The 144,179-nt window shown below is 40.1% G+C and overlaps 1 protein-coding gene across 3 annotated transcripts; it reads right to left on the reverse strand.

Moving 5' to 3' along the window:
• Window positions 1-44,807: 44,807 nt before the first annotated feature.
• On the reverse strand, window positions 44,808-118,903 carry NBDY (negative regulator of P-body association). Of its 3 annotated transcripts, none has more exons than XM_079124145.1 (4): window positions 118,552-118,903; window positions 116,616-116,752; window positions 113,267-113,350; window positions 93,648-95,220 (listed from the first exon to the last, which is right to left on the reverse strand). In XM_079124145.1, the coding sequence occupies exon 1, from the start codon at window positions 118,785-118,787 to the stop codon at window positions 118,581-118,583; it is 207 nt and encodes a 68-aa protein (XP_078980271.1). In that variant the 5' UTR covers window positions 118,788-118,903; the 3' UTR covers window positions 93,648-95,220; window positions 113,267-113,350; window positions 116,616-116,752; window positions 118,552-118,580. The 3 variants fall into 3 exon arrangements, with proteins under 3 accessions (XP_078980272.1, XP_078980271.1, XP_078980270.1); XM_079124144.1 differs by lacking the exon at window positions 93,648-95,220 and adding an exon at window positions 107,777-111,124 and having other exon boundaries at window positions 111,233-113,350; XM_079124146.1 differs by lacking the exons at window positions 93,648-95,220; window positions 113,267-113,350 and adding an exon at window positions 44,808-45,455.
• Window positions 118,904-144,179: the final 25,276 nt, after the last annotated feature.

Consider the following 144,179-nt stretch of genomic DNA (forward strand, 5'->3'; position numbering starts at 1 on the left):
ATAGAATTCAATAACACAATCAATAACTTAGACTTAACAGACACATATATATATAGTGTATATATATATATATAATATATATAATATTCCATCCATCAACAAGTAAATAAACTTTCTTCTCAGCAGCACAAGAATCCTTCTCTAAAATAGAACATGTGTTATGCCACAAAGCTACTCTTAGCAAATGCAAAAAGATAGAGATACTGCCTTGTATTCCATCAGATCATAATGGAATGAAATTAGAAATCAATGACAAAATAAAAAACAGAAACTACTCCAACACCTGGAGATTAAATAATATACTATTGAATGATACATGGATAACAGAAGACATCAGGGGGGAAATAAAAATTTCTTAGAGGTAAATGAGAATGGAGATACATCATATCAAAATCTCTGGGACACTATGAAAGCAGTACTTAGAGGAAAATTTATTTCATGGAGCGCATTCAATAAAAGAAGAAAAAATCAACAAATAAACGGCCTAACACTACAGCTCAAAGCCCTAGAAAAAGAGCAGATCAGTACCAAAAGTAGTAGAAGACAGGAAATAGTTAAAATCAGAGCTGAAATCAATGAAATTGAAACAAAAGACACAATAAAAAAATAGACAAAATAAAAAGTTTGTTCTTTGAAAAAATAAACAAAACTGATAAACTCTTAGCCGCACTAACAAAGAGAAGGAGAGGGAAAACTCAAATTACTAAAATTCTTGATGAGAAAGGAAATATCATAACAGACACCACTGAAATACATAACATAATGAGAAGCAACTTTGAAAATCTATACTCCAACACAATAGGAAGGATCAAAGACATTGACAAATTTTGAGAGACATATGATCCTCCCAAACTGAACCAGGAGGACATACACAATTTAAACAGATCAATTTCAAGCAATGAAATAGAAGAAGCTATCCAAACCTATCAAACAGGAAAAGCCTGGGACTAGACGGATTCTCAGCCAAGTTCTAAAAGACCTTCAAAGAACAACTTATACCAATACTCCTCAAAGTATTTCATGAAATAGAAAAGGAGGGAACCCTTCAAAATTCATTCAATGAAACTAGTATCACTCTGACACCAAAACCAGACAAAGATACATTAAGGAACGAAAATTTTAGACTAATATCTCTGATGAGTATGGACACAAAAATTCTTAACAAAATACTGGAAAATCACACACAAAAACAAATTAAGATAATGCACCATGATGTGGGGTTTATTCTGGGGAAGCAAGGTTGGTTCAACACCCAGAAATCAATAAATGTAATTTATCACATCAATAGACTTAAGGTTAAGAATCACATGATTATTTTGATAGATGCAGAAAAAGCATTTGACAAAATACAACACCACTTCATGCTCAAAACACTAGAAAAAATAGGGATAGTAGGAACATACCTCAACATTGTAAAGGCTGTTTAAGCTAAGGCCACAGCCAACATCTTTCTTAAGGAAGAAAAAGTGAAACATTCCCTTTCAAAACTGGAAAAAGTCAGGGATGCCCTCTTTCACCAATTCTATTCAACATCATTCTTGAAATACTAGCCAGAGCAATTAGACAGACCAAGGAAATTAAAGGGCTAAAAATAGGAAAAGAACTCAAGCTGTCACTATTTGCCACTGACATGATTCTATACTTAGAGGATCCAAAAATACTCTACCAGATAACTTCTAGAACTAAAAAATGAAGTCAGCAAAATAGCAGGATATAAAATCAACACTCATAAATCTAAATCATTTTTATTCATAAGTGATAAATCATCTGAAAGGGAAATCAGGAAAACAACTTCATTCACATTAGCCAAAAAAAAAAAAAAAAACTTAGATGGGAATCAATCTAACCAAAGAGATGAAAGACCTCTACCATGAAAACTATAGAACATTAAAGAAATAAAATGAAGAAGACCTTAGAAGAAGGAAAGATCTTCCATTTTCTTGGATAGGCAGAATTCATATTATCAAAATGGCCATACTTCCAAAGGCACTGTACAGGTTTAATGCAATTCCAGTTAAAATCCCAATGGCATTCCTCATAGAGAAAGCAATCATGAAATTCATCTGGAAGAAAGAAAGACCCACAATAGTCAAAGCAATCCTGGGCAGGAAGAGTGATGCAGGAGGTATCACAATACCAGACCTCAAACTCTACAATACTAACAAGAACAGCATGGTATTGGCACCCAAATAGACAGGTAGACCAATGGTACAGGATAGAAGAGACAGAAACATACCCACATAAATACAGTTTTCTCATACTAGACAAAGGTGCCAAAAACAGACAATGGAGAAAAGATAGCCTCTTCAACAAAATGAATACTAGAAAAACTGGAAATCCATATGCAATAAAGTGAAATTAAACCCCTATTTCTCACCCTGTACAAAACTCAACTCAAAATGGGTCAAGAATCTAGGAATTAGACCCGAGACCCTTCACCAAATAAAAAAAATGTGGGGCCAAATCTTCATCACGTTGGCTTAGGACTAGACTTCCTTAACAAGATCCTCATAGCACAAGAAATAAAGGCAAGAATCAAAAATGGGAGAGATTCAAACTAAAAAGCTTTTTCTCTGCAAAGGAAGTAATCAATAATGTGAAAAGAAAGCCTACAGAGTGGGAGAAAATCATTTCCACACACACTTCAGACAGAGCACTAATCTCCAAAATTTATAAAGAACTTAAAAATATTTACACCAGGGCTTTTTCCACAGGGTGATCCAAGATGGTGGTCTAGAGGGTGACTGCATCTCCAGTCGCTCCAGAACCCCGGATTTAAGAAGGGGAGGCATTGAGCGACTCGGACTAAAATCGAGCCATGGGGTGAGTCTCCCCCACCGGGTGAAGCTCAGCCCGGGCAGCAGGCCCGGATTTGGGTGGCTTATTAGAGTAGGGCAGGGCAGCTAGAGTCTTCCCCAGGCAGCCCTGTGCACTGCAGTGGTGGGATCCTCCCACAGGGCCAGATTCTCCAGGTTCTCAGAGCAGGCTCCCCGGTGAGAGCCTTTCTGCACAGAACCAGCTCCAAGTCCCTGAGCCAGCGCAGCGAGCTACAGCCCGCAGGTTGCTTCACGGACCAGGACAGGGCAGCCAGGGACTTCCCCAAGCAGCCTGGCTCCCTCCGGTGGGAAGCGCCTTTCTAGGCTAGCTTCTCGGACAGAACGCCCAGTGAGAGCCTTTCTACATAGAGCCAGCCACAAGTTCCCAAGCCAGCAGAGACCTCTGACCCACAAGCAGCCTCTGGGACCAGGGCAGGGAAGCCAGAGACCCCTCCAGGCAGACCTGCACCCTCCGGCCACAGGCTTTTTCCATGGGGCTATCCAAGATGGCGAAGTAGAGGGTGACTGCATCTCCAGTCGCTCCAGAACCCAGGATTCAAGAAGGGGAGGCATTGAGAGAAGCAGACTAAAATAGAGCCACGGGTGAGTCTCCCACACCCGGTGAAGCTCGGCCCGGGCAGCAGGCCGAGATTCGGGTGGCTTATTAGAGTAGGGCAGGACAGCTAGAGGCTTCTCCAGGCAGCCCTGTGCACTCTGACTGTGGGCTTCTCCCACACGGCCACCTTCTTGGAGCAGGCCGTCCAGTGAGACCCTTTTCACACAGAGCCAGCTCCAAGCCGTGGAAACAGTAGGAGGCTAGGAGCAGCTTTCTTCAGAAGCACTGCATTATCAAGTTACTCCAAGACTTCAGGATACTGAAGGCTGGGAGGAGATACACTGGAAATCTACAGGGACACTATAAGCCAATATAGAAAATCTGCAAAATCACAGAGTCCCACTGACACCTGACCAATATGAGAAAACAAGGGAAGAAAATGTCCCAAACAAACCTAGATACTATATCAATAAAACCCAATGCAAGCACAGCAGAAGAAATGTCAGAAAGGGAGTTCAGAATGTACATAATTAAAACAATCAGGGAAGCAAATGAGGAGATGAAAGAGCAAATGCAGGCATTGAAGGAGGAGATAAAAGAGAAAATGCAGGCATTCAATGATCACACTAATCAACAGTTAAAAGAGAAAACACAGGAACCAAAAGATCATTTCAATAAAGAGTTAGAGATACTGAAAAAACAAACAAACAGAAATCCTTGAAATGAAGGAAACAATAAACCAAGTTGAAAACTCCATAGAAAGCATAACCAATAGGATAGAACACCTGGAAGACAGAACCTCAGATATTGAAGAAAACATATTTAACCTTGAAAACAAAGTTGACCAAAGAGAAAAGATGGTAAGAAATCATGAACAGGATCTACAAGAATTATGGGATATCATGAAAAGGCCAAATTTAAGAATTATTGGGATTGAGGAAGGCTTAGAGAAACAAACCAAAGGAATGAACAATCTACTCAATGAAATAATATCAAAAAATTTCCAAAATCTGAAGAATGAAATGGAAAACCAAGTACAAGAGGCTTATAGGACTCCAAATATACAAAATTACAACAGACCCACACCAAGGCACATTATTATGAAAATAAATAACATACAAAATAAAGACAGAATTTTAAAGACCACAAGAGACAAGAATCAAATTACATTCAGGGGGAACCCAATAAGAATATCAGCAGATTTTTCAATCCAGACCCTCAAAGATAGAAGGGCCTGGAACAACATTTACCAATCCCTGAAAGAAAACAGATACCAACCAAGAATCTTATACCCAGCAAAACTTACTTTCTGATTTGACGACAAAATAAGATCCTTCCATGGTGAACAAAATCAAAAGGAATTTACAGAAAGAATGCTGGCATTACAGAATATTCTCAGCAAAATATTCCATGAGGAAGAGATGAAAAACAACGATGCAAATCAGCAATGGGAGTAACTAGCATAAAGGAATAGCCAAATAAAGGAGAAACCAAATCATGTCAAAAAAAATTGAGTAAAATGACTGGGAATACAAATCATATCACAATCATAACCCTGAATGTTAATGGCCTGAACTCATCAATCAAAAGACATAGACTAGGGCTGGGGAGATAGCTCAGCTGGTAGAGTGCTTGTCTTGCAAGCACAAGGCCAGTACCGAAAAAAAAAAAATAAGACATAGACTGGATGATTGGATTAAAAAGAAAAATCCAACAATATGCTGCCTGCAAGAGACTCATCTCATAGAAAGAGATACCCAAAGACTAAAGGTGAAAGGATGGGAAAAAACACACCATGCACACGGACAGAGCAAAAAAGCTGGAGTATCCATCCTCATTTCAGATAATGTGGACTTCAAGCCAAAACTAGTCAGAAGGGATAAAGAAGGACATTACATACTGCTTCAGGGAAGCATAAATCAGCAAGACATAACAATCATAAATATCTATGCCCAAAATATTGGATCATCCATGTACATCAAACAAATCCTTCTCAATTCCAGAAATCAAATAGACCACAACACAATAATACGAGGTGATTTTAAAACACCTCTATCACTGCTGGATAGATCGTCCAAACAAAAATTGAATAAAGAAACCATAGATCTCAATAACACAATCAACAATTTAGACTTAACTGACTTATATAGAATATGCCATCCAACAAAGAATGAATACACTTTCTTCTCAGCAGCACATGGATCCTTCTCTAAAATAGACCATGTTTTAAGCCACAAAGCTACTGTTAGCAAATACAAGAAGATAGAGATACTACCTGTACTCTATAAGATCATAATGGATTGAAATTAGAAATAAATGAGAGGAAAAAAAAAAAACAGAAACTTCTCCAATACCTGGAGATTAAATAATACACTATTATATGATGAATGGATAACAGAAGATATCAGGAGGGAAATTAAAAAATTCTTAGAAGTAAACGAGAACAAAGACACATCATATCAAAATCTCTGGGACACTATGAAAGCCATACTTAGAGGAAGATTTATTTCATGGGGCGCATTCAACAAAAGAAGTAGAAGTCTACAAATAAACGACTTAACACTACAGCTCAAAGCCCTAGAATAAAAAGAGCAGACCAACATGAAAAGTAGTAGAAGACAGGAAATAGTTAAAATCAGAGCCAATATCAACGAAATTGAAACAAAAGAAACAATCGGAAAAATTAACAAAATAAATAGTTGGTTCTTTGAAAAAATAAACAAAATTGATAAACCCTTAGCCACACTAATAAAGAGAAAGAGGGAGAAAACTCAAATTACTAAAATTCGGAATGAACAAGGAAACATCACAACAGACACGAGTGAAATACAAAACATAATTAGAAGCTATTTTGAAAATCTATACTCCAACAAAACAGAAAACCTCGAAGACATCAACAAGTTTCTAGAGACATATGAATTACCTAAACTGAACGAGGAGGACATACACAACTTAAATAAATCAATTTCAAGCAATGAAATAGAAGAGATCATCAAAAGCCTACCAATGAAGAAAAGTCCAGGACCAGATGGGTTCTCAGCCGAGTTCTAAAAAATCTTTAAAGAAGAGCTCAGTCCAATACTCCTCAAAGTATTCCATGAAATAGAAGAGGAGGGAACCCTCCCAAACTCATTCTATCAAGCCAATATCACCCTGATACCTAAACCAGACAGAGACACATCAAGGAAAGAAAATTTCAGACCAATATCCTTAATGAACATCAACGCAAAATTTCTCAACAAAATTTTAGCAAATTGCATACAAAAATATATTTAAACGATAGTGCACCACAATCAAGTGGGTTTTATCCCAGGCATGCAAGGTTGGTTCAACATCTGGAAATCAATAAATGTCATTCACCATATCAACCGACTAAAAGTCAAGAATCACATGATTATTTCAATAGATGCAGAAAAAGCAATCCATAAAATACAGCATTCCTTCATGCTCAAAACACTAGAAAAAATTGAGGTAGTGGGAACATTCCTTAACATTGTAAAGGCAATCTATGCTAAGCCCATGGCCAATTTCATTCTAAATGGTGAAAAACTGAAAGCATTCCCCCTAATAATTGAAACAAGTCAGGGATGCCCTCTTTCACCACTTCTATTCAACATCATTCTTGAGACTCTATCCAGAGCAATTATGCAAACCAAAGAAATTAAAGGGATACGAATTGGAAAAGAAGAACTCAAACTATCCCTGTTCGTTGATGACATGATTATATATTTAGAGGAACCTGGAAATTCCACCAGAAAACTTTTAAAATTCATAAGTGAATTCAGTAAAGTACCAGGATACAAGATCAATGCTCATAAATTCAATGCATTTTTATACATAAGTGATGAATTTTCAGAAAGAGAAAATAGGAAAACTACCCTATTCACAATAGCCTCGAAAAAAATAAAATACTTGGGAATCAGTCTCACAAAAGAGGTGAAAGACCTCTACGATGAGAACTACACAACACTGAAGAAAGAAATTAAAGAAAACCTTAGAAGATGGAAAGATCTCCCATGTTATTGGATAGGCAGAATTAATATTGTCAAAATGGCCATACTACCAAAAGTTCTATACAGATTCAATGCAATTCCAATTAAAATCCCAATCATGTACCTTACAGAAATAGAGCAGGCAATTATGAAATTCATCTGGAAGAATATGAAACCCAGAATAGCTAAAGCAATCCTCAGTAGAAAGAGCAAAGCAGGGGGTATCGCAATACCAGATCTTCAACTCTATTACAAAGCAATAGTAACAAAAATGGCATGGTATTGGTACCAAAATAGACAGGTAGATCAATGGTACAGAATAGAGGACATGGACACAAACCCAAATAAATACAATTTTCTCATACTAGACAAAGGGGCCAAAAATATGCAATGGAGAAAAGATAGCCTCTTCAACAAATGGTCCGGGGAAAACTGGAAAACAATATGCAACAGAATGAAATTAAACCCCTATCTCTCACCCTGCACAAAACTCAACTCAAGATGGATCAAGGACCTCTGTATCAGACCAGAGACCCTGCATCTTAAAGAAGAAAAAGTAGGTCCAAACCTTCAACTTGTTGGCTTAGGATCAGACTTTCTTAACAGGACTCCCATCGCACAAGAAATAAAAGAAAGAATCAACCACTGGGATAGATTCAAACTAAAAAGCTTTCTCTCAGCAAAGGAAACTATCAGTTAATGTGAAGAGAGAGCCTACAGAGTGGGAGAATATCTTTGCCACTCACACTTCAGATAGAGTGCTAATTTCCAGAATCTATAAAGAACTCAAAAAACTCTCCACCAAGAATACAAACAATCCAATCAACAAATGGGCTAAGGAAATGAACAGACACTTCACAGAAGAAGATCCACAAACAATCAACAGATATATGAAAAAATGTTCAACATCTCTAGTAACTAGAGAAATGCAAATCAAAACTACCCTAAGATTTCATCTCACCCCAATTAGAATGGTGATTATCAAGAACACAAGCAACAATAGGTGTTGGCGAGGATGTGGGGAAAAAGGTACACTCATACATTGCTGGTGGGGTTGCAAATTAGTGCAGCCACTCTGGAAAGCAGTATGGAGATTCCTCAGAAAGCTTGGAATGGAACCACCATTTGACCCAGCTATCCCACTCCTTGGCCTATACCCAAAGGACTTAAAATCAGCATACTACAGAGATACAGCCACATCAATGTTCATAGCTGCTCAGTTCACCATAGCCAGATTATGGAACCAACCTAGATGCCCTTCAGTTGATGAATGGATGAAGAAACTGTAGCATATATATATATATATAATGGAATATTACTCTGCCATGAAGAATGATAAAATTATGGCATTTGCAAGTAAATGGATGAAAGTAGAGAATATCATGCTAAGTGAGATAAACCAATGTCAAGAAACTAAAGGATGAATGATCTTGCTGATAAGCGGATGAGGACATTAATGGGGGGTAGGAGGGGTTAGCGTTAGGTTTAGGGTTAGGTTTAGGGTTAGGGATAAGGAGCGTGGTAAGAATGGAGGAAGGAAGGACTGTATAGAGAGAAAAGAGGTGTGGGAGGGCTGGGGGGGAAGGGGAAAATCAGAATGAATCAAACAACATTGTCCTATGTAAATTTATGATTTTTAATTTAAAAAAAGAGAGTAAAAGAAAATAAAAAAATAGAAAAAAAAAATTTACACCAAAAATCCAAAAATACAAAGGACCTAATCAATAAATGGGCTATGAAACTGAGCAGACAGTTCACAGAAGATATACAGGTGATCAATAAATATATGTAAAATTGCTCATCATCTCTAGTAGTTAGAGAAATTCAAATTAAAACCACCATAAGATTTCATCTAACTCTAATTAGAATGACTATTTCAAGAACACAAGCAATAATAAGTGTTGGCATGGATGTGGCAGGAAAGGCACACTCATACATTGCTGGTGAAGTTGATCATTGGTGCAGTCCCTCTGTAAAGCAGTATGTAGATCCCTCAGAAACCTTGGAATGGACCCACCATTTGATCCAGCTATCCCACTCCTCGGTTTATGCCCAAAGGACTTAAAATCTTGCATATTACAGTGATGCAGCCACATCAATGATCATAGTCACTCAATTCACAATACTTAGATTGTGGAAACAATTGAGATGCCCTTCAATAGATGAAAAGATAAAGAAACTGTGGTACATATACACAATGAAATATTACTCACCCATAAGGAAGAATAAAATTATGGCATTTGCTGGTAAATGAACGAAGTTGGAAAATATCATGCTAAGTGAAATAGGCCAAGCACAAAAAACCAAAGGGCGAATGTCTTCTCCAAAAAGTGAGTGATGATAAATAATGGGCAGGGGGGAGGGAATAATGAAGGAACTTTGGATGGTGTAGAGGAAAATGGAGTGAGAGGGGTGGGGGAAGGAAAGATAGTAGACTGAGACAGACAGTATTACCCTATGTATATGTATGATTACAGGAAGGGTGTGAATCTACATTGTGTACAACCATAGAAATGCAAAGTTGTACCCCATTTGTGTACAATGTATCAAAATGCAGTTTGCAAAAATAAGACAAAATTAAATAAAAAATAAAAGATAATACAAGTAATCCAATTAAAATTGGCAAATAATCTGAGTAAACACTTATCAAAATAAAAAATACAAATAAACAATAACTATATGAAAAAAATCCCAGTATCATTAGCCATCAGGAAAATGCAAAATAAAACCACAATGAGGTATTATCTAATCACTTTTAGAATGACTGTTATCAATAAAAAAAATGCTAGTGCCTATGGAGAAAAATGTACTCTTATAAACTGTTGATGTTAAATTATATTTGTATAGCCATTATGGACAACAATATGAGGTTCCTCAAAAGTGGGAAAAAGAACTATCATTTGATCCAGCTATCCACTTCTGGGTGCATATATCCAAAATACATGAAAATAGCATATCAAAACATACCTATATGCCCATGTTTGTTGCAGTATTATTCATAATAGCTAAGATATTGAATTAATCTGGACATCCAACCCATGAATAGATAACAAAAAATATAGTATGTAAACACACAGGACTAGCAAACTGCCATAAAGAAGAATAAGCTGGGTGTGGTGGCACATGCCTGTAATCCCAGCAACTTGGGTGGCTCAGGTAGGAAGATGACAGATTTGAGGCCCATCTTGGCAACTTAGTGTAAGGAGATCCTGTTTCAAAATTAAAAATGAACTGGGGAGACGACTCGGTGGTAAGGTGCCTCAAGGCACCCCAATATCAAAAAACTGAAAGTTTGCAATTTGCAGGAAATGAATGAACATTAGTTTAAGGAAAACAAAACCAGATGGAAAAATAAGTACCACATGTTCTCTTTCATATGTGGAAAATAAAAAGTCCACCTAAATATAGATTGGCAATGTCAAGAGGATAGGATGGGTAAATTTGGAATGTTATGAAAGAAAATTTGATGTGATTCTGTCACCTTAATGCATTTGTTAAAATCAGTATGAACCACATTAGTATGTAGAAGTTATATACGTGTTATTCAAAAATAAAATTATATAGAATATTTTACAATAAAAATGAAAAAGTTCAGTCATTGATTTTGAAGGAATTTTATCTTAAATGGTGGAGTGGGAATGTATAGGAAGTCACTGAGGAAGCAGAGGACTCTGAGCCACTAAATTAATTTTCAATGGGAGAGGTCTACCCATCCCTCAGTAGGAGAGTCTCTCCATCCACTTGGAAACTGAGAAAACTAAAATGGCAATTTTAAAAGAATCAAAGGAATATGAATAGATAAAAAAGAACTCAAATTATCTGTTTGCCAATGACATGATGCTTTATTTAGAAGACCCAAAAAACCTCATCAGTAAACTTCTAGAACTTATAAATGAATTCATGAAAGTAATGGGATACAAAATTAACACCCAGAAATCAATTCTGTTCCCATATTCAAATGAAGGAGAAATTAGGAAAACTATCTGATTCACAGTGTCTTCAAAAAAAAATTTGTGAATCAATCAAGATCTTGAAGAGAGAACTTGTGGGATGGGAGGAAATTATTGCCACCTGCACCTTAGATAAGGCACTAATTTCCAGGATACATATAGAACTCAAAAAACTTACCAACCAGCAGCTCGGGAGGCTGAAGCAGGGGGATCACAAGTTCAAAACCAGTCTCAGCAAAAGCAAGGCACTAAGCAACTCAGTAAGACCCTGTCTCTAAATAAAATACAAAATAGGGCTGAAGATTTGACTCAGTGGTCAAGTGCCCCTGAATTCAATCCCTAGTACCCCCAAAAAACACTTAACACCAAAAAATCAAATAATACAATCAATAAATGGGCAAGTGAACTCAAAAAGACACTTCTGGAAGGAAGAAATACAAATGGTCAAAAAATATATGAGAAAATATTCAACATGTCTAGCAATTAGAAAAGTGCAAATTAAAACCACACTGAGATTTCATCTCACTCCAATCAGAATGGAAATTATCAAGAATACAAGTAACAATAATTGTTGGTGAGGATGTGGCAAAAAGGTGCACTCATATTGCTGGTGGGACTGCAAATTGGTGCAATGACTATGGACAGCAGTATGAAAATTCCTCATGAAATTAGAATGGAATCACCGTTTGACACAGCTATTCCACTCCTTGACCTATACCCAAAGGACTTAAAATCAGCATACCGCATTGATGCAGCCATATCAATGTTATAGCAGCTCAATTCACAATAGCTAAGCTGTAGAGTCAACCCAAGTGCCCTTTGGAAAAATGGATAAAGAAAATGTGATATATACACAATGGAGTATTGTTCAGCAATTGAGAAAATGACTTTATGGCATTTGCCAATAAATGGATGGATCTGGAGACTATCCTGCTAAGTGAAATAAGTCAAACCCAAAAGTCAAAAGTCCAATGTATTTGTCGATATGTGGAAGTCAAACCAAAATAAGGGAGAAAGAGGGAGAATAGAAATTCAGTAGATTAGACAGTGAGGAAGGACAAGGGGATAGAAAAAGGAAAAACAGTAGAATGAATCAGACATAGTTTTTATATGTACATGTATGAATACACCAGAGTGAATTCCACCATTGTGTATATCCACAAGAATGTGTTCCTCATTAGAATAAGAAATATTCCATGCTGGTATAATTATATCAAAGTCTATTCTACTGTCATTTGCATTTTAAAAGAACCAATAAATAAATAAACAAATAAACAAATAAATATATAAAATGGTCACTTTAAATAAAGATGATTTGCAGTAAAAAAAGGTTATTCTCCTCATGATTCACCCCTTCACACCTCTTTGTTTCTAGGTCTACAACTAAATTAACATTCCAGAAGGCTTCTAAAAGTCAGATACAATGTATGAGCCATGAGGAGGTAATCTGAACTTCATAAAACTACTAACCTACTTGATTTTTTTTTCTAATTTACAGAAAGAAATCCAGGGAACACATGTGGGAATCGATATTAAATGTGTGGAATAAGTGAAAAAGGAACACAAGGTTGCACAACATCAAATTTATTGATATGGGCCTAATGAAAACAGATATGGCATTTAGTGCTGCATTTTGCAGAGCTAGAAAGAATTCTAATAGTTTTGAATAGTTGTCCAAAACCTGGACAAAACGTGATCCACAGTGAGTGAGTTAGAAATGCTGGATTGTCAAACACAGAAAATTAAAGATCATATGTTCTTTCTCATATGTGGAAGTTAGAGAGAAACATATTTTAAAAGGGAACCTCATGAATACATAAGGGAGAAAATGGTTGAACAAGGGAATCAGGTAAAGGAAGCAAAAGGGGAGATCCTGTACAAATATGTCAAAATGAATCCCACTATTATGTACAATCCTAAAGTGCCAATTTAAAAGTATTGTGCTTGCTGTGATTTAATACAGAGGAAGGGATTCAAAGGCTTAGGAAATTGAAATGATAGAATGGACACTATCATTTAGGTTATATAGGGAGTGTGCAAAAGCCAGCTTTCACCACATTGTAAAAACCAAATTTATAAAGGAAGCCCTGACATCTTTTAATAGTTCTGTGAATACTCTTCTATATGGGCCAGAACTTAAAATATTAACTGTAGTCACTAAATTGGGAAAACAAAATTAAAAGGTAGTAATTGGTTCCCTAGATGACAGAAATAGAGTGATGGTATATAAGGTGGATGAGGTTATTATAATGGACAGCAAAGTCAAAACAGGATTCAGAATAGTCTTACTCACATAGATCTGTACTGTTGGCTAGTTTATCATGCTGCTCCAAGAAGTGAAATAGAAAGTATACTAAATTCTTGTGTAATCTTTATAAGCACAAAAATTCTAGGTCAAAGGACCAAGTCTTGTCTGAATCATAAAGACAGAGAGTCAGAAGGAGGAATGAATGCAAAGTATAGAAAAGATTCACTTCCCAGTTATTCTGTCACTTGGAATTGAAATGATGGGAAATACTGCTTCTTAATGAGGTGGGTATTTGAGGAATTTATTGTAATTCAATATTGGACAAGCGGAGACTCAGAGACCCAGAAATTCTGATGTTTCAAACAGAGGATAAAAAGAATGCATCAGATCTAAATCAGTGCTGACAGTGAGGCCATTGGAGGCAGCCATGCTGTGCCACTGCAGAGAGAAAGGAAAGTGAGAGAAACACAGCAGTTTTGAAATGTAAATGTCTGTAAAGGCAGTCTAAACTTAACAGATACAGAGGCTGGACAGAGAATTAGAATTGAATATATACTCCTTTTTCCCCAACTTACAAGTGAAGACAAGAGGTAGAGATCAAGCTTGAAGAAGTTAGACTGGAGGTTGCTGCTATTGGAACACAAGAAATCATAACCAATGTTTGCACTCTGTCTGTTTGCACTTTGTCATTGCTTACTGTGTGACCTAGAGTGTACCTGGCAGATCACAATCAAATGAGGCATACAGAACAGTGGCTCCAGTGGAATTCGATAGAGAGCTAGAGAGAGGTATGCAACTCACTCTTCCCTTGAGCCCTGAGGCTCATAATAAGCTGAAAATGGTCAGGAAAATAAACAGGTAGTTGGGATCACAGTCAGGGATTCAGCCTTGGAAATTCATATTTGGGGGCCATGGGTACGTGAAACCTGCTGTGCCCTCTTCATCCAGGTTGGTTGATTATCCCATTTTATGAGTTGAATTCTATAAGTAGAATCCTCAGGAGATGCCTGCAACTTAGAGACCCACATCTTCTTGATGCTTAACTTGTGCTGATTTAAACTATCCAAAATAAATACCACCTGACAACGTTCCAAAGTTCCATTTAGAACTAGATTCCATAACGTTCCTGTGTACATATATAAACATACTACAGTGAATCTCCACATCACGTACAACCACAAGACTGGGACACTAATTAGAATAAGATATACTCCATGATTGTATAAATATGTCAAAACATACTCTACTGTCATATATAACTAAAAATAACAAAATTTTTAAAAAGAACTAGATATCAGTTGCTGGAATTTCCCAACTAGAACTCTGCATCATTTCCACACTAAAAGGGCATAGATCTAAGCTGAACAAGATTGCAACAGAAAGTACTTTCAGTTCCATCCTACCTTGCATTGAATGTGGAAGCTGAGATCCATTTCAACCAGTTACACATAGAGATCATTACAACAGTCAGATTTGTGATCAAAACAAAAGGAAGAAGTATTTAATAATACTCAGTACTTGTTCCCTACAAGAGGTGCATAGCCCAACAAGAAAGGGAAAGACAGTCTAGCAGAGGTGGAGATTATCCAACCATGTTCAAATTTTTAGTCACCTCTTTGGAAAAAAAAAATACTTTCAGTTTCCATTAAGAATATTTTTCTTGGAGGATCCAAGATATTGGACTAGAGGGTGACTGCATCTCCCGTCACTCCAGAACTCAGGATTTAAGAAGGGGAGGTATTGAGAGACTCTGATCAACACAGAGCCACTGGGTGAGTCTCTCCCACTGTGTGAAGTTCCATCTGGGTGGCAGACCTGGACAGTGGGCAGCTTCTTGGAGCAGGGCAGGGCAGCAAGCAGCCTGGCTCCCTCCGGTGGCAGGCCCAGTCCACAGCCAGCTTCTCAGAGAAAGCCTGCCTACAGAGAGGTTTTCCACACAGAGCCAATCCTCAGAACTTCACCCAGCGGTGGGCCCCAGCCTGGAGGCAGCTTCTCAGACCAGGGCAGGAGAATCAGAGGTTTCCCGAGTAGCCAGGGTCCATCCCACAGCAGGCCAAGTCCACAACCAGCTTCGCGGAGCAGGTTCACCTACTGAGCAAATTTCCACACAGAGCCAATTCCCAGCCCTGTACCCATCAGTGGGCCCCAGCCTGCAGATGGTTTCTCGGACCTGGGCAGGACAGTTAGAGACTTCCCTGAGCACCCCGGATCCCTCAGGCAGCAGGCCCTGTCCACAGTCAGCTTCTAGGAGCAGGCCTGCCAGGGAGAGCATTTCCACACAGAGCCACCCCTAGCCCTGCACCCAGCAGTGGGCTAGGGGCAGCTTTCTTCAGAAGCACTATATTACCAAGTTCTTCCAAGACTTCAGGCTACTGGAGATGATATACTAGAGGTGATATGCTGGAAATCTACAGGGACTCTATAAGCCAATAGAGGAAAGCTGCACTATCTCAGAGTTCCATTGATATCTTGCCAATATGAGAAAACAAGGGAAGAAAATGTCCCAAACAAACCTAGATGCTATATCAATAAAACCCAATGACAGCACACCAGAAGAAATGTCAGAAAGGGATTTCAGAATGTACATAATTAAAACAATCAGAGAAGCAAATGAGGAGATGAAAGAACAGATACAGGCAATGGATGATGAGATGAAAGATCAAATGCAGGCATTAAATGATCACACTAATCGACAGTTAAAAGAGCAAATACGGGAAGCAAAAGCTCATTTCAATAGAGTAAGAGATACTGAAATAAAAACAAACAGAAATCCTTGAAATGAAGGAAACAATAAACCAAATTAAAAGCTCCATAGAAAGCAAAACCAATAGAACACCTGGAAGACAGAACCTCAGACATTGAGGACAAAATATTTAACCTTGAAAACAAAGTTGAACAAACAGAGAAGATGGTAAGAAATCATGAACAGAATCTACAAGAATTATGGGATATTATGAAAATGCCAAATTTAAGAATTATTGGGATTGAGAAAGGCTTAGAAAAACAAACCAAAGGAATGAACAATCTATTCAATGAAATAATATCAGAAAATTTCCCAAATCTGAAGAATGAAATGGAAAACCAAGTACAAGAGACTTATACTACTCCAAATACACAAAATAACAACTGACCTACACCAAGACACATTATAATGAAAATACCTAAAACAAAATAAAGACAGAATTTTAAAGGCTGCAAGAGAAAAGAATCAGATTACATTCAGGGGAAAACCAATAAAAATATCAGCAGATATTTCATCCAGACCCAAAAAGCTAGAAGCACCTGGAACAACTTTTACCAAGCTCTGAAAGAAAATGGACGCCAACCAAGAATGTTATACCCAGCAAAACTTACTTTCAGATTTGACAATGAAATAAAACCCTTCCATGACAAACAAAAGCTAAAAGAATTTACAAACAGAAAGCTGGCATTACAGAACATTCTCAGCAAAATATTCCATGAGAAAGAGATGAAAAACAATGATGCAAATCAGCAATGGGAGGAACTAGCCTAAAGTAATAGCCAAATAAAGGAGAAACCAAGTCATGTCAAAAAACAAATATGAGTCAAATGACTAGGAATACAAATCATATCACAATCATAACCCTGAATGTTAAGGGCCTGAATTCGTCAATCAAAAGACATAGACTGGCAGATTGGATTAAAAAGAAAAATCCAACAATATGCTGCCTGCAAGAGACTCATCTCATAGAAAGGGATACCCATAGACTAAAGGTGAAAGGATGGGAAAAAACATACCATGGACCCGGACACAGCAAAAAAGATGGAGTACCCATCCTCATTTCAGATAATGTGGACTTCAAGCCAAACCTAGTCAGAAGGGCTAAAGAAGGACATTACATACTGCTTAAGGGAAGCATAAATCAGCAAGACATAACAATCATAAGTATCTATGCTCTGAACATTGGCTCATCCATGTACCTCAAACAAATCCTTCTCAATTCCAGAAATCAAATAGACCACAACTCAATAATGCAAGGTAATTTTAACACACCACTCTCACCACTGGACAGATCTTCCAAACAAAAATTGAATAAAGAAACCATAGATCTAAATAAACAATCAATAATTTAGACTTAAGAGACATATATAGATACCATCCAACAAAGAACGAATACACTTCCTTCTCAGCAGCACATGGATCCTTCTCTAAAATAGACCATATTTTATTTCACAAAGATGATTTTAGCAAATACAAGAAGATAGAGATACTACCTTCTATTCTATCAGATCATAATGGATTGAAATTAGAAATAAATGAAAGAATAAAAAACAGAAACTTCTCCAATACCTGGAGATTAAATAATATGCTATTATATGATGAATGGACAACAGAAGACATCAGGAGAGAAATAAAATATCCTTAGAAGTAAATGAGAACAAAGACAAATCATATCAAAATCTCTGGGACACTGTGAAAGCAGTACATAGAGGAAGATTTATTTCGTGGAGCACATTCAACAAAAGAAGAAAGAAATAAACAAATAAATAAGCTAACACTACAGCTCAAAGCCCTAGAAAAAGAGCAACAGACCAACACCAAAAGTAGTAGAAGACAGGAAATAGTTAAAATCAGAGGTGAAATCAATGAAATTGAAACAAAAGAAACAAATGGAAAAATTAACAAAACAAATAGTTGGTTCTTTGAGAAAATAAACACAATTGATAAACCTTAGCCACACTAACAAAGAGGAAGAAACCTCAAATTACTAAAATTCAGAATGAACAAGGAAATATCACAACAGACATGAGTGAAATACAAAACATAATTAGAAGCTATTTTGAAAATCAATACTCCAACAAAACAGAAAATCTCGAAGACATCAACAAGTTTCTATAGACATAGGAATTACCTAAACTGAACCAGTAGGACACACACAACTTAAATAGATCAATTTCAAGTAATGAAATAGAAGAAGTCATCAGAGGCCTACCAAAAAAGAAAAGTCCAGGCCAGAAGAGTTCTCAGCCGAGTTCTACAAAACCTTCAAAGAAGAGCTCATTCCAATACTTCTCAAAGTATTCCATGAAATAGAAGAGCAGGGAACCCTCCCAAACTAATTCTATGAAGCCAATATCACCCTGATACCTAAACCAGAAAGAGACACATCGAGGAAAGAAAATTTCAGACTAATATCCTTAATGAACATTGACACAAAAATTCTCAACAAAATTTTAGCAAATCACATACAAAAATATATTAAAAAGATAGTGGACCATAATCAAGTGGGTTTTATCCCAGGGATGCAAGGTTGGTTCAACATGCGGAAATCCATAAATGTCATTCACCATATCGACAGACTTAAAGTCAAGAATCACATGATTATTTCAAGAGATGCAGAAAAAGCATTTGATAAAATACAACATTCCTTCATGCTCAAAACACTAGAAAAAATAGGGATGGCGGGAACATTCCTTACCATTTTAAAGGCCATCTATGCTAAGTCCATGGCCAATTTCATTCTAAATGGTGAAAAACAGAAAGCATTTCCCCTAAAAACTGGAACAAGGCAGGGATGCCCTCTTTGACCACTTCTATTCAACATCATCCTTGAAACTCTAGCCAGAGCAATTAGGCAGAACAAAGAAATTAAAGGGATACGAATAGGAAAAGAAGAACTCAAACTATCCCTATTTGCTGATGACATAATTATATATTTAGAGGAACCAGAATATTCCACCAGAAAACTTTTAGAACTGATAAGTGAATTCAGTAAAGTAGTAGGATATAAGATCAATGCTCATAAATCCAATGCATTTTTATACATAAGTGATGAATTTTCAGAAAGAGAAATTAGGAAACCTACCCTATTCACAATAGCCTCGAAAAAAATAAAATACTTGGGAATCAGTCTCACAAAAGAGGTGAAAGACCTCTACGATGAGAACTACACAACACTAAAGAAAGAAATTAAAGTAAACCTTAGAAGATGGAAAGATCTCCCATGACCTTGGATAGGCAGAATTAATATTGTCAAAACGGCCATACTACCAAAAGTGCCATACAGATTCAATGCAATTCCAATTAAAATCTCAATGACCTACCCTACAGAAATAGAACAAGCAATCATGAAATTCATCTGGAAGAATAAGAAAACCAGAATAGCTAAAACAATCCTTAGCAGTAAGAGTGAAGTAGGACATATTGCATTACCAGAACTTCAACTATACTACAAAGCAATAGTAACAAAAATGGCATGGTATTGGTACCAAAAGAGACAGGTTGATCAATGGTACAAAATAGAGGACATGGACACAAACCCAAATAAATACAATTTTCTCATACTAGACAAAGGGGCCAAAAATATGCAATGGAGAAAAGATAGCCTCTTCAACAAATGGTGCTGGGAAAACTGGAAAACCATATGCAACGCAATGAAATTAAACCCCTATCTCTCACCCTGCACAAAACTCAACTCAAAATGGATTAAGGACCTTGGAATCAGACCAGAGACCCTGTGTCTTATAGAAGAAAAAGTAGGTCCAAATCTTCAACTTGTTGGCTTAGGATCAGACTTCCTTAACAGGACTCCCATAGTACAAGAAATACAAGCAGGAATTAGCAACTGGGATAGATTCAAACTAAAAAGCTTTCTGTCAGCAAAGCAAACTATCAGTAATGTGAAGAGAGAGCCTACAGAGTGGGAGAAAATCTTTGCCACTCATACTTCTGATAGAGCACTGATTTCCAGAATATATAAAGAACTCAAACAACTCTACACCAAAATACAAATAATCCAATCAACAAATGGGCTAAGGAAATGAACAGACACTTCACAGAAGATCCACAAACAATCAACAGATATATGAAAAAATGTTCAACATCTCTAGTAATAAGAGAAATGTAAATCAAAACTACCCTAAGATTCATCTCATCCCAATTAGAATGGCGATTATCAAGAACACAAGCAACAATAGGTGCTGGCAAGGATGTGGGGAAAATGGTACACTCATACATTGCTGGTGGGGTTGCAAATTAGTGCAGCCAGTCTGGAAAGCAGTATGGAGATTCCTCAGAAAGCTTGGAATGGAACCACCATTTGACCCAGCTCTCCCACTCCTCGGCCTATACCCAAAGGACTTAAAATCAGCATACTACAGAGATACAGCCACAATAATGTACATAGCTGCTCAATTCACAACAGCCAGATTGTGGAACCAACCTAGATGTCCTTCAGTTGATGAATGGTAAAGAAACTGTGGCATATATATATATACAATGGAATATTACTCCACCATAAAGCATAATAAAATTATGGCATTTGCAGGCAAATGGATGAAATTAGAGAATATCATGCTAAGTGAGATAAGCCAATCTCAAAAAACCAAAGGACGAATGATCTCGCTGATGAGAGGATGATGACACATAATGGTGGCAGAAGGGGGGCAAGAATGGAGGAAGGAAGGACTGTATAGAAGAAAAAGAGGTGTGAGAGGGGTAGGTGAAGGGAAAAAATATCAGAATGTATCAAACAACATTACACTATGTAAATTTATGTTTACAAAAATGGTATGCCTTTACTCCATGTACAGAGAAACAATATGTATCCCATTTGTTTACAATTTTAAAAAAAGAATATTTTTTCTTTTCTTTCCAGAGTGGTTCATGTTTATACATATGCTCACTGGTTCAACCTAATTTTTACATCATTTATTTTCCTTTGATTATTCTTTTAAATTTCTGTTTTAAATGTGATAGAGGAATTTCTTTGTTTTATTTTGGGGGTCTTATGTTGTTTTTATGTTTAGCTTATTCATTTCCCTTTTTTTCTTACTCTCCTTTACACTCCCTCTAATAGTGAAATTATTTTGTTCTCCCCCACTCTTTTTTCTTCTCTTCCTCCATCTTTATAGCCTTCATGTAGCATCTCTCCCCTACTTTATCTCTTCTCATGTTTTGAGTAGTCTAACCTTCTTTTGACTTCCTACCCAGTTTTCTTTTCTCTTCATAAACTATATTTAAACAATGCTTAATTCTATTTGGTTTATTCCTTTGGGAAATCAGTGGGTGTATCAGAGGAACTTTCTATGTTATAGGAGCCCCTCAAGAATGTATCAAAACAGCAATTCTGTAATAACAAACTAAGCCTACAGCGTTGTGAATAGAAAAAGGCCCGTTCTCTTGAAACTAGTGATCTAAGCTCAAAGATAAGCAACCAGGCTAAAGCTTGGGGGAGGGATGAGGAACTTAGATCAACTAAAAAATTTCAGAACAAAGTTAGGGATCCCTGAATCACATTGCACAATTCTAGAAGGAGCTGGACAATAGGGTGATGTATCCCACACACCTCCCATAGCATGGAGACCGACACATTGTGAAGATGTGTAACAGAGCTGGCCAAGCAAGAAGGGAGATGAAGGGAGTCTGCATACAGACTACCCTAAAAAGTTTGACCAGCTTAGTTCAGAGCTGAAAACAATCTGCATGGTATCTGAAACCCTAGAAAGGAAAGACTGAGTTTCAAAAATCTCATCAAGAAAAATGAATGAAGAGGGTTTTGAGATGGCATAATAGAGGAAGTCACTTTCCTGGCTGCTCCAAGGCATGAAACCAAAAAAAGCCTATATGCAGCTGTTCAGCAAGGTGGGTGAACAAAAAAAAAATGAGGGGGGTTTACTGGAATTTAATACTGGACATTCAAAGCAGATCAGGGACTCAGGAGGTTGTGTATAATAAAATAAGAAAGAAATCCCTAGTGCCACAACCAGAGTTGTCCCTCAGTGCATGAAGTGCAGGAACAAGGGAATGAAAGAAAGCCACATTTTTTGGGAGGCCTGAGGCATGTCTGAGCATGGAGAGTTTAGAAATCAAAGACACTGCCTGACTAAACTGAAAGGCATTTTGGATGATATCCTAGTGTGGGAAGGAAGCCACCATCTCTCCAGGCTGCATGCAGAGGACAGAGGGGGAAACCATTTTATAGCTGTGGTGTGGGGACTGGCAGCTGTGGAAGTCAATTCCTGGCAAACCCAAATTTGGTCTGAAATATGGGCCTGGAAAACTCATACTAAATAATATAGAGTGTGTTTAAATGACCAGGAGAAAATCAAATATAAAGAGAGGTTTACACTGGGGACAACGTGGCATGGAAACCCACCTTGCTATCCCCTTCAACCCCTAACCTGGCTGCTTGCAGTACTTGGCTGGGAATTAGAAAGGGTGGGGCAGGAGAAATTGAGTTTGGAGACTGAACCTGAGATCAGGAAGCATGGGATCTAATGGTAACAGCTAATCTCTATTGTTCTCTCTTTCACTCTTTAATTTTTTTACTTCTATCTTCTCTATTTCTTCTCATAATCATCACATCCTACATCATTCTGTTCTCTCCCAATCCATCCTTTGAAATCATAAACCTTTTTGTAAACTTACCATTCTACTGTGGACAATAACTTACCATATCATTTCTGTTTATTGTGACAATTACCTTCATAGATGTCATAGCAGGAACTGTTTGGTTTAATGTTATATATTGTTCACATTGGTTGTTGTTATTATTTGTCTCTCCCTAAATGGTGAGTTATTGGATACCTTCAGGGACACTACAAGTTCACAGGGTAGAAACTCTACTATCTCACATCCATACTATCACATGGGTAGACAAACATGAAAAAGCAAGGGTAAAAATCAACCCAAACATACAAAGATAATTCAATAACAGAATCCATTGACTTCACAGTGGAAGAAATGTCAGAGAAATAATTTAGAATAAATATAGTTAAATTGAACTGCAAAGTAAAGGATGATGTAATGAGTGAAATCAGAAAGAAAATAGAGGAAGTAAATGAGATTATGAAAAAAATAAAGCAGAAATACTCAAAGTGAAAGAATCAATAAACCAAATTAAAAACTCAATGGAGGGCTGGGGGTATAGATCAGCTGGTAGAGTGCTGCTCTAGCATGCAAAAAGCCCTGGGTACAATCCCCAGCACCACACACAAAAAGAAGCCGCAATGGAAAGTGTCACCAACAGTCTAGACCACTTGGAAGACAGAGTTACAGGAAATGAAGACAAAATGTATAATCTTAAAGATAAAGCTGACCATGGAGAAAATAGGCTAAGAGATGAGAAACAGAACTTCCAAGAAATGTGTGATAACATGAAAAAAAATTAAAGATTTATCAGGAGAGATGAAGGATGAGAGATAGAAACCAAAAGAATGCACATACTTTTCAATAAAATAATATCAGAAATTTTCTCAAAACTGAAAAATGAAATGTATAATCAAATACAGAAGGCTTATAGGACACCAAGTATACAACATTACAACAGACCCACAACAAGACACATTATTATCAAAATGACTAACAAGTAGAATAAGAATAGAATTTTAAAGGCTTCCATAGAAAAATGACAGGTTATATTTACAGGGTAATCTATATGGATCTCAGCTGATTTCTCAACTCAAATGCTGAAACCTAGGAGTTCTTAGAATAATATATGCCAAGCTCTGAAAGAAAATTGATGCCAACCAAGAATACTATACCCAGCAAAATTAAGCTTTAGAATTAATGATGAGAGATAAACTTCCTGTAATAAATGAAAGTAAAAAGTATTTAAAACAAAAAGCCTCCACTACAAACATACTCAATAAAATATTTCTTGAAGAAGAAATGAAAAAAAAAGTGAAAACCAATAAAGAGAGGAAATACAAAAGAAAAATATTTAATCAAAGGAGAAACCAAAATCAGTGGGAATAAAAATCATTTCTCAGTAATAACATTGAATGTAAATGGCCTGAATTCATCAACCAAAAGTCATAGTCTGATGTTGGGGTCCCCTCTGCCATGTCCTGTGCAGAGGAGGAAAGGGTTAACTGCCAGAGGAGGATGTTGGCAGTTTTTCTATTGCCCAAAAATCTTATCTACTCAATGAACATACAAGAGCCAATACTCTTTTTATGAGGGGAGGGGTGTGACAGGTTCAGCCATACCAGCTCTGGCCTCTTTACAACAACGGAGTCACCCAACACTCCTTTATTTATAATATGCAGGTAAAAGGGGACAAGGACTGGGAGGAGCTCCTTCTGTGACAGACAGGATAGGGTGGAGTTAGGGGAGCCATCCTCTTAGGGGGAAAATTCCAGAAGGACACAGGAAACCACTCCCATGCAGCTCCACATACTTCCTGGCAGTTGTTAGAAGCCAGGCCTCTGTGTCACATGGCTCAACCTAGTCTTGTTCTGCTAAATAAAGACAAAGTCCCACATCTCCCCCCTTTTAATATTTTAAAATGCAAATGATGGGCAGTTATGTTGAGGCTCTTGATCTTGATTCTGAGAGCAGCACTGAGATCCTGGCTGTTGGTTAGGAGGACTGCTCCAAGGTCCTGGTTCTTGGTTCTGAGGGTTTGGTAACCTATTATCATGACACAAAAAGAATTAGTAGCAGACATATTATTCCAACACCATACATTTTAGGAAATATTTGATCAACCAGGAATACAGAGTCCATGAGATCAATTCTATCTTATGAATATCCTGGATTTAGTGATATGATTTTACAAAATCCAGGCTAGTATTACTGTCATGTCAAATGTCCATTAGATGATACTTATCTCTTAATCCCATTGGGAAGTATGATATTCAGTTGTAACAACATACATGCTTGCAGTCATTATGGCATTTAAGCCTTTGTTTAGATTTGAGAGCAACGGTTCATCACTGATACTGGAAATAGTAGCTGTGAAAGCATTTGATTTAATCTCAATCATTCTATTAATTCTAGACTTTCAGGGCCTATAGCATCTTAACAGAAGGAATCATGCCCCTAGACATAATGAATATGGGAACAAATAGAAACCTAGAAGAATCCATTAAAATATGTATGAACCAAATTATCATCAAAGAAATAACTGTTTATATCTGATCTTATTTTCATATTCTGAAAATAGTTTTACACAACTCAATTATTTACCTAGTTCCTCAGATCTTTCTTAGCATTAAAGATTTAGATTAAACATGGTTGCTTGTAAATTCCTTTTGAGAAGTAAAAGTGAAATATTTAGTGGCAATGTCGCCATGTTAGGCCTTGCTGGCTTTGAATCTTCTGGAGGAAAATGTTTTGATATAACTGTCTTTCAACTATTTTTTAAAGTCAATCCAAAAACATATCCAACACCTTTAGAGATAATATGCAGAATTGGCAAGACATTTGTATATTTTATTCAATTAGGAGAGGTACCAGATTCTATTGCAAAACAATGAAGTCAGTTAGATATTGGTGGATATTTCATAGAAATGACTGGCTTTCTATGAGAAAGTCCCATTCCAATAATCACTTGGACATACAATCCTAAATTTCAAAGCCAGTATAATTGGCTGGCCTAGGTATTCCTTATGCTGTCTTTTCCTTAAAGGTTACCTTTATCTATCTATCATGGGACCAGCATATAGATAAATTTCCATTGCAGCCAGTATAGTCAACTCCAGTCACATGTATGGGTGTAATGTGAATATCTGTAAAACCTCCCATCATATGAACATCATCGGTAAACATTGGGGTTGATTCTCCAGTCCACATTTTTGGATGTATTAAAGGTGGATCTGGGAAGTGGGCCCAACAGATTTCCCATATATTTTACTTACCTAAGAGCTCAAAGAGCTAGCATATAAATATTGTGCTTGGAGATTTAAGATCTCCTATTGTAAAATCTGGTGCATTCTATTTTTCCATGTGTCATTCAGCAGTGGTGAAATCTCCTAATATCATAATCTTTAGACAATATTTTTTAAATTAAGTGGGTTTACATAAGGATCTGCTTTCCCCTTTTTATTTTATTTTTTTAATTATAGAAAAAGATTGCTATAAACTGGAGCATTATTAACTTTAAATTGTAGACAATGGCCTAGCATTGTACAAATATTTCAATCATAAGAAGTGAGTTAATAAATATTTCTATTTCACTGGAAAGATTAACAAAAGTTACCTATTATTAAAGTCAATGTTGTTGATACAAAAAAAGAAAAAAGGTCCAGTTCCCACCAAATATAGGATTTGATTTTATCATAGATAGTGGGTTGAGTTACAAAGCTATAAAATGGAGTCAATACAGACACTGAAAATTAGTCTCATGACCTGTGTGTTTATAGGTAATGGCCTTATTATTCTAAACTAATTTAAACTATTATATTAGAATTGGTAATATCTGTCAGGATAGAGATTCAATAAACTATTTAAAAATCTTAGAATTTATGTCATTGATTTAACAATTGTAATTTAAGGGATCTTATGGAAAGACAATCTCTATGTATAAAGATATAGTTGTGTGAATATTTTTAATAACCTTGTTTTTAAAGTAGGAAAACTAATCCAAATGTCCAACATAGGGTTTTGGATAAATGAACTATATGACAAAAATCTGGCGTTAAAAGTAATGTTGTAAAAGTACTAATTATGTGCAATCTAAAACAATGTTGTAAGCTTTAAATTGAACAATAAAATTCTGTACATACAAAATATGTATATCTCTAAGTTTATGTATGGAAAGCAGTTTAGTATATTTAGTAAATGCTAATAATAGTTATTAGAATTCTCAAAACATTGTTTTTATGTGTACATAATTTTCTTGATAAAATCCAGAGAAGGTACCTTAATCTTGAAACCATCTTTGGCCTCTTTATCTGAATATTATTTTATAAAACTTCCATATATGGTTCCATTCCAAGTTTTCTAAAGAATCACCATACTGCTTTCCAGAGTGGCTGCACTAATTTTCAAACCCATCGGAAATGTACGAGTGTACCATTTTCCCCACATCCTCGCCAACACCTATTGTTGCTTGCATTCTTGATAATAGACATTAAAATTGGGGTGAGACAAAATCTCAGGGTAGTTTTGATTTGCATTTCTCGTATTACTAGAGATATTGAACATTTTTCATATGTCTGTTGATTGCTTCTAGATCTTATTCTGTGAAGTGTCTGTTCATTTCCTTAGCCCATTTGTTGATTGGATTAGTTGTATTCTTGCTGTAGAGTTTTTTGAGTTCTTTATATATTTTTGGAAATTAGTGCTCTCTCTGAAGTGTGTGTGGCAAAGATTTTCTTCTATTCTGTAGGCTCTCTCTTCACAATGTTGATTATTTCCTTTGCTGAGAAAAAGATTTTTAGTTTGAATCTATCCCAATTATTGATTCCTGCTTTTATTTCTTGTGCTATGGGAGTCATGTTAAGGAAGTCTGGTCCTAAGCCAACATGATGAAGAATTGGACCTACTTTTTATTCTCTTAGGTGCAGAGTCTCTGGTCTAATTCCTAGGTCCTTGATCCATTTTAAGTTGAGTTTTGTGCAGGATGAGAGATAGGGGTAATATTTTCATTTTGCTGCATATGGATTTCCAGTTTTTCCAGCATCATTTGTTGCACAGACTATTTTTTCTCCATTGTATTTTTTGGCACCTTCATCTAGTATGAGATAACTGTATGCATGTGAGTTTGTCTCTGTGTCCTCTGTTCTTTACCATCGGTCTACCTGTAGATTTTGGTGCCAATACCATGCCATTTTTGTTACTATTGCTCTATAGTATAGTCAAAGATCTGGTATTGTGATACCACCTGCTCTGCTCTTCCTGCTAAGGATTGCTTTGGCTATTCTGGGTCTCTTATTCTTCCAAACAAATTTCATGATTGTTTTCTCTATTTCTATGAGGTACAGTATTGGGATTTTAATTGGAATTGCATTGAATTTGTATAGCACTTTTGGTAGTATGGCCATTTTGACAATATTAATTCTGCCTATGCAAGAACATGGGAGATCTTCCAATCTTCTAAGATTTTCTTTAGTTTCTTTCTTTAGTGTTCTGTATTTCTCATTGTAGAGGTCTTTCACCTCTTTTGTGAGGTTGCTTCCCAAGTATTTTTATTTTCAAGGCTATTGTGAAAGGGGTAGTTTTCCTAATTTCTCTTTCAGAGGACTCATCAATTATGAATAAAAATGCATTAGATTTATGAGCATTGATTTTATATCCTGCAACTTTGCTGAATTCATTTATGAGTTCTAGAAGTTACCTGGTGGGATTTTTGGATCCTCTAAATATAGAATCATGTCATCAGGAAATAATGATAGTTTGAGTTCTTCTTTTCCTATTCATATCCCTTTAATTTCTTTGGTCTGTCTAATTGCTCTGGCTAGACTTTCAAAGACAATGTTGAATAGGAGTGGTGAAAGAGAGCATCCCTGCCTTGTTCCAGTTTTTAGGGGGAATGCTTTCAGATTTTATGCATTTTGAATGATATTGGCCATGGGCTTAGCATAGATAGCCTTTACAAAGTTGAGGTATGTTCCTACTATCCCTAATTTTTCTGGTGTTTTGAACATGAAGGGTTGCTGTATTTTATCAAATGTTTTTTATTCATCTATTGAAATAATCATATGATTCTTAACTTTAATTCTGTTGATGTGGTTAATTACATTTATTAATTTCCAAATATTGAACCAACCTTGCATCCCTGGGATGAAACCCACTTGATCATGGTGCACTATCTTTTTAATGTTTTTGTGTGCAATTTGCCAGAATTTTGTTAAGAATTTTCATCTATATTCATTTGGGATAGTGGTCTGAAGTTTTCTTTCCTCAATGTATCTTTGTCTGCTTTTTGTATCAGGGTGATATTAGCTTCAGAGAATGAGTTTAGAAGGGTTTCCTCCTTTTCTATTTTATGGAATACTTTGAGGAGTATTGGAATGAGTTCTTCTTTGATGATCTTGTAGAACTAGGCTGAGAATCCATCTGGTCCTGAACTTTTCTTGGTTCGTAGGCTTGAAATTGATCTATTTAAATTATGTATGTCCTCCAGATTTAGTTTGGGTAGATCATATGTCTCTAGAAACCTGTCGATGTCCTCAAGATTTTCTATTTTGTTGCAGTATAGATTTTCATAATAGCTTCTAATTATGTTTTGTATTTCAATAGTGTTAACTACACTGAGGTTCCATTTCACTCGAGTCAGAATGGCAAGTGTCAAGAATACAAGTAGGCTGCGTATGGTGGCCCATGCCTATAATCCCAGTGGCTTGGGAGACTGAGGCAGGAGGATCACAAGTTCAAAGGCAGCCTCAGCAAAAGCAAGGTACTAAACAACTCAGTGAGACCCTGTCTCTAAATAAAATACAAAATAGGACTGGGGATGTGGCTCAGTGGTCGAGTGCTCCTGAGTTCAATCCCTCATACTGAGAAGAAAAGAAAAAAGAAAAAATTACAAACAACAATAAATATTGGTGAGGATGAGAGGAAAAGAGTATACTCACACCTTACCAGTAGGACTGAAAATTGTTGCAACCACTCTGGAAAGCAATATGGAGATTCCTCAGAAAAGTTGGAATGTAACTATCATTTGACCCAGCTATCCCACTCTTTGGTCTATACCAAAAGGACTTACAATCAACGTACTACAGTGGTGACACAGCCACATCGATATTTATAGCAGATCAATTCACAATAGCCAAGCTAGGTGCCCTTCAATCGATTAATAGATAAAGAAAATGTGGTATATATGCAAAATGGAATATTACTCAGTCACTATGAATAATAAAATTATGGCATTTGCTGGTAAGTGGATGGAACTAGAGAATATCATGTTAATGAAATAAGCCAGTCCCTAAAAAACCAAAGGCCAAATATTCTCTCTGATATGTGGATGCTAACCCACTAAAAGGGCAGGTGGTGATAGGTCAAATAGAATTCTATTGAATTAGCAAAGGGAAATGAAGCCAACTGTGGGGGAGGGAAATAGGAAGGACAGTAGAATTAATTGGACAGATTTCCTATCTTTGTATTTGAATACATGACCAGGATAACTGCATCATGTACAACCACAAGAATAGGATACTAATTTGAATAAGTTATGCTTACTGTATGTTTATTATGCCAAAATACATTTTACAGTCATGTATCTTTAAAAAGAACCAAAAAAAAAAAAAAAAGAGAAAGGAAATGGAATACAAATTTAGCTAATGGGGTTTGAGCTGGGTTTACACTGGGGAAAGGAAGCCAAAATGACCTTGCAAGTGAAATCTTTTGGAACAATTCTGGGTAATCTTGATGTTACCTCTACATTTAATATACCCTAGAAATTATATGCTTATATTTTCCTGCCCTATAAGTGCCAGATATGATACAGTCATATGTAAAGAAGTGTTAATTGGAAACAGTTTTTTTCTCCACCAACCTTCCTGTCCCCTCATGAATATATAGAATACCAAGATTACAAAAGTGAATTACAGTTCAGATTAAAGACTTAAGAGAAGCACATTTAGTAAGAGATATTAAAATCTCTATAAAATAGCCATATACCAAAGTGTAAGGGGATGCTGATGATTTACAATGGATTATTGTCATATAAATTCAATTGCTTCTCCTATAGTTCTGTTACAGACATTGTTACTCTAACTGATTCCATTACATAAGCTAATGGAATGTGACACACTCTTTTGAGCATTGACACTTATTTTACATATACTGGTACCCATGGATCAAGATCTATTCAAATTCACATGACAAGGTCTTTAATACTCATATTCCCCCACAGTCACCTAAAATCTACTGTCATTTGTGAAAGCTGGGTAGGTTAGAATGTAGTGTAAATTCTTCTATATTCTGATTTTCAAATTGTTCTCTATAGAGATTTTTCAAGATGACTAAATAAGGCACCAAATCCTCATCTACACACACACACACACAAACACACACACACACACACACACACACACACACACACACATACACACAAATCCAAAGCAACAGGTATATAGCTGCATTTTGAGTTGAGTGACCCTACCTCAAAGACCTTGTAAGATTCTTATAAGATTCAGAAACCTAACAAGAGCACAATAAGAGGAACATAATATCCGAGCACATGCCACCCTGGTTTCACAGAAAGGGGAGAGGTTGTATTCCTTCTTTAGGGGTGGGAATGAGAGAGTTCTAGAAACTCCTCAACATGAATTCTGGCAATCCTAAATATTGAAAGGCTTCACAAATCTCATAAGCTTGTAGCCTAGTTAGATATGCCATCTATAACATCCACAGTAGTTTTGCTTTTGAAAATGGTTTTATATCATCTTCCAGTGAACTTGTAATGTGCTGAAGCCAAGAGCCATCTTGGTAAGAGAGCAATTGTCTGCATTGGGACTCCTCTATAGGTCAAAAACCCTTGCATATCTCATATAGCGTACCCCACATACTCACTCCATTGTACTGGCTCAGCATGTAGCTGCCTCATGAACCAAACTTGGCCCAATAGGGTTTGACTCAAACCTGCTTGGTACCCAGCACTGTAGGGGACAATTGTTACTTAGTGGTGAACTGAGAGTGCCGTCCTATAGAACTTGGAGATTTGGATTCTGCCCTCTAAGACCAGGGTTACGACCTCTTAAAAGTTTATTTATGCTGGTGACAGAACTTACAGTAGTCATATTCATGGTTCTCAAAATATCTCCGCCAATATTTTCAGAAAAATCTGTCACTAACAGGGTTGGGGAAAGTATTACCTGGATTCATTGCTGCCCCACTCACAGGGACTTGTTGGCATGACCTCGGGCAATGCCACTTTCCAATTGGAGCTCTACCCCTGGGGCACACAGCTTAAGGAAGTCTAGAGAGAAAAATTTCCCAGTTGTGGTTTCTTTAGGCTCTTACTCACTCCCATGGACATTTCAACCGAAGGATATGGCAGGAGAATTGCCCCAATCTTCACTCCACCCCTAGGCATGCACAATGAATAGAAGCCCTAAGAGGAATTTTGCCTGGCTCTGGCTTACCCATTTCTACTTACCTCTTGGCAGGTGCTATAACTGAAATGGGGGGTGAATAGTCCCAGCTGTTGTCCTATCCCTAGTCAAGCATATCTGGAGAGGGTCTAAGGTTTCACTCCTGTGTAGAGATGCCCCAAATAGCATCATAGAAAACTTCACAATTTCAGGTATTACCACACCTACAACAAACACTTCCTACTGCTGGCCACCTCCACACATTGATCATTCACACTTGACAAAACTGGGTGTGAACACCACAGAGGGGGTGCTGTGATTCCTGCTACCACTCCTACCCATGAGCTACCTAGGCTTATATCACTGTCTGGTTGGAATGAAAAAGCTTCAAGCCCCTCACCACTGCTACTGTAGATAACCAGAAACTAACAAGTAACAAGCAACATCAACAGGGCTAGAGGAAACTTCCATCACCTGATAGGGGCTACCACTACTGTTATAGGAGTAGCCACAGCTATGTACCCCACAGTATCTGCGCATAACAGCTTCTGGAACTGCTAGTGCAACCTGTAGAGATTGTGGGCCTCTCACACTCTTACATAGTATGTACTGTGCCTAAACTAACTAATCACAGTCAAGAATATGAAAGAGACTACACTATGGTGCTCAGCTGAAAATAAAACCAGAATTTCATAACAAGCCAATACACTAAAATATATCACCAGATAAACTAAGACAGCCATCCTGTATAAGTGGTAGTGATATCCAATTCACTATATGCATAAATTTCAAAATAGGAGCATAAGAAATATGAGAAAGACAAAGATAATATAACACACCTAAAAGATTATTAACTCTTCAGTAACAGATTGAAAGGGATGAGATGCATGAGAAAGAATACAAAAGAGTAATTTTAAAAATTCAAAGTGATCCAAGAGAATACAGACAAACATTTAAATGAAATTAGGAAGATAATACAGGGCATGAATGAGAAATTCGGCAAAAGTGATATAAATTTTTTAAAAGTACCAAATAGTATTCTTGGAAATAAAAAGCTCAATAAGTCAAACAAAAAATTCAAAGCCTCAAAAGCAGACCAGATCAAGCAAAAGAAAATATTGAAGATTGAAGACAGGCTTTTTGAAATTTTCCATTATGAGAGAAGGAAAAGAGAAAAGAAAGAAAGAATAAAGAGATGATTAAATATCTGCATCATTGAAATATCTGAATGCAACGAGATAAAGTTTCAGGGTACAAAGACATACTGAATGATTTAATTGCAGAATATTTCCCTAATCTTAGAAATGACATGGGTATCCGTGATCAGGAGGTTTATAAAACCCAAAATAAAGAAAACCAGAAAAGATCAACATCACTACATATTATAGTCAAATTGTCAAACGTACAAGACAAAGAATTTTAAAATCTGAAAAAGATAAATGATGTCACAGATAAGGGCAACCCTGTTACAATTAGAACAGATTTCTTAGCAGAGACTCTATAGGCCAGGAGCACATTGAATAACATATTCTAAGTCCTAGAAGAAAATAACTGCCAACCAAGATTACTATACCTAGAAAGAATGTCCATCAGAAAAGAATCAGAAACACTTTCCAAAATTAGCAAAAACTGACAGAACTCATGACCACCAGACCAGTCATACAAAAGATGTTTAAGGGGGTTTCTACATCCAGATGTGAAAAATAGCTACTATTGTGATAGTATGTGAAACCATTATCTCACTAGCAGATGCACCAAAGAGAAATAGAAAAGTATCAAACATTCTCAATACAGTAAACAGTGAAACCATGAAGACAAAAAGAGAAGAAGAATAAGAATTTCAAAACAAACAGAAGAAAAAAACAACAGAAAAAGGCCCATACATTTTAATAATAATCTTAAATAGAAATGGACTAAATTCTACAATTAAAAGATTTATACTGGTTGAAGAGACTAAAAATAACACAAAGAAACAAACAAGCAACAATAATGGCAATAAACCAAAACCCAACAGCATGCTGCTTAGAAGATATTCATCTAACCAGTAGGCAAACACATGGACAGGGAAGGATGGAAAGTGATATTCCATGAAAATAGAATCCTAAAGTGAGCAGGGATGTCTGCACTTATATCTGAAAAAGTAAGTGTCAAGAGAAAACCTGTAAGAAGAGACAAAGACTGTCAGTATATAATGATGAAGGGGTCAATTTATCACAAAGATATAATACTCATAAATTTATGTGCACCTAATAGTTTTTATCAAGATTTAAAAGATTTACTACCAAAAGATGTGAAATATGCCATTAACAATTTGTGCAAATTATACATCAAAATGCCAGTATGTCTTTTTTTTCTCAGTGCCTCAATTTTTTTGTGAGCATTGAATAAAAACCATTTTAAAGCATTCAATATATTAAAATTAGTCTACAAACTATAGTAATAATAAGGCATTCCCTCATCCAGGATCTTAAGTGTTATGTAATAAGTGATATTTACCACAGAATAAAGAAAAATCAACTGTCATTAAATGTATGCCTACAACACATGAAGCAGGTGTTAGTTGCTAATATTGCATGTTCATTAGTCCAGGACTTTGGTGACTTTAAACCCAAACTTCATGAACAATATTATAATAATAGTATTGTCATTATTCTGCAAAAAAATTCTTCAGTGATCTAAACATTGCATTTACAATAAAACCCAAACAACTTCCCCTGACAAAAAAGCCCTGCATGTCCTGGCTCTCAGCAACTGCTGTCAACTGCTTTTTTTTCTAGCTCCCTCAATAATCTTTCTGTTTCTCTAACTTTACTAAGCTCTCTCCTTTCTTCTCAGTCTCAGGGCCTTTGCTTTTTTGCGTGAAATGCTCTTCACGTGTCTGCCACATAACTTTATTGAAATCAGGCCCCTTAACTATAAATATAGTCCATCTCCTCAACTGGCTTGTACCATCTCAGATCTAACAAGAGTTGATTTTCCTTCCATTCCCCTTCCCTCACTTTTTCCTTTTCCCTATCCCCTTTTTCTCCCTTCTTATCTTCCTCCAATATCTTTTGTTTTTATTGTAAACAAATGGGACACATGTTGTTTCTCTATTTGTACATGGAGTAAAGGCATATCATTTGTGTAATCATAAATTTACATAGGGTAATGTTGTTTGATTCATTCTGTTATTTTTTCCCTTCCCCCCACCCCTCCCACCCCAGTTTTCCCTCTATAAAGTCCTTCCTTCCTCCATTCTTGCACCCTTCTTAACCCCAAACCTAAACCATACCCAAACCCTAATGGTAACCCCTCCCACCCCCCATTATATGTCATCATATATGTTATCAGCGAGATCATTCGTCTTTTGGTTTTTTGAGATTGGCTTATCTCACTTAGCATGATATCCTCCAATTTCATCCATTTGCCTGCAAATGCCATAATTTTATCATTCTTCATGGCAGAGTAATATTCCATTGTATATATATGCCACAGTTTCTCATCCATTTTCTTTTAGGGCTTCATAAATGTTCTTGCAGGCCCTTCTAGCTTTTAGGGTCTGGATTAAAAATTCTGCTGATATTCTTTTTTTTAAATTTATTTATATTGTAATCAAATGGGATACATGTTGTTTCTGTTTGTACATGGAGTAACAGCATACCATTTGCATATTCATAAATTTATGTAGAGTAATGATGTTTGATTCATTCCATTATTTTTTTTCTTTCCCCCCACCCATCCCACCTCTCTTTTTCCCTCTATACAGTCTCTCCTTCCTCCATTCTTGTCCCACTCCCACCCCCCAATAAGTGTCATCATCCCCTTATCAGTGAGATCATTTGTCTTTTGGATTTTTGAGATTGGCTTATCTCACTTAACATGATATTCTCCAATTTCGTCCATTTGCCTGCAAATGCCATAATTTTATTATTCTTTTTAGCTGAGTAATATTCCATTGTATATATATACCACAGTTTCTTTATCCCTTCATCAATTGAAGGGCATCTAGGTTGGTTCCATAGTCTGGCTATTGTGAATTGAGCAGCTATGAACATTGATGTGGCTGTATCTCTGTAGTGTGCTGATTTTAAGACCTTTGGGTATAGGCCGAGGAGTGGGATAGCTGGTTCAAATGGTATGTCCATTCCAAGGTTTCTAAGGAATCTCCACACTGCTTTCCAGAGTAGCTGCACTAATTTGCAGTCCCACCACCTATGTATGAGTGTACCCTTTCCCCCACATCCTCGCCAACACCTATTGTTGCTTGTGTTCTTGATAATTGCCATTCAAATTGGGGTGAGATGGAATCTTAGGGTAGTTTTGATTTGCATTTCTCTTATTACTAAAGATGGTGAACATTTTTTCATATATCTGTTGATTGCTTGTACATCTTCTTCTGTGAAGTGTCTGTTCATTTCCTTAGCTCATTTGTTGCTTGGGTTATTTGTATTCTTGGTGGAGAGTTTCTTGAGTTCTTTATAGATTCTGGAAATTAGTGCTCTATCTGAAGTATGAGAGGCAAAGGTATTCTCCCACTCTGTAGGCTCTCTCTTGGCATTGCTGATAGTTTCCTTTGCTGAGAGAAAGCTGTTTAGTTTGAATCTATCCCAGTTATTGATTCTTGCTTTTATTTCTTGTGCTATGGGAGTCCTGTTAAGAAAGTCTGATCCTAAGCCAACAAGGTGAAGATTTGGACCAACTTTTTCTTCTATAATCTGCAGGGTCTCTGGTCTGATTTCAAGGTCCTTGATCCACTGTGAGTTGATTTTTGTGCAGGGTGAAAGATAGGGGTTCAGTTTTATTATTTTGCATATGGATTTCCAGTTTTCCCAGCACCATTTGTTGAAGAGGCTATCTTTTCTCCATTGCATATTTTTGGCACATTTGTCTAGTATTAGAATATTGTATTTATTTGGGTTTGTGTCCATGTCCTCTATTCTGTACCATTGATCTACCTGTCTATTTTGGTACCAATACCATACTGTTTTTGTTACTATTGCTTTGTAGTATAGTTGAAGATCTGGTATTGCGATGCCCCCTGTTTGATTCTTCCTGCTAAGGATTGCTTTAGCTATTCTGGGATTTTATTCTTCCAGATGAATTTCATGATTGCTTGCTCTATTTCTGTGAGGTACGTCATTGGGGTTTTAATTGGAATTGCATTGAATCTGTATAGGACTTTTGGTAGTATGGCCATTTTGACAATATTAATTCTGCCTATCCAGGAACATGGGAGATCTTTCCATCTTCTAAGGTCTTCCTTAATTACTTTCTTCAGGGTTTTGTAGTTTTCACTGTAGAGATTTTTTTACCGCTTTGGTTAGATTGATGCCCAAGTATTTTATTATTTTTGAGGCTATTGCAAATGGAGTTGTTTTCCTCATTTCCCTTTCAGCTGTTTCATCGCTTGTGTATAAAAATGCTTGAGATTTATGCATGTTGATTTTATAGCCTGCTATTTTGTTGAATTCATTGATGGGGTCTAGAAGTTTTCTAGAAGAGGTTTTTGGATCCTCTAAATATAGAATCATGTCATCCGCAAATAGTAACAGCTTAAGTTCCTCTTTTCCTATTCATATCCATTTAATTTCTTTAGTCTGCCTAATTGCTCTGGCTAGAGTTTCGAGGACAATGTTGAGTAGAAGAGGTGAAAGAGGACATCCCTGTCTTTTTCCTGTTTTTAAAGAGAATGGTTTACGTTTTTATTTCTTTACATTTCTTGCTTTCTTTTCCTTCTGGTTACCTGTTCCCTCAGAGTCGCTTTCTCCCTTATTTACATGATGTTATTGTCACCATAGGGACTATTTGGCCTAGGATGGCATAGTGTCTGATTTGGGCACTGCTAATATTGATCTCCCCTTAAAGAAAGGGTTTGGGAAACCTATAGGGCCACTATAAGCCTATAGGGGGAAATCTAGCAGATCTGCACTGCTAGAGGGGAAGATACATGAACAACATGAAAAAACAGGGGAAGAAAATGATCCAAACAAATCTAGATTCTATAGTAATAGAATCCAATGACAGTATGTTAGAAGAAATGAAGAAAAGTACTTCAGATTATACATGATTAAGATGATTCGTGAAGCAAAGGATGAGATAAGAGAGCAACTACAGGCAATGAATGATAATACCAATAAGCTGAAAGAGTACCTGCAGGAAGCAAAAGATCATTTCAACAAAGAGATAGAGATTCTCAAAAAAAACAAATCCTTGAAATGAAGGAGACAATAAACCAAATAAAAAACTCAATGGAAAGCATCACCAACAGACTAAACCACTTGGAAGACAGAACCTCAGACAATGAAGACAAAATATTTAATCTTGAAAATAAAGTCGCCCAAACAGAGAAGATGGTAAGAAATCATGAACAGAATCTCCAAGAACTATGGGACATCATAAAAAGACCAAATTTAAGAATTATTGGGATTGAGGAAGTTGCAGAGATACAAACCAAAGGAATGAACAACCTATTCAATGAAATAATATCAGAAAATTTCCCAAACCTGAAGAATGAAATGGAAAATCAAATACAAGAGGCTTACAGAACACCAAATGCACAGAATCACAACAGATCCACACCAATGCACATTATAATGAAAATGCATAACATTCAAAATAAAGATAGGATTTTGAAGGTCCCGAGAGAAAAGCATGAGATTACATATAGGGGGAGACCAACACGGATAACAGCCGACTTCTCAACCCAGACTCTAAAAGCTAGAAGGGCCTGGAGCAACATATTTCAAGCTCTGAAAGAACATGGTTGCCAACCAAGAATCCTATACCCAGCAAAACTAACCTTCAGATTTGAAGATGAAATAAAATCCTTCCATGATAAACAAAAGTTAAAAGAATTTACATATAGAAAGCCTGCACTACAGAATGTTCTCAACAAAATATTCCATGAGGAGGAAATGAAAAACAACAATGGAGGTCAGCACAGGGAGGAACTACCTTAGAGAAAAAGCACTCAAAGGAGAAACCAAGCCAACTTAAAAACCGAAAATAAGCCAAATGACTAGGAATACAAATCATTTCTCAATAATAACCCTAAATGTTAATGGCCTAAACTCATCAATCAAAAGACATAGACTGGGAGAATGGATTAAAAAGAAAGACCCAACAATATGCTGCCTGCAAGAGACTCATCTCATAGAAAAAGACATCCACAGTCTAAAGGTGAAAGGATGGGAAAAATCCTACCACACACATGGACCTAGTGAAAAAGTGGGGGTTTCCATCCTTATATCAGATAAAGTGGACTTCAAGCCAAAGTTAGTCAGAAGGGATAAAGAAGGACATTTCATACTGCTTAAGGGAACCATAAATCAGGAAGACATAACGATAGTAAATATTTATGCCCCAAACAATGGTGCATCCCTGTACATCAAACAAGTCCTTCTCAATTTCAAGAATCACATAGACCACAACACAATAATGCTGGGCGACTTTAACGCACCGCTGTCACTACTAGATAGATCTTCCAAACAAAATCCATCCAAAGAAACCATAGAACTCAATAACACAATCAATAACCTAGACTTAATAGACATGTATAGAATATTCCATCCATCAAAGAGCGGATACACTTTCTTCTCTGCAGCACATGGAACCTTCTCGAAAATAGACCATATGTTATGCCACAAAGCAGCCCTTAGGAAATGCAAAAAAATAGAGATACTGTGTTGTGTTCTATCAGATCATAATGAACTGAGAGTAGAAATAATAACAAAATTAAAAAAGGAAATTACTCCAACACTTGGAGACTAAATAATATGCTATTGAATGAAACATGGATAACAAAAAACATCAGGGAGGAAATTAAAAAATTCTTAGAAGTCAATGAGAATGATGATACAACATATCTCTAGGACACTATGAAAGTGGTACTAAGAGGAAAATTCATTACATGGAGTGCATTCCAGAAAAGAATGAAAAGTCAACAATTAAATGACCTAACATTACAGCTCAAAGCCCTAGAAAAAGAAGAACAGAATAACAGCAAAAGTAGTAGAACAGGAAATAATTAAAATCAGAGCTGAAATCAATGAAATTGAAACAAAAGAAACTATTCAAAAAATTGACATAACAAAAAGTTGGTTCTTTGAGAAAGTAAACAAAATAGATAAACCCTTAGCCACACTAACAAAGAGGAGAGAGAAGACTCAAATTACTAATATACATGATGCAAAAGGAAATATCACAACAGACACCACTGAGATACAGAACATAATGAGAAGCTACTTTGAAAATCTGTATTCCAACAAAATAGAAAGTACCGAAGACATTGACAAATTTCTAGAGACATATGCTCCTGCCAAACTGAACCAGGAGGACATACACGATTTAAACAGATCAATATCAAGCAATGAAATAGAAGAAGCCATTAAAAATCTACCATCCAAGAAAAGCCCAGGAGCAGACGGATTCTCAGCCAAGTTCTACAAGACCTTCAAAGAAGAACTCATTCCAATACTTCTCAAAGTATTCCAGGAAATAGAAAAGGAGGATACCCTATCAAACTCATTCTATGAAGCTAATATCATCCTCATACCCAAACCAGGAAAAGACACATGAAGGAAAGAAAATTTTAGACCAATATCCTTGATGAATATAGATGCAAAGATCCTTAACAAAATATTGGCAAACCGTATCCAAAAACATATTAAGAAAATTGTGCGCCACGATCAAGTGGGGTTCATTCCTGGAATGCAAGGATGGTTTAACATCCGTAAATCAATAAACGTAATCCATCATGTCAATAGACTTAAGGTTAAGAATCATATGGTTATTTCAATTGACACAGAAAACGCATTTGACAATATACAACACCCCTTCATGCTGAAAACACTAGAAAAAATAGGGATAGTAGGAACATACCTGAACATTGTAAAGGCTATTTATAGCCCATGGCCAACATGCTGATATTCTTATTGGTTTCTCCTGAATGTAATTTGATTCTTTTCTCTTGCGGCCTTTAAAATTCTGTCTTTATTTTGTATGTTAGGTATTTTCATTATAATGTGCCTTGGTGTGGGTCTGTTTTCATTTTGTATATTTGGAGTCCTATAGGCCTCTTATACCTGGTTTTTCTTTTCATTCTTCAGATTTGGGAAATTTTCTGATATAATTTCATTGAATAGATCGTTCATTTCTATGGTTTGTTTCTCTAAGCCTTCCTCAATCCCAATAATTCTTAAATTTGGCCTTTTCATGATATCCCATAATTCTTGTAGATTCTGTTCATGATTTCTTCTCTGTTTGTTCAACTTTGGTTTCAAGGTTAAATATTTTGTCTTCAGTGTCTGAGGTTCTGTCTTCCAGGTGTTCTATCCTATTGGTTATGCTTTCTATAGAGATTTTAACTTGGTTTATTGTTTCCTTCATTTCAAGGATTTCTGTTTGTTTTCTTTTTTCAGTATCTCTAACTCTTTATTGAAATGATCTCTTGCTTTTCATATTTGCTTTTTTAACTGTTGATTGGTGCGATCATTTAATGCCTGCATTTTCTCTTTCATCTCCTCCTTCAATGCCTGCATTTGCTCTTTCATCTCCTCATTTGCTTCCCTGATTGTTTTAATTATGTACATTCTGAACTCACTTTCTGACATTTCTTCTGGTGTGCTGTCATTGGGTTTTATTGATATAGTATCTAGGTTTGTTTGGGACATTTTCTTCCCTTGTTTTCTCATATTGGTCAGATATCAGTGGGACTCTGAGATATTGCAGATTTCCTCTATTGGTTTATATTGTCCCTGTAGATTTCCAGTATATCACCTCCCAGCCTTCAGTAGCCTGAAGTCTTGGAGGAACTTGATAATGCAGTGCTTCCGACGACAGCTGCCCCTAGCCCCCTACTGGTTCCAGGGCTTGTAGCTGGCGCTGTGCGGAAAGGCTGTCACTGGGACTGGGCTGTCTGCTCCGAGAAGCTGGCCATGGAAGGAGCCTGATGCCAGAGGGAGCAGGGCTTCCTGGGGAATATTCTAGCTACCCTGCCCTGCTCTGAGAAGCCGCCTCGTCCTGGCCTGCTGCCCATGCCGAGCTTCATCTGGTGGGGAAAACTCACCCTGTGGCTCTATGTTTGTCTGAGTCTCTCAATGCCTCCCCTTCTTGAATCCTGGGTTCTGGAGTGACAGGACATGCAGTCACCCTCTAGTCTGCCATCTTGGATCACACCGTGGAAGGACACTGCTGCTGGAGGGAGCAGGGCTGCTTGGGGAAGTCCCTGGTGCCCTGCCCTAGTCCCTGAAGCTGCCTGCAGGCTGGAGCTTGCTGCTGGCTCCAGGACTTGGAGCTGGCTCTGTGCAGAAAGGCTCTCACTGGGCGGCCTGCTCCAAGAAGCTAGCCATGGACGGAGCCCACTGCCGGAGGGAGCAAGGCTGCCTGGGGAAGACTCTAGCTGCCCTGCCCTGTTCTGAGAAGCTACCCCTGTCCGGCACCAGTATGTCTTTAAGTCAGTTGTGGTGGCACATGTCTGTAGTTCCATGTCCTCAGGAGATTCAGGTGGCAAGATCATTTGAGACCAGTAGTTCGAGACAAGCCTGAGTAACATAGTGAGACCTCATCTCTAAAAAAAAAAAAAAGAAAAAAACCTATATATATATATGTATATTTGTGTACCTACATAAATATTTTACCTGTTTACTTTTTTATTAGTGCATTAGAGATAAACATAACATTGGGTTTCATTTTTATACAATCATACATGCACAGAATATAATTTACTACAAAGCCATCCCCAGTACTTCCTCTTTTCCTCCCCTCCTCTCTCTCCTATTTCCTTTCTTTTAGTATAATGGTCTTCCTTCTGTTTATTTATACAGATATCTTTTAAAACTCAGTGCCTAATATATCCATAAAGGTGAAATTCACTGTGGTATGTTCATATATGTACATAGGATGATTTGTTCAATTTTATTCCACTGTTCCTTCAATTTCCTGTCTCTCCTCCCTCCCCCTTAATCTCATTTCTATACTCTGCTGATCTCTCTTCTAATTTCATGGGTTCCCCTTCATTCCTTTTTTCCTTATTTTGATCTAGCTTTTGCTTATGAAAGAAAATATTCAACATGTGAATTTATGAGTCTGGCTTATTTCACACAACAATCTATTCTCACATTCCATTGAATTCTCATCAAATGCCATACTTTAATTCTTTATGGCTTAGTAAAACTCCATTGTGAATATACATTTTCTTAATCCATTCATCTCTTGACAGGCATCTGGGCTAGTTCCATAATGTGGTTATTTTGAATTGTGCTGCTCTAAACATTGATGAGCATGCTGATCTGTTAATTTGAATAAATACCAACAAGTAGGACAACTGGGTCATATGGTGGTTTCATTCCTCATTTTGGGGGAAATTTCCATACTGCCTAGCATAGCAGTTGTACTAATTTGCAGTTCCGCCATCAATGCATGAGTGTGCCTTTTCCCCATATTCTTCCCAGCATTTATTTCTTTGAGTTTTTGGCACCAGGGATTGAACCCAGGGGAACCAAAATACTCAGTTCCTTTTTGTTATTTTTTTTTTTTTAAGACAGGGTCTCAGTTCATTGCTTAGGGTCTCCTTATCTATTTATGATTTAATTTATTCTACTTTTATATTTTAAGATTTTAAAAATTTGTTATTTTTAGTTATAGATGACAGTAGAATGTATTTTGGCATATCACATATACATGGAATATAAATTCCAATTTGTGGTTGTACATGATGTGGAGTTACACTAGTTTTTTTTGTGTGTATTCATATGTGAACATAGGAAAGTTATATTTGATTCATCCTACTGTCTTTCCCATTCCCATCACCCCCTCCTTTTCCCCCACTCCCCCTTGTCCAATCCAGTGAACATCTTCTCCCTCCCACTTGTCTATTGTGAGTTGGCATTTGCACTTCAGAGAGGACATTCAGCCTTTTTTAGGGGGGGACTGGCTTATTTCATTTAGCATGATAGTCTCCAATTCCATGCATTTATCATCAAATGCCATAATTAAATTCTTCTTTTTGACTGAGTAATATTCCATTGTGTATATGTACCACTTTCTTGTTATCTATTCATCTGCTGGAGGACACCTAAATTTGTTCTGTAGCTCACCTATCATGAATTGAGCTGGTATAAACAATGATGTGGCCATGAAATCTTTGGGTATATGCTGATGAGTGGAATAACTGGATCGAATAGTGGTTCCATTCAAAGTTTTCTAAGGAATCTCCATACTGCTTTAAAGAGACGTTGCACCAATTTGCAGTCCCACCAACAATGTGTGAGAGTACCTTCTCCACACATCCTCGCCAACATTTATTGTTACTTTTATTCTTTTTTTAAGCATATTAAGCAGGTTTTATTTAAAAGTAGTAATAACACACACTGCAAGAACCAAGAAAACCACACCAAATACAGGAACTCACATAAGGGGGTTTATTAAGCACACACAGAGTGACTCCCTTCAGGGTAACAGAGAAAATGAGAGGAAAAGAGAAAGGGTGCACAGTCAGGAGAGAGAAAAATGGTGGAGACAGCATGAAAGTGAGGAGAGGAGAAGACAGAGAGAAAATGGTGGGGAGCTCTCCTTAAGCAGTCAAATTCCATGGGTTAACAGGACCAATAACGGAGAAGGATACTTGCAAGCTGACTGATGAACCAATAGCTAGCTAGGATGTTCACAGTCAGACAAGTAGTTGGGAGGTGGGGAAATGACTGCAGCAGAAATGTTGGGGGAGCAGCTTTATATTATATTACATTCCCCCATTTCTGTTTTTATAAGAAGATCTTTTGTTCTCCAGCTCTTTCCCCCCTTATCTCTCCTTCCTGCCTATGTGACTAGGCCTGGTTTTGCAAGTGAGATGTAAAAAGTCCATTCTCTCAGGGGCAGTCTTCAACTTCCACACTTCCAGAGGCAGATGGCTTTCATGGACTTCATTTCCTCGATTTGATTGATCCCCTATTTCTACACTAACTGCCTGTCCCCAATTCTGCTTCATTCCCCACTATAGTTTTAGGAACTCCTTTACTGCTATAGGGAAAGGGGGGTGATGACTGCTCTGGCTTCTTCAAGCTGGAAGGGGGCAGAATGAGGCAAGCAGTTTGGATGTTCCCTTTTTAGAAATCGGGTCAGTTGAGGGGTCCACGGTAGAAGTCTGGTTGGGGAAGAGCAGGTTGCAAAGGCATCTGGGGGTGGGTGCTTCTATGAGAGAAGAACAAAAAGACATGAGTACTGAAATGAGATTAGCACAAGATAAATGTTGCAGAATCTGGAACATGCGAACTGAGTAGTTATTCCCATAACAAGGCCTAACAAAGGCTGGAGAGGACAAGGCCTTTATTTGGGAACTTTAACATTGTCCAGGTTATCAGGAATGTAAACATGACATTTAGTAGAGATCTCTATATTTCTGTTACTAGCAAACATAGATTAAGCCTACCTGTGTCTGTAGGCCTTAAACTGACTAAAAACTTTTGACTCTGGCAGTTTCTCTTGATAGTTATCAGGCACATTTGCCTAAAAATCTCTCCTTAGTAGCTTTTAATCTTTATTCTAGTGGGCTAGCACAAGTGTACATCTTAAGTTAAATTTAACTATTATTTCTTTTAAATGCCCAAGAAAGGCTATATTTTGGTTTTAACTGTTTTGCTAGGTGTCTAAGATCAAGCTGGTCAAGCTAAAAAGCTATTCCTGCTTTTTAGCTCCCTAGTGCTGTCAGTTAGGCAGGATCTCCTTGATGAGGTGACTTCCCTTGGAAGCACCAGAGATGTCTCCCATTTTCCTTGACTTTCAGTTATTTACCCCCTTTATCTAATTGGGGTCTACATTATCTGTCCTATAGGTGATGGCTTACTATTTCAAGTGGATTTACAGTGTTTGCTCTTGAAGCAGTACTTCTGCAAAATATAAATCAGGCAACAATTAGAGTTCACAAGGAAAATACAAAATGGAATCACCAACAGTAAAACTTTCAGTTTGTGCAATAGCTATCTTGAATTTTGGCTGAGTTATTCATTATATCCCCTGTTTGAGATCACAGTAATCTTTACAACGAACATCAAACTTTTGAACACAACTTTAAATGAGTTAAAGTCTGGCTTACTTTAGAGCCATTCTAACATGCAGCAGGGTGAGGCAGAGCCTTATCTCAGGTAAGGCGGGGTTCTTCACAAATCTTAGGTAAAATGTTCTAATCCTGAAGCTAATTTTTTCCTCTTTTGCCATGACCAGCATGACCAAATTCTCAAGTTCAGTGAAGGGCAAAGGAGTATTAGAAAATAAAGGCTTATAAGCACAGATTTTGAAGATAAAGCTGAGATCATATGGAGCTCTGTTCTCTGATGGAAATGCAGATATAAAGAGTTATGCCAGCGATCTTTATGTATGTATATAAGCATTATTCTTTGTTTTCAGGAAAGTTACAGAGACTAGGACATCTAGGTTACTTTTTTCACAGCTGCAAAGTGCAATGTTAGGAGCTCAGTGTAGCTCTCAAGGAAGTCCACTGTCCAAAGTTACTGTAAGGTGGGCAGGAACCAGAGAAGGAAGCTGATGAAACACTGGTTATCTAGCAAAAGAGTCCCTTCCTGCCCAAGAACTGCGTACCTGAGATCAATGTCAGAGCTGATAGGACTACTGTATACAGCCTCCCTAGGGAGGGTACTGCTACAGCACTAAGGCATCTTGTGCCCCTGCACAGGAACACTCCCAGGCACCAGGCTTGTCACAGTCATGAGGTCAGAGACCCCAATCTCAGTCACTCTTGTCCCATTTTTGCTACTGCACATTACACTCTTTCTTAAATGTCATTTTAAGAAGTTTACATATATTCACTCCTGAGTCTATATGAACATTAGTTAACACAATTTAACATTATATCTTAAAATATAAATTAAAGAAAGACTGAGAGAGCTTTTAACTCTCCTTTTGTGTGGCAAAGTGGGAAAATACTTTCATGTTTCACGATATTAACCTTAAACAATTCAGGCTCTCACTAACTTTTAGAAAGACATTTACATTTAAATTTTTTTTATCTCAGTGTAAAAAGTAACAAATTTTACATATACCCTATTGATGTCCTATAATAGAACATTAAATGATAAGTTTAAAATTGCCATTACAGACAAGTTTAATTTGGAGAATAGCAGCTTGATAAATTTTCTGCTTTAAAGGCTTGTATACCTGGAAAATATGAACACATTTGATATACAAAGAATAATGTTTAAGTATGCTACTCCATGGAATAACTTTGTAAATTAATCAGATGTATCTAACACATTTGAGTAATCCCATACATGTCAACTCTAATTCACTCATCTTATTGTAAATAAAAAAAAAACAAGGTATCAGACAAGTGTAAAAATAAAACCAAGATATCAGACAAGTGTACCAACAGTATTTGCTGTCTCTTTCCTGTTGAAGAAAAGTACTAGAAAAAATGATGTTAGACATTTTATAAGCATCAACATTTTATTAGTTTGGCCACCTAGAGACTTGTGAATTAATTTTAAAGACACTTTGCTTCTATTAGTTTACACAATTTAAATTTTTTAAATCACATGAATTAAAAGTATTTGGATCCATTTTTTAAATTTTTAATTTTATGCACACTTATACTTAACACAAAAGCAAAGGCTTTGTAATGTTTATCTCCATTGCAATGTAACAGATGTTCAAACATAACTCTAGAGTTGGATAAAAAGAACTGATCAAAAATCATTAACCTAGGTATGTAGGATCAAAATTGTGAGCTCAAAAATATAGCATTTAAGAAAAACAAGAGTCCTAGAAGAAAAATGATAATGGTCATTAATTATAGCATGAGAGAATGAGAAAGAGAAGGGCAGGGAGAAGAGGTGAGAGAGAGAGATAAAGTGTTCTGTGTTACAGCCCAGGAAAAATTTAAAATGGACACTTTTTTTTCCTTGGATTTGAGACTGATCTCCCACTGCACCTTCTGGCTTCCTCCCTTTACATTTCAATGTAAGCCTTGACTGAGATCTGAAAGGAGCTAACAGGTTCTAGCAGAAACTTGATGCCTAGGGCACTTTAACCCTTTCTCCCGGTTAGTAATCAATTCAGGTTTGGATGCAGAAAATTGTGAAACATTATCTCCCACTACTTGTAAGGAATGGGGCTGCTATATCACACTCCTTATTGGCACATGCCACTGATTGTTGGACTGGTTACTCCCTCCACTCCAGCATATGCAGGATGTCGTGGCAGGAGGACTAGGTGGGCTGGGCAGGGGAATGGAAGCAGAAACAGAATGGGGTAAAGGACATGGAGAAGCAGGAGCTGGAGGTGTTCAAGTTTGCAGGAAGAGCAAAGAAGAGCAAGAAAAAGAGACTTGAAGATAAGGACGCCTTTTCCATCTGCCCACTTGCTCACAGAAGCTGTGTGCCATTACATGGCCACTTTGGATTGATTATCTAAAGGGTACTGTGGCCAAATAGCATTAAGTTTTAGTGGCTTTAAGCCAGGGGTCAAGCGAAGGGTTATAAAGTTGTCTAATAGACATCCCAGGGGTGAATCTGCCAGAATGGAGGACCCAGATCCCATGGTGGAGACTGATACAGCAGAGTCTATGGCCATGGCATCCCGAGGTCAGAGTAGTCAGCTGGAGACTAGAAGGCAGCACATCGATGGTGTCGTCACACAAGCATCAGTCTGTATGCCAGGCAAAAGCCGAGGAGGGTTGAGAACCTGACGTCAGGATTTTTGAGAGGGAACAAGCGCGAAGATGAGCCTCAACCCTGAGAGAGAATCTCCACCATAAAATCAGGAACCCACCCAGCAGATAAGACCAACTAAGGGGGACAGCCGTAACTATAAAAGTTGTGGCTGGTGGTATCCCCACCCCTCAGCGGCCTCAAGGGCCCTGGACACTCAACAGTCACTTCTCAGGTCAGCAGAGGAGTGTTTAAGCCAGGCTAGGGGAACCCACCTAGGGAACTCACCAATCTGAAGTCCAGTGATGGATGCAGAGCAGAACAGAGCGTCCAGGCAGAATGGAAGGTGAGGCTGTGTCCGGGGTCACTGGGGCATCAGATGGGGTTCTGCTTGCTTAAGAGACAGTGGAAGAGCCCATCCGAGTCATGGCATCAATGTAAGAACCCAGAAACCATGCCAGACATGGGAACTCACATAAGAGAGTTTATTAAGCAAACAGAGTGTCTCCCTGCAGGGTAAGAGAGAAAATGAGAGAAAAAGAGAAAGGGCACATGCACAGGAGAGTGAAATGGAGGAGACAGCATGAAATTGAGGAGAGGAGAAGACAGAGAGAAAATGGTGGGGAGCTCTCCTTAAGCAGTCAAATTCTGCGGGTTAACAGGACCAATAATGGAGAAGGATACTTGCAAGCTGACTGATGAACCAATAGCTAGCTAGGATGTTCACAGTGGGACAAGTAGTTGGGAGGCGGGGAAATGACTGCAGCAGAAAGGGCAGGGGAGCAGCTTTATACTATATTACACTAACTAAAGGATAGAAAAAAAGAAATACTTAAAACCTTAATTTCTCATTCCAATAAAATAATTTCTAATGCCCATTGAATTTCAAGGAAATTATGGTTTATACAATTTGATTGAGCAATAACTGTTATTTTAAAATACCACCTTATATTCCAAATTTCAAATTTCTCTTTAAAAGCCAAATTTGATTAATATAAAAACATCAATGACTACATTTTAATTAATCATGATAATTAGTACTGACTTAACATGTTAATTATATCCTTGTTTTCCAGATAAAGAAGTCTTTAAAATATAAGATTCAAAGGGACATTTTATTAAATGATGCTCTCCAAATCATTGATTTTTTCAATAATGGTCTTGTAAACTTATATAATAATAACTAATTAATTAATTAATTAATTATATATTTAATATTTTAAAAATTAAATAGATATAAGTTATACACTTTTCATATTACTCTCTACACTAAGAAGTAAACTTAACTACATTTTTAGAGGACATTCAGGAGATACCAACTTATTTAAAGGCTAACAATATAGGATATGGAAATATTTTGACACCCTCCCCCAAAAGGGGATAGACACTCTTGGTTTCTCTGTTTCATGTTTCATATGTGATATTAGATTATGATACTTAATTTATGTTAATCCAAAGAATCATATGAGGAAGTTTTATGAAATAATATTCAGATAAAGAGGCTAAAGATGGTTTCAAGATTAAAGTACCTTCCCTAGATTTTATCAAGAGACCCACTTAGAAAAATTAAGTACACATAAAAAAAAATTTTGAGGTTCTACCATCCATAAATAACTATTATTAACATTTACTAAATGATCTTCTAAACTGTCATCCATGCATAAGCTCAGAGATATACATATTTTATACACATGCAACTATATTACTAATTTTAAAACTTGCAACATTGTTTTAGATTGCACATAATTAGTATTCTTTTACAACATTACTTTTCATGTCAGATTTTTGTCATACAGTCCATTTATCCAAAACACTATGTTGGACATTTGGATTATTTTTACTATTTTAAAAACAAGGTTATTAAAGATATTCATACAACTATATCTTTATACATAAAGATTATCTTTACACAGATCCCTTAAGATATAATTCCTCAATTAATGACATAAATTTTAAGAGTTTTTAGGGCTGAGGTCGTGACTCAGCAGTAGAGCACTTGCCTGCACGTGTGAGGCACAGGGTTCAATCCTCAGCACCACATAAAATAAAGCTATAAAAAAAAAAGAAAAATTCTAAGACTTTTTAAATAATTTATTAAGTCACTATCCTGAAAGATACTACCAATTCTAATGTAATAACTTAGGTTAATTTGAAATATTAGGGTCATTACCTATAAAACAAATAAGTCATAAGACTAATTTTCAATGTCTATACTGACTCCATTTTATAGCTTTGTAACTCAGCCCACTACTAGAGACAAAATCAAATGATATATTTGGTAAAATCTAAGCCTTCTTTTATTTTAATGCCCTTTTCAACTCAAAAACATTGACTTTAACAATAGGTAACTTTCATTAATCTTCCTGGCCAAATAGAAATATTTATTAAGTCACTTCTTAGAGGTTAAATACTTGTACAAAGCTAGGCCATTGTCTAAAATCTAAGGTTAATAATGCTCCAGTTTATAGCGATCTTTTTCTACAATTTAAAAAAGGGGGGGAACAGATCCCTAGGTAAATGCACATAATTTCAAAAAAATATTTTCTAAAAATTATGATATTAGTAGTCTCACCACTGCTGAGTGACACATGGAGCAATAGAATGCACCAGATTTTACAATAAGAAGGTCGTAAGTCTCCAACTACAATATTTGTATGCTGACTCTATTGAGCTCTCAGGAAAGTGAAATATATGGGAAATCTGGTGGGCCCATTTCCCAGATCCACATTTAGTACACCCAATGATGTAAACTGGAGAATCAATCCCAGTATTTACTGATGATATTCATATGATGGGAGGTTTTACAGATACTCACATTACACCCATCCATGTGACTGGATTTAACTACTGGTTGCAATGGAAACTTATTTATATGCTGGTCCCATAATAGTCACTCTGGCTATATAGATGTAACCTTTGAGAAAAAGACAGTATAAGGAATACCTAGACCAGCCAATTATACTGACCCTTGTAACTTAGGATTTTATGTTCAAACAGTTATTAGAATGGGACTTTCTCATAAAAAGACAGTTAATTCTATGAAATATCCACCAATATCTTACTGTCTTAGTTGTTCTGCAATAGAATCTGGTGCCTTTCATAAATGGATAAAATATACAAATGTCTTGCCAATACTACATAATACCTCTAAAGGTGGTGAATATGTTTTGGGATTGGTCTTCAAATATTGATAAAAGATGGTTATATCAAAATATCTTCCTCTAGAAGATTCAAAGCCAGAAAGGTTTAATGTGGTAATGTTGCCACTAAATATGTTTCACTTTTCCTTCTTCTTGAAAAGAATTTACAAGCAACCATGTTTAATTTAAATCTTTAATACAATGGAAGATCTAAGAAACTAGACAAATAATTGAGCTATTTAAAACTTTTCAGAATACAAAATCAGATTAGATATACAATAATTCTGATTTTTGAAACTCCATGTAATTTGGACTGTTCCCTATTGTTTGAATATTACTTTGCATTTCTGGTAACCATGTAATAAAGACCAAATTAGAATCCAACAAACTGATATTACACTAGAAAGATGAATAATTCACATTCATATTCTAACAGTTATTTCGTATTTGATGATAATTTGGGTCCTATATATTTTAATGTATTCTTTTAGATTTCTATCTGTTCCCACATTCATTATATCTAGGGGCGTAATTCCTTCTGTTAAGAAGCTATGTCCCCTGAAAGTTAAGTATTAATAGAATTATTGAGATCAAATTAAATGCTTTAACAACTACTTTTACAAATACCAGTAATGAGCCTTTTGCTCTCCAACTTAAACAAAGGTTTAAATGCCATAATGACTGTAAGCATGGCTGTGTTGCTACAACTAAATATCATAATTCCCAATGGGACTAAGATAATTAAGAATCAACTAATGGACATTTGGCATTAACAATAATAATAGCCTGGATCTTACAAAAATCTCATCACCACATCCAGGATATTCAAAAAACAAAATTGATCTCATGGACTCTGCATTTCTGGTTAATCAAATACTTCCTAAATTGAATGGTATATTATTGAAATGACATGTTTGCTACTAATTCTATTTGTATCATAATAATAGATTGTCATCCCCTCAGAACCAAGATCCAAGACCTCGAAGCAGCTCTCAGAACCAAGATCCAGAACCTCAAAATACCTACCCATTATTTGCATTTTAAAAAATACAAAAATGGGGGAATTGTGAGAGTCATTCTTATCTAGCAGAATCACACAAGTTTGAGCCATGGGACACAGAGGCCTGACTTCTAGAAAGTGGCAGTCATGAAGGACTGTCCCAGATCACCGTAGAGTATGTGGCAGTCTGTGGGTGTGGTTCCCTGTCTGGTTCTATGATAGTTTCCCTAAGTTTATGGCTCCCCTAACTCCACCCCACCTGTTCATCACAGAAGAAGCCCCTCCTGGTCCAGGGCCCTTTACCTGTGTGGCTACAAATAAAAGAGACTTGGGTTACTCCATGTGGTTAGAGGCCAGTCTGGTACGGCCTGATCCATCATGCCCCTTCTCATTTAAAAAGAGTATTGGTTCTTATGTGTTCATTGATTGGATAAGTTTATGGGTAATTGATTGATTTATAGCCAACATCATCCTCCGGCAGTTAATCCTTTTCTTATCCAAGTGGGATGTGGCAGAAACCCCCACAAAGTGGGCTGCTGCATGCATTGGGGGTATATTCTCTCTAGAGGCTTTTAGTCTGTGTACCTGGGGGCATGGCAAATGTTGGAACCCCAAAGAGCCCTTCTCACTAACCACCTTTTGGCAGAACGTGGACCATGCTGGGCATATGTTATATGTTAGTTCTTGAGGTTTTTAGTCTGCATGCCTGGAGGTGTGGCCAATATTGGGACCTAAGTAAGCCCTTTTTAGAATGAGTTTTGACAGAGGTGGACTGTACCAGATGAGCATATATTCACGCTGGAGGTTTTCATTGTGTGTACTCAGTGTTAAGCCAGGTATCAAAGCTGAAGCAGATCCTGAATGTTTCTGAGGTTGGGGAACAATTGAACCACCTATCTGTGCTGGAGGATGGGTTATGGAAACTGAATAATCTACTACCCTTGATCCTTGCACCTTCAGACTCAGCCCTCACAGGAAACCACACCTGAATGGTGCTGCCTTAAGTCACAGAGGGAAGATTTGCTCAACTATTGGTTCCAGAAGGCAGTGACTTTCATTCCACTCCCCATTACAGCCTGCACTCCCTATAGCATAAAACTCTCTGTGATTTTATTTCAGAGACATTCTCCCACTGTCTGCCTAGTGAATATGACAAGGGTGTTCACAGAGATCCTGATATATGACTGTGCCAAGTTTTCTGGCCCCTAGAACAGCATAGTCTCAGAAAATAAGACCTTTCTCAAGATATTTTCTGACTATTGCACTCAGAGTTTGCTGAAAGATGCAGTGAATTTCTTCTCTAAAGCAAGATTGTTGTGCAGACTCTAGATTACTTATTTTAGTTATTTTTGGAGTGCAGCCTTATATGCCATGTTGTGACTCTTTCTCTTTTACTTTTACTCCCTCATAGGGGAGAATCCCCTTGTCCTGCCCAAGGTACTGGGTGCCAGATGCTGGGGTACTCTGCTTCCCTTGCTTTGTTATTCTGCCTAGTCTCTGGATTTTACCAGGTTTTGTTTTCTCTGCTGTCAATTTCCAGTGCTCACCCATCGCTACTCACCTAGTTACAAATTTATTTATTTGGTTTTATCCCATAGAGGAGCAAGCTAGTGCTAGGTTCCTCTGCCATCTTGCCTAGAATCTATGGTACTTCTTTAAAGCAACTACTTTGAATTCTTCATTAGTCAGCATGTATATCTCCATTTTCTTGGATTTGGCTACTGAATAATTATTGTGCTTTTGATAGTGTTACATTTCCTTGGTTTTTCATCATTCTTGTTGCCTTTCACTGATATCTGCACATTTAAATAAGGGCTTACTCTAGTCCTTACCAACTTGCTTTGACTGGGCAGGCCATTTGTCATGGTACAATGGTAAGCTTGCTGATAATGCCTGGGTCTGTGTGAACTGAGCATGAAGCCTCCTTCCACTGGGATGGACTTCAACAAGGGTGAGATTTTCAAGGATGAGGTGGAGCCTGAGTATAATGAGTATAGATTTGGAGCTTGTATCCACAGGAGGCAACATGAAGACTGAGTCTTGAAAGCCTGAACAGCTGCTAAGGCAAGCATTGAGCTTGAGCCTACAGGGGCAGACCAGGCACCCTGACACCTGAGTTGATTGGATGGCCTTGGAGCCTGAGTCTACAAGAGTTAGCCTGGTAGTGGGTTGGCTTCACAGTGGTTGGTATGGAGCTTGGGTCTTCAAAGTTGTTTCTGGAACAAAACAACTGAAGTCTGGCACTGAAATATACTGGGATAGGCCTGGACTCTGGGCTCCTGAAGGAGGTCTGGACCCTGTGTTCTCTGCAGTCAAGTTCAATAGAGACTGGCCCAGAACCTGGGATCAGTCTGGTGCTATAGTCATTGGGGAGTCTGGGTCCACATGGTCTGGTCTGGAGCCTAGGATTGCAATGCAGGTCTGGTTCAAAGAGCCACTAAGGACTGACCTAGAACCTGGGCTGTGGTGACTGACCTAGAACCTATGTCTCATGGTGCTGACCTGAAGGCTGGATATGAAAGTGCTGTCTTAGATTCTAGGATGTCACAAGCTGGTCGGGGTCCTTAGGCCTCAAATGCTGGCATGGTACCCAGGTACAAGAAGGACTTCTCATTCCATGAGAGCCAGTCCAACACTGGAATCTATTCATACAGGAATGGCCCCTGTGTATACTAGACTAGGGCCACAGAGTACATCTTGGAGAGTAAGGGCATGGGGACTGACTTAGTACTGAATAAGCCTATAACCTGGTGTCTATGGGTGCCCATCTGGTATTTGAGGCCAAAGGAGCAGACCTGAGACAATCTGAAGCCTAGAATACAGGGAATGGTTTGGTACTGTTTAGGCCTAGATATTTTGTCTTCAAAACCTGGCCTAGACTCTGGTTAATTTAAAAATATTAATTTTGAAAGATCACCTTTGCCACCAAAGCAAACAGTCCATCTATACAAGCACGCTTCCAAAATATCAAATTTCATGGAAGAACAAGTAAAAAGTATCATGTTCAATATGCAGCACAAGCTTCAAGGAGCACAAACTCAATGCTGGTGTTTCAGTTCAGGAGAATGGAAGGATGAACCATCCAGAAGGAAAAACTCCCCCTGCCTGAAGCGAGCACACTTAAGGAGGCACTGGACCCAGAAACTAATTCAGGGAACATGCACACCTGAACAATATTGAGTCTTCTAATTCACAAACTTGGTATATCTCTCCATTTCTTTAAGTTTTCTTTCATTTCTTAACAATGTTTTATAATGTGCATTCTAAAAATCTTATACATACTTTTATATTTTTTCTGTTTTTTATGGTTTTAAGATGCTATTGTAAATGGTTTTTAATTTTAATATCTAATTGTCATTGCTAACACATTAAAGATACAACTGAATTTTTTTTAAAAACCTGACCTAGAAATCTTTTCATAGTCTTATTACTACCCTTTGAAGTAAGGATTTGATTTTAATCATATCTAGTTCATCTAATTTTTTTCTTTTGTCAGTTGTGCTTTGGTGCCATAACCAAAAAAAAAAAAAAAAGACAGTGCCTCATTCAAATTCACAGAGATTTACTCTTATGTTTCCTTCTAAGAGTTTTATAGTTTAACCCTTATATTTTTAAATATTTTCAATTAATTTGTGTGTATTGTGAGAGATTAAAGTTCTAACTTCATTTTTTACATGTGGAATTCCAGTTGTCTCAGCACCATTTGTGGAAAATACTGTTATTTCCCAATTAGATTTGGTTCCCTTTGCAAAAATTGTCGGCAAATGTGAGAGTTTATTTCTGTACCTTTAATATTATTTCATTGATTATTATGTCTGTCCTTGTGCTGGTACCACACAGTTTTACTTATTGTACCTTTGCAATAAATTTAGAAATTTGGAAATGTGAGCCTTTCAACTTTGTTTAGTTCAAGATTATTTGGGGTATTCTGGGTCCATTGCATTTCCACATGACTTTTAGGAACAGCTTGGAAATTTTTCCAAAGAGGGTAACTTAGATTTCATAGGGATTGTATTGAATATTTAGGTTATTTTGGGGAGTATTGCCATATTTACATAACTGAGATTTCCAATTCATGAAATGCCTTTCACCAGATGCCATTTTATCCAAGAAGACTGTGATTTTTGTTTATAATGTTTGGGTTGGTTCAACAGTTTTAAAATTCCAAAGTGCAATAGGGGACATCATACTATCTTTAAAATAATTGTTTATAATGACTTAATTATGCATAACATAACTCCAGAATATTCATGATGATCACCATCCCTCCATTTGTGATTTTTCAGATTCTTTGATTCTGATGCCCAGGGACTAAGTTCAATGGATTAAATCAAATACTCAGATTTCACAACCTTTCTAAATATTTATTTCATAAATCTGCTTTAACTACTTGTTGAACAAATTATATTATTATTTTATATTTTAATATATGCCATAATAATATGGCATTTTCAGATTCACTACTTAGAAAAATGCATTTATCTTTTATTGTAATACAGATGATAAAGTTATCTCTTTTACATCCCTGGAAGAGTTATTACATCCTATACAAAATGTTCCTATAAATCTCCCTAAGGAAATTTCTAAGCAATTCATGAATTGTATTAAGATCTTTTTAAAGTTTTTCTTTAATTTTTTAGTTATAGATGGACACAAAACCTTTATTTTATTTACTTATTTTTATGTAGTGCTGAGGATTGGACCCAATGCCTCACACATGCTAGGCAAGTGCTATACCATTGAGCCACATGTAGTCCTTATGAAGATCTTCACTAAAGTTCTCTCAATATCCTCGTATTTTTTCACCATAATATTTATAATTGTTTTAATTAAGATAATTTATGTAATACTGAGCATTTTAGAAGTGAAGCAGAATATTAGAAAAGCAAATGAACCATCTTAACCAAGCAAATAGTTAGGATGTAGAACATGGGATGAGGAGTTATATGACATGATATAGGCACCCTCAAAAAATTGGCAGTAAATTGAAGAAACTACTGGGAACTTCATTCTTTTTAAGATTTTAGGCATGTCTCACTTTGTTGATATATTCACACTAGAGCAAAGGAAAGTAGTAATTTGTACGAAGAAGGCCAAATTTTTTACTAATTTTGGTACTATTTTATACATGAACTTCTTATGAAATGTTTACATAAAATTCACAACTTATCAGCTAATAGTCACATACCTCTAACACAACAATGAGAGACAAAATTTATTGGAATCTCAGTGGATCTGTGGAATTTCAAATTATACAGTAAGGACTTGGTGTCAAGAAAAGAGCACAGTTGTTCACCACAGGACAATATCATGGGTGTTATCTGCTTAAGTGCATTCACATGTTCCAGGTTTCAATCTTAAAAGTCTACAACCTGATCTTGCACATGTCCTAGAATTCACCCAAATTCAGGAGGTGAAATCATATTGATTACACCCTAAGACTGAAATATTTTTAAACAATGCAAAAGAACAACTTATTAATTTGGAATAACAAATGCAATTATCATACAGGACAGATATATATTTCAAGAAGGACACACCCCACTTTCCTTTTTAAACAGATTATACAAGAATCAAACTTTTAGAAGAGCTCTTGATAAAGAGTTTGATAAAGGTTTGTTTTGTTTTTGTGGTGCTGGAGCTTGAACCCAGGGCCTTGTGCACATAAGGCAAGCACTCTGCCAGCTGAGTTACATCCCCAGACCAAATGTTTTAGTTGTAGATGGACTCAATACCTTCATTTTTATTTATTTATTTATTTTATTTTATTTTGTGGTGCTGGGGATCAAACCCAGGACCTTGTGCTTGCACGGCAAGCACTCTACTGATTGAGCTATCTCCCCATTCAATGAAAACCTGCATCTTTCTTGATACCCGATATATTTGACTGCAAAATGAAAATTTATCTGGATCATCAGTTGCCACCACCCTCGGCATATTTCTAGCAGAAAATAGCTGCGATGTTCACTTCTGTGGTTCTTGCTTTACATCACTGATCAATCATCCCCAATGGTCAGCCCATGGTCACTTGACACATTCTTTTGTTCTTTAGAAAAATTATACTTATTTAAACAAATAAAAATGAATGTAATCAAGCTATGTATAAACTAAATGACATATATAAAAGTCCTATTGCTGTGGAGAAAAATAAAGTCCTATTGCCACCAAATTTTTAACATTCCTTGGTCCTCCTCCTATGTCCATGATAAAACATAGGTACCAGTTCTTTCTAGATAATTTTCAATGTATTTGAATATAGACATATAAAGTACATAAGGTTTTAGACTCAAGAGTATGTAATAGAAATTAGATCATCAAAACCTACTTATCTACAATTTTATATTACCCATATAAGAAAGGATTCAGAGTGGTGTGTTTTCTTATTGCCTTCCTGAGTCTCTCCATGAAAATAGCAGGATTTTCCTGAAGGCCTCATAGTTTTCTACTCATTATTTGAATCCCAGTTAGGATGGTTTCTGAATCCCAGTTAGGATGGTTTCTGGGAACTGCCTGTGCTCTAGATGGTTAATAGCATAATTTTCCACGTGAAGTCAAATACCTGGCATAAGTTTTGAAATATCTCAATATTTATTAGGATCCTCCAAAACCCTCCTTAAATTTATTTTTGTCTGTCTTAAGTTGGGAGGGTCCCCTTGATTTTCCTCCCTTAGTACGTGATTCCCTAAGGCTTTCACCTCTCATGGTGGAGATTGTCGATGTCAAGCATGGTAACATATGAAAGGCACTTTTCTTGATCATTTGCAATTTAGCAGTATGCAGGCTGGTGGTGAACCTGGCAATACTGTTGAGAGAGAAGCTCCCTTCTGAGTTAGAAGTATTAGGGACATCTCCCTAACTTTGAGCTTCCTAACGGTCCAGAAAATCCCATCTCTCACTACCTGGCTTTGCCAAAGTTATTTCTGGCCTTCTTCAGCAAAGTGTTAGGGTCCTAGTTTGCCCTGTGCTGGAGACCTTGGGAGGATTCAGACTTAAGGGCGTTACTGCATTCCTCCCTGCCACTAAAAACTCCTAATTATGAAAACAACAACAAAAGTAAAAAGTGTGCCTTTTGCCTATCTTTTTAATAAAGGAATTTGTGCCTTTTGACTAACGGAATCTCCGGAGAGCAAGGGGACATCCCTTGGTTGTTAGGCATATAATGCCCTTTGCCTGGAGGGTCTCACGGGAGGGGTTTTTAAATGCCTCCCTCTTGCAGCTTAAAGAGAACACGGTGACGACAGTTTCAACATGGTGGACTAGAGGATGGCTGCATTTCATGTTGCTCCAGCACTCAGGATTCAAAAGAGGAGATATTGAGAGACTTGGGACCAACTCAAAGCAGCCGGGTGAGTCTCTCCCATTGGGGAGGCGTCCCGGATGGGACAGTAGTACCAGAACGCAGGGAACTTTGTGAAGTAGAGCTGCCCAACGAGGCACCACTCCCCCCTCTGGAGCAGTGAACTTGGACAACTGGGAGCGTCATAGAGGAGGCCGCGCAGCACAGCGCTGGGACTCGGAGCAACCACTGGGGCTCCGGTGGCTGCCCAGGGGAGGAGCGGCAAGGAGAGCTGTGTGGACTCAGAACACCAGGGCTTGCCCTGAGGAGGAGGAGCAGTGTGGCCGCTTGGATTCGGAGTGGCAATACCAGAGCTACAGGCGGTTGCCAGAGGAGGAGCTGCGCGGCGAGCTGTTTGGACTCAGAGCGACCACTTCTGAACACTGGGGCCTGCCCTGAGGAGGAGGAAGAGGAGGAGGAGGAGGGCGGCTGCTTGGATTCGGAGTGACTGGACCAGACCTACAGGCGGTTGCCAGAGGAGGAGCTGCGTGGCGAGCTGTTTGGACTCAGACCACTTCTGAACATCAGGGCCTGCCCTGAGGAGGAGGAGGAGGAGGAGCACGGCGGGTCGGTTGGACTCGCAGTGACTGCATTAGAGCTCCAGGAGGCTGCTCAGAGGAGGAGGCAAGTGGTGAGTTGTTTGGACTCAAAGCGACTGCTCCTGAACACAGGGGGGCTGCCTGGAGGAGAAGCGTGGTGGGTCGCTTGGTCTCGAGTGGCCGCACCAGAGCTCCGGGTGGCTGCCCAGAGGAGGATTGCAGTGGGTCACGTAGATTCAGAGATACTCAGAGCGACCACTTCTGAACACCCGGGGGGTTACCTGGAGGAGGAGGAGGAACGGGGCGGGTCACGTGGACTCAGAGTGATTGCCCAGGGCTACGGGCGGTTGGTGGGAGGAGGAGGCACACAGTGAGTTGCTTGGACTCCTAGTGACCGCACAGGAATACTGGGCGGCTGTCTGGAGGAAGAGGCATGCGGCGGGTCTCTGGGACTCAGAGTGATTGTATGGGACCCCAGGTGGCTGCTAAGAGGAGGGGCCGCATAGCCAGGCGATTAGGTGCAGAGCAGGGTCCCAGGATCTAGGAGGCTTCTTGGTGGAAGAGCCCCACAGAGACACGCTTAGGGGCGGAGTGAGGGTTCCAGGACTGCGGGCAGATTCTCTGAGGAGGGGCAGCCTAAGGAGATTCATCTGCGAAGGGTGAGGCTCCCAGGCCCAGGAGGTAGGGCCGGGCCCCTGATAACTTTGCAGAGGAAGGCAGCTCAGCCCAGGCAGTAGCTGAAAATTGAGGGGAACCTCTAGGAGGGGAACTGACCAGCGAGACCTCCCCACCGGGTGAGTCTTCCCTGCTGGGAGAGGTTTCCCCACAAGGAGGGTAAAACCAGAGACACAGACCCAAACAGGCCTTGCCTCAGCCCGCAGCCTAGTTCCCCTTTGGATGACCATTGGTCAACAAGTGGAGGCACCTCTGCCCACTAGCAGGGAATATACCCCACCTGAAGGCCACCACTCCTAGAGAGGCAGCTTCCTTGTGGAGCACCGCATTATCAACTTCCTCCAAGACTTCAGCCTACTGAAGGCTAAGAGGGGATATATATAGAAATCTTCAAGGATATTGTAAGTCAATAGAGGAAATCTGCAATATCTCAGCCGTCCACTGATACCTGAACAATATGAGAAAACAAGGAAAGAAAATGCTGCAAACAAATCTATATGTTACATCAATAAAACCCAATGACAGTATGGCATAAGAAATGACAGAAAAGGAGTTCCAAATGTACATAATTAAAATGATCAGGGAAGGTTTTCAAGATGGCGGTTTGAGGGTGGCTGCATTTCATGTTGCTCCAGGACTCAGGATTCAAAAGAGGAGATATTGAGAGACTTGGGACCAACTCAAAGCAGCCGGGTGACTCTCTCCCGTTGGCGAGGCATCCTAGATGGGACGGTAGTCCCGGAACGCAGGGAACTTTGTGAAGAAGAGCTGCCGGCGAGACGCCCCTCCCCCCGCTGGAGCAGTGAACTCGGACAACTGGGAGCATCGTAAAGGAGGCCGCTCAGCACAGCGCTGGGACTCGGAGCAACCACTGGGGCTCCAGAGGCTGCCCAGGGGAGGAGCGGCAAGGAGAACTGTGTGGACTCAGAACACCGGGGCCTGCCCTGAGGAGTAGGAGAAGGAGCGCGGCCGCATGGATTCGGAGTGACTATACCAGAGCTACAGGTGGTTGCCAGAGGAGAAGCTGCGCAGCGAGCTGTTTGGACTCAGAGCGACCGCTTCTGAACCCCGGGGCCTGCCCTGAGGAGGAGGAGGAGCAGAAGCGTGGCCACTTGGATTAGGAGTAACTACACCAGAGCTACAGGCAGTTGCCAGAGGAGAAGCTGCATGGCGAGCTGTTTGGACTCACACCACTTCTGAACACCGGGGCCTGCCCAGAGGAGGAGGAGGAGGAAGAGGAGCACGGCGGGTCTTTTGGACTCGCAGTGACTGCATTAGAGCTCCAGGCAGCTACTCAGAGTAGGAGGCGAGTGGTGAGTTGTTTGGACTTAAAGTGACAGCTCCTGAACACAGGGGGGCAGCCTGGAGGAGAAGCGTGGTGGGTCGCTTCGTCTCGAGTGGCCGCACCAGAGCTCCGGGCGGCTGCACAGAGGATGCGTGCAGCAGGTCAGGTGGATTCAGAGCCACTCAGAGTGACCACTCCTGAACACCTGGGGGGTTACCTGGAGGAGGAGAACAGGGAGGGTCATTTCGACTCAGAGTGATTGATGGCCCCGGGCTACGGGTGGTTGGTGGGAGGAGGAGGCACGCAGTGAGTTGCTTGGACTCCTAGTGACCGCACAGGAATACTGGGCGGCTGTCTGGAGGAAGAAGTATGCGGCAGGTCTCTGGGACTCAGAGTGATTGTATGGGACCCCAGGTGGCTGCTCAGAGGAGGGGCCGCATAGCCAGGTGATTAGGTGCAGAGCAGGGTCCCAGGATCTAGGAGGCTTCTTGGTGGAAGAGCCCCACAGAGACACGCTTAGGGGCGGAGTGAGGGTTCCAGGATTGCGGGCAGATTCTCTGAGGAGGGGCAGCCTAAGGAGATTCATCTGCGAAGGGTGAGGCTCCCAGACGAAGGAGGTAGGGCCGGGCCCCTGGTAACTTTGCAGAGGAAGGCAGCCCAGCCCAGGCGGTAGCTGTAATTGAGGGGAACCTATAGGAGGGGAACTGACCAGCGAGACCTCCCCATCGGGTGAGTCTTCCCTGCTGGGTGAGGTTTCCCCACAAGGACGGTAAAACCAAAGACACAGGCCCAACAGGCCTTGCCTCAGCCCGCAGCCTAGTTCCCCTTTGGATGACCATTGGTCAACAAGTGGAGGCACCTCTGCCCACTAGCAGGGATTATACCCCACCTGAAGGCCACCACTCCTAGAGAGGCAGCTTCCTTGTGGAGCACCGCATTATCAACTTCCTCCAAGACTTCAGCCTACTGAAGGCTAAGAGGGGATATATATAGAAATCTTCAGGGACATTGTAAGTCAATAGAGGAAATCTGCAATATCTCAGCGGTCCTCTGATACCTGAACAATATGAGAAAACAAGGAAAGAAAATGCTGCAAACAAATCTAGATGTTACATCAATAAAACCAAATGACAGCATGGCATAAGAAATGACAGAAAAGGAGTTCAGAATGTACATAATTAAAATGATCAGGGAAGCAAACGATGAGATGAAAGAGCAAGTGCACGCACTGAATGATGAGATGAAAGAGCAAATGCAGGCATTGAATGATCGCACCAATCGACAGTTAAAAGAGCAAATACAGGAAGCAAAAGATCATTTCAATAAAGAGTTAGAGATATTGAAAAAACACCAAACAGAAATCCTTGACATGAAGGAAACAATAAACCAAATTAAGAACTCCATAGAAAGCATATCCAATAGGATAGAACACCTGGAAGACAGAACCTCAGACACTGAAGACAAAATATTTAACCTTGAAAACAAAGTTGAACAAACAGAGATGATGGTAAGAAATCATGAACAGAATCTACAAGAACTATGGGATCTCATGAAAAGGCCAAATTTAAGAATTGTTGGGATTGAGGAAGGCCTAGAGAAACAAACCAAAGGAATGAACAATCTATTCAATGAAATAATATCAGAAAATTTCCCAAATCTGAAGAATGAAATGGAAAATCAAGTTCAAGAGGCTTATAGGACTCCAGATGCACAAAATTACAACAGACCCACACCAAGGCACATTATAATGAAAATGCCTAACATACAAAATAAAGACAGAATTTTAAAGGCTGTGAGAGAAAAGAACCAAATTACATTCAGGGGGAAACCAATACGGATATCAGCAGATTGTTCAATCCAGACCCTAAAAGCTAGAAGGGCCTAGAACAACATTTTTCAAGCCCTGAAGGAAAATGGATGCCAACCAAGAATCTTATACCCAGCAAAACTTACCTTCAAGTTTGACAATGAATTATGATCCTTCCATGAAAAACAAAAGCTAAAGAATTTACAAAAAAAAAGCCAGCATTACAGAACATTCTCAGCAACATATTCCATGAGGAAGAGATGAAAAACAAAGAAGGAAATCAGCAAAGGGAGGAATTATCCTAAAGGAATTGTCAAATAAAGGAGAAACCAAGTTGTGTTAAACAAATAAATAAATAAAATTTTAAAAATGAACCAAATGACCGGGAAACCAAATCATATCTCAATAATAACCCTGAATGTTAATGGCCTGAATTCATCAATCAAAAGACATTGACTGGCAGATTGGATTAAAAAGAAAGATCCAACAATATGTTGCCTACAAGAGACTCACCTCATAGAAAAAGATACCCATAGACTAAAGGTGAAAGGATGGGGAAAAATATACCATGCACATGGACTCAGCAAAAAAGCTGGAGTATCCATCCTCATTTCAGATAATGTGGACTTCAAGCCAAAGTTAGTCAGAAGGGATAAAGAACGTCACTTCATACTGCTTAAGGGAAGCATAAATCAGCAAGATATAACAATCATAAACATCTATGCCCCAAACAGTGGCTCATCCATGTATGTCAAACAAATCCTTCTCAATTTCAGAAACCAAATAGACCATAACACAATAATACTAGGTGATTTTAACACGCCTCTCTCACCACTGGACAGATGTACCAGACAAAAATTGAACGAAGAAACCATAGATCTCAATAACACAATCGATAATTTAGTCTTAACGGACACTTATAGAATATACCATCCAACCAAGAGCGAATACACTTTCTTCTCAGCAGCACATGGATCCTTCTCTAAAATAGACCATATATTATGCCACAAAGCTAATGTTAGCAAATACAAGAAGATAGAGACACTAGCATGTATTCTATCAGATCATAATGGATTGAAGTTAGAAATAAATGAAAGAGTAAAACACAGAAACTATTCCAACATCGGGAGATTAAATAATATGCTATTATATGATGAATGGATAACAGAAGATATTAGGAAGGAAATTAATAAATTCTTACAGGTAAATAAGAACAAAGAAACACCATATCAAAATCTCTGGGACACTATGAAAGCAGTGCTTAGAGGGAAATTTATTTCATTTTACTTCTCTTATTTCAATAAGAGAAGTAAAACTCAACAAATAAATGACCTAACACTACAGCTCAAAGCCCTAGAAAAAGATGAACAGACCAGCACCAAAAGTAGTAGAAGACAGGAAATAGTTAAACTCAGAGCTGAAATCAATGAAATTGGAACAAAAGAAACAATACAAAAAATTGACAAAATAAATAGTTGGTTCTTTGAAAAAATAAACAAAATTGATAAACCCTTAGGCACACTAACAAAGAGAAGACGAGAGAAAACCCAAATCACTAAAATTCGGAATCAACAAGGAAATATCACAACAGACAGGATTGAAATACAAAACATAATTAGAAGCTATTTTGAAAATCTATACTCCAACAAAATAGAAAATTTCGAAGACATCAACAGGTTTCTAGAGACATATGAATTGCCTAAACTGAACGAGGAGGACATACACAATTTAAATAGACCAATTTCAAGTACTGAAATAGAAGAAGTCATCAAAAGCCTACCAACAAAGAAAAGTCCGGGACCAGATGGGTTCTCAGCCAAGTTCTACAAAACCTTTAAAGAAGAGCTCATTCCAATACTTCTCAAAGTATTCCATGAAATAGAAGAGCAGGGAACTCTCCCAAACACATTCTATGAAGCCAATATCACACTGATACCTAAACCAGACAGAGACTCATCAAGGAAAGAAAATTTCAGACCAATATCCTTAATGAACATCGACGCAAAAATTCTCAACAAAATTTTAGCAAATCGCATACAAAAACATATTAAAAAGATAGTGCACCTTGATCAAGTGGGTTTCATCCCAGGGATGCAAGGTTGGTTCAACATCAGGAAATCAATAAATGTAATTCTTCATATCAATAGACTTAAAGTCAAAAATCACATGATTATTTCAATAGATGCAGAAAAAGCATTTGATAAAATACAGCACCCCTTCATGCTCAAAGCACTAGAAAAAATAGGGATAGTGGGAACATTCCTTAACATTGTAAAGGCCATTTATGCTAAGCCCATGGCTAATATCATTCTAAATGGTGAAAAACTGAAAGCTTTCCCCCTAAAAACTGGAACAAGGCAGGGATGCCCTCTTTCACCACTTCTATTCAACATCGTTCTTGAGACTGTAGTCAGAGCAATTAGACAAACCAAAGAAATTAAAGGGATACGAATTGGAAAAGAAGAACTCAAACTATCCCTGTTCGCTGATGACATGATTATATATTTAGAGGAACCTGGAAATTCCACCAGAAAACTCTTAGAACTCATAAGTCAATTCAGTAAAGTAGTAGGTTACAAGATCAATGCTCATAAATCCAACGCATTTTTATACATAAGTGATGAATCTTCAGAAAGAGAAATTAGGAAAAATACCCCATTCACAATAGTCTCGAAAAAAATAAAATACTTGGGAATCAATCTCACAAAAGAGGTTAAAGACCTCTACAATGGGAACTACAGAACACTAAAGAAAGAAATTAAAGAAAACCTTAGAAGGTGGAAAGATCTTCCATGTACTTGGATAGGCAGAATTAATATTGTCAAAATGGCCATACTACCTAAAGTTCTATACAAATTCAATGCAATTCAAATTAAAATCCCAATGGTGTACCTTACAGAAATAGAGCAAGCAATTATGAAATTCATCTGGAAGAATAAGAAACCCAGAATAGCTAAAGCAATCCTTAGCAGGAAGAGTGAAACAGGGGGTGTTGCAATACCAGATCTTCAACTCTACTACAAAACAATAGTAACAAAAACAGCATGGTATTGGTACCAAAATAGAAAGGTAGATGAATGGTACAGAATAGAGGACACGGACACAAACCCAAATAAATACAATTTTCTCATACTAGATAAAGGGGCCCAAAATATGCAATGGAGAAAAGATAGCCTCTTCAAGAAATGGTGTTGGGAGAATTGGAAATCCATATGCAACAGAATGAAACTAAACCCATATCTCTCACCGTGCACAAAACTCAACTCAAAATGGATTAAGGACCTCGGATTCAGACCAGAGACACTGCAGATTATAGAAGAAAAAGTAGGTCCAGATCTTCAACATGTCGGCTTAGGACCAGACTTCCTTAACAGGACTCCCATAGCACAAGAAATAAAAGCAAGAATCAATAACTGGGATAGATTCAAACTAAAAAGCTTTCTCTCAGCAAAGGAAACTATCAGCAACGTGAAGAAAGAGCCTTCAGAGTGGGAGAATATCTTTGCCAATCATACTTCAGATAGAGCACTAATCTCCAGAATCTATAAAGAACTCAAAAAACTCTACTCCAAGAATTCAAATAATCCAGTCGAAAAATGGGCTAAGGAAATGAATAGACACTTCACCGAAGAAGATCTACAAGCAATCAACAAACATATGGAAAAATGTTCAACATCTCTTGTAATAAGAGAAATGCAAATCAAAGCCACCCTAAGATTCCATCTCACCCCAATTAGAATGGCGATTATCAAGAATACAAGTAACAACAGGTGTTGGTGAGGATGTGGGGAAAAAGGTACACTCATACATTGCTGGTGGGGCTGCAAATTAGTGCAGCCACTCTGGAAAGCAGTGTGGAGATTCCTTAGAAAACTTGGAATGGAACCACCATTTGACCCAGCTATCCCACTCCTTGGCCTATACCAAAGGACTTAAAATCAGCATACTACAGAGATACAGCCACATCAATGTTCATAGCTGCTCAATTCACAATAGCCAGACTGTGGAACCAGCCTAGATGTCCTTCAGTTGATGAATGGATAAAGAAACTGTGGTGTATATATACAATGGAATATTACTCAGCCATAAAGAATGACAAAATTATGGCATTTGCAGGCAAATGGATGAAATTGGAGAATATCATGCTAAGTGAGATAAGCCAATCTCAAAAAGCCAAAGGATGAATGATATCGCTAATAAGTGGACGATGACACGTAATGGGAGGAGGGAAGGGTTAGTGTTATGGTTAGAGTTAGGATTAGGGAGGGGGGCAAGTATGGAGGAAGGAAGGACTTTATAAAGGGAAAATAGGGGTGGGAGAGGTGGGGGGAAGGGAAAAAATAACAGAATGAATCAAACAACATTACCCTATGTAAATTTATGATCACACAAATGGTATGCCTTTACTCCATGTACAAACAGAGAAACAACATGTATCCCATTTGTTTACAATAAAAAAAGTACAGTATAAAAAAAAAAAAAGAGAACACAGTGAGCACATTTAAGCACAGGAACAGTAATGGGGAGACTCAAGATATCTAGACTAGTGAAGGCTAACTATGCAAACACAGGGAACCTGGGCATTTTTATACTAACCATCCCAGGCCTTATTCCTACAGTTTGAATTCCTAATGTCTGACCGGCAAGGGAAGGGGAGCATCCAGGAGGGAGTAGATGTGCGGGAGTACTGTGCGGCCCATATGGAGGCAAAGGTAATTGGTGCTTTCCCTCAGTGCCATTCGTCTAGGGATCACCCTGGATACCCCTCAGGGCAGTCGGGAGGGGTAGTCTGGAGAAGGAACCTTTGGGGTCCACCTGAGAATATCCTGGGCCAGAAAACCCTGCAGTTGTTCCAACCTTTCTTCCGCCTCCACACATCCTGGGCAGATCAGGACTAGGGACACTGTGTACTGAATTGCCCTCCAGGCCTGGACAGAATAGTAGGAAATGGCTTTGGCAGAGTCCATCATGCCTACAGAGCAGGTGATTGAAAACTGCGTGGGCCGGGAACCTCTCACCTGAGTCTTGAAGAATGGTGGCTGCACTAACTGTGTTTAAGTAGCTGACAGGTGCCCATTTTGCCCTCCAAAAATAAAGAGACAGAAAGGTGCACCTCAAACAGATGTGGGGTGTGTGGAGAGAGAAGCTTACTTACCTTGGTGTAAATCTCGGTGGGACCTCCAAATCTGATACCGCCGTTTACCGGTGACGAGTTCTGCTCCTTCTAATGTTGAAGATTGAACACTAGAGAAGCACACCAAAGAAAGCATATTAAGCAGGTTTTATTTAAAGGTACTAATATAGACTTCTCCTGGCAAGAAGAAGGGGGCCATGGCTGATGTTCTAAAGTCCCCAGAAGTGAGCACACCCTACATCTTTTATAGGTTAAAGTCTCTTTTGTTATCCAGTTCTCTCCCCCTTATCTCTCCTTCATGCCTACATGACTAGGCCTGGTTTTGCATTAAGTGAGAAGCCATGGGCAGGGGGAGGGCCAAGGTGATTCAGGCAGGTAAGGGCCCAGGGGGCATTAATTAGCAGCTCCTTGCTTGCAGTCCTTGATAAAGGCAGGTAAATTTGGTAATCAATGAGCTCTGGAGATCCTTGACATTCCATTCTCCCAGGGGCAGTCTCCAACTTCCAGAGGAAGATGGCTTCATGGCTTCATTTCCTCCATTTGACCCGATCCCGTATTTCTATACTAACTACCTGCCCTTAATTCTGGCTTCATTCATACATAATGGGGGATGGAAGGGAGGCAGAATGGAGGAAGGAGGGACTATATAGAGGGAAAAGAGGGGTGGGAGGGGTGGGGGGAAGGAAAAAAACAGAATGAATCAAACACCGTTACCCTATGTAAATGTATGACTACACAAATGGTATGCCTCTACTTCATGTACAGAGAAACAAGTTGTACCTCATTTGTTTACAATAAAAAAATTGATTTAAAAAATGGCAGAAAATAAACTGAGTACTGTAATGTATAAAGCTGCTCCCCTGCCCATCAGGTGCAGCCATTTTCCCCGCCTCCCAACTATTGTCAGTCTGTGAACATCCTAGCTAGCTATTGGTTCATCAGTCAGCTTGCAAGTATCCTTCTCCAATATTGGTCCCCTGTTAGCCCTGCAGAATTCAACTGTTTTACTGTAGCTTCCCCACCATCTTTTCCCATCCTTCTGTCTGTCCTGCTCACTTTTCTCTATCCTCCTGGCTTTCCACTCTCTCTAGCGCGTGCCCTTTCTTTTCCTTTCTCTTTTCCTCTCATTTTCTCTCTTACCCTGCAGGGAGACACTGTTTGCTTAATAAATTCCCTTATGTGATTTCCTGTGTACAGCGTGGTTTCGTGGGATTTCCTTACATCTGGTGCCATGACTCAGATGGGTCCTTCCACTGTCGTGAGTGGAACTCCATCTAAGCCCCAGTGCCCCCCCGGACACCGCTCCACCTTCCATTCTGCCCGGTCGCTCTGCTCTGCACTTATCACCGGACTTCAGGTTGATGAGTATGCCAGTGTATCTGCTGGGTGGATTCCTGATTTTATGGTGGAGATCTCTCTCAGGGTTGAGGCTCATCTTGTTCACATTCGAAAACCCTGATATCAGGTCCTCAACTCTTCTCAGCTTTTGCCTGGCCCCACATGCTTGTGTGACGACACAATCAATGTGCTGCCCCTCATCTCCAGCCCAGTACTCTGGCCTCGGAATGCCCTGGCCACAGACTTGGCTGCATCAGTCTCCACCATGGAATCTGGGTCCTCCAATCTGGCAGACTCCACCCTGGGAACCCTTCGCTCGACCCCTGGTACTTAAAGCCATCAAAATCTGTTTGTGTAATGGCACACAGCTTCCATGAGCGAGTGAGCAGATGGAAAGGGATTCCTTATTTTCAAGTCTTTTCTTTCTCGCTTCTTGGCTCTTCCTGCAGGCTCAAGCACCTCCAAACCTAAATTAAAAGGACCTAAGCATCAAGTTTCTGCTAGAACATTTTAGCCCCTTTCAGATTCAGATCTCAGTCAAGGCTTACATTGAAATGTAAATGGAGGAAGGTGCTGTGGGAAACCAGTCTGAAGCCCAAGGAAAAAAAGTGTCCATTTTAAATTTCTCCTGGGCTACAACTCAGAATACTTTTCTCCCTTTCACCTTTTCTTTCCTTCTCATTTTCTCATGCTTTAATTAATAACCATTATCATTTTTCTTCTAGGACTTTTGTTTTCTTAACTGCTACATTTTTGAGCTCACAATTTTGATCCTACATACCTAGGTTAATGATTTTTGATCAGTTCTTTTTATCCAACTCTAGAGGTTTTTTTTGAACATCCATTACATTGCAATGGAGATAAATATTACAAGGCCTTTGCTTTTGTGTTAAATATAAGCATGCATAAAAATTAAAATTTTAAAAATGGATCCAAATATTTTTAATTCACGTGATTTAAAGAGGTTCAATTTAAATTGGGTAAACTAATAGAAGTAAAATGTCTTTAAAATTAACTCACGAGTCTCTAAGTGGTCAAACTAATAAAATGTTGATGTTTATAAAATGTCTAACATCAATTTTTCTAGGACTTTTCTTCAACAGGAAAGAGACGGCAAATACTGTTGGTACACATGTCTGATATCTTGGTTTTTCTACAATAAGATGAGTGAATTAAAGTCGACATGTATGGGATTACTCAGATGTGTTTGTTAGAGACATCTAATTAATTTACAAAGTTATTCCATGGAGTAACATACTTAAAAACATTATTCTTTGTATATTAAATGTGTTCATATTTTCCAGGTATACAAGCCTTTAAAGCAGAAAATTTATCAAGCTGCTATTCTCTAAATTAAACTTGTCTGTAATGGTAAACCTATCATTTAATGTTCTATTATAGGACCGTCATCAATAGGGTATATGTAAAATTTGTTAAATGTATCTAAAAGTTATTGAGAGGACAGTTAAAAGCTCTCTCAGCTTTTCTTTAATGCTTACATACATATATAAAGGTTGCTGACATAACTCTTTAGATCTGCATTTCCATCAAAGAACAGAGTTCCATCTAATCTCAGCTTAACCTTCAAAATCTGTGTTTATAAACCTTTATTTCCTAATATTCCTTTGCCCTTCACTGAATTTGAGAATTTGGTCATGCTGGTCATAGCAAAAGAGGAAAAATTAGCTTTAGGAAAAGCCCCGCCTTACCTGAGATAAGGCTCTGCCTCACAACTCTGCTGCATGTCAGAATGGCTCCAAAGTAAGCCAGACTTTAACTCATTTAAAGTTGTGTTCAAAAGTTTGATGTTTGTTGTAAAGATTACTGTGATCTCAAAAGGGAACTTAGCCAAAATTCAAGATAGCTATTGCACAAACTGAATGTTTTACTGTTAGTGATTCCATTTTGTATTTTCCTTGTAAACTCTAATTGTTGCCTGATCAATATTTTGCAGAAGTATTGCTTCAAGAGCAAACATCATAAATTAACTTGGAATAGTAAGCCATCACCTATAGGACAGATAATGTAAACCCCAATTAGATAAAAGGGGGTAAATAACTGTAAAGTTAAAGACATTGAAGCTAAAGCCCAGTACTCTTACTCTATGACTGGTGAGACTGACTTGCTTGATGGTTAAGATCAAACTTAGAGATTGAGATTAAATACAGAGGTCAAGAAAATCCATATTTGGGTCTTGCCCTCAAAGTCAGTCTGAACCCAGGGAACAAGAGGACTTCTCTAAGGAGCTTTGCAACTCTGGGTCACACAACCTCCTGATCAAGGAGATTGATAAGACCACTAGAGGATGAAAAATCACTCAGTGCATCTGCTGCAGAGGATGGTCATAGAAAAAGGGAGACATCCCTGGTGCTTTCAAGGAAAGCCACCTCATTGAGAAGACCCTGCCTAACCAATGGCACTGGTGGAGCTAAGAAGCTGCTCTTAAGTTCTCTATGAGTGACCCTGTGAGAACTCAGCTGACTCTTTAACAAGACAGGAACGGGTCAATTTGACCAGCTTGATCTTAAACACCTAGCAAAATAGTTAAAACCAAAATATAGCCTTTCTTGGGCATTTAAAAGAAATAATACTTAAATGTAACTTAAAATGTACACTTGTGTTAGCCCACTAGAATAAAGACTAAAAGCTACAAAAGAGAGATTCTTAGGCAAATGTGCTTGATAACTATCAAGAGAAACTGCCAGAGTCAGAAGTTTTTAGTCAGTTTAAGGCCTACAGACACAGGTAGGCTTAATCTATATTTGCTAGTATCTCTACTAAATGTCATGTTTGCATTCCTGATAACCTAGACAATGTTAAAGTTCCCAAATAAAGGCCTTGTCCTCTCCAGCCTTTGCTAGGCCTTGTTATGGGAACAACTTCCCAGTTCTTCCACCTACTAGTGAGGAATTATTGACTTCTCTCATCTTTATAATATGCATTGGCATGTTCCAGATTCTGCAACATTTATATTGTATCAATCTCATTTCAGTACTCATGTCTTCTTGTTCTTCTCTCATAGAATCACCCATCCCCAGATGCCTTTACAACTTGCTCTTCCCAACCAGACTTCTACCATGAACCCCTCAATTGATCCAATTTCTAAAAAGGGAACTCCAAATTGCTTGCCCCATGCTGCCCCCTTCCAGGTCGAAGAAGCCAGATCGGTCATCACCCCTTTTCCCTACAGCAGTGAAGGAGTTCCTAGAATTAGAGGGGTAAATGAAGTCAGAATTGGGGACAGGCAGTTAGTGTAGAAATAGGGGATCAGTCAAATCGAGGAAATGAAGTCCATGAAAATCATCTGCCTTTGGAGGTCTGGAAGGAGAATGGACTTTTTACATCTCACCTGCAAAACCAACCCCAGTCACTTAGGCAGGAAGGAGAGAGAAGGCTTCAGAAAGAACTGGAGAGCAAAAGATTTTCTTATAAAAACAGAAACGGGGGAATGTAATGTATAAAGCTGCTCCCCCGCCCTTTCTGTTTGCAGCCATTTTCCCTGCCTCCCAGCCACTTGTCAATCTGTGAACATCCTAGCTAGCTATTGGTTCATCAGTCAGCTTGCAAGTATCCTTCTCCGATACTGGTCCCGTTAGCCCTGCAGAATTCAACTGTTTTACTGTAGCTTCCCCGCCATCTTTTCCCATTCTTCTGTCTGTCCTACTCACTTTTCTCTATCCTCCTGGCTTTCCACTCTCTCTAGCATGTGCCCTTTCTTTTTCTTTCTCTTTTCCTCTCATTTTCTCTCTTACCCTGCAGGGAGACACTGTTTGCTTAATAAATTCCCTTATGTGATTTCCCATGTCTGGCATGGTTTCATGGGATTTCCTTACAAGTACTAGCAAAGAGTATGAAAATATATTTTTAGAAAATATATAGCCAGTATTAAAGTATAACTAAAAATGTATACTATACAGAATTAAGATGACTGAAGAAAATATAATGTGATAAGAATCAAAAAAAAAAAAAAAAGGTAATGGATCACAAGAGTAGAGAAAGGGGATGAGAGGAGGGGAGTGAGGAGGTGAAGCCAGAATTGGGGACAGGCAGTTAGTGTAGAAATAGGGAATTGGGTCAGATCAAGAAGATGGAGGCCATGAAAGCCATCTGCCTCTGGAAGTTGGACACTGCCCTGGGAGAATGGAATGTCCAGGACCTGCAGAGCCCATTGATAACCAAATTTACCTGCCCTTGTCAGGGACTGCAAGCAAGGTGATGCTAATTAATACCCCCTGGGTCCTTACCTGGCTGAATCACTTTGCCCCCCCCCATTGCTTCTCACTTTTACATCTCACCTGAAAAACCGGGCCTAATCCAGTAGGTAGGAAGGGAAGAGATAAGGGGCAAAGAATTGGAGAATAAAACCTATAAAAAAGACAAGATTTGCTCATCCTATGGATTCCACCTCTGGGTCCCCTTCTTCAACCCAGGAGAAGTCTGCATTTACTTTTCTTTAATAAAGCTTACTTTCTATTCTGTGCTTCCCTCAGCTTGCTTCTCTGGCGTTATATTTCAACATCAGAGGAAACAGGACTGGTCACCAGTAAACAGCGGTATCAGGGGGACAGGAAAAGAGAGGATTGGTGGAACAAAATTGACCAAACTATCCTATATACATACATGAATATACCAAAGTGAATTTAACCTTTATATAGACCTATAAAGCACTAATTAAGAAAAAAAAACTACAAATAAGTAGAAGGAAAAAACAGTAAAGGAAAGGGAACTGGAGAGAAGAGGGTATGAAAGAGGAAAGTACCAGGGAATGAATTGGAGTAAATTATATTCCGCGCTTGTATGACTGTGTCAAAATGAACCCCAGTATAATGTACTGTTGTGCCCAGCGGCTCGAGACCCCACAAAGACCACCAGAGACTATAATCAATGCAAGCAACAAAGAGTCATTTATTAGCAAGCTCGAGCCTGGTCCTCCGCGCACTCGGTAACCGGTGACGCTAAGAGGCCCTGAGCCCTTGTTCAGCAGGCTTTTTATAATGAAAGGCAAACAGTTTTACAGTGTTCTTTTTAATTGGTTAACATATAAAATTGTATACAAAGCATGTCATTTTAAGTTGTGGGTCACCCTGACCTCCAGGAGGAGGGTTATCATTATCTTTAAGTTTGCTTTTGTGCCAGCAAAGTTTGCTTTTGGGTCAGTCACCTGGCCTTTACAGATAAGAGGCGAAAATTCTTTGCAGCTTTTATGAGGGGTTGAGGGCAGTTTGGGAAGAGCCTCCTACTTGTATTTACACAGGTGTGGGCTCTTTCTATCTTTACAGTACAACTATAATACAATAATTTTTTTAAAAAATGGTCATGGAAAAAAAGAGCAGATATATCACAGAAAAAGGAAAAAACAGTGATCGAAGTACAATAAGAAAAAAAGAGAATGTGTAAGGGCCGCCCACACACAAGCACACAGGTACACACACACACACACACACACACACACACACACAGGACCTGTGAAGGGAGGATTGGGGGATGAACTCAAGAACCTGGGTCTGTGCCCAAAGGGAACCATACCCAGAGGTGAATTCAGAGTAAAGGAGAAATGGAGAGAGGTTCACCCCCAAAGAGCCTGTTTTGCCTTCAAGGTGGTCAGGCACAGGGGGTCCACAACTTGTCTGAACATGCCAGGCTTCCTCTCTGGTGTTTTCAGAATACAAAAGGAAGAAGAGGAAACCTGAGGTTGGGGGAGGGAAGGGCTGTAGGAAAAGGACTGTCATTTGTGGAACCACAGTGTCATCTAGCGGATATAGTTTTTGAAAAAGCCAGGCAGCAGGGACACTAGCCTCCAGTCAGCAGCCAGGCACCAGAGACACGTGGGATGAGGATGTGAAAGCAAGAATGAACTGGGACCAGCGGACTCTGGCCCAGCCAAGGTCTCCCCACCAGAGGTCTAAAGCACAGGGGGAAGCCGGCCTGCCCTCAGGACCACAGCCAGGGGAAGCAGCAAGTCCAGGGGCCCCAGGACCCTGCAGGCAGCAGCGCTGCACCAACCAGCCCAGGGGCGGAGCTTCCCGTGGCGCCATTTTGGGGCGGGCCCAGGAGGAGCCGCTGGACGCTGACTGAGCTCGGGTCTGGCCACCTGTGTCAGGAGTTGCGGGTGCCCCTGCCGGGGGTCGCCACGACGCCGAGGCCGGAGGCCCCTTTCCTCGCCGGGAACACAGCAGCCTGGAGGTTCTGGGAACGGCGGGTATGCGCTAGGCTGTCCAGGGCCACTGCCTGCGGCAGCCATGGCTGACCGCCTCTGCCGGCCTTTTCTTCCTAGTGTGTTTCCTGGCAGACGAGCCAGGTGCCCTTCGTCCTCGGGATGAGCTCAGGGCAAGTGCCAGCCAGGGCGTAACCGTATGCCTGCGCTCTGGATGGCCATGGAGTGATGGCGGTGGCTGTGTCAGTGCCCTGAGTACTGCGCACTGCTGGGCTGGAGTCTGCTCAGGTGCCCAGTCGGCTCCACTCATCAGGAACTCAGTCCACTTGATGGCGGTAGAGCACTACATTTCTCAAATATAACGCCACCTGCGTCTCCGCGCCATTCTCCCCCGCCCTTTGTGTCTTGAAAAAAAGAACAGACAGCTATCTAATATCTGGGGATGAGGAATAAAAAGCAAGAAAGGGTCACCTCACCGTGCCACAACTGGAATTGCAAATTCAGGGCCAACTGACCAAAAACCAGGGAGGTGCTGGCTGCAGAAATCCTGTTCCAGTGGTCAGGCATCCCTGTGCCTTTCACACTTCCTTGGGGTCTTCCCATTTCCCTTGGCTCCTGGTCTTCCAAAAAGGGACTTGTCTTGGGGATCACTGTGACTCCCCTATAGGATCTATATCCTATGCTGTCTCCTCCACACCAGATGCTAGTCACAGAGCCGTCTGGTTCATCATTTTTTTCTGAAGCCCTGGGTCTCTTGACCAAGGCCTAGGGAGACACCACACCACCTTCAAATGCCTCAAACAAAGCAACCAGTTTTGTTTGCAAAGCAAACAAAGCCAGGCAACCTCCAGCTTTAGGTTGGGCAGCAGCAGCTTCTTTGGAAGGAGGCACCTAGCAACTCGCTCCAGTCTGACTCCTGGCAAGCTGGCCTGGATTCACTAGGGGACCTGCAGAAGACCAAAGAACACATCAGAGGCTCATGGCTTCTTAGGAGAGGATTCCCTCTGTCCTTACTGACAGTGGAAGAGGTTGGGAGGGGAACCATTTACCCAGGACTACAAGAGGACACTCCACCTGCTCTTGGGACTGGGTGATAGCTTCCTTTTTTTCATTTGTAAGAGGAAGCCAGAGTTGCCTCTATGATTTACATGGTTGTTAAGGCTTGGAGAAAAGAAGGCATGATCTTTTCTGACACCAGATTAGTGATGTGAAGTATGTGTCTACTCTTTTGGAGGGTGGTGAGAGAGGGAAAGGGAGGTGGGCATGGGCAGGGGATGACCTAGGCCTTGGGCTTCTGTGTCTTAGGGTGTATGCACGAGTAGGGATGCTGAAGTCTGTCAGGAGTACAAATGTGTGGAGATGTATCTGTGTGTGTTCATACTCTGGGTATCTGCCTGTGTGAATGGGACTGTTCATGTGGACATGGCAGAGACAGTTTACAGGTACACACTGAATACCATGCTGTTGTGGAATTGGAGGGGAGGAAAAGGCCACAGGGGACACCTTGAAGTGGTATCTCCTAGCCCAACTTTGAAACTTTCCAGCTTCCATGAGGAGAAGACTTGCAAGTAGAGAAAGCCTTAAAGTCCTACAGCCAGGGACGTACTTGTTCACAAGAAATATGCAGATGGATTTTTTGCGGGACTAGAAGAACACTATTGGTTATAAGTGCAAAAGGACAGGAGGCAGACCTCCACGGATTCAGAGAGGCCTTTATTCCTTTGCAGATTCGGGCGCCATTTGGGTTCACTTTCTGGATGGGAAAATGGCCATCAGTTACAGAGGGGATTTTGGTTTTATAGGGTGCAATGATGTAATCATTGGGAGCTGTGTACGTGCAGTTTTGACAGTCAGGGGCTAGTTGAACAGGTTAAAACTTTAATTTAGGAAGGTAGTTGTAAAACGGTTGAAACTAAGTGTTGTCTGGGAAGATAAGAGTCCAGATCCCAAGGATGAGTATTCAAATCTTGCCCATTGATATTTGCTGTACTTCCACTTAGGACTAATTAGCCATGGGGGAAGGTCATGGTCTAGGGTCCAGCATTCAGTATTCACCCCTTTTCCCCAGGGCCCATTGTTCCTTGGCTAGTTTCCCCTCCCTCCTCCTGAGCCACACCTCTCCATTTTTCTTTTGGAGAGCTGTCTTTTAGGACTATTATTTTCCATAACCTTTCACTGGTGACCCTCAACCCTGTTCAATTTCAAGAAAGAACATAGTATCTCCTAAGGATCAATGCAAGTAGCAAGTGGACTTGTGGTCCATGGAGTGGCATCTGCTGTCCTCACAAGGGAAGAGCACCACCAGCCAGGACTGCATTTTCACCCCCTTGGGACCGTGGTGTAAGCCTTGTCCAGCCAGAGGCCTCTTGTGCAATGATGCTGCAGCCTTCTCCTTGTAGTCCCCCAGGCTGGAGTGGGAAAACAGGCAGACAGTGGCAAGTGAAGGAACAATAGAGGGAATGGTCAAGTTGAGTGGTCCAATCCACTGAGCCTGGCTTGTGGAATACCTGTGTATGAGTGTGGGTGTGTGGGTACACAGACTAAGGATGCATATAACTGAGGACATAAACAAGCTCAGCTATCTCCAAGGGTGAGAAATGAGTGCAGCTCAATGTGAAAAAAGATGAGCTGTGACACAAAGGGGGCATTCCACCACCTGCATGTCCATCTCCCTGCATATCTTCCTCCCCAGGTTTCTCTAAGCAGGTGCAATAGCTGACTTTATGATTGTTATATAGCAGGTCAAGATCCAAAGTAGTTGAGAGTGAATAGAGGTGGCTCCTGTTTACAGGTGCATTCTTTGCTGACTTTTGGTTTCTTCTCCCCATATTTAAATGTTGCTCTATTTCCAACAACATATTAGAATGGAAGGACGGACAAGTGATTGAATCCACATTTGGAAGTAACCACAGGATACTCCAGGGCACTGTGTTGATCTAGGATGTCAAGTTTACTTTGGCAAGAGATGGCTTCATTCCTGCTGTGGCCTATACCTCTGGAAAGAGTAGACATTTGGCACATGGAGGAATGATAAACCAGGCACTCTGCTTTCCAGGCACTGAGCATTGAAGTTAGGCTAAGGAACCCTCACCATAAGGTAACCAGAGCTTATCTTTCAAACCAGCCCTTCATACAGGTCCTGCTACTTGGGGTGGCCTATCTGCATGGAAACTTTCAAATGGTGGTCTAACTTGTCTACACACACACACACAGAATCACTGAGACACAACTGAACTAACATACCCCCCTTGCCCATTCCCACACTGCTACCAACCATCTCCACTTCTCACTTAATATCCAGGTTGAATAATCAGAAGGCACCAGAACTCAGGTTCAAAGTAGACAGGTCTATGTATGGGCATAATTCACAGAACTCCTACCCCACCCCCACAGCATTCTGAAGGCACAGGGCTTCCTGCATTCAGCCTCCCGCTAACCCTCTGCCACAACCCACACCTCACCCAAAGATAAAATATGGAGAGTATCTAGAACTACCGAACATGGCATAGGCACCTACTCCTGGTGTGATATGGAAGTCTGCCAACCTATCTACCCATGCCTCTTTCAAGGAACACCTAAATACCAATCAGTGAGCCAATGCAGTATGCTGAACACAGCAGTGGCCTTCCTTGGAAAGGCCCCCATGAAACCCATCTCAGGCAGAAAACCTTCCCCCAGGAACAAGAAGTTCCTTGAGTACTATCAGGGAGATGCCCTGAAGAAAAGAGCCATTCCTGACCTCCCTGTCCTGCCAGGTTCTGTGGCATGGTATAACAATTTCAGCTGTCCTTCTTAGACATGACAGCTTTGGCCCCTAACCGTGGTCCTGTGACCACAAGGATGTTTCCTACCCAGGGAAAAGTAAGGTACAACAAACAAGAAATCCAGGTAGCTGTCCAGGAGGGACATACAACTCCATGGGGAATGCATATATCCACTCCACCCCACTCCACCCCACTCTCGTGAATGGTGGTTTGGTGTATTAAGGAAGGGCTGACTAGGAGGCCAGTGGAAGGAGTTGGACACTGGGTCAGGCAGTCTGTGTCCATAAGAACCTATGCCAACAGGTGAATTCAAAGGTAAAAAGAGAGAGAGAGAGAGAGCACCTGGTTTGCCATCAGTGAGGCCAGGCAGGACAGATCCACAGCCTGATGTGACATGGGTGTCCTGTGTCTGGTGTTTCTCAGACCACAAAGGGAGGGAGATGAATGTAAGTCGGTGTGGGGAAAGTAGTAACTGTCATTTGTCATTTGTCACCATGCCTTCCATCCAGAAGAAATGGTTTCTGAAGAGCAAAGACCGCACGGACACTTGCCTCCATCCAGCAGCCAGGTACCAGGGTCCTGTGGGATGGGGATGTGAAAGCAAGAATGAACTGGGACTGAAAGAATGGACATTTTTTTAAGCTGTCTGTTTTATCTCAACTCCCTAAGGTCTCCCTCCCAGTGATGGGAACAAAGCCCTTAAAGCTGTTCCAGGAAACAGCCCAAAACAGAGAGTAAAAGGGTAAATTGAGCAAGATAGTGCTCAGACAGTTAAGATATATAGGATATAAGATTACCAGAAACTGTTGACCAGAATCTACGCCCTGTTGTAAAACATTGTGAAACATGTTGTATGTTACCAGCAAACCCAGACCCCCTTTGGAATTTCCCCGCGGTTTTGTTCCCCTTTTTCCCTTCCTGTGCGACCCCTCCCGATGTGTGGTTTCTGCCTTTATAAACTTGTAAGATTTTCTGCTAGGGACTCGACTCTTCCACTCCTGCATGAGTCACGAGTTGGGTCCCAGCGCGCTGGAATAAAAGCTTCTTGCTGTTTGCTTCAAGTGACGCCTCCTGCGGTTGATTGGGGTTGCCGTCCATCCGTGGGACAGAGTTGGGGTCTCCTTTTTGGGGGTCTTACAGGACCAGCGGACTCTGGCCCAGCCACACTCTCCCCACCAGAGGTCTAAAGCACAGGGGGAAGCCGGCCTGCCCTCAGGACCACAGCCAGGGGAAGCAGCAAGTCCAGGGGCCCCAGGACCCTGCAGGCAGCAGCGCTGCACCAACCAGCCCAGGGGCGGAGCTTCCCGTGGCGCCATTTTGGGGCGGGCCCAGGAGGAGCCGCTGGACGCTGACTGAGCTCGGGTCTGGCCTTGGGGTCTGGCGACCTGTGTCAGGAGTTGCGGGTGCCCCTGCCGGGGGTCGCCACGACGCCGAGGCCGGAGGCCCCTTTCCTCGCCGGGAACACAGCAGCCTGGAGGTTCTGGGAACGGCGGGTATGCGCTAGGCTGTCCAGGGCCACTGCCTGCGGCAGCCATGGCTGACCGCCTCTGCCGGCCTTTTCTTCCTAGTGTGTTTCCTGGCAGACGAGCCAGGTGCCCTTCGTCCTCGGCATGAGCTCAGGGCAAGTGCCAGCCAGGGCGTAACCGTATGCCTGCGCTCTGGATGGCCATGGAGTGATGGCGGTGGCTGTGTCAGTGCCCTGAGTACTGCGCACTGCTGGGCTGGAGTCTGCTCAGGTGCCCAGTCGGCTCCACTCATCAGGAACTCAGTCCACTTGATGGCGGTAGAGCACTACATTTCTCAAATATAACGCCACCTGCGTCTCCGCGCCATTCTCCCCCCGCCCTTTGCGTCTTGAAAAAAAAAAAAGCAGTCAAACCTCGGGATGAAAAATGGAAAGCAAGAAAGGGTCACCATGCCCCAAATGAACCTGCAAACTTACAAGACCTACTGACCAAGAAGCAGGGAGGTACAGAGGCTGCAGAAATCCTTTTCTAGCGGTCAGGCATCCCTCTGTCTTTCCCCCTTTCTTGAGATCTCAGTATTTGATTTAACTCTTATACTTGCATGAAGGAAAAGGGAAGTGACATGCTGGGGCCCACTGTGATTCTGCTCCAGGATTCAAATGCTTGCTGGCTCCCAGCAGTACCAGGTGCTGGTTACAGTGTTCCTTGGCTCATGTTTTTACTACAACACTGGTTTTTTTTTTTTTTTTTCACCAAGTCTTGGAAATTGAGGTGTAGACCACACTGTCTTGGGCTGGCCCAGTCAGTGCAACCAGGAAAGGCCAAGTGCAACCTGCAACCACAGGTGTGGAGGCCTGAACTTCCCTGGGAGGAGACATCTAGCAATTCACTCCAGCCTGACTATAGACAGTCTGGTCAGGCTTTCATTAGGGGACCCACAGAAGAGGGCCTCTCAAGAGAGGATTCCCTCTGTCTCTACAGGCATTAGGAGCTGTTGGAGGGTAGCTGGTTAAGGAGGACTCCGGAGTATGCTTTCACTTTGGCTCCTTGAACCTAGGTGACACTTTCCTTCTTTCATCTGTAAGAGAAGGCCTGAGTTACCCCATGAGTTACATTGTTGTGAGGACTTGGTGCACAAAATTGTGGCTTGACAATTCTTCAGATACCAGATGGGGGTGATGGGAGTGTGTGTATGGGTGTAAGAGGGTAACCCAGGCCCTGGGTTTGTGTGCTCCTTGTGGAACTCTGGGTATGTGTGTCAGTGGAAAATGGCAGAGACACCATGCAGTTACAAACTGAATTCCTTACTGTTGTATGCATAGGATTGGAGGAGAGGAAAAGGCCACAGTGCATCCCCTGAAGTGGTTGGTACCTCCTGGCCAGGCTTTGCAACCTTCCAGCTTCCACAGGAAGATTTGCAAGGAAAGGAAAGACTTGAGGTCTTTTGCTGGCAGGGTGTCCAAGGTCCTGTATCATTCACATGTCACATGTGAATGGATTGTTTTGCAAGACAAGTGGGATGCCTCTTGTATCCTTTAACCCTGTTCAATTTCAAGAAAGGGTGGAGTGTGCCACATAGCCTAGGATGGTGCATCCCTCCATATCCAATAAGCATGGAATGGGCATTGCCTTTTTCCGCAGAACACTGGTCCAGGCCTGGCTAGCAATAAAACACATCACCTATAATGCTCTTGTCCATGGTATGCCCAATGAGTGTGCATGTAGGAAATTCCAGTGGTAAGGACAAAGTGTGAACCATGAGCTGGCTGTGTCATCAGCACACTCCAACTGCCCAATAAAACAGAGAGTGACCTTCTTCACTGCACCTGCACCATCCCCAGGACCAGGACAGGGTTATATTCAGGAACACAAGTGGGGATGGACCAGACATGAGGGGTATGAGAACCTCCTGGATGGTAATCAAGGCTAGGTAGAAGGGAGAGGTGGCCCCTTCCTCCCTCAGTCCACAAGGGTCATTGTCATTTCCACAGAAGTCATTCTGTTCTCTATCCTGATCCTCCTGCTTCCTCCCAAGGACCCCTTCCTGCCAGAACCCAATCTCTACAAAGCAGGAACTGGAAAACCAGAACTATCAGGAAGGAAAAGCCTGGGAAGGAACAGGTGGAAAATGAAGAGAGAATAGTAGTGAAGTAGAATGCAGGAGAACAAACTGGAATACCTTGAGTCCCAAGAAGATAGGTGGTGGTCCTACAGGAATCCAGTATCTTCACAAGGGAAGAAAGTCACCAAAAACGGCTGAGTTGTCAGCCCTGGGTAAGCCAGGTTATGAACCCTGTCCAGACAGAGGCCTGTTTTGCTATGATGTTGTGGTCTACTCCATATATTGCCACAATTTGAAATGGAAAACAAGCAGACAGTGTCAACTAAGTGGGGGGGGGGGGGACAACAGAAGGAACAGACAAGTCAAGTGGTGCAGCCCACTGAGCCTTGCTATTGGATACCTTGTGATTCAGTATGGGTATATGGGTGCAAAGACCTGCTCTCCTCAGCTTAAACATGGATGCATGTAACTGAGGACATGGAAAAGCTCAACTGTGCATTGTACTGAGCATACTGGTGGCCTTCCATGGGTGTCACTTAGCAAAGCCAGAATTAAGGACAGGTAGTATAGAAATAGGTGATCAGGTCAAATGGAGGAAATGAAGCCATGAAGCCATCTGCCTTTGGAAGTTGGAGACTGCCCCTGGGAGAATGGAATGTCAAGGATCTCCAGAGTTCATTGATTACCAAATTTACCTGCCTTTATCAAGGACTGCAAGCAAGGAGCTGCTAATTAATGCCCCCTGGGCCCTTACCTGCCTGAATCACCTTGGCCCTCCCCCTGCCCATGGCTTCTCACTTAATGCAAAACCAGGCCTAGTCATGTAGGCAGGAAGGAGAGATAAGGGGGAGAGAACTGGAGAACAAAAGAGACTTTAACCTATAAAAGATGTAGGGTGTGCTCACTTCTGGGGACTTCAGAACATCAGCCATGGCCCCCTTCTTCCTGCCAGGAGAAGTCTATATTAGTACCTTTAAATAAAACCTGTTTAATATGCTTGCCTTGGTGTGCTTCTCTAGTGTTCAATTTTCAACATTAGAAGGAGCAGAACTCGTCACCGATAAATGGCGGTATCACTAGGAGTCCTACGACCTCCAGCCTGCTTGAAGGCAACATTAGTGTTCTCGCCTGGTGATGTTTTTCAGGCCACAAAGGCAGAGAGATGAAGGTCAGGAGGGGTAGGGGAAGGGGTGACTGTCATTCGTGGAAACATAGATTTCTTGAGCAGAAATAGATTCTGAAAGGCCCAGGCAGCTAGTCCACTTATCAGGAAGTCCAGGAGTCCACAAAGGGGAGTACCTGGGGTCCTGTGAGGAAGGTGGGTAAAGGGAAGGCCTCCTAACCTCTTTGCCCTGCCAGATTCTATGGCATGGTGTAACCATTTCAGTGGCCCTTGGACCTGACAGTTTTGTTCCCAGACCCATGGCCCCCTTGGCAACAATGGAGTTTACTACCCAAGAACAATTGAAATGAACACAAACAGAAGGACCAGGTTCCTGTGCAGGAGGGTTAGGGTGCAGCTTTCTTGAGGAATGTATATGTCCACTCCCAGAAACTCTACATCCTGCAGAACCTGTGCAGGGGGTTGATGCATACAGGCAGGAGAGAGCAGAAGAGTTGGGGCAAAAGTGACGCACATGGGACAGATAGTCTGTGTTCATAGGTACCCATATCAAGAGATGAATGCAGATATAGGAAGAAGGGGAGAGACTCCTTTGCCCACAAATTGGCCTAGAACAACAGGCAAGCAGCATGACAGAAGATATTACACTGGGAGAAACAAGACTCCCTAGTGGGGGAAGGGAAAGGAGTGACTGTCATTTGTGCAACCACAGTGCCATCTAGCGGATATAGTTTTTGAAAAAGCCAGGCAGCAGGGACACTAGCCTCCAGTCAGCAGCCAGGCACCAGAGACACGTGGGATGAGGATGTGAAAGCAAGAATGAACTGGGACCAGCGGACTCTGGCCCAGCCACGGTCTCCCCACCAGAGGTCTAAAGCACAGGGGGAAGCCGGCCTGCCCTCAGGACCACAGCCAGGGGAAGCAGCAAGTCCAGGGGCCCCAGGACCCTGCAGGCAGCAGCGCTGCACCAACCAGCCCAGGGGCGGAGCTTCCCGTGGCGCCATTTTGGGGCGGGCCCAGGAGGAGCCGCTGGACGCTGACTGAGCTCGGGTCTGGCGACCTGTGTCAGGAGTTGCGGGTGTCCCTGCCGGGGGTCGCCACGACGCCGAGGCCGGGAGGCCCCTTTCCTCGCCGGGAACACAGCAGCCTGGAGGTTCTGGGAACGGCGGGTATGCGCTAGGCTGTCCAGGGCCACTGCCTGCGGCAGCCATGGCTGACCGCCTCTGCCGGCCTTTTCTTCCTAGTGTGTTTCCTGGCAGACGAGCCAGGTGCCCTTCGTCCTCGGCATGAGCTCAGGGCAAGTGCCAGCCAGGGCGTAACCGTGCGCCTTCGCCCTCGGTGGCGGTGGGTCAGCTTCTGGTGTCCTGCGTGTTGCTGGTGTTCATCCAGCTCTGCTGTCCTGGTCAACTCAACTCTCCAGATACACATTCCCTCTGCCGCGCGTGTTGGTCGCGGTCGCGACCCAGCTCTAGTGCTTAAGTGGCTCCAATCCCCCCAACCCCCACCGCCAAAGGAAAAATTCCGCTAGATGGCAGTATGGCGCCACCTATGTCAAATACAACGCTCCCCCGCCCTTTTCCTCTTAAAAAAAAAAAAAAGTCTAAAACCTGGAAAGACAAACAACAAAAGCAGGAAAACTGGCCACCAAGCTCTCCCCACAAACTCCAAACTTGCCCCTTCAGCCAGGGGCTGAACACCCTGCAGTAATCCTGTTCCAGCAGCCTGGCACCCCCAAGCCCTGCATTTCCCTCTTCTTTGGGATCCTTCCATTTGCCTTAACTCCTGTGTTTGCAAGAAGGAAAAGGGAAGTGTGGCATCCTGGGCCTCACTGTGACTCCACTCCAGAATTCAAATGCTAGGCTGGCTCCCACAGTGCCAAGTGCTGGTCACAGTGCTGCTTGGCTCATGTTTGTACTACAGCCCTGAGTTTTCTCACCAAGTCTTGGAAATTGAGGTGTAGATCATACTGTTGGGCTGGCCCAGCCAATGCAATCAGGAAAGGCCAAGTGCAACCTGCAGCCATGGGTTGGGAGGAGGCATCTAGCAATTCACTTCAGTCTGACTCTGGGCAGGCTGGCCTGGCTTTCACCAGGGGACCTGCATTAGGCCACTGAACACTTCAGAGGCTCACAACCCCTAACTGCATGTTGGAGGCACTGTGTGGGGCGGAGGCTCTTTACCCAAGGACCACACAGTACACTCCACTTTCACACCTTGGCCATAGGAGAGAAATTCCTTTTCATTTGTAAGAGGACATTGTCCCATGAGTGACATGGTTGTTAATGCTTGGAGCTGAGAATGGTGGCCTGACCTTTTCTCAGATACCAGATGGGAAATGGGTGTGTGTGAGGGGTTTGGGCGATTGAGATGTTTAACGGGATAGGGGGATGACCTAGGGCCTGGGCTTCTGTGCTCCAGTGTGTCTTTTGTTGTGTGCACCAGTGGGGGTGATGAAGTCTGTGGGAGAGTGAGCAGGAGTGTGTGAAGATGTACCCTTGGTGTCTGTGTCTCTGGGTGCCTGCCTGTGTGAATGGGAGTGTTCATGTGAAAATGACAGAGATGGTATGCAGGTACATGCTGAATTCCATCCTGTTGTGGCTGAAGGAAGGACAACCACTGGGAACACACTGAAGTGGTGCCTCCTGCCCAGAATTTGCAACTTTCCAGCTTTCACATGGAAAAGACTTGGAAAGGGACAAAACCTTGAGGTCTTTTGCTGGCAGTGTGTCTAGGATGTATTTGTTCACAGGAAACATGTGGATCGGTTTTTTTGTTTTGTTTTGTTTTGTTTTGTTTTTTTGATGAGGGTAACTCTACTATTGACTTTCAACCCTGATCCATTTCAAGAAAGGTTCCAGTGTCCCCCATGGCCTTGGGCTAGGATGGTGCACCTACCCATTATGAACAAGCAGAGGAAGGACACTTTCCTTACTCCACAGAACACTGCCCCTGGCCTGGCTACCAGTAAAAAGTGAAAGGTACAGCAAAGAAGAGTTTTATCATGAGAGAAGGAAGAGGAGGAAAAGACTGAGCATCCTCATTCCAAATTGGGTATTCAAGGATCTAGCTCAGGAACCCTTCACAGGGTAGTAATTAACACGGAGTGTCAGGGTGATACAAGTCCCTTCTTTCCAGGGAAAGAGTATACCATCCAGAATGTTCTTGTCCATGGTATGCCCAATGAGTGTGTAGGACCTTTCAGTGGCAAAGACAAAGTGTGAACCATGAGCTGGCTATGTCATCAGCACACTCCAACTGCCCAATAAACCAGAAAGTGACCTTCTTCACTGCACGTGCATCTTCTCCAGGACCAGGACAGGGTTATACTCAGGAACACAAGTGGGCATAAAATGGGGATGAACTGGACACGAGGGGGATGAAATCCTCCTGGATGGTAATCAAGGCTAGGTAGAAAGGAGAGGTGGCCCCTTCCTCCCTCAGTCCACAAGGGTCATTGTCATTTCCACAGAAGTCATTCTGTTCTCTATCCTGATCCTCCTGCTTCCTCCCAAGGACCCCTTCCTGCCAGAACCCAATCTCTACAAAGCAGGAACTGGAAAACCAGAACTATCAGGAAGGAAAAGCCTGGGAAGGAACAGGTGGAAAATGAAGAGAGAATAGTAGTGAAGTAGAATGCAGGAGAACAAACTGGAATACCTTGAGTCCCAAGAAGATAGGTGGTGTTCCCATGGGAATCCAGTGACTTCACAGTTGAACCTTGCCCAGACAGGGGCCTCTTGTGCTATGATGATGCTGCCTTCTTCTCACAACTCCCCAGGCTGAAGTGGAAAACCAGACGGTGGCAAGGGAGGGTGCAACAGATGAAACAAGGCCCACAGAGCCTTGCATGTGGATCACCTGTGAGTGTGGGTGCATGAGTGCACAGACCTGCTCTCCTCAGCTTAAACATGAATGCATGTAACTGAGGACATGGACAAGCTCAACTGTGCCCATGGGTCAGAATTGAGTACAGCTCAATGTGAAAAAAGACCTTTGACCTGAGAGGGGACATCCCACCACTGGCATGTCTAGGTTCCTGCATTTCTCTCTCCCCAGCTTTTCTCTTAGCAGGTGTGATAAGGAAGCCTCTGATTACTACAGAGCAGAACAGGATCTGCAGTAGCTGATAGGTGACAGAAATGTGGCTGCTGTTCTCAGGTGTGTTTGCTGTTGGCTTTTTGGTTCTTTTCCCATATATAAATGTCATTGTAGTTCTAGCAGCATCTCAGAATAGAAGCATAGACAAAAGTTTGAATTCACACTTGGAAGTATTTGCAGGATGCTCCGGGGCACTGTGATGTTCTGGGACATCAGGCTTACTTTGTTGAGAGATCTCTACATTCCCACTGTGGTCTACACCTGTGGGAAGAGAGCAGACATTTGACACACTGGGGAAAGATGAGTGTTGAGGTTAGTTGAAGGAACCTTCACAATAAGGTGACCAGGGCCTTTCATTCAAAGCAGCCCTCCATACATGTCCTACTCTTTGAGCATGAAAACCCTTGAACCTGTGGTCTGAGTTCTCTACACACACATACACAGAGATACAGGGGCACACATACAACCCCTCCCCATTTCCACCCTCTTACCTACCACCTTCACTTTTCACTTAATTTACAGGTTGAAAAATCAGCAGTCCCACATCTCAGGTTCAAAGGGGAGAAGTCTGGTTATGGGGTAACTCATAGGCCTCCTGCCCACCACACTTTCACTGAAGTTATCCTGTTCCCTGTTTCCAGCCTCCTATCTCTACAACCTGCATCCCATCTCAAAGGTAAATCCTGGGGTAGAACTAGAACCACTGAGCATGATATACAATCACATGCTCCTGGTTTGGGACTGAAGCCTGCTAGCCTGGCTACCGATGCCTGTGTCCAGGGATGCTGTTAACCTAACCAATGAGAGACTGCATTGTACTGAGCATACTGGTGGCCTTCCAGGGGTGTCACCTGTGAAACCCATCCCAGGAGTCCAACCTCCCTAGAAATACAAAGGAGTGACTTAGGTCCTATGAGGAAGGTGAATTGACGCACAAGGAGAGTGCCCCTCCTGACCCCCTTGTCCCATCAGGTTCTCTGGTATGGTGTATTCATTTTGGCAGCCCTTCCTTGACCTGACAGCCGTGTGCATAAGACCCATGGTCCCTTGGCCACGAGCGAGTTTGCTACCCAGAAGTACATGAAGTGAAATGTAAATAAGATGCTCAGGTTCCTGTGCATGAGGGGCATGCAGCTTCCTAGCAGAATGTAAAGGTCCACTTCCCCTTATCTCCACATCCAGCAGGACCTGTGGAGGGGGCTTTGGTGCATGCAGCCAGACAGACTAGACTAATGGAAGAGGTGTTGGGTCATGCACACAAACTCCGCAGTCTACATACCAAATGGTGAATCCAAATATAACTGAAGAAAGACCGTTTTGCCCCAAAGTGGCCTAGAGTGACATGCCGGAAGTCTGGCTGAAGGCAACATATATCCCCTGTCTGGTGTTTTTTAGACTACAAAAGTAGAGCTATAAAGGTAGGGTGGGGGTATGCAAAGGTGTGACTTATTTGTGTTAATTCACTTTCAGAAAAGTACAGGCAACAGGCACTTTTCCCTTGAGCCGGCAACCAGGCAGGGTGAGCTGGGATAAGGTAACGCGGGTCCAGCCACGGTCTCCCCACCAGAGGTCTAAAGCACAGGGGGAAGCCGGCCTGCCCTCAGGACCACAGCCAGGGGAAGCAGCAAGTCCAGGGGCCCCAGGACCCTGCAGGCAGCAGCGCTGCACCAACCAGCCCAGGGGCGGAGCTTCCCGTGGCGCCATTTTGGGGCGGGCCCAGGAGGAGCCGCTGGACGCTGACTGAGCTCGGGTCTGGCGACCTGTGTCAGGAGTTGCGGGTGTCCCTGCCGGGGGTCGCCACGACGCCGAGGCCGGGAGGCCCCTTTCCTCGCCGGGAACACAGCAGCCTGGAGGTTCTGGGAACGGCGGGTATGCGCTAGGCTGTCCAGGGCCACTGCCTGCGGCAGCCATGGCTGACCGCCTCTGCCGGCCTTTTCTTCCTAGTGTGTTTCCTGGCAGACGAGCCAGGTGCCCTTCATCCTTCGGGATGAGCTCAGGGCAAGTGCCAGCCAGGGCGTAACCGTGCGCCTTCGCCCTCGGTGACGGTGGGTCAGCTTCTGGTGTCCTGCGTGTTGCTGGTGTTCATCCAGCTCTGCTGTCCTGGTCAACTCAACTCTCCAGATACACATTCCCTCTGCCGCGCGTGTTGGTCGCGACCCAGCTCTAGTGCTTAAGTGGCTCCAATCCCCCCAACCCCCACCGCCAAAGGAAAAATTCCGCTAGATGGCAGTATGGCGCCACCTATGTCAAATACAACGCTCCCCCGCCCTTTTCCTCTTAAAAAAAAAAAAAAAGTCTAAAACCTGGAAGGAGAAACAACAAAAGCAGGAAAACTGGCCACCAAGCTCTCCCCACAAACTCCAAACTTGCCCCTTCAACCAGGGGCTGAACACCCTGCAGTAATCCTGTTCCAGCAGCCTGGCACTCCCAAGCCCTGCATTTCCCTCTTCTTTGGGATCCCTCCATTTGCCTTAACTCCTGTGTTTGCAAGAAGGAAAAGGGAAGTGTGGCATCCTGGGCCTCACTGTGACTCCACTCCAGAATTCAAATGCTAGGCTGGCTCCCACAGTGCCAAGTGCTGGTCACAGTGCTGCTTGGCTCATGTTTGTACTACAGCCCTGAGTTTTCTCACCAAGTCTTGGAAATTGAGGTGTAGATCATACTGTTGGGCTGGCCCAGCCAATGCAATCAGGAAAGGCCAAGTGCAACCTGCAGCCATGGGTTGGGAGGAGGCATCTAGCAATTCACTTCAGTCTGACTCTGGGCAGGCTGGCCTGGCTTTCACCAGGGAACCTGCATTAGGCCACTGAACACTTTAGAGGCTCACAACCCCTAACTGCATGTTGGAGGCACTGTGTGGGGCGGAGGCTCTTTACCCAAGGACCACACAGTACACTCCACTTTCACACCTTGGCCATAGGAGAGAAATTCCTTTTCATTTGTAAGAGGACATTGTCCCATGAGTGACATGGTTGTTAATGCTTGGAGCTGAGAATGGTGGCCTGACCTTTTCTCAGATACCAGATGGGAAATGGGTGTGTGTGAGGGGTTTGGGCGATTGAGATGTTTAACGGGATAGGGGGATGACCTAGGGCCTGGGCTTCTGTACCCAACCAGGATCTCCCCACCAGAGGTCTAAAGCACAGGGGGAAGCCGGCCTGCCCTCAGGACCACAGCCAGGGGAAGCAGCAAGTCCAGGAGCCCCAGGACCCTGCAGGCAGCAGCGCTGCACCAACCAGCCCAGGGGCGGAGCTTCCCGTGGCGCCATTTTGGGGCGGGCCCAGGAGGAGCCGCTGGACGCTGACTGGGCTCGGGTCTGGCCTTGGGGTCTGGCGACCTGTGTCAGGAGTTGCGGGTGCCCCTGCCGGGGGTCGCCACGACGCCGAGGCCGGGAGGCCCCTTTCCTCGCCGGGAACACAGCAGCCTGGAGGTTCTGGGAACGGCGGGTATGCGCTAGGCTGTCCAGGGCCACTGCCTGCGGCAGCCATGGCTCACCGCCTCTGCCGGCCTTTTCTTCCTAGTGTGTTTCCTGGCAGACGAGCCAGGTGCCCTTCGTCCTCGGGATGAGCTCAGGGCAAGTGCCAGCCAGGGTGTAAAGGTACACCTTCGCTCTGTGTGACCGTGGAGTGATGGCAGTGACTGTGTCAGTGCCCTGAGTACTGTGCACCGCTGGTCTCCAATCACCAGAAACGTACTCAGCTTGATGGTGGTGTGACTCCAGGAGTCTCTCTCCATACCACGCTGCTACCCCACCTTTTGTGTCTTGGGAGAAAAAAAAAAAAAGAAGTCTAAAACCTGGGAAAGAAATACTCAACAAGAAAGCCCCACGCCAACAAGCCCCAACCTGGACCCCCAAACTCACTATGCCTACTGGCCTTGAAACCAGATAAGTCAAGACCCTGCAGGAATTCTTTTCCAGCAGCTTGGCAGCCACTTGCCTTTACCCGCTTCCTAGGGACCTCAGTATTTGGTTCAGCTCCTGCTCTTGCAAGGATAGGGACACTTTGTGGGGCTCACTGTGACTCCATTCCAGGATTCTTATGCTAGACTGGCTCCCACAGTGCCAGGTGCTGGTACAGTGCTGAGACTTGGACAAAGGTCAGGTAACTGATTAACAAAGAAAAGGAAATGGGTAAATTTGTGTAGTAGCCTGGAAAGAAAGCAGGGGTCGGGGAGGTGGAGGGGTGTCTGTAAGAAAACAGATTCCCCCAGTTCTGAGGGCATTGAGGGCATCAGCTCTGGGTCCTGGCTTCTTTCCAGAGAAGTCTATCTCTGTCTCTCTGTTTTCTCTCTTAAATAAAACATGCTTTCTATGCTTACCTCATTGTTCCTCAGGTGTTTAGTCTTCAACATAGGGGCAGGTACCCATTCCTAATTTCTAAGACCTGTATCAGTGCTACCTGGCTCATTGTTTTCCTGCAGCTCCGGATTTTTTCACCAAAGCCTGGTGTTTAAGGGAAGTCCACACCACCTTGGGCTGGACCAGCCAAAGCAGCCATGAAAGACCACTGCAACGTGTAGCTACAGGGTAAGAGATAGGAGCTTCCCTGGGAGGAGGCATCTAGCAACTTACTCCAGTGTGACTCCTGGAAGGTTGAACTGGCTTTCACTAGGGGATCTGCATTAGGCCACCGAACACATCAGAGTCTCATGGCCTCTCAGGAGACTCTGTCCCTACCACATGGGTGGGGGGAATTTTTACCCAAGACTACAGAGTATGCTCCCCTTTCTCGCTTTCACAGCTTCTCTTCAGGCCTGGGTGATAACTTCTTTTATTTGTACTAGGAAGTCAGAATAGCTCCATGAGTGACATATGTTAGAAATAACAAGGTGCCTCAAGAAATCAAACACATAATCAAAAGTGAGTGGGCCAGGCAAACTGACTTCTGCAGAATGGTGCACTCTCAAAGGGAATCCTGCCAGCAAGCACACCTGGATGGGCAGCCTGCCAACATTTATCCCTAAGGAGGTACTGCCTCTCACTCCTGATCAGAAGAGCTCAATTAGTTAATATTAGAATTAGGGCAGGCAAAAGCAATGGATTATAATTGAAACCAATTCAGGCTGAATAGTAGATTTTGAACACAAATCGCCAGACTGTATCTCACAAATCCTGTTTTTATATCTTTTGGTTTCATTTTCATTGCACCCTTTAGTATTGTCATCAATCCTACACATAAATTTTGGAGGTGGAACCACACCTGGTAATAAGTTTTCCCCTTTTTAGCAGTTCAGATAGGCATCCCAGTGATCAGGAACACTTGGTAAGGTCCTTTCCAGCTTGGTTGCGGACTGTCTTGTCTTGAGGTCTTGATTAAAATCAAGTCAACTCCATGTATGTATGTGTCAAAATACACTCTACTGTCATGTATATCTAAAAAGAAATAAGTAAATATAAAAAATCAAGTCATCAGGCTGGAAGTGATGAATTGCAAATTCAAAAAAGGGAATCTGAGAAGCAGTTTATAATAATCACATGACGTTAAGAAGACTTGTCTTAAACTGACTCAGAATAAACTCATGCATCAGGCATTCCTGTATTTAAAAAAAAAAAAAACTTTCTTTAAAAATTCCTAGTTTTACTTACTTTTGGGAGGTCTGACATAAATGTACATCTCCAGTTACATTAAAATAATTATTGCCTTTTTTTATTTAAAAAAAGAATTTGGGTACCAGGAATTGAACTTGGGCACTTAACTAACAAGCCACATCCCCAGCCCTTTTTAATATCTTACTAGAGACATGCTTAGGGCCTCACTTAAGTTGCTGAGGCTGGATTTGAACTCACAATCCTGTCTCAGCCTTCTGAGTCACTGGAATTACAGGCATATAACACCATGCCCAGCGCCTTTTCTTTTACATGCCCATGTAGGATTATAATTTTGGTTATACTGTCCTGCCACATATTTATGTGCCATTTACTAGGATGGGTCAGAGTCTTGCTGACCATGTGTGACTTTCCCTGGAAGAATTAGGGACATTTCCCTCTCCAATGACCCTCCTCTTTGCTAAATGTGCACTGGTTGGCTTCCTGTTCCCTTGGGTCCCCTTGATCTCCCTGATTCACAGATTGGGTGACTCACCAGAGTTGCAGGACCCAGAGAGCAGTCCCATCATTCCGAAGCCAGAATTAAAGACAGGCAGTTGGTATAAATAGGTGATCAGGTCGGATCAAGAAAACAGAGGCCGGTTTGGATCTGGGAAGTTGGAGACCACCCCTGAGGTATTAGAATGTCAGTGTCTCCACAGCCCTTTGATTACCAAGATTACCTGCCTATACTACCCCTCCCAAAAGGTAGCAGATAGGGAGTTGTTAATTAATGCCCCCTGGGCTGCTTCCTATTGGGATCACTCCATTTGGCCCTTCCCCCTGCTCATCTGCTTCTCACCTTTTGGCCATCCCACTAGCATCTCATGGGCCTAGTCGCATAGGCAGGAAGGAGAGAGCTAAGGGGCAAGAGGGCAGGCAAATGAAATATATAAAAGGGGCAAAATGCTCTCACTTCTTGAGATATCAGAATACCAACCATGGCCCCCTTCTCCCTCCCGGAAAAAGTCCATGTTACTACTCTTAAATAAACACTGCTTTATATGTTTGCCTTGGCATGCTTTTCTAATGTTCAAACTTCAACATTTGAGGAAACAACTCATCACTTTGAATATAGCCCTTGCTGCCTTGTCACTGCAACTTATTTTTAAAATGGACATGTTTCTTTCTCTTCCTCTCTCCCTGATCCTCCCTATTCTCTCCCCCTCCCTAATTTCAGGGTAAAAAGGATTACCTTTCTTCCCCATTTTTGGCAGATTTATCTGTTCTTGAGTATGCACTCATCATAGGAACAAAGTGATCCAGACTTAGGGAATGGTACCAGAAGATCTCAGAAATGACTACCTCCCAAATTATCAAGTGAATTACAACTCCAACAGAGAACACATGGAATGTAGCCTTTGCATCACCTCTATAAAAGCCCCCTATTCCTGCTGATGGGCAGAATCACAGCCTCTGGGACAGGAGTCCCTTGTGTTTCTCCTTTTCTAGCAATGCAATAAAACCTCTTTTTCCTTTTTCTCGAAACTGTGTTCTCATTATTGGATTGACATCAGGGACAAGAACCTTGCTTTCAGTAACACTGTCATATATTTTCACAGTATGACCCAGACATAAAAAGGGCCTAAGCAGTTCGGAATATTTGGAGTAAAACCTGCCAGCCATGTTTGACACAGAAATCAAAGGTTCAGGTGGCCATTCTTCCTTCTTGGGATGAATTTACTCCCATTATCATTGTTGTGGGAAACAGACCAGTTTAGAAACAGTAAGCAACACTCAGAGAGAACTCCAAATTTTATTTTACACTGGCAGGCCCAGAGAAGAACAAACTCCAAATTCACAGTTTCTCATAATATTTGTAGGTTATTTGGCATCATCTTAGAACTGTTCTTTTTTTTTTTTTTTTAATTCCTAATCTAAGGGACTGAAGGCCTTGAGTGGGATCTCTAACATAAAGCAGGCTTACAAAAACAGGTAAGAAGAAATGGCTCTTTTCAGGGGCATGTGTTAAATCTCTAGCCTTAAATGCCTCCCACAGGGGCATTTACATTTCAAAAGGGGGCAGTCAGACTCCCAGAGACTGTTACTTAAAATCCAAAGGCAGAGACCTATGGTTAATTAGGTTTGCTAAAGAAAGGTGACAGAGGGTAGGGGAACTAACCCTTTCCCCAGGCATAACACTCTTGTAATTTCATTTTAAAACTGGTTCTAGTTTTGCCATCTCATCACCACTATTTATTTTCTTGGTCAAAACCCTTTGAAGGAAAAGATTTTTACATATGGGTTCTTTCCCATAACAGTGGTCCACTTCACCTTTTGAATATAGCACTTGCTGCTTATTTTTATAGGGACATGATTTTTCTTTTCCTCTTCTCCCTCTCCCCCTCCCTAACCTGGGGGCAGAGAACAAGATTACCTTGAGTTATCTGTCCTCCACAGGTAGGAGGTATCAAATTAACAAGTGAATTTCAACACACCATCAGAGCACCTGGGACCCCCCCTGCCAGGGCACACCTGGAATATAGCCTTTGAATAGCTTATTTTAAAGCCCTCTGATTTCCCTGATGGTCAGAATCACAGTCTCTGGGACTGTAGTCCCCTGTATATCTCCTTTGATAGCAAAGTAAAAAAGCCTCCTTTTTTCTTTTTCTCAAAACCAGGTCCTCATTATTAAATTGGCATGAGTTGGCATCAGGGACAAGGACTGAGCTTTTGGTAACATTTCCATTGTTCTTACCCATCCCTAGATCTAGAATTTTTATCTCCCATTTTTGGTAGTTTCCTGTAATTGAATTGAATTTTCCCTTGTGCATTTAATCCCCCCCCCCCTCCACACACACACCATGTGCTCAATCCCCCTTATTGGGGGTTTCTGGGACTTTACCATATGTCCTATCCCCCTTTTGGGGGATTTCTTGCATATCTTGGGTCCCTGTATACTCAGTCCCACTTAATAGGGATTTCTTGCATACCCTTATCCAGTTTTCCTAATATTAGGTATGGAAAATGAGAAATTTCCAAAATAATGTGGCCTGGGGAAAAGGAATGAAAAAGAAGGCCACATGCTGAGGGCTTTCACCTCTCAAGACAAAGGGTGTCCAGATGCCAACTGCAGACAGGGAAAAAGTGTTTTATCGCCCCTAAGGTGCCAGTCCCTAGAGAGCATTAACCCCCTTCAAAGATAGACACAGACTCTCAACCCAGAGGGTCGAAACCCTAAACCTTCAAACTAATATATTCACTGACTCCAAACTCCTGAACCACAGACTCTTAACCCAGAGGGTTAAAATTCTAAACCCTCAAACTGATACATTCCCTGACCCCAAACTTCTGAGTGCCCAAGAAAACTGATGTAATCACTAGACCACCCCTCAAAATAACCAATAAAAACTCAGTCCCTTTCTTTGTTCAGTGGCTCATATTTTCACTAGGAAAGTGAGTCCACCAATGCCAGTTCATCACTGCATCCCCTGTTCCTGTGTAAAACTTCGTTCCTGAATAAAGAACTGAGATGATTTGTGAAGTTTTCATCCTGCCCAGTGTCTCTGTGCTAACACCTAACCCTGGGATGGCCCAATCAGTCAAAGTAGTACTTCTCCCTCAAGCCAGAGAATAGATTTTCCCACCTTGGTCTATGCATAGAGTTTCCCTGGTTGTTGTGCTACTTGCCTAGGCCCTTTGTCTGCGTTGTGGATCTACTTTTCCATCCTCTTTGGATTTTGGGTCTTTGTCAGTCTCAGGGATGGCAGTTTCCTCCCCTCATCTCCAAGGCCACCACAACGAGGCAGCAGGACAGGTCTCCTTTGAGGAGGGGGGATCCCTGTGACACCTAAGTAACATATGGAACCCTGTGATGGGCACTAAAATTGTTAGATATAATGAGGTGAAGCAAGAAATCAAAGACATGTTCAGAAGTGGGTGGGCAAGGCAAACCTTTACTTCTGCAGAAGGGTGTGTTCCCAAAGGAAATCCTGAGAGCAAGCGCACCTAGGTGGGCAGTCCCCCAACATTTATCCCTAAAGAGGTATTGCCTCTCACTCATGATAGGAAGAACTTAGGGGTACAATCTACATGATTAGCTAATATTAGAATTACGGTGGGCAAAAGGGAAGGGCTACAGTTGAATCCAATGAAGGCTGAATACTAGATTTTGAAAATGAATGACCAGACTTTCTATTTCTCACACATAGTTGTTGAGATTTGGAGCAGAGAATGTGGCCTGAACTCTTCTCAGAAAACTGATGAGAGATGGATGTGTATGTCTATTCCTGGGGTGGGGCGGGTAAGAGTACAAGAGCAGGAGATGACCTACATCTTAGGCTTTAGTACTCCAGTGTGTGTTTGGGTGTGTATATCACTGAAGTTGCTCAAGTCTGTGGGAAGGGGAGCATGATTGTGTGTGGATGTATCCAGGGATGTGTATGTCTGGGTGCCTTCTTGTGTGAATGGGAGTGTTCATGCGGACGTGGCAGAGATGGTGTTCAGGTACACACTGAATACCATAATGTTGGTGGAATTGGAGGGGAGGAAAAGACCACAGGGGACACCTTGAAGTGGTGTCTCCTGGCCAGACTTTGCAACTTTCCAGCTTCCACATGAAAAACACTTGAAGGGAAATAAAAGCCTTGAGGGCGTTTTGCTTACAGTGTATCCAGGGTCCTATTTGTTCACAAGTAACATGTGGATGAATTATTTGGAGGATGAGAGTAACTCTACTATTGACCTTCAACCCTACTCCATTTAAAGAAAGGTTCAACTGCCCCCATGGCCTTAGGCTAGGACAGTGCATCTACCCATAGCCAACAAGTGAAGGAAGGATACTTCTTGAGATCTAGCACAAGAACCCTTCAGAGGGTGGTAACCAACACATGGAGTAGCAGGGACACAAAAGCAGTCTCCTTCCAGGGAATGAATACACCACCCAGAATGCTCTCTGGTTGATGGGATGCATCATAAGTATGCCTTAGGAACTTCTAGTGGCAAAGGCAGAGTGTGAACCATGATTTGACTACCTCATCAGTATACCCCAACTGACCAGAGGGTCAGAGAGTGACCCTCAACGCCCCCATGCTCCCACGATCACTTCTCCAGGACCAAAATAGGGAATCACCCCATGAACACAGTGAATATAAATGGGAATGGAACAGACACCAGTGAGATATCCTTGCCGATGGTACTCAAAGCAAGGTAGAAGAGGGGGATGACCCCTCCCTCCCGCAGTTCACAGGGTCCTCTGAAGTTCTCTGCCCTGATCCTCCTGCTATTAGGAAACAAACAGATGAGAATGGAGGGGACATGAGATTAAGAGAATAATTCATAAAATGGACCCATTATGCTGACCCCCACATGCTTTCTTTGCCAAAAAGCAATTTATCTGCAGCCCTGCCTGACCTAAGTGGACAGGATATGTCACATTCCTCAGCAAACTGTTATCTGCAGAGAAATGCAGGCAGGAAATAATGTTGATAAGAGGAACACAAGTTACTTTGAAGGGAGAGAAATTTGTGACCCATTTCACAGACCAGATCCAAGAAGATAAGGATAATTCCTCCTAACCATAGAACCTATAAAATGATTAAGAATCCAACTAGAACGAGTCAGCATGAGCCAAGGTGGCACAGAGTTGTCAAGGCAATGGGGACTGCTGTCAGTCAAAAGTCAAGAAGTGAAACTGGGTGGGACTTTCTGGGATCCCCAGTAAAACTGGAATGCAGGACAGATGATACCACTGTTTACCAGCGACGAGTTCTGCTTCTTCAAGTGTTGAAGTATAACATCAGAGAAGCACGCCAAGGCAAGCAGATTTTATTTAAAGGTAATAATACAGACTTCTCCCGGGAGGGAGAAGGGGGCCATGGCTGATGTTCTAAAGTTCCAAGAAGTGAGGGCACCCTACATCTTTTAGAGGTTAAGGTCTCTTTTGCTCTCCAGTTCTCTCCCCCCTTATCTCTCCTTCCTGCCTATGTGACTAGGCCTGGTTTTGCAGGTGAGATACAAAAACTGAGAAGTGGATGGGCAGGAGGAGGGCCAAAGTTATTCAGTCAGGTAAGGGCCCGGGGGCATTAATTAGCAGCTCCTTGCCTATAGTCCCTGAGAAGCACAGGAAAATTTGGTAATCAACGGGCTCCTTGACATTCCATTCTCCCAGGGGCACTCTCCAACTTCCAGAGGCAAATAGCTTTCAGGGCCTCCATTTCCTCTATTTGACCTGATCCCCTATTTCTACACTAACTGTCCCCAATTCCGGCTTCAGAGACACATTGTCCCTCTCCTCTCTGAGAGAACCCACTCTTTCTTGAGAGAGTCCCCTTTTCCTTGTCCTATCCCTTCAATAAATTCATTCTTGTTACTCTGAGCAACATGTCTAAAATCTTTCTGACTTGTTCACAAGAATTGGGATTTGAAGAGGGGATTTTCACTTTGCCTCATTTTCTCAGAAGGCCCCAGCTCTGTAACACCACCTTCTCCCAAAGCCCCCTTCCTATCAGAACCCAATCTCCACAAAGGAACAATTGGAAAACCAGAAGTGACAGGAAAGGAAAGCCAAGGGGAGGAATAGGTGGAAAATAAAGAAAGAATTGTAGTGAAGCAGAAGGCAGAAGAGTAAACCAGAATACCTTCAGTCTCAAGTGGACAAGTGTCCCATGGAGTGGCATCCCCTGTCCTCACAGTAGAAAATCACCACCAGCCAGGACTGCATTGTCAGCTCCCAGAGGGCAGGAGTGTGAACCTTGTCCAGACAGAAGCCTCTTGTGCAGTTATGATGCTGCCTCCTCCTTGCAGTCCTCCGGTGTTAACTGGGAAAATACCTTCACTTCTCTTTTAATTTCCAGGGTGAATAATCTGGAGGCCTCAGAGCTGAGGTTCTGAGGGGGGAGGTCTGTGTAATGGGGATAACTCATAGGCCTTCTGTCCCCATACCATCTCTAAGTTGCACATGGCTTCCTGTATCCAGCCTCTCACCTCCCCTCCTCCACATCCTGCACCCTGCCCCAAAGGAAGAAACACAGAGCGGACCTACAACCACTCAGTGTGATACAGGCACCTGCTCCTGGTGTGGGACTGAATCCTTCTAGCCTGACTACCCATGCCTATGTCCAGGGATACCTTAATTCTAAAAATGAGCCAATGCATTATCCTGAGAATACCAATGGCCTTACATGTAGAGCCACATCTGAAACCCATTTCAGGGGGCCCAACCATCTGGAGCGCAGAGGAGTACAGTGGGATCCTGTGACAGAGATAATATGAGGCAGACCAACCTAATCTCCCTGTCTGTCAGGTTCTGTGGCATGGTGTAAACTACTATTTCAGCAGCCCTTCTTGTTTCTGACAGTTTTGGCCCAAGTGGGTCACTCCTTGGCCACAAGAGAGTTTGCTACCCAGAGACAAAGTGAAATGAACACAAACAGAAAGTTCAGGTTCCTTTTCAGAGGGCCATGCACCTTCTCAGAGTAATGTGTATATCCATTCTGTCTGCCTTCCATAGCCCCAGAAAAACCTATGGAAGGGCATTCAAGGGATGCAGGCAGGACAGGCAAGCACAGTATAAGGGGTGTTAGATGACACACATTAAGACAAGAAGTCTGTTTTCTTAGAGACACATACCAATCGGTGAAACCAGAAGAAAGGAAGGAGAGCCTGATCTGCCTCCAAACTGGCCAAGACAATTTCAGGGCCTAAGTTCGGTAATTTTCACTCACAAAAGTAGAGAGATGGATGTAAACTGGGGGGAAGAGAAACAAGAGAACGTCATTTGTGGAACCACAGTGCCATCTAGCGGATATAGTTTTTGAAAAAGCCAGGCAGCAGGGACACTAGCCTCCAGTCAGCAGCCAGGCACCAGAGACACGTGGGATAAAGATGTGAAAGCAGGAATGAACTGGGACCAGCGGACTCTGGCCCAGCCACGGTCTCCCCACCAGAGGTCTAAAGCACAGGGGGAAGCCGGTCTGCCCTCAGGACCACAGCCAGGGGAAGCAGCAAGTCCAGGGGCCCCAGGACCCTGCAGGCAGCAGCGCTGCACCAACCAGCCCAGGGGCGGAGCTTCCCGTGGCGCCATTTTGGGGCGGGCCCAGGAGGAGCCGCTGGACGCTGACTGAGCTCGGGTCTGGCCACCTGTGTCAGGAGTTGCGGGTGCCCCTGCCGGGGGTCGCCACGACGCCGAGGCCGGAGGCCCCTTTCCTCGCCGGGAACACAGCAGCCTGGAGGTTCTGGGAACGGCGGGTATGCGCTAGGCTGTCCAGGGCCACTGCCTGCGGCAGCCATGGCTGACCGCCTCTGCCGGCCTTTTCTTCCTAGTGTGTTTCCTGGCAGACGAGCCAGGTGCCCTTCGTCCTCGGGATGAGCTCAGGGCAAGTGCCAGCCAGGGCGTAACCGTGCGCCTTCGCCCTCGGTGGCGGTGGGTCAGCTTCTGGTGTCCTGCGTGTTGCTGGTGTTCATCCAGCTCTGCTGTCCTGGTCAACTCAACTCTCCAGATACACATTCCCTCTGCCGCGCGTGTCGGTCGCGACCCAGCTCTAGTGCTTAAGTGGCTCCAATCCCCCCAACCCCCACCGCCAAAGGAAAAATTCCGCTAGATGGCAGTATGGCGCCACCTATGTCAAATACAACGCTCCCCCGCCCTTTTCCTCTTAAAAAAAAAAAAAGTCTAAAACCTGGAAGGAGAAACAACAAAAGCAGGAAAACTGGCCACCAAGCTCTCCCCACAAACTCCAAACTTGCCCCTTCAACCAGGGGCTGAACACCCTGCAGTAATCCTGTTCCAGCAGCCTGGCACCCCCAAGCCCTGCATTTCCCTCTTCTTTGGGATCCCTCCATTTGCCTTAACTCCTGTGTTTGCAAGAAGGAAAAGGGAAGTGTGGCATCCTGGGCCTCACTGTGACTCCACTCCAGAATTCAAATGCTAGGCTGGCTCCCACAGTGCCAAGTGCTGGTCACAGTGCTGCTTGGCTCATGTTTGTACTACAGCCCTGAGTTTTCTCACCAAGTCTTGGAAATTGAGGTGTAGATCATACTGTTGGGCTGGCCCAGCCAATGCAATCAGGAAAGGCCAAGTGCAACCTGCAGCCATGGGTTGGGAGAAGGCATCTAGCAATTCACTTCAGTCTGATTCTGGGCAGGCTGGCCTGGCTTTCACCAGGGGACCTGCATTAGGCCACTGAACACTTTAGAGGCTCACAACCCCTAACTGCATGTTGGAGGCACTGTGTGGGGCGGAGGCTCTTTACCCAAGGACCACACAGTACACTCCACTTTCACACCTTGGCCATAGGAGAGAAATTCCTTTTCATTTGTAAGAGGACATTGTCCCATGAGTGACATGGTTGTTAATGCTTGGAGCTGAGAATGGTGGCCTGACCTTTTCTCGGATACCAGATGGGAAATGGGTGTGTGTGAGGGGTTTGGGCGATTGAGATGTTTAACGGGGTAAGGGGATGACCTAGGGCCTGGGCTTCTGTACCCAACCAGGATCTCCCCACCAGAGGTCTAAAGCACAGGGGGAAGCCGGCCTGCCCTCAGGACCACAGCCAGGGGAAGCAGCAAGTCCAGGGGCCCCAGGACCCTGCAGGCAGCAGCGCTGCACCAACCAGCCCAGGGGCGGAGCTTCCCGTGGCGCCATTTTGGGGCGGGCCCAGGAGGAGCCGCTGGACGCTGACTGAGCTCGGGTCTGGCCTTGGGGTCTGGCGACCTGTGTCAGGGGTTGCGGGTGCCCCTGCCGGGGGTCGCCACGACGCCGAGGCCCGGAGGCCCCTTTCTTCGCCGGGAACACAGCAGCCTGGAGGTTCTGGGCACAGCGGGTATGCGCTAGGCTGACCTGGACCACTGCCTGCGGCAGCCATGGCTGACCGCCTCTGCCGGCCTTTTCTTCCTAGTGTGTTTCCTGGCAGACGAGCCAGGTGCCCTTCGTCCTCGGGATGAGCTCAGGGCAAGTGCCAGCCAGGGCGTAACCGTCCACCATCCCCCTCGGTGGCGGTGAGTCAGCTTCTGGTGTCCTGTGTGTTGCTGGTGTCCACCCTGATCTAGTGCTCGGGTGGCTCCACCTCCCAGAAAGAAACATATTCCGCTTGATGGCGGTATCGCTCCACACATTTCAAATATAATGCTCCCCTGCCCTTTGCGTCTTAAAAAAATAGCGAAAGTCTAAATCCTGGGTAGTAGAGAAAGCAGGCAGCTGGTCACCAAACTCCTTGCAATCTCCATACTGGCAAGACCAACTCACCTTGAACCAGGGGACTGGAGACCCTGCAGTAATACTGTTCCAGTAGACTGGCACCCCCACGCCCTGCATTTCCCCCTTCCTTTGGATCTCTCCATTTGCCTCAACTCCTGTGCTTGCAAGAAGGAAAAGGGAAGTGTGGTATCCTGGCCCTCATTGTGACTCCACTGCAGAATTCAAATGCTAGGCTGGCTTCCACAGTGCCAAGTGCTGGTCACAGTGCTGCCTGGTTCAAGGTTTTCCTACAGCTCTGGATTTCTTGGTAAGGTCTGAGCATACAGGTGTTTTCCAAGCCAAAGCAGGCAGGAAAGTCCACTGCAACCTGAGTCCACAGGTTGGGAGGGAGGAACTTCCTTAGGAGGGGGCACCTAGCAACTTAATCCACTCTGACTGGATAGGCTAGCCTTATCTGAAGAAGGTCACAAAACATCAGAGGGGTTATAGTTGTGGCTTAGTTGTAGAGTGCTTGCCTAGCAGGTTTGAGGCACTGGGTTTGATTCTCAGCACCACATATAAATAAATGAATAAAAAATGAAAGTCTATCAACATGTAAAAAATACTTCTAAAAAAATCAGAGGCACAGAGTACTCCTTCAGTCCTCACTGTCAGTGGGAGAGGTGATGGGTGTGCAGGGAGGTGGGTTGCTGTTTACCTTTTCTACCTGTTCTTTAGGCCACTTGATAATTTCCTTTTTTTTTTTTTTTTTTTTTTTTTTAATTATAAGAGGACAGAGTTGGTCCATGAGTTACATACATGGTTGCCAAGGCTTGAACTAGAGAATGGAAGCCTGACCTTTTCTCAGATACCAGACGGGTGATGAAAGTGTGTGTCTACTCTTTGTGTGTGAGAGATATATATGCAAGGGGAAGAGGTGTTCCAGGCCCTGGGGTTTTGTGTTCCAGTGTGTCTTTAGGTGTGTGTGCCAGTAGTGATGGTTTAGTTTGTGGGAGGGGGAACCCAAGTGTGTATAGGTGTATCCATGGTTGTCTGTGGATACCTGCCTGAGTGGGAGCATGTGGAAGTGGCGGAGTTCATGAGGAAATGGCAGACAGTATGCAGGTACACACAATTTTATCTTGTTGTGTGCACAGGATTGGAGGGCAAGAAAAGGCTGCAGGGCACACCTGGCCAGACTTTGAAAGCCTTGACATCTTTTGCTGGTAATATGTCCAGGGACTTTCTTCATTTACAAGTAATATGAATGATTTTTTTTGTAGGGCAAGAGGATTTCTACTGGTGAGTCTTAACCCTGCTTTATTTCAAGGTAGGGTGGAGTGTCTCCATCATGCTAGGATGGTGCATTTCCCCAAAAGAAACGAGCAGAAGAAGGATACTTGCTTTCTTCCACAGAACAGTGGTCATGAACTGGCTAACAGTAGGAAGTGAAAGGCAAAGCAGAGGTGGATATATGAGAGGAGGAGGAGGAGGAGGACTAGGAGAATATATACCCTCACTCAACCTGGGCTGTTTCCAAGGATCTAGTGCAGGAACCCATCACAGGGTGGTAACCAACACTTATAGTTGTAGGCAACATAAGCAGCCTCCTTCTCAGGGAAAGAACATACCCTGCACAAAGCTCTTACTAATGGGATTCCCCCCAGAGTTTGCCTGTAGGACCTACCCATGAGAAAGGGAGACTGTGAACCATGATCCTGCTATTATGAGCACACTTCCAACTATGAAAGATTTCCATATTCCCATGTACAAGTAGTGTGGTAAAAATGCAAAAATTAAGGAACAAACCTACAATGTTCTCTAGGCATTCTACTTCTCTTTCACATCCATAATTAGCCAGTTGGAATTGGGGTATTATTATAATTTGCATCCACCATTTTGTTACTTTCTGTGTGTAAATAGGCACAAATAATATGCACAGAAGTACCAAAGAGGAAGCTATTCTAGAATCAGAGGACATGATATCAAGGTATAATTTCCTGAAAGTATAATAGATGAGGAGAACTAAATAATTATGTACATTTGGTATACTTGTGGGCAAAGATGTTAGGCACTGGTATCTATGAATAAATGGACATGAAATAAGGAGTAACTTCTATATAACCCTAGCGGCACTCATATTAAAAAGCTTACATACAGTTGGGATGGAATCTGAGCCATGCCATGGATGAAATTTTTTTGGTATACTGAGACTTTCAAAGTAAAGAAAATCTTTAAAGTATTTTAAGTAGGAAAATGATAGGGTTAGATTTAGAGAGGTCATTCTAGAGGTGGTGCCAAGGGAGAGAGTTAAACTATTATTCACATTTATGAGAGAAATGATGTGTATGGGAACAGAATCTGGGAAATGGAATAGAAATGACAAATTCATGAGAAATTTTGAGGGAATATTCATTATAACTTGGTGACAGGTTAAATAGTGGCAGTAAGAACAGAAACATGACATGTACCCTAGTACCATAAAATATAAGGAAGAGGTGTATAGTCCTGCTGGTATGGTGAAGAGTTCAGTGTTGTCCCTGTTCAATTTGAGGTGCTAAGGAGGCATGTACAGAGTTTACAATTTACATGAGTCTGAAGCTTGGTATAAACTCTTGTGTTAGAGATACAAAGTTGGGAATTATCTGCATATATACACTTAATTTAACTCAGGGCAGTAGGTGATACTGCCAAACAGAAATAAATATTAAAACAGAGATTTTTGATCCACTAAATCCAAGGATCCAGGCAGAGGAGAATTATTCAGGAAAGCAAATTGAGAAACAATGGCCAAATACATAAAAAGAGGCTTAGAAGAGAAGGATGTTGCAGAAGAGAGAGAGAATTTTAAATGTTACAAAAGGGTTGATTGAGATTAGGACTGAAATCTATTTGCTGGATTTAAGAATTAGTTAAAGCAACATCTAGCACAAAGCATGATATATATAAGCCATTCTCACAAATCTCTGCATTTCTACTTAAAACCAGAATTTTCATTCACTCTTTTCTTCTTTTGTCTAAGCCAACATTTTTCAATTATATCTCACTTCCTTTCTTAAATATTTTAATGCCTATTTTACTGTACTAAAATAGAACTCAAATAATTTAAAAATCTATTATTTGTAGAATGAAAGACATAAATTAAGTAATTTATAATGAAATAAAATTATTTCAATATATGAATTCTGGGGCATGTTAACACAAAAAGGCAATACAGTATGTAGAGAATGTCTGTAAATGTGGCAGCTACAAATGCTGACTGATGTGGATGTGTTGTTACTGATGTTTTAAATACCCAAGAGCAGCATTTGAGTGGATGGTATTATTTCCAAAATGATCAACATTCTTGGTAAGATTATGAACAAAGTAAGATCTTATTTTGATTTATATTATAGTTATACTCCTGGAAAGTCAGTGTATATTAAAATGTAGATAAGATGACATTCAATTCAAGGCCTAATTTAATATAAATAGAGTTTTCACTTATGTGAACATCAAACAGGATATTCAAAGGTCTTATGGGATGTAGCAGAATCTTTGTACAGGCTCTCCTGCATATTGCAAGGTCATTTAGCAACCTTGATCCTGCCTGCAAAATGCCAGGAAGCCTTCCAATCATTATGATGGTCTTGAACACCTTTCACAAACTTTCAAACCATATCCTCAGGATTATACCACTTTCATTCATTGAGAACCATTACTCTAGTCTCATCCAGAGAAAAAATTTAAGTCCTTCTCTTGAAACTGCATCCCCCTCTAACAACCAGGACTAATTCTTCTTTATCAGTTATGAATACTTTTCTCTCCAATATCATCACTCTCTTCCTCTTATTACTTTCAGCTAAAAAACCTGAGCAAGTTTCTACCATTATTTTTATATTCCCTTGACTCTTAATTATTTTGGAGTTATAATTCACTTTTTAAATCTCATCCAATTATTATTTTTCCTTCTCATCTAAATATTCTCCTAAGAGTGGTCTACACCACCTAGCCTCAATTTGGCACCTCCTAATAATTCTTCAACCCATTGCAATTTGGCTTCTCTTCTCACAACAGCACTGAAATTATTCATGTTTAATTCACCAATGAATTTAGGTCACATATTAATGAATATTCTTCAATATTGATTCTCTACCACTTATAACACTTACTCTTTTTTTTTTTTGTAATTGGGGCAGCAAACTTTTCCAGGTTCTCCCATCAGCCTACTTCTCCTTTATCTATTCATCCTTTTCTATATAATTGATTTGGGGTATCAGGGATTGACCAAGAGGTGCTTAATGATTTGAGTTTCATCCCCAGCCCTTTTGTTTTTTATTTTGAGATAGGGCATCCCTAAGTTGCTGAGGTTGGCCTCAAACTTGTGATCCTCTTGCCTCAACCTCCTGAGTCACTGGGATTACAGGCATGCACCACCACACCTGCCTTCTATATAATTTTTAAATGGTGGTGGTCACCATAGTTTTCTCTATAACTCATAATTTTGTTCTATATACACGTATCTTCTTTTAGAGTATCTAATTTACAATTTCATCTTTATACTGATTTATACTTACTGCTTCCTAGCCTATTTATGTGGTCAAAACTTCTTGTGACCTTTTACATCCCTTGTGACCTTTTACCTGCCTGCCAGGAATTTCTATCCAGCTATCTTAATATATTGAAAACCTGCTCCTTCTCTTGTATTCTGTATTTCAGATAGTGATTTCACCTAATACCTGGGAATCATTCTAGGTTTTGGCATGTCAATCTGGCTTGGCTAGAGTTTCCAGTTATTCAAACTGATAAAGGTGTTTGTAGATGTGATTAACATCTATATCAGTTGACTTAAATGAGATTCTTCTAGATAATCTCAGGTTCAGTCAGTTGATAAGCTTTAAGAACAGAGTTAAGACTTCCCTGAAAAAGAAGAAATGCCACTTGTGAACTTCAGTTTCAGCCTTCACCTGAGTTCCAGCCTGGGTCCTTCCTGAGAGCCTACTATATGGATTTAAGACTTGCCTAACCAAAGCCCAGAAGTTAATACACTGCAGGAAACTATGACTAGTTGATCTACCTATCATCACCTCTACCCATCCCCCACCCGAAAGAATAGGCTATCTTGAGCTCTGTACATTTATTTGGTCATTATATTCTCACTACTTAAAGTTCTATTTGCCCCTTTACCATTACTTATCCTTATTTAATACTTTCTTAGACTCAGCTGAGAAACTGATCTACACAAGAGGCTATCCTGGGCACTTCTAATCTTGGTGGTATGGCCCCTTGCATTCTCTTATTGCTATGCTAATCTCTAGCTACAGAACTTAGCAAACCATTTATGAACTTTGGATATTTTATTTTTGTAACCTTGGTGCCTACAACAGTGCCTGAAATTTAATAGATACTCAATTTAATAGATGTTCTTTCATATCTTTGTTGATTGAATGAAAGAATGGATGGGTCATACACTGGGTGTCAGGTTATGGCTAGCTGTTATAATGGAACCTGTGGTAGACAGAATAATGGCTACCCAAAGATGTCCACATCATAATTCCCAGGACCCATGACTATGTTGTTTTAAGAGGGAAAAGAGGGCTGGGGAGATAGCTCAGTAGGTAGAGTGCTTGCCTTGCAAGCACAAGGCCCTGGGTTCGATCCCCAGCACCGGAAAAAAAAAAAAAAAAAAAAAAAGGGAAAAGAAACTTTGCTGATATGATTAAGTTAAGTATTTTTTTTAGAGATTATTCTAGATTATTTGGGTGGTACAATGTAATTCCATGTGTATAAATGACCTTTCCCTAGCTGAGTCAGAAACAGAGATGATGAGAAAAGAAAATAGAGAAGGTCTAAGTGTGAGCCAACCTGTCATAGTTGGCTTTGAAGATAGCGAAAAGGGACCATAAACCAAGGAATGCAGGTGGCCTCTAGACGACAGGAGTAGCCCTCAGTTGACAGCCAGCAAAGTAACAGGGATCTCAGATCTATAGTTGGAAGGAACAAGATTCTGCCAACAACTGAAGAGGCAGGATACAGATATTCCCCTAGAGCCTCCAGAAAGGAATACAGCTGGTCAACACCTTGACTTTATTCTGATTAAACTTATACCAGAGTTCTGACCTATTATAAGATAATAAATATATTGTTTTGAGCTCCTAAATTTGTGATAAACTTGTTATGGTACCAATAGAAAACTAATACAAAATACATACAAGAAAATCTGGTATACTTCTCAAGAGAAACAAGAATTAAAATGATATGCCAGCAGGTCAAAGAAGCAAGATTACTAGGAAAGGAACTTGATCATACTTGCCTCTTAAAAATTATCAACCTAACGTAGTATAAGAAGGCCCTGCCAGGAGTAGTGGTGCATGCCTATAATCCCAGTGGCTCAAAGGATCACAAGTTCAAAGCCAGCCTCATCAACTCAGCAAGGTCCTAAGCAACTCAGTGAAACCTTGTCTCCAAATAAAATATTAAAAAGAGCTGGAGATGTGGCTCAGTAGTTAAGCACCCCGGAACTTAAAAAAAAAAATGTTTACATTGATGTTGTGAAAACAAAAAAATCAGACAAGTTCATATTGTGGACATATACAGGACAACTGCCTAGACTCATCAGAAATGCCAATGTCATGAAAAATTAAAAACAAAACACTGAAGAATGGTATTCTAGATTTAAAAAGACTCAGCAGTCATGATAACTAAACATAATGTATGATCCTTGACTGAAACAAATGAAAAGTTATAAAGGATAATAGGAAAATTTGATGTGGGCAAAATATTAGTAGCACTGTATCAATGTTAAATTTCTTCAGGTGCGATAACAGAAATCCGTGTTCTTATAAGAGAAATGATGAAGTATTTAGGGGCAAGTGTAATGATAACTGCAAGTTACTTCCAAAGGGTTCAGCAAAAAAGTGTGCGTGTGTGTGTGTGTGTGTGTGTGTGTATGAATTCAGAAAGAGAAAAACCACATACTGCAAAAAGTAAGCAACTGATGAATCTACATTGATGGTATCTTTTCACTTTTCCACTGGGTTGAAATTTTATGAAATAAAAAATTGGTGAAGAAAAGTATTATTTGGATACATAAACTTAACCTTACTGATAATTGTAAATTTTACTCGTAATTTAGAAACAAAGCAATGCATTGACATTTTGGGCAGAACATTTTCTGAAAAATACAGGAAAGACAAAAAAAAAAAAATAAGTAAATAAAAGAACTGAAAAAGAAGCAGCCAAAGGAAATCTGGTGAAAGTATATTTATAGCAAACAAACTCAATTTTAAATGCAAGAAGATAAAAGCATCACTTAAAAATAATAAAAGATTTATCTGTTCTAGACTTGTATCCACATAACAACAAAGCCTTAATTCTACAAAACAAAAATTGACAGAACTACAAGAATTTGACAAATTCACAATAACAGTGGGAGATTTTAAATCTACCTCTCTTGATAATTGATAGGTTAAGGATATAAACAAAAAAATCAGTAGAGATATAGAAGATTTAAACAACACAATTAACAAGTTTAATGAATATTTATGTAACCCTACATATAACAATTAGAATATACAAAATATTTTCAGGTACACATGAAACAACTGATCATGTTCTCAAGGACATAAGGCAAACATTTCAACAAATACTAAATAATTAGTATCATATAAATAATGTTTGTACTCAGTGAAATTAAAATGAGAAACAATAACAAAATGTTAAGATAAAAAATCCATATACCTATGCCTCAGTTTCTAAGTACCATCTCCCAGTACCAGAGTCCCATAGAGAAATGGTCAATGGAGTAGAAAATACAAGATGAGCCTGAAAGTAAGGAAGAAAAGAAATGTTAAAGTAAGTTAAAATATCTATGAAAGAATGATAGGACATGTCAAAAGGACAGAGGAAACAATTTTAATGAGCAGTCCCTGGCTAAATTTGGGCCAATTTGAGCATTAAAATAAATAGTGATAGCAACAGCCTATTTGAGAAATAAACTAAAAATCTTTGTGTTTAAAGAAATGAATAAATACATGGAGAAAAAAGCTCTTCCTCGAAATAGTATTTGTAACTAGTATGTAGTAAAAATGATGGAGTTTGAAATTATCATTTTTGTAGTCATGATAATAAATAATCCAGTCAAGAATTACCAATGGATGCAAAAGCTAGTGGAAAACATTTTGGTGAGGAACAGGATATTTACACAGTCTCTAAGTATTCCCAACAAATTTAATAACTACAAAGAGAAAAATGGCAACTTCAGAGTGGGTTAATCTGGCAAACGCCCAACATTTTAAGTAAGTAATCAAAGTTAATATACTCCTAAGGGGTCACACCAGCATCATGTGCCACCAAAATGATGCCCTGAGAACAACACCACAATATTATATCTGTGTATTCCTGCCAATATTCATAAAATTTAATAATAGTATAACTATTATATTTTAAAATATCACTATATTAAATAGTAGACTGCCTAGTATTGTTATTTATTATTTTATTATTATACCTAATATAATATAATATTATATCTATTTTATTCATCTACCACTGAGCTACATCCTTAGTCCTCTCATAGTTTTTAAAGTATGAAATTAAATCAAAAAGTTTGAAATATGAGCATCAAAATCAGTAATAAGGGGGCTGGGGTTGTAGTTCAGTGGTATAGCACTTGCCTAGCATGTGTAAGGCACTGGGTTTGATCCTCAGCACCACATAAAAATAAATAAATAAATAAAGGTATTATGTCCATGTACAACTAAAAAAATTTTTTTAAAAATCAGCAATAATGCCATCAATAAATATTATACCCATGCTTTTTCTATGTACTTAATGAAAATAAAAGTTATATATTGACAAATTCTATTGGGGTAAGAAGTCAGATACAATAATATTTAACAAACTTAAACTGAGGAACATTCTACCAAATAATTGTCCTGTATTTTAAAAATTGCCAGTGTTATGAAAGACAAAGTTGAAGGACTATTCCAGATTAAGACCTAGAAAGACATAAAAACTAAATGCAATGTATTATCCTAGACTGCAACTTCTACCAAGAAAAGAAAGTAGTTATAAAAGACATTTGTGGAATAACTGGTGAAATTAGAGTATGACATAGATAATAATATTGGAACAAGGTAAAATTTCTTGATTTTGACACACGTACCAAGGTTACATATAAGAAAGCCATCATTCTGAGGAAATACACAATGAAGTACTAGTAGGTAAAGGGGAATGATATCTGCAAATTACTGTGAAAATGGGAGAGGGAATGAGGGAGAAAAAAGAATGATAAAGCAAATGTGGCAAAATGTTAATTGGTGAACCTGGGTAAAGGGTATATATGGGAGTTCTTTGTAATATTCTGCTGTATCCAGGGGCACTTGACCACTGAGCTTCATCCCCAGCCCTCCTTTTTTTTTATTTTGAGATAAAATCTCACTAAGCTGCTGAGAGTCTCACTAAACTGCTACGACTGATCTTAAAACTTGCAATCTTCCTGCCTCAGTCTCTCCAGTTGCTGACTGGCCTTTGGAATATTCTCAGAGGCTTTATTTATTTTTTTGCTGGGCAAGGGACTGAACTTAGAGCCTCACATGCACTACACAAGCACTCTACCACTAAGCTATAACCTCAGTCCTCTCATAATTTTTGAAGTGTGGAATTAAAAAGTTTAAAACACAAGCATCAAAATCAGCAATAATGCCAGTAATAAATATCATACCCATGCTTTTTCTATGTATTTAATGAAAATAAAAGTTATATATTGACAAATTCTATTGGAATAAGCAGTCAGTGTATAATTTTTTGATGCTGTTGTAAGAAACATTAAAAAATATTTTAAAGCAGAAAAAATTGAGTTTAAAGATTTTTAAGTCATTAATAAAATTTATTAAAAAGGAGCCTATGTTTAGAAATTTTAAAAATAACTCATAGGTCAAAGAAGAAATTATAAGAGAAAGTAGAAAGTAACAAATATTGAATGATTAAAAATACTACACATAACATAAAAATTTTTTAAAGTGGTAGAGGAAAACTTAAAAATCCTAAATTCAGAAAATAAGAGAAAATTAATGAGCTACAGGTCTAACTCATTAAATTAGAGAAAAAGCAAATAAAAAGAAACTAGAAGAGAAATATAAAAAGCAAAAATTAAAATAGAAAACAAAATACTCAATAGTGAGTATTGTTTTAACCAAAAGCAGGAAATACATGAGAAGATTGATTATTGTAATTTATCACATTATCACATGATCATATTGATGGTGGAAAAAACATAATCATGGAAGTAGATACAGACAAAGCATGTGGTTAAAAAACTCCATAACCATTCATAATAAAAACTCTCAGTAAACTCGGAATAGAAAGGAACTTTCTTAATCCAAAAAAGGAAATCTACTGAAAAAGGTTAAAAACTTTTATAAAATTCAAGACCAAGGCAAGGAAACTCTACACTGCTTTTATTTCTCCTTGTCCTAACGATCACAGTAAATGAAGCTAAAAGAATTTGGAAAAAAAAGAAACTGCCATTATTCACAATATAGTTAAAAGACAATCTAAAAGAATCTATAATTAGGACAAATACAACTCAGAAAAGCTTCAGCATATAAAATCAATATACAAAAATATCAACCATGTTTCTGTTTATAGCAGTGATTTTAAAATATGGTTAAAAGACTTATTTTGTAGCAACAGAAACTATAAGATAATTAGGAGTAAAACAAAAAAAACCCTTGCAGATCACATTATTATTATTAAGTGAAAATGGCTTCATATAATGTAGAAAATGGTTTCAATTTTATCACTGGAGCTAGCTTTTTGGTTTTTGCTTGGCTAGTTTTCTTTTTTTAGTACTGGGGATTGAACCCAGGGGCAATTTTATTTAGAGACAGGGTCTCACTGAGTTGCTTAGAGCCTTGCTAAGTTGCTGAGGCTGGCTTTGAACTTGTGATCCTCCTGCCTCAGCCTTCCAAGCTGCTGGGATTACAGGCATGTGCCGTTGCACCACGGGTGGGTAGTTATTTTTAATGTGTCAAAATCAACTCTTACTCCTCTTTTACTTAATATTATTTTTCAGAAAAGAGATTACCTTGAAAATCACAACTGCCAGGTGTAGGACATCAGAAAAAGCAGGGTAGCACTGTAAATAATCTTCATTGTCTTCATTGGGTGAACTATTTTACGAATGCACCAAGGAAATGAAGTCATACTGCAATCCTTCAAAGACTGAAAAATAGTAAATAAGGTGAAATCACTTCAACTACTGTCCATCTCTTTTTTCTGTAGCCTCCTCAATTCCTTAAGTTTCATTCTGCCCACATTTCAATGATATATTCCTACAAAACAGTTTCTTTACTAAGTATCAGAAGGGTATATTGCAGAGACTAACCAAAGGTTCTGAGTTCAAATCCCAACTCAGCAACTTAGTGCTATATAACATCTGGCAAGTTATAAACTTCCCTTGGCCTATACAAACCTTCTTAGAGGAGTTCTTGTGATTAAACAAGTTAAAATATGCAAAACCCTCTTGTGGTACATAAAAAAACTTCAGTAAATACTATTATTACAATTTTCAATGAACTGAATCACTATGTAGCTCCTGCATTTCTTGCCCTCCATAACCTCCTTTGTTTTCTAGCTGAGCACCGTTCTCCCTATAGCCTATACTATGGTACTCCACTACCCCTCTGGAGAGAGATGAAAATGAGGGAACTAAGACCGTATGGAATGACAAGCAGATGCTGTCAAGTGAAACAGTTCATTCTTTTTCTACACATCATGATCAAACCTCATGTGTAGAGCCTCCATGGTTGTCAGTTATCCCCTTATTCACTGACTTATTTACTCAAATATCTTGTTTCACTTTATGTACCAGTCATTATGCTTTGGTCATCCATCCTCTAAAACTCCCAGCGGAATACCTATGCACTGCAAATGTTCCATAAAGATTTACTGTATGGATGAAGAATGATGCCTCTCTCCTTTGGTTTATAAGGACCTCTGAGACTTGGTTCAAAACTGATTTTATATTTTGCATTCTTTTTTAAAGCTCATTTAAATAGGAGACTGCTTTTCTGATAGCAAGAACTAAATTCCTAAAATACAAATCTTATCACTTGCTTGAAAATATTCTGTGGTTTCCACTGTTTATGGAATAAACATACTTACTCCTTAGCATAATGGTCAAGGCCCTATGACACTGCCCTCATCTCCTAGTCCTTCTTAGAGTCACAATTACAGCCAAGCTGTTTCCAGAACAAGCCTGCCTTGAGGCTTTTGTTCTTGAAACCCTAGGCCTAAAAAGCATTCTATCTCCCTTCACATGGCAGATGTCATTCACCCTTTAAGGCCCACCGAAAGTTCTCTCTTCCTCTTTGTTGGCTCATTATTACTACTAGGAAGAGTGACTTGATCCATCCTCCATGCTTCCTGAATATCTTGAACAAGCAAACATTATGACACTTCGGTTTGTACATCATATTGTGACTTTTTTTTCCTTATTAAACTCTCTCTCACCTTAGACATACTTTTGAAGGCTCACCTTACAATCCCCTTTTTAACACAGTGCTGGGCATAGGCATTAGGCCTCTAACACATTCTTGTTATTTATTTTGAACTGGGTTCTTTTTAAACGGAAAAATTTCAAAAACATACGCAAGTATAGAGAACAGTATAATAAATCCCCACATAGACATCATCCTGCTTAATTTATCAACTCACGAACATTATGTTCATACCCCCCACCTTAACCCCACTGAATTACTTTCAAACATATCAAAATAATCGTCTATTTCTTTAAAATATTACAATTATTGCATCCAAAATATGAAAAATAACTACTAAATGCCATCAAATATCCATCACTTCATACAAGCATATCTTATGAAAGAGCTTTTCAGTACCTGCAAGTTCTTTCTTCTATTTTGAAATTGTGGAAAGAATAAGGAAAAGAGAAAAATACTTGGAAATGCATAATTAAGCTTCGGAGAGCCTGGATGGCCCAGACGAGAAAGAAAGAATCTGACCTGATTTAGGGTGGGAAATGTATATTTCACTACTTCTCCGGAGGAAGAGGGTGCGACTTCAGGCCGGCTGATGCGGGAGGAGGAGCGGAGGGGAGATCAGTACTACCTCCGTTGGGAGTTCCTTCTGGATAATCCCACCGCGGAGCGAGGAGGCAGCGCTTTTTGGGAGGCTTGGCTTCCCGCGTGTTCCCGGGTGGGAGTGTGGATCTCCCGGAGGCACAAGGTTGGTCCCCCATAAGTGTTGTAGGACCCGGGCGTCAGTTTTCTCTGATGGGCCCTGGCAAAGCTGAGAGACCTGAGATGGCGGCGGATCCCCTTCAGGAACCAGCTGGCTTCCTCCCGGTTTTTCCTCTTACCGTATTTCCTGTATCCTGAGACGTATATCCCTTCTCCGCCTCCGCACCTCCACCCCGCTCCATACCCCACCCCATTTTAACGTTTGTACTAGGAAGAGACTTAAAAAACAATGCGCATGTTTAATATATTGCTTTCCCCTAGCGCCCCTCCTCCCAAATGTAACTAAATATATGGAGAGTCTTATACAATCTATGGAAGAAGCTCAAGTGTGCCTCTAAGTGGTAAATTCTCTGTGGTTTATGGACGTATATGTGGGAGCTTCATGCAGTGTGGTGATCAAAGAAATTGCTTTAGAGCTTTACAATCCAGCTGCAGATGCACATCACAGAGCCATGAAATTACAACCATTGAAAAAGCAGTATACATACATGTTAGTCGACTAACTGACTAGAGTGCAAAATACCACACTGATCATGGAAAATGAATATATAAAATAAATTCACCATGTTATAGAATCCAAAAATCTCTTTTTCTTTATATTTTAACAAATTAGTAGCCTTTGAAGACTTAATATATTGTTTTCCACGTTTCAGTAGCTAGGAATTCTCTGAGACCTGACAATTGATAGCATTTCGTACTTTAATTGGCAATTTTCTTCCTTTCTTAAAGCCATGGTAAACAATGACCATCTTACTATAAGTGGTACACTGTATATACAGTAACTAGAAGAAGGTGCAGTGTGTCTTAAAAGGCTTCTGAATTTAGACCTTCATCATCCAAATAACCTTAATGTTTATAAGCCCAGTTCCAAGTACACTTTTTTACACCACACTTTTCCAGCACCACTCTCGATTTTTTTTTTAATGACAAAATTTCAATCCTCAATGTCAAATGAGAACTGGGGAATAAAGTGTGCCATTTACAAGCTCTATGATCTTTATGTAATTAATTAAATTCTTCAGGTTTTGGTTTCCAAAGCATAATAATCTCTTCTTGCAGATCTGTTGCCATAATTAGGAATAATACATTAATTATAACTACCTCTCATTTCCATCATTGCTGCCTTCCTCCAAGTACCCGTCACAAACTTTTACACAAATTAGGTACTCAGTAAATGTTTGGGAAATAAATCACCCTATTGTTTTGTATCAGATACTATACTAATAAAAAACAAAATTCAGGTATAGTAGTAGCTTAATGAAAAGATGTGAGAGACTATAGAGGTAGTGATTGCTAGAATAGTTGGGACTACACATAATGATGTGGGAGTCAGCAACATAGAGGTGGTAGTTGAAGTCATGGTTATGGATGATATCCCCAAGAGAAAATGTAGACAAAAAAAGTGGGCTAAAAACAGAATCTTTTTCAAAAAATTTTATTGGTTCTTTTTAGTTATACATAAAATTAGAATTCATTTTGATATAATTATAAAAACATAGATTATAATTTGCTCTAATTCAGTCCTTAGTACTTCCCCTTTTCTTCTCCTCCCTCTACCTGTTCCATTTCCTCCACTCTACTGATCTTTCTGCTATTTACTTACAGTTTTTAAAAAATTAGTGCCTTATGAATATACATAATGGTGAAATTCACGGTGGTATATTCATATATGTACAAAGGAAAGTTAGGTCAGATTCATTTTACTGTTCTTCCATTATCCCATACCTCACCCCACCCCCCATATACAATCCCCTTCCCCTACTCCACTGGTCTTTCTTCTATTCTGATGGAATTTCCATCCCCATTTCTTTTCTTTTCACTTCTTTTAAAAACAGAATCTTGAATAGCTAATGACAGACAGAAGATGAGAGGCTGTAGCAAAGGTTGAGTAAGAGTGGCCAAAGTCAGAGACAAGAACTCTAACCCAGGGTTTCTCAATCTTGGTGCTATTGACATTTGAGGATAGATCATTCTTTCTGATGGTGACCTGCCCAGTGCATTGTAAGATGGTTAGTAGTAACCTAAACCAGGACTCTACCTACAGTATATGCTAGTAGCATTCCCTATAATTCCCAGTTGTGGTAACCAAAACTATCTTCAGAAGTTACCAAATTTCTTCTGTAAGGACAAGCCCCACCTTGTGAATAATTGGTTTATCTCTAATCCTCCTATTCTTCTCCTTTTCTAATCTTCATCCCAGTGATTTTTATGCCTTCCACTTACTTACGTTTGTAAAATGAGATCTTGTAGTCTTTATTTTTTAAATTGAAGAGTATTTCACAATCTTTTTACATGGGTCTCTATGCAAAACCAATGATATTACGAGTATAAGTAGAAATTAAGTTATCCTATGGCTATGGTTTTAGTAACTTAAGAGAAATATGTGCTTGCTGTGAGAAGTGACAGGAATTAAAAGTTTATATCAAATCTAGATGGGTCTTATTTATGATAAACATTTGCCTTGGGTAAAAATGTTCTAAGCTTAGATCTGTTGCCTCTAACCTGGACTATTTACACTGCAAATAGACTTATTGAATTATTTTTTATTGTGGTAAAATGTATTTAGCATAGATTTTAGTATTTTAACAATTTCTGAGTGTACAGATTAGTAATGTTATGTACATTCACATTGTTGTACGATCAATCTCCAGAACTTTTCCATACTCATTAAACTCAAGTCTTCACCCCACCCCAGCTTCTGACAATCAGCATTATATTCACAACTATTTTTTGTTTTTGTTATATTAGAAAGGTGAACTAAAGCCTTTTTCCTTCCACATTTCAAAATGAGTATTTTCCCATCATCTTCTCCAAGTAAAGCTTTCTTCCAACATCAGTGAACCAGCTGAATGTGAATCATGGGACCACAAGAGGCACTGTTAGATTGAAGAAATGTCAAGCCAGATGTGAGAAATGGTATGGACCTGAAATCCTTTCATAATGTATGTTGATGAAAGGATGACAACAAAGAGCAAAACTAAACTCACCTCTAGGTAATAGTCACCTGTTTTCATTTAGTATTTTTTAAATTGAGAAATTGGCTAATTCATTATGATCTCTTTTGGAAATTAGCTTTTCATCTCAAGTCCCTGGAGTTTTGTCTTATATATAAAAGATGCCTGTCTCTGTTCGTTGCTTTTGCACACAAATTTAAGGACAAGAGTCATTAAGCTCCTGTAAAATTCTATAAAATGAAAAATAAGAATGATTTGGAGGGAGACTATATACAATTTTTGTTTTATTTTATTAAATGAATTTCACTAGGAATATTTGAGAATACTAAGATATACAAAGAAGAAAACGAAAGCCCCATTGTTTCCCTGCCTGGATTACCTCTGAAAACATTCAAGAGAATAAATAAATAAAAGATATAATATAAGGTTAGGAAAAACTAAATGCCTAAAGCTGACCATTATGATTCCTTTTTAAAAATTACTTAGAGGATGAGAGGTATATGTGCACACACACATCCCCCCCCATGTAAACTTCATCTACCGGCATATGTATTGCTTTTTATTTCTCAAATCATAACAAGTGTTGTTTTTAACTTAATGAAATAGCTTAGTATTTTTTCCTCACTTCTTAATATTTCTTTAATGGCTACAGATAATCCCATTGTGAATTTACCATATTTTAAAATTTAACTAATTCTCCATGGACATTCGTGGACATTTAGGTTATTTCCAGTTTTCTTACTGAAAAATAATTCATGTACCATCAATTTTATCTTTATTATCGTATACAACTATTTTATTTTTTATTTCTTTGAAAGGTTTTCTTTTTAAAATTTTTAACTGGTGCATATCAATTACACAGAATAATGGGTTTCTTTGTGCCATATTCATTCATACATAAAACATAATTTGATCAATTTAACTCCATAATAACTCCCTTTGCCCATCTCTCCATGCCCCCCTTACCTCCTTCTTTACCCTACTGAGGATAAATTTTTATATGATGCCATTTTCCCTTTTTCTTCCTCGCTTCCACATGAGAGAAAACATATGGCACTTGTCTTTCTGAGTTTGACTTATTTTGCTTAGCATAATGCTCTCCATTCATTTTCCTGCAAAAGAAATAATTTCATCCTTCTTTATGGCTGAGTAAAACTCCATTGTGTATATACATCACATTTTCCTTTTTCATTCATCTGTTGATGGACACTTGTTCCATAACTTGGCTATTGTGAATTATATTGCCATAATGTGGCAATGCATGTATCTACAAAGCATGCTGTCTTTAATTCTTTTGGGTAGATGCTGAGGAAGGTATAGCTGTATCACATGGTGGTCCATTTTTAGTTAGTTTGTTGTTGTTTTGTTTTTGGTACTTGAAATTGAACCAAGGGTCACTGTAGTACTGAGCTCCATCCCCACCCCTTTTTATCTTTTATTTTGAGACAGGATCTTACTAAGCTTCTTAGGGCCTCACAAAGTTGCTGAGTCTGGCCTCAAACTTGAGGTTCTCCTGCCTCAGCCTCCCCAGTGACTGGGATTACAGGCATGAACCACCAGCCATTTTTCAGGTGTTTCTGTTGTTATTGTGTGTGTGTGTGTGTGTGTGTGTGTGTGTGTGTGTGTGTGTTGGTACCAGGGATTGAACCCAGGGACACTTAACCACTGAGCCACATCTCCAGCCCTTTTTATTTTTTATTTTGAGACAGGGTCTCATTAAGTTACTTAGGGCCTTGCTAAGTTGTGGAGCCTAGCTGTGAACTTCCAATCCTTCTGCCCCAGTCTTCCAAGCTTCTGGGATCACAGGCATGCACCACCCTGCCATTTTTAAGTTTTTTGAATAACCTCCATACTGATTGCCATAGTGGCTATACTAATTTCCATTACTACCAGCAGTGTACAAGGGTTCCCTTTTCCTCACATCCTGAACAGTTGTATACTTAAAAGTATATTTACCAGGTTGTGTATCCATCACAACCATTTAATCCTAGATATTCATCATCACCACCAATGAAAAAAAGGTGATTACCCACCCCCCAAAAAAGATACTATGTACCTGTAATCAACCTCTCACTATATACCATGAGACCCAGGCCCTGGCAAAACTAATAGGTTTTCTTTCTCTATGGATTTATCCATTCTGGATATTTTGTATAAATAGAATCATACAATATATGGTCTAATGTGTCTGACTTATTTCATTTAACAATATTTGCAAGACTCATGATGTTATAAAGATCCAGATATTATGATGTATCAGCACTTCATTCCTTTGTTTTACTGTGGTGGAATACACATCATAAAATTTACCATCTTAACAATTTTTAAATGTACTAGTATCTACACTAGTTTCTACACGGTTGTGCATCCATGTCCAGAACTTTTTTTTTAGTGCTGGGATTTGAACCCAGGGCCTCATGAATACTAAGCATGCACTGTAATGCATGAGCTATAACCCTAGTCTTGGAACTCTTTTAATCTTGCAAAGCTGAAACTTTATACTCATTAAATGCCTACACCTCTTTCTCCTCTCTATCCCCTCTTCCCAGGTCTGGGCAAGCACCATTCTACTTTCTGTTGTCAAGAAATTTGACTGCTGGACTGGAGATTTGGCTCAATGGTTGAGTGCCTGCTGGCATGCTGCAAGGTTCTGGGTTCAGTCCCCAGCACCATGGGAAAAAAAAAAGTTTGACTGTTGTAGGTAATCTATATTAGTAGAATTGATACTAGATATTAGTAGAATTGAATTGGGCTCCTTGACATTCCATTCTCCCAGGGGCAGTCTCCAACTTCCAGAGGCAGATGGCTTTCATGGCCTCCATTTCCTCGATTTGACCTGATCCCCTATTTCTACACTAACTGCCTGTCCCCAATTCTGGCTTCATTATCATAATGGTATTTGTCTTTTCATGTCTGGACTATTTCAGTTACCATAATATTCTCAAGATTCATCCATTATTTGTAGCATATCTCAAATTTCCTTCCTTTTAAAAACTAAATATAATGTAGAAGAAGGAGATGGAGAGACAGAATGGAGGGATGGGTAAGGGGAGGAAATGCAGAATGAATTCTTTAAAAAATCATGTTATGTGCTATAAATATACCACAGGAAATAAGTAAAAATAAACCATCAAATATAAATAAATAATTGAGTAAAAGGAAGTCTAGTAGAGTAGAGGAGGAAGAATAGGGGGGAGGGACATAAAAGGGAGGGATCCTGAGATGAAATCAAATTCCATGCATATATGTGCTTGTTGGGATGAACACAACCAGTATGTATAACTGAAAAGCTCTAATAAAAATAAATCAAGAAAAAGTCAGCATAAAATAAATAAATAAGAGGTAGAACAGTATACTAAAGAAAAAAACTAAATATGTAATCACATTTTATCTCTTCATCCATTGGAAGATACTTGTGTTGCTTCCACCTTTGACTATCATGACTAATGCTATAATGCTGCAGTGAATATAGGTGCACAAATATTCTTCAAGATCCTACTTTCACATGACCAGTATAACATCATGTACAACCAGAAGAATGAGAAGTTATAATATAAATGAGAAGTTATGTATGATGTGTCAAAATGCATTCTACTGTCATGTATAAATAACTAATTAGAACAACAACAATAAAAAAGACCCTGCTTTCAAAATTTTAGATTTAGGGTCTATGGCTGTAGCTCAGTAGCAGAGTGCTTGCCTAGCATATGTGAGGTGCTGGGTTTGATCCTTAGCACTGCATAAAAAAATAAACAAACAAAATAAAGGCATGCTGTAGAACTGCAAATTTAAAAAAAAAATTTAGATTTATCCCCAGAAGTAGAATTGCTGGATCAGATGATAATTCTATTTTTAATTTTTTGAGGAACTCCTATTCAGTTTTCCATAGGGGTTGTACCATTTAAGTTTCCTAACAGCAGTATTCAAGGGTTACAATTTTTGCACATCCTCACCTATACTTCCTTTTTTTAAATAGTAGCCATCCTGATGGGTGTGAGACGGTATATCATTATGGTTTTCATTTGCATTTCCCTGGTAATTAATGATGTTGAGTGTCCTTTTATGTACTTACTGGTCATTTGCCTATCTTTCCTGGAGAAAAGTCTATTTAAGTCCTTTGCTCATCTTTGTTAGATTTTTTAATTGATGCATTACAATTATGTTTGATAGTGGGATTCATTCTGTCATATTCATATATGCACATAACATAATTTGTTTTGCTCATTTTAAAATTGTTGCCCAATTGAAAGAGTTCTTTTGTCCACATATTAACTCCTATCAGAAGTGATTCTACATATATATTTTTATTTTCCATAGGTTCCCTTTTCACTCTTTGACGTGCTAAAGTTTAAAAAGAAATTTATTAGAGCATTATAGTTATATATAGAAGTTGGGTACATTTTGACAAAATCATACATGCAAGGAATTTAATTTCAGCCCTCATTCCCCCTTCCTTTCCTTTCCTTTCCTCCTCCCTCCCCCTACTCTTTCTCCTTACTCTACTGATCTTCCTTTAGCTGGCTTGCTCTCTCTCTTTCCTTTAATGTATTAGGTATTGAACTGAGGGGGGGCACTTAACCACTGAGCCACATCCCAAGCCCTTTTATATGTTTTTATTTTTAGGTCTTGCTAAATTGCTCCAGCCTTACTAAATTGCTGAGGTTGGTTTTGTATCGTGAGCCTCCTGCTTCACCCTTCAGCTCCACAGAGCTCAGCTTATTTATTTATTTTTGATTGGTACTTTCTACATATACCTAAAGGCGAAATTCTCCAAAGTTTTTAAAATTAATGTAGTTCAGTTTCTCTATCATTAATTTTTTTTTGTACCAGGGATTGAACCCAGGATCATTTAGCCACTGAGCCAACCCCCAGCCCTTTTTTCAAATTTTTAAAAATTTCTTCTAGGGCTGGGGAGATAGCTCAGTCGGTAGAGTGTTTGCCTTGCAAGCATAAGGCCCTGGGTTCGATCCCCAGCACCAAAAAAAAAAAAAAAAAAAAAAAAAAAAAAAAAAAAAAAAAAAAAAAATTTCTTCTAATTGATTATACATGACAGTAGAATGCATTTTGATGCATTTTACACAAATGGAGCACAACTTCTCATTCCTCTGGCTGTACATGGTGCTGAGTCATACCAATAGCATAATCATACCTGCATGATGTAATAATGTCTGTCTAATTCAACTGTCCTTCCTATCCCCACTAACCAACCCCTCCCCTCACTCCCCTCTGCATAAACCAAAGTTCCTTCATTCTTCCCTACCCACCCCCAAACTATGGATCAGCAACAGCTTATCAGAGAAAACATTCAGCCTTTGTTTTTTGGGATTGACTTATTTTGTTTTTAGCATGATGTTCTCTGTGATGGGCTGACAGATCTGACTCCATGAGAATGTTATAGGCCAGACTCCAAGGGAAATGACTAAACAGACTCCATTTTGCTCTGAGACTCCATGTTATGTAGGAAATAAGCTTCTCCCATGGGAACACCCCACCTCTGTGCCCATCATCGGTTACTTGGTGTGACATGTTTAATAATATACAATGGCAACTCCTATGTAGTAAAGAATTGCTCTCTTTTGATTCCTATTGCTCCTAAACAACGTACCATGTAAACAGTAATTGTGTGAATGTTAGTAATCATTCTTTAGTTTGTACCTAGGTAAGGGTCATTTTGACCCACTTCCCCCTCTGTCGATGATCTCATGATGTTAATGTGTAATTTCGAATCATAGCAACAGACACTTATGATTAATGTGATTTTTGGTATAAAAACCCCTACAACCCTGTGGTCGGGGCTGTTCTCCCAATAGCCATTTTTTTGGGCATTGTGTGAGACAGTCAGCTGGTCAGCTTAATAAAGACTCTCAAATTTGGACTTCTCAGTGGTGATTGGTCTGTTCTTAAGTTGTGCCCCATAATACTCTAGTTCCATTCATTTACCTGAAAATGCCATAATTTCAGTCTTCTTTAAGGCTAAGTAACATTCCATTTTGTATATGCACCACATTTTTTTATCCATGTATCTGTTGAAGGGCATCTAGGTTGGTTCCACAATCTAGCTATTGTAAATTGAGCAGCTATGAACATTGATGTGGCTGCATCACTGTAGTATGCTGATTTTAAGTCCTTTGGGTATAAACTGAGGAGTGGGATAGCTGGGTCAAATGGTGGTTCCATTCTAAGTTTTCTGAGGAATCTCCATACTGCTTTCCATAGTGGTTGCAACAATCTGCAGTTCCACCAACAACGTATGAGTGTACCTTTTCCCCCACATCCTCACCAACACTTATTATTGCTTTTATTCTTTTTTTTTTTTTTGGTGGTGCTGTGGATTGAACCCAGGGCCTTGTGCTTAATAGGCAAGCACTTTACCAACTGAGCTATATCCCCAGCCCGCTTTTATTCTTGATAATTGCCATTCTGACTGGAGTGAGATGAAATCTTAGAGTAGTTTTGATTTGCATTTCTCTAATTGCAAGAGATGATGAACATTTTTTCATGTTTGTTGATCAATTATATTTCTTCTTCTGTGAAGTATCTGTTCAGTTCCTTAGCCCATTTATTGATTGGGTTATTTGTTTTTTTGGTGCTAAGATTTTGAGTACTTTGTATATCCTGGAAATTAATACTGTATGTGAGGCATGTGGTAAAGATTTTCTCCCACTCTGTAGGATCTCTCTTCATGTTTTTGATTATTTCCCTTGCTGAGAAGAAGCTTTTTAGTTTGAATCCATCCCAATTATTGATTCTTAATTTTACTTCTTCTGCTTTAGGAGTCTTGTTAAGGAAGTCAGGTCCTAAGCTGACATGATAAAGATTTGGGCCTACATTTTCTTCTATTATGTGCAGGATCTCTGTTTTAGTGCCTAAGTCTTTGATCCACTTTGAGTTGGTTTTTGTGCGGGGTGAGAGAGAGAGAGGTTTAATTTCACTTTGTTACATATGGATTTCCAGTTTTCCCAGCACCATTTGTTGAAGAGGCTATCTTTTTACCAATATATGTTTTTGGCACCATTGTCTAGTATGAGATAACTGTATTTATGTGGGTTCATCTCTGTGTATTCTGTTTTGTATCATTGGTCTACATGTCTATTTTGATACCAATGCCATGCTTTTTTTTTGTAACTATTGCTCTGAAGTATAGTTTAGGGTCTGGTATTGCAATGCCTCCTGCTTTATTCTTATTGCTAAGGATTGCCTTGGTTATTCTGGGTCTCTTATATTTCCAAATGAATTTCATGATTGCTTTTTCTAGTTCCATGAAGAATGTCATTGAGATTTTAATAGGAATTGCATGGGATCTGTATAACACTTGTTGGTATGACCATTTTGACAATATTAATTCTAGCTATCTAAGAACAAGAGAGATCTTTCCATCTTCTAAGGTTTTCTTTAATTCCTGTCTTTAGTGTTCTGTAGTATTCATTGTAGAGGTCTTTTACCTCTTTTGTTAGATTGATTCCCAAGTATTTTATTTTATTTTTTGAAACTGTTGTGAATGGGGTAGTTTTCCTAATTTCTCCTGCAGTGGATTCATTGCTTATGTATAAAAGTGCATTTGATTTATGGGTGTTGATTTTATATCCTGCTGCTGTTGCTTTATGAGTTCTAGAAGTTTTCTGGTGGAATTTTTTTGGATCTTCTAAAATTGGAATCATGTTGTAGGCAAATAGTGATAGTTTGAGGAGTTGTTTTCCTATTCATTTCCCTTTAATTTCTTTGGTCTGTCTGATTGCTCTGGCTAGAGTTTCAAGAATGATATTGAATAGAAGTGGTGAAAGAGGGCATCCCTGTCTTGTCTGAGATTTTAGAGGGAATGCTTTCAATTTTTCTCCATTTAAAATGATGATGGCCCTTGAGCTTAGCACAGATAGCTTTTACAATGTTGAGGTATATTCCTACTATTCCTAATTTTTCTAGTGTTTTGAACATGAAGAGGTGCTGTATTTTGTCAAATTCTTTTTCTGCATCTATTGATATAATCACAAGATTCTTATCTTTAAGTCTATTGAGGTGATGTATTACATTTATTGATTTCCGGATGTTGAACCAACCTTGCATCCTTGGGATGAACCCCACTTGATTTTGGTGCACTATCTTTTTAATATGTTTTTGTTTGCAATATGCAACAATTTTATTGAGTTTTTTTTTGTGTCTATGTTCATCAGGGATATTGGTCTGATGTTTTCTTCCCTTGATGTGTCTTTGTCTGGTTTTGGTATCAGGGTGATACCAGCCTCATAGAATGAGATTGGAAGAGTTCCCTCCTTTTCTATTTCATGGAATAATTTAAAGAGTATTGATGTTAATTCTTCCTTAAAGGTCTTGTAGAACTTATCTGAGAATGTGGTCCTGGGCTTTTCTTGATTGGTAGGCTTTTTAACGGCATCTTCTATTTCATTGCTTGAAATTGATCTGTTTAAAATGTGTATGTCTTCCTGCTTCAGTTTGGGTAGATCATATGTCTCTAGAAATTTGTCAATGTCTTTGAGATTTTTCTATTTTATTTGAGTATACATTTTCAAAATAGTTTCTAATTATCTTCTGTATTTCTGCACTGTCCGTTGTAATATATCCTTTTTCATTACAAATTTTAGTAATTTGAGTTTCCTCTCTCTTTCTCTTTCTTGGTGTGGCTAAGGGTTTATCCATTTTCTTTATTTTTCAAAGAATCAACTTTTCACTTTGTCAATTTTTTCAATTGTTTCTTTCATTTCAATTTAATTGATTTCAGCCCTGATTTAATTATTTCCTGTCTTCTGCTGCTTTTGGTGTTGACTTGTTTTTCTTCTTCTAGGACTTTGAGATGTAATGTTAGGTCAATAATTTGTTGGCTTTTCATTCTTTCAATGTATGAACTCAATGCAATGAACTTTCCTCTTAGCACTGCCTTCATATGTCCCAGAGATTTTGATATGTTGTATTGGTGTTCTCATTTAACTCTAATTACTTTTTTTATTTCCTTGCTTATTTCTTCTGCTATCCATTCATCATTCAATAGTATGCTGTTTAGTCTCCAGGTGTCAGAGTAGCTTTTATTTTTTTATTTTATTGTTGATTTCTAGTTTCATTCCATTATGATCTGATATAATTCATGGTATTATTTTTATTTTTTTATTTGCTAAGAGTTGCTTTGTGGCAAAACATATGGTCTATTTTAGAGAAGGATCCATATGCTGCTTAGAAGAAAGTGTATTCACTTGATGGATAAAATACTCTATATATGTTCATTAAGTCTAAATCATTGATTGTTTAGATTTTGTTTGGAATATCTATCCAATGGTGAGAGAGGTGCATTAAAGTCGCCTAGTATTATTGTGTTGTGGTCTGTTTGATTCTTGAAATTGAGAAGGGTTTGATGTACGTAGATGCTCTATTGTTTGGGACATAGATATTTACAATTGTTATGTCTTATTGATGTATTATTACCTTAGGCAGTATGAAATGTCCTTCTTTATCCCTTCTGACTAACTTTGGTTTGAAGTCCACTTTGTCTGATATAAGGATGGAAACTCCTGCTTGTTTACACAGTCCCTGTGAGTGATGTTTTTCTCTCAATTTTTCACCATCAGTCTGTGGATGTTTCTTCTCCAGAGGTGAGTCTCTTGAAGATAGCATATTGTTGGGTCTTTTCTTTTAATCCAATCTGCTAATCTGTCTTTTGACTGATGAGTTAGGCCATTAACATCATTTGTATTTCAGATTATTATGTTTATTTTAACAACTTAGTTTCTCTTTTGATTCACCTTTCCTTTAGTATAGTTCCTCCTTCTGCTTGTTTTCTTTTTTCTTTTTTTTTTCATTTCCTCCTCATGGAATATTTTGCTAAGAATGTTCTGTAGTGCAGACTTTCTAGTTGCGAATTCTTTTAACTTCTGTTTATCATGGAAGGTTTTTATTTCATCTTTAGATCTGAAGCATAGTTTTGCTGGATATAAAATTCTTGGTTGGAATCCATTTTCTTTCAGAGTTTAATATATGTGATTCCAGGACCTCCTGGCATATAGGGTCTGGGTTGAGAAATCAGCTGAAATCCTATTTGGTTTTCCCCTATATGTAATTTGATTTTTTTTCTCTCATAGTCTTTAAAATTCTATACTTATTCTATATGTTAGTCATTCTCATTATAATGTGCCTTGGTGGGGGTCTGCTGTAATTTTGAATATCTGGTGTCCTGTAAGCCTCTTTTTTTTTTTTATTTATTATTTTTTTTTATTGTAAACAAATGGGATACATGTTGTTTCTCTGTTTGTACATGGCGTAAAGGCATACCATTTGTGTAATCATAAATTTACATAGAGCAATGTTGTTTGATTCATTCTGTTATTTTTTCCCTTCCCCCACCCCTCCCACCCCTCTTTACCCTCTATACAGTAGTTCCTTCCTCCATACTTGCCCCCCTCCCTAACCCTAACTCTAACCCTTCCCTCCCCCCCATTATGTGTCAACCTCCACTTATTAGCGATATCATTCATCCTTTGGCTTTTTCAGATTGGCTTATCTCACTTAGCATGATATTCTCCAATTTCATCCATTTGCCTGCAAATGTCATAATTTTATCATTCTTTATGGCTGAGTAATATTCCATAGTATATATATACCACAGTTTCTTTATCCACTCATGAATTGAAGGGCATCTAGGTTGGTTCCACAGTCTGGCTATTGTGAATTGAGCAGCTATGAACATTGATGTGGCTGTATTTCTGTAGTATGCAGATTTTAAGTCCTTTGGGTATAGGCCAAGGAGTGGGATAGCTGGGTCAAATGGTGGTTCCATTCCAAGTTTTCTAAGGAATCTCCACACTGCTTTCCATAGTGGCTGCACTAATTTGCAGCCCCACCAGCAGTGTATGAGTGTACCTTTCTCCCCACATCCTCGCCAACACCTGTTGTTGCTCGTATTCTTGATAATCGCCATTCTAATTGGGGTGAGATGGAATCTTAGGGTGGTTTTGATTTGCATTTCTCTTACTATTAGAGATGTTGAACATTTTTCCATATGTTTGTTGATTGCTTGTAGATCTTCTTCTGTGAAGTGTCTATTCATTTCCTTAGCCCATTTGTTGACTGGACTGTTTGATTTCTTGGAGTAGAGTTTTTTGAGTTCTTTATAGATTCTGGAGATTAGTGCTCTATCTGAAGTATGATTGGCAAAGATATTCTCCCACTCTGTAGGCTCTTTCTTCGCATTGCTGATAGTTTCCTTTGCTGAGAGAAAGCTTTTTAGTTTGAATCTATCCCAGTGGTTGATTCTAGCTTTTATTTCTTGTGCTATGGGAGTCCTGTTAAGGAAGTCTGGTCCTAGACCAACAAGGTGAAGATTTGGACCTACTTTTTCTTCTATAATCTGCAGGGTCTCTGGTCTGATTCCGAGGTCCCGCAATACCCCCTGTTTCACTCTTCCTGCTAAGGATTGCTTTAGCTATTCTGGGTTTCTTATTCTTCCAGATGAATTTCATAATTGCCTGCTCTATTTCTGTAAGGTACGTCATTGGGATTTTAATTGGAATTGCATTGAATTTGTATAGCACTTTAGGTAGTATGGCCATTTTGACAATATTAATTCTTCCTATCCAAGAACATGGAAGATCTTTCCATCTTCTAAGGTGTTCTTTAATTTCTTTCTTTAGTGTTGTATAGTTCTCATTGTAGAGGTCTTTCACCTCTTTTGTGAGATTGATTCCCAAGTATTTTATTTTTTTCGAGGCTATTGTGAATGGGGTAGTTTTCCTAATTTCTCTTTCTGAAGATTCATCACTTATGTATAAAAATGCGTTGGATTTATGGGCATTGATCTTGTAACCTGCTACTTTACTGAAATCACTTATGAGTTCTAAGAGTTTTCTGGTGGAATTTCCAGGTTCTCTACTACAAAGCAATAGTAACAAAAACGGCATGGTATTGGTACCAAAATAGAAAGGTAGATCAATGGTACAGAATAGAGGACACGGACACAAACCCAAATAAATACAATTTTCTCATACTAGACAAAGGGGCCAAAAATATGCAATGGAGAAAAGATAGCCTCTTCAACAAATGGTGCTGGGAGAATTGGAAATCCATATGCAACAGAATGAAACTAAACCCATATCTCTCACCATGCACGAAACTGTAAGCCTCTTGAAGTTGATTTTCCATTTCATTCTTTAGATTTGGGAAGTTTTCTGATATTATATCACTGAAAATATTGTACATTCCTTTGGTGTGTATCTCCATGCTTTCTTCTATTCTGATAAATCTTAAATTTGGTTCTTTCATGTTATCCCATATTTTTTGGAAGTTCTGTTCATGGTTTCTTACTATCGTCTCTGTATGTTTGACTTTATTTTCAAGAGCACATATTTTGTCTTCATTGTCTGAAGTTCTGTCTAGTAAGTGGTCTAGTCTGTTGGTGATACTTTCCATTGAACTTATAATTTGGTTTATTGTTTCCTTCATTTCGAGGATCTCCACTTCATTCCTTTTTATAAACTCTGCCTCTTTATTAATGTGATCTTTCACTTCCTGAATTTTCTCTCTGATACCATCCTTTATTTCAAAGATCAATCTAACTATGTATTTTCTAAACTCCTTCTCTGACATTTGTTCTACAGTGTTGTCTATGGATTCTCTTGTTGGAACATCTTGGTTTGTTTGAGGCACTTTGTACCCTTGTTTTTCATGTTCTTTGTGTGTCTTCCCATCTAGTGGTATGAATCTGAGGCAATAAAGATTCTACCATGTAGTCTTATTGTGTCCCTGAAGGTTTCTATTACCTCACCTTTAAGGAGGAGACCAATATTAACAGCATCCAATGCAAACAATATACCAGCTTAAACCAATGGCTCCTATTAAGGTGTTTACAGGTTTGTCACAATAAACAGAAATGAAGTGTTCAATTATTGTCTACAATATAAACAGTAAGTTTGCTAAAAGCATTTACCCTTTCAAATGATGGACAATGAAGGAACAGAAGTAGTGTATGATGTGATGTTTGTGATGGAGGAGAGAAGATAGAGGTAAAAATTTATAATAAGAGCAAGGGAGGAATTAATAGAGGTTGGCTGTTCATATGAGAGAAGTGAGAAAGAGAATTCAGGGAGACAGGTGAGAAAAAATATATACATAAATATATTTTTTAAAAAGTAAAAATATAAGAATACACAACAAAACTGTAATATACTATTCAGACATCCCATTCCTCAATAAATTGATGCATGTAAAATATTTGGATTCAAAGATGGTAGAGGTGTGAGAGAGAGGACAAAATAATTAGTAAAGTCTCAATGGAAAATTGACCATTGCTTCAGTTGGCTTTCAAAACTTTTCTCAGCTTCCCTTCTCTGCAGATAGGTGGGGTTGTTTGAAGTTTGATGTTAACTCCAGTCCAGTGGGTGCCTGGCTGGTTGGGTGGGCAAGCCTATAGCAAGATGCCCTCGCATTCTCTTCCAGTCTTCCCACCAGTTATAGCTGACCCCTTTTGTCCCTGAGCACTTCAGGACTCACTGAGCTGGAGAGAACCTGGTTTTCTCCAGCTTCTTCAACCTGTGCTCCCCCAGGGAACTGCCCCTAGTCTCCAGTTTTCCACAGGCCTGCCAGACCCAGACTGGCCCACAAAAACCCAGCTGCAATCTGATGAACCTGGGCTTCTGCTTCCCCAGACCCCATCTTGCTTTAGTCCCAAGATCTTGATGCCCCTTCAACTTGCAGAGAGACCACCAGGGATGCATTCACACAAATGGGTGACCCTGCAAAGAGGCAATCAGATGGCAGCCCCTAGCACACCCAGCAGAAAAACCTCAGGTGCAACCAGACCTGCACACACCCCAATATGTCTTCAGGCCCCGGCCTGTGTCCCCAGAGTGACGTGGCTGTGCCCCAAGATGGCAGTGACAAAACTGCATGCCCTGACTGGTTTCCCAAGATGGTGGTCGCCCACGTGTAATTAAACCTGTGGGTACCATGACAATTGACTTCCAGGCAACAGCAGATAACAGGCTATCTGATGGCAGTCTGTGGGCTCTCTGCAGGCTAACAGACGATCAGCAGGTGGACATTGGGTGGTCGTCGATAGGTAGGTGAAAGTTGGGCGATGAGCAGGCAAGAGGCCAGCAAAAGGGCAAATGGCGGATAATAGGCGGTGGTCAATGAGTGATCTGCACTCAAAAGGCAGGCATTATGCTGACAGAGGGCAGGTGATTGCAGTGGACCAATGGTGGGGAGGTAAACCACAGGGGATTGGTGAGCAGCAACAACTGCCTTGCAGTATTTCCTCTGCTTGAATCCCAGTGACAAAGAATGCAGCTTCCCTCTAGTCTGCCACCATGGATCTCCACAAAATAACACCCCCAGCCCTTTTTATTTTATTTTTTTTTAATTTTGAGACAGGGTCTAACTGAGTTGGTTAGGGCCTTGCCTCCCGCTGCTGGAATTACAGGTGTGTGACACAGCACCCAGCTCATGCAGGAGTTTATATATGGATTTTCTAATCCATTGATCTGTGTATCTGTCTTAATGCCAGTATCACACTGTTTTGATTTTTTAGCCTTGTAATAAGCTTTGAAGTCATGAAGTAGAGATATCTAATTTTGTTCTTTTTCAAGATTGTTTTGGCTACTTGGAGTCCCATATGAATTTTAGAATGGATTAATCTATTTCTACAAAAACTGCACATGGAATTTTGATAGGATTGTATTGAGTCTGTAGAGATCATTTCTTATATTATTGACAATAATATTAAGTTTTTAAAGACATGAGCAAAGGATATTGTTCTATTTGAGCCTATAATTTCCTTCAGCAACATTTTGTAATTTTCTATGTACAGCTTCGTTAAGTTAATTTCTAAGCATTTTATTCTTTTCAATGCTTTTTGTGAGTGTAAGAGTAGAATTTATTGAAAAATAAAACAGGAACAGAACTCTTGTGGTGAGGGTAACTGATAACAGTTTTTTCCTTTTTGATGCTATTTTAAATAGAATTATTTTGCTAATTTTTGAATTATTCAGTGTGTAGAAATACAAATGATTTTTGCATGTTAATTTTGTACCGCAACTTTGCTGATTTGTTACTTCTTTTTAAAATTGTTGCCTTGTAATTATACATAATAGTGGAATTTGTTGTGATATAGTAGTATATGCACATAACATAATTTGCTCGATTTCATTCCCCTATCTCTCTCTTTTCCCTGTCCTCCACCCTCTATCTGGTACACATCCTGTATTCTATTGGTCTTTCTTTTATTTTCATGAGATCCTGTTCCAGCCTTTTTTTTCTCTGGCTTCCATATATGAGAAAGAACATGCATTCCTTGACTTTATGAATCTGGCTTATTTCATTTAGCTTGTTCTCTAGTTCCATTCAACTTCCTGCAAATGATGTAATTTTATTGTTTAAAACAACAACATTGCTAACACTGTCTCTCAGAAATCGATTTGACTGACAGAAGTTTAACGTTCAGAGAGCTACGACCATCACAACACTCACACTTCCTTTTAAAAAAAAAAAAATCCTTATTTTATTATTTATTTATTTTTGCAGTACTGTGGATTGAACCTAGGGGAACTCTACCACTGAGTTACATCTCCAGCCCTTTTTAATTTTTATTTTGAGACCAGGTCTGTCCAAATTGCTGAAGCTGGCCTTGAATTTGGTATCCCCCTTCATCACCTTTCTGAGTAGATGAGCTTTAAAAAGTGTGTGCTACCACATCTGGCAGAAAAATTCACTTTTAATTTCAATGACTTAATTAGAAGATAAAAAAAGAGAAATTGCATGCTCGTTTCGGCAGCACATATACTAAAATTGGAATGATACAGAGAAGATTAGCATGGCCCCAGTGCAAGGATGACATGCAAATTCGTGAAGCGTTCCATATTTTTTGAGGAAGGCTTAGAGAAAAAAACCAAAGGAATGAACAATCTATTCAATGAAATAATATCAGAAAATTTCCCAAATCTGAAGAATGAAATGGAAAATCAGGTACAAGAGGCTTATAGGACTCCAAATATACAAAATTACAACAGACCCACACCAAGACACATTATTATGAAAATGCCTAACATACAAAATAAAGACAGAATTTTAAAGGCCGCAAGAGAAAAGAATCAAATTATATTCTGGGGGAAACCAATAAGAATATCAGCAGATTTTTCAATCCAGACCTTCAAAGCCAGAAGGGCCTGGTACAACATTTACAAAGCGCTGAAAGAAAATGGATGCCAACCAAGAATCTTATACCCAGCAAAACTTACTTTCAGATTTGACGACAAAATAAGATCCTTCCATGATGAAGAAAAAAAGCTAAAGGAATTTACAAAGAGAAAGCCGGCATTACAGAACATTCTCAGCAAAATATTCCATGAGGAAAAGATGAAAAACAGTGATGTAAATCAGCAATGGGAGGAACTAGCCTAAAGTAATAGCAAAATAAAGGAGGAACCAAATCATTTCAATAAACAAAAATGAGTCAAATGACTGGGAATACAAATCATATCACAATAATAACCCTGAATGTTAATGGCCTGAACTCATCAATCAAAAGACATAGACTGGCAGAATGGATTAAAAAGAAAAATCCAACAATATGCTGCCTGCAAGAGACTCATCTCATAGAAAGAGATACCCATAGACTAAAAGTGAAAGGATGGGAAAAAACATACTATGCACATGGACACAGCAAAAAAGCTGGAGCATCCATCCTCATTTCAGATAGTGTGGACTTCAAGCCAAAACTAGTCAGAAGGGATAAAGAAGGACATTACATACTGCTTAAGGGAAGCATAAATCAGCAAGACATAACAATCATAAATACCTACGCCCCGAACATTGTCTCATCCATGTACGTCAAACAAATCCTTCTCAATTCCAGAAATCAAATAGATCACAACACAATAATACTAGGCGATTTTAACACACCTCTCTCACCACTGGATAGATCTTCCAAACACAAATTGAATAAAGAAATCATAGATCTCAATAACACAATCAACAATTTAGACTTAACGGACATATATAGAATATACCATCCAACAAAGAACGAATACGCTTTCTTCGCAGCAGCAAATGGATCCTTCTCTAAAATAGACCATATTTTATGCCACAAAGCTACTGTTAGCAAATACAAGAAGATAGAGATACTACCTTGCATTCTATCAGATCATAATGGATTGAAATTAGAAATAAATGACAGAATAAAAAACAGAAACTTCTCCAATACCTGGAGATTAAATAATACGCTATTATATGATGAATGGGTAACAGAAGACATCAGGAGGGAAATAAAAAATTTCATAGAAGTGAACAAGAACAAAGACACATCATATCAAAATCTCTGGGATACTATGAAAGCAGTACTTAGAGGAAGACTTATTTCATGGGGCGCATTCAACAAAGGAAGTAAAAATCAACAAATAAACGACTTAACACTACAGCACAAAGCCCTAGAAAAAGAAGAGCAGACCAACACCAAAAGTAGTAGAAGACAGAAAATAGTTAAAATCAGAGCCGAAATCAACGAAATTGAAACAAAAGAAACAATCGAAAAAATTAACAAAATAAATAGTTGGTTCTTTGAAAAAATAAACAAAATTGATAAACCCTTAGCCACACTAACAAAGAGAAAGAGGGAGAAAACTCAAATTACTAAAATCCGGAATGAACAAGGAAATATCACAACAGACACGAGTGAAATACAAAATATAATTAGAAGCTATTTTGAAAATCTATATTCCAACAAAACAGAAAACCTCAAAGAAATCAACAAGTTTTCTAGAGACATATGAATTACCTAAACAGAACGAGGAGGACATACACAACTTAAATAAATCAATTTCAAGCAATGAAATAGAAGAGGTCATCAAAAGCCTACCAACAAAGAAAAGTCCGGGACCAGATGGGTTCTCAGCCGAGTTCTACAAAACCTTTAAAGAAGAGCTCAGTCCAATACTCCTCAAAGTATTCCATGAAATAGAAGAGGAGGGAACCCTCCCAAACTCATTCTATGAAGCCAATTATCACCCTGATACCTAAACCAGACAGAGACACATCGAGGAAAGAAAATTTCAGACCAATACTATTAGTGAATATCAACGCAAAAATTCTCAACAAAATTTTAGCAAATCGCATACAAAAATGTATTAAAAAGAGAGTGCACCACGATCAAGTGGGTTTTATCCCAGGGATGCAAGGTTGGTTCAACATCCAGAAATCAATAAATGTCATTCACCATATCAACAGACTTAAAGTTAAGAATCACATGATCATTTCAATAGATGCAGAAAAAGCATTCGATAAAATACAGCATAGCTTCATGCTCAAAACACTAGAAAAAATAAGGATAGTGGGAACATTCCTTAACATTGTAAAGGCCATCTCTGCTAAGCCCATGGCCCATATCATTCTAAATGGTGAAAAATTGAAAGCATTCCCCCTAAAAACTAGAGCAAGGCAGGGGTGCCCTCTTTCACCACTTCTATTCAACATGTCCTTGAAACTCTAGCCAGAGCAATTAGACAAACCAAAGAAATTAAAGAGATATAAATAGGAAAAGAAGGACTCAAACTATCCCTGTTTGCTAATGATATGATTATATATTTAGAGGAACCTGGAAATTCCACCAGAAAACTTTTAGAACTCATAAGTGAATTCAGTAATGTAGCAGGTTACAAGATCAATGATCATAAATCCAATATATTTTTTCTGTTTTTAATTTATTTATTTTTTATTGTAAACAAATGGGATACATGTTGTTTCTCTTTGTACATGGAGTAACAGCATACCATTTGCATATTCATACATTTACATAGAGCAATGATGTTTGATACATTCCGTTATTTTTCCCCTTCCCCCCAGCCCTCCCACCTCTCTTTTCCCTCTATACAGTCCCTCCTTCCTCCATTCTTACCCCCCTCCCACCCCCCATTACATGTCATCATCCGATTATCAGTGAGATCATTTGCCTTTTGGATTTTTTAGATTGGCTTATCTCACTTAGCATGATATTCTCCAATTTCATCCATTTGCCTGCAAATGCCAAAATTTTATTATTCTTTGTGGCTGAGTAATATTCCATTGTGTGTGTGTGTGTGTGTGTGTGTGTGTGTGTATATATATATATATATATATATATATATATATATATATATATATATATATATATATATCACAGTTTCTTTATCCATTCATCAATTGAAGGGCATCTAGGTTGGTTCCACAATCTGGCTATGGTGAACTGAGCAGCTATGAACATTGATGTGGCTGTATCTCTGTAGTATGTTGATTTTATGTCCTTTGGGTATAGGCCGAGGAGTGAGATAGCTGGGTCAAATGATAGGTCCATTCCAAGTTTTCTAAGGAATCTCCACACTACTTTCCAGAGTGGCTGCACTAATTTGCAGCCCCACCAGCAATGGATGAGTGTACCTTTTTCCCCACATCCTCTCCAACACCTATTGTTGCTTGTATTCTTGATAATCACCATTCAAATTGGGGTGAGATGGAATCTTAATGTAGTTCTGATTTGCATTTCTCTTATTACTACAGATGGTAAACGTTTTTTCATATGTTTGTTGATTGCTTGTAGATCTTCTTTGGTGAAGTGTCTGTTCATTTCCTTAGCCCATTTTTTGATTGGGTTATTTGTACTCTTGGTGTAGAGTTTTTTGAGTTTTTTATATATTCTGGAAATTAGTGCACTATCTGAAGTATGAGTGGCAAAAATATTCTCCCACTCTGTAGGCTCTCTCTTTGCATTGCTGATAGTTTCCTTTGCTGAGAGAAAGCTATTTAGTTTGAATCTATCCCAGTTATTGATTCTTGCTTTTATTTCTTGTGGTATGGGAGTCCTGTTAAGGAAGTCTGAACCTAAGCCAACAAGGTGAATATTTGGACCTACTGTTTCTTCTATAAGATGCAGGGTCTCTGGTCTGATTTCAAGGTCCTTGATCCATTGTGAGTTGATTTTTGTGCAGGATGAGAGATAGGGGTTTAGTTTCATTCTGTTGCATATGGATTTCCAGTTTTCCCAGCACCATTTGTTGAAGAGGCTATCTTTTCTCCATTCCATATTTTTGGCACCTTTGTCTAGTATGAGAAAATTGTATTTATTTGGGTTTGTTCCCGTGTCCTCTATTCTGTACCTTTGATCTACCTGTCTATTTTGGTGCCAATACCATGCTGTTTTTGTTACTATTGCTTTGTAGTAGAGTTGAAGTTCTGGTATTGCGATACCCTCTGTTTCATTCTTCCTGCTAAGAATTTCTTTAGCTATTCTGGGTTTCTTATTCTTCCAGATGAATTTCATGACTTCTTGCTCTATTTCTGTGAGGTACGTCATTGGGGTTTTAATCGGAATTGCATTGAATCTGTATAGCACTTTTGGTAGTATGGCCATATTGACAATATTAATTCTGCCTATCCAAGAACATGGGAGATCTTTCCATCTTCTAAGGTCTTCCTTAATTTCTTTCTTCAATGTTTTGAAGTTTTCATTGTAGAGATCTTTTACCTCTTTGGTTAGATAGATGCCCAAGTATTTTATTATTTTTGAGGCTATTGCAAATGGAGTTGTTCTCCTCATTTCCCTTTCAGCTGTTTCGTCACTGGTGTATAAAAATGCTGTAGATTTATGCGTGTTGATTTTATAGCCTGCTATTTTGCTGAATTCATTGATGAGATCCAGAAGTTTTCTGGAGGAGGTTTTTGGATCCTCTAAATATAGAATCATGTCATCCGCAAATAGTGACAGCTTAAGTTCCTCTTTTCCTATTCGTATCCCTTTAATTTCTTTAGTCTGCCTAATTGCTCTGGCTAGAGTTTCGAGGACAGTGTTGAATAGAAGTGGTGAAAGAGGACATCCCTGTCTTGTTCCCATTTTTAAAGGGAATGGTTTCAGTTTTCCTCCATTAAGAATGATGTTGGCCATGGGCTTAGCATAAATAGCCTTTACAATGTTCAGGTATGTTCCTACTATCCCTATTTTTTCTAGTGTTTTGAGCATGAAAGGGTGTTGTATTTTGTCGAACACTTTTTCTGCATCAATTGAAATAACCACAGTATTCTTATCCTTAAGTCTATTGACATGATGGATTATGTTTATTGATTTACGGATGTTAAACCATCCTTGCATTCCAGGAATGAACCCCACTTGATCGCGGTGCACAATTTTCTTAATATGTTTTTGGATATGGTTTGCCAATATTTTGTTAAGGATCTTTGCATCTATATTCATCAAGGATATTGGTCTAAAATTTTCTTTCCTTTATGTGTCTTTTCCTGGTTTGGGTATGAGGGTGATATTAGCTTCATAGAATGAGTTTGGTAGGGTACCCTCCTTTTCTATTTCCTGGAATACTTTGAGAAGTATTGGAATGAGTTCTTCTTTGAAGGTCTTGTAAAACTTGGCTGAGAATCCATCCGGTCCTGGGCTTTTCTTGGATGGTAGATTTTTAATGGCTTCTTCTATTTCATTGCTTGATATTGATCTGTTTAAATCATGTATGTCCTCCTGGTTCAGTTTTGGAGGAGCATATGTCTCTAGAAATTTGTCAATGTCTTCGGTACTTTCTATTTTGTTGGAATACAGATTTTCAAAGTAGCTTCTCATTATGTTCTGTATCTCAGTGGTGTCTGTTGTGATATTTCCTTTTGCATCATGTATTTTAGTAATTTGAGTCTTCTCTCTCCTTCTCTTTGTTAGTGTGGCTAAGGGTTTATCTATTTTGTTTACTTTCTCAAAGAACCAACTTTTTGTTATGTCAATTTTTTGAATAGTTTCTTTTGTTTCAATTTCATTGATTTCAGCTCTGATTTTAATTATTTCCTGTCTTCTACTACTTTTGCTGTTATTCTGTTCTTTTTCTAGGGCTTTGAGCTGTAATGTTAGGTCATTTAATTGTTGACTTTTCATTCTTTTCTGGAATGCGCTCCATGCAATGAATTTTCCTCTTAGTACCACTTTCATAGTGTCCCAGAGATTTTGATATGTTGTATCATCATTCTCATTGACCTCTAAGAATTTTTTAATCTCCTCCCTGATGTTTTTTGTTATCCATGTTTCATTCAATAGCATATTATTTGGTCTCCAAGTGTTGGAGTAATTTCCATTTTTTACTTTGTCATTGATTTCTACTCTCAGTCCATTATGATATGATAGAACACAAGGCAGTATCTCTATTTTTTTGTATTTCCTAAGGGCTGCTTTGTGGCATAACATATGGTCTATTTTTGAGAAGGTTCCATGTGCTGCTGAGAAGAAAGTGTATCCGCTCATTGATGGATGGAATATTCTATATATGTCTATTAAGTCTAGGTTATTGATTGTGTTATTGAGTTCTATGGTTTCTTTGGTTGAATTTTGTTTGGAAGATCTATCTAGTGGTGACAGCGGTGTGTTAAAGTTGCCCAGAATTATTGTGTTGTGGTCTATGTGATTCTTGAAATTGAGAAGGATTTGTTTGATGT

This window comes from Sciurus vulgaris, assembly GCF_902686455.1.
Source record: "Sciurus vulgaris genome assembly, chromosome: X".
Classification (NCBI taxonomy): Eukaryota; Metazoa; Chordata; class Mammalia; order Rodentia; family Sciuridae; genus Sciurus; species Sciurus vulgaris.

Excerpts from the sequence above, each read along its gene's own strand:
- NBDY (XM_079124146.1), bottom strand. The coding sequence starts at position 118,787 with ATGGGGGACCAACCTTGTGCCTCCGGGAGATCCACACTCCCACCCGGG.